This window comes from Choloepus didactylus, chromosome 7 (assembly GCF_015220235.1).
Source record: "Choloepus didactylus isolate mChoDid1 chromosome 7, mChoDid1.pri, whole genome shotgun sequence".
Lineage (NCBI taxonomy): Eukaryota > Metazoa > Chordata > Mammalia > Pilosa > Megalonychidae > Choloepus > Choloepus didactylus.
Window position 1 is genome coordinate 66,902,853 of NC_051313.1, and position 144,179 is coordinate 67,047,031.

At 39.1% G+C, this 144,179-nt stretch overlaps 2 protein-coding genes and 1 pseudogene across 6 annotated transcripts in view; 2 read left to right on the plus strand and 1 right to left on the minus strand.

Moving 5' to 3' along the window:
- Positions 1–43,409, plus strand: part of SNX14 (sorting nexin 14) — a 110,145-nt gene extending 66,736 nt beyond the window's left edge. For 3 of the 5 annotated variants that reach the window (XM_037842077.1, XM_037842078.1, XM_037842081.1), the window contains 14 exons: positions 742–768; positions 2,513–2,645; positions 17,256–17,457; positions 19,493–19,576; positions 21,721–21,821; positions 23,607–23,718; positions 29,692–29,732; positions 29,914–30,033; positions 37,921–38,044; positions 38,320–38,484; positions 38,654–38,749; positions 41,025–41,107; positions 41,782–41,838; positions 43,190–43,409. In XM_037842077.1, the coding sequence (XP_037698005.1) occupies positions 742–768; positions 2,513–2,645; positions 17,256–17,457; positions 19,493–19,576; positions 21,721–21,821; positions 23,607–23,718; positions 29,692–29,732; positions 29,914–30,033; positions 37,921–38,044; positions 38,320–38,484; positions 38,654–38,749; positions 41,025–41,107; positions 41,782–41,838; positions 43,190–43,228 (1,384 nt within the window). In that variant the 3' untranslated portion in view covers positions 43,229–43,409. The remainder of the gene's footprint in view (positions 1–741; positions 769–2,512; positions 2,646–17,255; positions 17,458–19,492; positions 19,577–21,720; positions 21,822–23,606; positions 23,719–29,691; positions 29,733–29,913; positions 30,034–37,920; positions 38,045–38,319; positions 38,485–38,653; positions 38,750–41,024; positions 41,108–41,781; positions 41,839–43,189) is intronic. The other 2 variants (XM_037842079.1, XM_037842080.1) reach the window with 1 other exon arrangement.
- A 10,700-nt stretch (positions 43,410–54,109) lies between these two features.
- Positions 54,110–113,550, minus strand: NT5E (5'-nucleotidase ecto). The gene is made up of 9 exons (XM_037843730.1): positions 113,147–113,550; positions 93,952–94,174; positions 90,042–90,230; positions 64,760–64,957; positions 63,601–63,755; positions 61,834–61,939; positions 60,823–60,972; positions 59,651–59,851; positions 54,110–56,045 (listed from the first exon to the last, which is right to left on the minus strand). Exons 1-9 carry the CDS (start codon positions 113,483–113,485, stop codon positions 55,882–55,884), a joined length of 1,725 nt encoding a protein of 574 aa, XP_037699658.1. The 5' UTR covers positions 113,486–113,550; the 3' UTR covers positions 54,110–55,881.
- A 26,930-nt stretch (positions 113,551–140,480) lies between these two features.
- Positions 140,481–140,742, plus strand: LOC119540354 (annotated as a pseudogene).
- Positions 140,743–144,179: the final 3,437 nt, after the last annotated feature.

The following is a 144,179-nucleotide window of genomic DNA, read 5'->3' on the forward strand; positions in this document are numbered from 1 at the left end:
AGAAAGTAGTGTACATGTAATAACTTTTTTGCAAGGTGGAAAATATTTTCATAATTATTTGTAAAGATATCACTCCTTTACTTTTGCCTAGGAGTTTATAAAAATGTTTGAACATACATGATTATATCTAGTATGAACATACTGGAAAATACAGGTTTATTTTCTATGTTGTTTTTGGGGCTTAGTCTCTGCATACTTTGCTCTGTATAAAATAAATGGTATGCTTATTGAGGGCAAAAATACAAAGCTAGTTCCTGATATATTGAGGTGTTTTTTTTTTAATAATCCCATTAACAAACAATCATTATCCCTATCCATTCCCATACCTTTGAATTCACCATCATCAACATATCTGAACATATTAGATTATCATTCTCCCTCACTAACTTTTGTCTATCACTAGGTCCCAAATATTCTACATTGTAAGACATTGATCAGGGAGTTCATAGAGGTGGTAACATACACTATCTCTCCTTTTGTGTCTGACTTTTTAAGAACTTTTTTAATGATAGAGAATTCATACCCCCAAATCCCCAAAACTAGTCAGCTATTATGCTTTGTTTCTCTTGCTTTTATATGTTATTCTTAAGGATTTCTTCCCTTTGCAAAAATGAATGCTATTCACCTGGGTAACTGTTAGAACTTTTAAATTTTGTTTTGGGTTTTAAAAGGGAAACTTGTTAATATTTGGGCTTTCTCTCTGTCCTTTCCGTATATAATTTCACATATCTGTTATTGCAGAGGTAGCCTAAGTTTGGATGATTTTCGGTAAGTTTCAAAACAGCATGTGATTCTTTTTAGTATAAATTATCTGTTTAAGTCAGGAAGTACACCCAGCACAACCTAAGTGCAACTGAAAAAAAAAACAAAACAAAAAAAACATTGTGCTATTACTGCCTTTACATCAGTTATTTGGAATATCCTTTTAAAATTAGCCTCTACTTTGATTCTAGATAGCTCCTTTTTGAAATCATATAATAAAAATATCCTGATAAATTTAAGAGATTTTGATTATTTTTTTTGCCAGTATCTAGCTTATTGAGGCTCCTGACTCATTTTGTTTTTGCTCTTGTCGCTTTTGCTAAATTATTTTAGAATTATTTGAGTTTAAAGAGCCTTTTTTTTTAAAGCAAGTATAGTAATGTTTCTGTGCTTCCTGGCATAATCATGGTGAGATATTTTAAAAATGCATATTTCCAAAAAGCCCGGTTGCTTTATAGTCTATCTAGACTTTAGAGACTAGAATAATCTAGAGACTAGAATAATAGAGATTTTAATAATATTGTCAGTGTTTTCATATTTGTTTTTGGAAATATATTTCTTCTATCAGATAGAACTGTCTACATTTCTGAATTTTCTTTTAAACACCAATTGTACCCTTCTTTAAAATAATATTCTAGTTTAAGTACCCTTTTTACTACTTACTACTTATTAGAGTTTTTCCAATTTAAAAATGATAGCGTAAGTTTGATTTGCTCCTCTGACATGTGTAAGATGTACATGTCACTATATATCTAGTTGTTTAAAACGATCAACATTTTATTTCTGTAATTGTTGCACTATTTCAGTAAATAATTTGATTTTGCTTGTAGGAATAATGGTTATCCATTAACTTAGGCATTCAAGACATACCTTTCTCAGATTTTAAAATAAGTCATTTTTATTTAGGTGTCTGTTGTAAGGGCAGTATTACATAGTGAGCCTGAGTTGTAAATTGGATAAATTTTATATTTAAATTTTATATTTGCTTAACTGTGGCAGTAGGCTCTAATGGAGGACACTTGCTGCTTTTGGCTTATGTTTTTTGTTCGTTTCTAGCTATTTCTGCTTTTAGAAATTCACTTTTGATAAAAACATGCAAAACCTGCCTTTAATATTTACAGCAGAAGCAGGCTGTGCCCTTGAGCTGTATTTGCTTTTACCCTTGTTTTCATTGCTAACCCTTCCCTTGGCATTTGGTCTTTTTCTTTTTATTACTTTAAGATACATTTTATCTTTTGAGTATTTATATAGTTATAAAGTTTAATTTTGCTTAATTTTCCTAAGTTCCATCTAAAAATGAAATGCTAAGAAGGTCATAGTTTTATATTTCTTTCTATTGCATTATGTTATTTTAGTCACATGTTCAAAATGAATATTCTGTTTTGAACATTGGTCTTACCATATTTTTGTATGTCTGTCATTTCAAAATATGTATGGCTGTAAAAACTGTATATCACTAGGGGGCTTCTCATTGTTGAAAATTTTCATTTGTTTTGAACTTAGCAGGTAAATTTCCAATATTTATTAATAAATATTGTCCCTTTTATTCATCCCGCAAATGCCCTGTAACTTTTAGTTTCCGAGATGTTGGAACTTAATCTGTGATTTGAGAGTTATGTTAGGTGTACCTTCGTTTTACCATTTTCAAAACTGTTTCTTCTTTGGTTTTTTTTTAATCATTGTTTAGAGTAAACTAGGTGGTTGTGATGATTTTCCATGTATTTGATACATTTTTTTGTTTAATATTTAGGAGCACGCAGAAAAGAGGAGAATCATTTGGAATCAGCAGAATAGGTAGCAAAATTAAAGGAGTATTCAAGAACACCACAATGGAGGGAGCTATGTTGCCTAATTATGGTGTAGCCGAAGGAGAAGATGACTTTGTAAGTAAAAATTCTCCTTATTTGATGTATGGCATAAATTTTATATGGCATAAAAAATTGGATATGCTCATTTGTTATTTCCCCTCTCCTTATATGACCTCTTACTTTGGACTTGCTTTCATTTCCCCATTCTTTCATTTGTTATTATAGTTTCATTATGCTAATGTAATTTGTAAAATTATTGAACATTAAGTTATTGCTTACTAAAGCAGAATAGTTTCAAGCTGAGATATTTCTAGTAGTCAAACAATTTACCATCTTTTGAGTAGACTTTTACTTCAGGCCCTGGTGTTCTCTCTTTCCAACTTAGTGCTCCAGGTATGTGGAGTTGTGAATAGTGCCCTAATCCTTTGCTACTCAAACTGTAATCTCTGAACCAGCAGCATCAGCATTACCTGGGAGCTTGTTTTAAATTTCAGGACTGTACTAGACTTACTTAATTAGAATTTGCATTTTAACAAGATTTCCAGTTGATTCATATGCTTATTATACCCACCATGCTATTTTATTTCTCTGTATCTTTGCACATGCTACCCTACCTGAAATGCCTTTCCTTCCTTTACTTTACCTAGAAAATTCATACTTATCTTTCAAAACCCAGCTGTTCTCCTATAAACCCTTAATTGAGTCTCCAAGTAGAATTAAATATCTTCTCCTTTGTGCCTTTACTGTATCATATGTTAAAGCATGTGCCCTATTATATATTTGAAATTATGTATTTATGATTTTTTTCCTCTACTGGACAGTTCCATGAAGGCAAAGTTTGTCTTATTTGTACTTTTCATTTGTTTAATGACAGAAGCCCTGGATCCTCATTTTGCCTTTTAAATGACCTTGGCACTCGGGATAACACGATGACTAATCATTGACCTTGCCCTTAAGAAATTTCACTAACATGGCTATAAAAGGGATAAAAGTAGCAATAATATTGACAATGACAAGGGAAAAGGAGACAGAGGAGAGAAGAATAAACAAACCCCTTTCTTTTCTTTACCCCTTTCATTCTACCTATGTCCTGTTGCATGGATGAATTGAGATTCGCTGATTCTTAATAACTTAAATGGAAGCAAATCTCATTTAAGCCTTTTTTGTTTTCTTTTTTTAGGTAATCTAAATACAGCATTTTATTTTCTCTTTATACCCTTGCTTTTCCTTACAAATGTGGGTAAAAGACAAGACAGTAGAACAGAGCAGGGTCTTTTTCAGAATATTTGTTTATGCTTTTTAGTTTTCAGCATATTATTGTCCCAATTTTTTAATAAAATAGAAAAGTAGAAAGAATTTAAAAACAACTACCCATAGTCCTACCACCCATTAACTACTTTTATTAATATTTTAGTGGTTTTCTTTTTTTAAAAAATACCTTTCCCTTCCCACCCACATAGATTATATTATATACACAGTTTGCTATCTTGCTTTCTCCTTATTTTATGTTATGATGAAGGCATTTATCACAAAAATTAACTCAGAATGGACGAAAGATCTCAATATAAAAGAAAGTACCATAAAACTCCTAGAAGATAATGTAGGAAAACATCTTCAAGACCTTGTATTAGGCGGCCACTTCCTAGACTTTACACCCAAAGCACAAGCAACAAAAGAAAAAATAGATAAATGGGAACTCCTCAAGCTTAGAAGTTTCTGCACCTCAAAGGAATTTCTCAAAAAGGTAAAGAGGCAGCCAACTCAATGGGAAAAAATTTTTGGAAACCATGTATCTGACAAAAGACTGATATCTTGCATATATAAAGAAATCCTACAACTCAATGACAATAGTACAGACAGCCCAATTATAAAATGGGCAAAAGATATGAAAAGACAGTTCTCTGAAGAGGAAATACAAATGGCCAAGAAACACATGAAAACATGTTCAGCTTCACTAGCTATTAGAGAGATGCAAACTAAGACCACAATGAGATACCATCTCACACCAATTAGAATGGCTGCCATTAAACAAACAGGAAACTACAAATGCTGGAGGGGCTGTGGAGAAATTGGAACTCTTATTCATTGTTGGTGGGACTGTATAATGGTTCAGCCACTCTGGAAGTCAGTCTGGCAGTTCCTTAGAAAACTAGATATAGAGTTACCATTCGATCCAGCGATTGCACTTCTCGGTATATACCCGGAAGGTCGGAAAGCAGTGACACGACCAGATATCTGCACGCCAATGTTCATAGCAGCATTATTCACAATTGCCAAGAGATGGAAACAACCCAAATGTCCTTCAACAGATGAGTGGATAAAGAAAATGTGGTATATACACACGATGGAATACTACGCGGCAGTAAGAAGGAACGATCTGGTGAAACATATGACAACATGGATGAACCTTGAAGACATAATGCTGAGCAAAATAAGCCAGGCACAAAAAGAGAAATATTATATGCTACCACTAATGTGAACTTTGAAAAATGTAAAACAAATGGTTTATAATGTAGATTGTAGGGGAACTAGCAATAGAGAGCAGTTAAGGAAGGGGGAACAATAATCCAAGAAGAACAGATAAGCTATTTAACGTTCTGGGGATGCCCAGGAATAACTATGGTCTGTTAATTTCTGATGGATGTAGTAGGAACAAGTTCACAGACATGTTGCTATACTAGGTAACTTTCTTGGGGTAAAGTAGGAACAGGTTGAAAGTTAAGCAGTTATCTTAGGTTAGTTGTCTTTTTCTTATTCCCTTGTTATGGTCTCTTTGAAATGTTCTTTTATTGTATGCTTTTTTTTTTTTTTCAATTTTTTTTTCATACAGTTGATTTAAAAAAGAAGAGAAAGTTAAAAAAAAAGAAAAACAAGGAAAAAAAGATGTAGTGCCCCCTTGAGGAGCCTGTGGAGAATGCAGGGGTATTGGCCTACCCCACCTCGATGGTTGCTAACATGACCACAGACATAGGGGACTGGTGGTTTGATGGGTTGAGCCCTCTACCATAGGTTTTACCCTTGGGAAGACGGTTGCTGCAAAGGAGAGGCTAGGCCTCCCTATAATTGTGCCTAAGAGCCTCCTCCCGAATGCCTGTTTGTTGCTCAGATGTGGCCCTCTCTCTCTGGCTAAGCCAACTTGAAAGGTGAAATCACTGCCCTCCCCCCGTACGTGGGATCAGACACCCAGGGGAGTGAATCTCCCTGGCAACGTGGAATATGACTCCCGGGGAGGAATGTAGACCTGGCATCGTGGGATGGAGAACATCTTCTTGACCAAAAGGGGGATGTGAAAGGAAATGAAATAAGCTTGAGTGACAGAGAGATTCCAAAAGGAGCCGAGAGGTCACTCTGGTGGGCACTCTTTTTTTTTTTTTTTTTTTTTTAAATCTTCATTTTATTGAGATATATTCACATACCACGCAGTCATACAAAACAAATCGTATTTTCAATTGTTCACAGTACCATTACATAGTTGTACATTCATCACCTAAATCAATCCCTGACACCGTCATTAGCACACACACAAAAATAACAAGAATAATAATTAGAGTGAAAAAGAGCAATTGAAGTAAAAAAGAACACTGGGTACCTTTGTCTGTTTGTTTCCTTCCCCTATTTTTCTACTCATCCATCCATAAACTAGACAAAGTGGAGTGTGGTCCTTATGGCTTTCCCAATCCCATTGTCACCCCTCATAAGCTACATTTTTATACAACTGTCTTTGAGATTCATGGGTTCTGGGTTGTAGTTTGATAGTTTCAGGTATCTACCACCAGCTACCCCAATTCATTAGAACGTAAAAAGGGTTGTCTAAAGTGTGCGTAAGAGTGCCCACCAGAGTGACCTCTCGGCTCCTTTTGGAATCTCTCTGCTACTGAAGCTTATTTCATTTCCTTTCACATCCCCTTTTTGGTCAAGAAGATGTTCTCTGTCCCACGATGCCAGGTCCACATTCCTCCCCAGGAGTCATATTCCATGTTACCAGGGAGATTCACTTCCCTGGGTGTCTGATCCCACGTAGGGGGGAGGGCAGTGATTTCACCTTTCAAGTTGGCTTAGCTAGAGAGAGAGGGCCACATCTGAGCAACAAAGAGGCACTTGGGAGGAGGCTCTTAGGCACAATTATAGGGAGGCCTAGCCTCTCCTTTGCAGCAACCGTCCTCCCAAGGGTAAAACCTAAGGTAGAGGGCTCAACCCATCAAACCACCAGTCCCCTATGTCTGTAGTCATGTTAGCAACCATCGAGGTGGGGTAGGCCAATACCCCTGCATTCTCCACAGGCTCCTCAAGGGGGCACTACATCTTTTTTTCCTTGTTTTTGTTTTTTTTTTTAACTTTCTCTTCTTTTTTAAATCAACTGTATGAAAAAAAAGTTAAAAAGAAAACAAACATACAATAAAAGAACATTTCAAAGAGACCATAACAAGGGAATAAGAAAAAGACAACTAACCTAAGATAACTGCTTAACTTCCAACATGTTCCTACTTTACCCCAAGAAAGTTACCTAATATAGCAACATTTCTGTGAACTTGTTCCTACTATATCCATCAGAAATTAACAGACCATAGTCATTCCTGGGCATCCCCAGAACGTTAAATAGCTTATCTGTTCTTCTTGGATTATTGTTCCCCCTTCCTTAATTGCTCTCTATTGCTAGTTCCCCTACATTCTACATTATAAACCATTTGTTTTACATTTTTCAAAGTTCACATTAGTGGTAGCATATAATATTTCTCTTTTTGTGCCTGGCTTATTTCGCTCAGCATTATGTCTTCAAGGTTCATCCATGTTGTCATATGTTTCACAAGATCGTTGCTTCTTACTGCCGCGTAGTATTCCATCATGTGTATATACCACATTTTCTTTATCCAATCATCTGTTGAAGGACATTTGGGTTGTTTCCATCTCTTGGCAATTGTGAATAATGCTGCTATGAACATTGGCGTGCAGGTATCTGTTCGTGTCACTGCTTTCCGATCTTCCGGGTATATACCGAGAAGTGCAATCGCTGGATCGAATGGTAACTCTATTTCTAGTTTTCTAAGGAACTGCCAGACTGACTTCCAGAGTGGCTGAACCATTATACAGTCCCACCAACAATGAATAAGAGTTCCAATTTCTCCACAGCCCCTCCAGCATTTGTAGTTTCCTGTTTGTTAAATGGCAGCCATTCTAATCGGTGTTAGATGGTATCTCATTGTGGTCTTAATTTGCATCTCTCTAATAGCTAGTGAAGCTGAACATTTTTTCATGTGTTTCTTGGCCATTTGTATTTCCTCTTCAGAGAACTGTCTTTTCATATCTTTTGCCCATTTTATAATTGGGCTGTCTGTACTATTGTCATTGAGTTGTAGGATTTCTTTATATATGCAAGATATCAGTCTTTTGTCAGATACATGGTTTCCAAAAATTTTTTCCCATTGAGTTGGCTGCCTCTTTACCTTTTTGAGAAATTCCTTTGAGGTGCAGAAACTTCTAAGCTTGAGGAGTTCCCATTTATCTATTTTTTCTTTTGTTGTTTGTGCTTTGGGTGTAAAGTCTAGGAAGTGGCCGCCTAATACAAGGTCTTGAAGATGTTTTCCTACATTATCTTCTAGGAGTTTTATGGTACTTTCTTTTATATTGAGTTCTTTGGTCCATTTTGAGTTAATTTTTGTGTAGGGGGTGAGGTAGGGGTCCTCTTTCATTCTTTTGGATATGGATATCCAACTCTCCCAGCCCCATTTGTTGAAAAGACCATTATGACTCAGTTCAGTGACTTTGAGGGCCTTATCAAAGATCAGTCGGCCATAGATCTGAGGGTCTATCTCCGAATTCTCAATTCGATTCCATTGATCTATATGTCTGTCTTTCTGCCAGTACCATGCTGTTTTGGCAACTGTGGCTTTATAATAAGCTTCAAAGTCAGGGAGTGTAAGTCCTCCCACTTCGTTTTTCTTTTTTAGAGTGTCTTTAGCAATTCGAGGCATCTTCCCTTTCCAAATAAATTTGATAACTAGCTTTTCCAAGTCTGCAAAGTAGATTGTTGGAATTTTGATTGGGATTGCATTGAATCTGTAGATGAGTTTGGGTAGAATTGACATCTTAATGACATTTAGCCTTCCTATCCATGAACATGGAATATTTTTCCATCTTTTAAGGTCCCCTTCTATTTCTTTTAGCAGAGTTATGTAGTTTTCTTTGTATAGGTCTTTTACATCTTTGGTTAAGTTTATTCCTAGGTACTTGATTTTTTTAGTTGCTATTGAAAATGGTATCTTTTTCTTGAGTGTCTCTTCAGTTTGTTCATTTCTAGCATATAGAAACATTACTGACTTATGTGCATTAATCTTGTATCCTGCTACTTTGCTAAATTTGTTTATTAGCTCTAGTAGCTGTATCGTCGATTTCTCAGGGTTTTCTAGATATAAGATCATATCATTTGCAAACAATGAGAGTTTTACTTCTTCTTTTCCAATTTGGATGCCTTTTATTTCTTTGTCTTGCCGGATTGCCCTGGCTAGCACTTCCAGCACAATGTTGAATAACAGTGGTGACAGCGGGCATCCTTGTCTTGTTCCTGATCTTAGAGGGAAGGCTTTCAGTCTCTCACCATTGAGTACTATGCTGGCTGTGGGTTTTTCATATATGCTCTTTATCATGTTGAGGAAGTTTCCTTCAATTCCTACCTTTTGAAGTGTTTTTATCAAAAATGGATGTTGGATTTTGTCAAATGCTTTTTCAGCATCTATTGAGATGATCAATTGATTTTTCCCTTTTGACTTGTTAATGTGTTGTAATACATTGATTGATTTTCTTATGTTGCACCATCCTTGCAAGCCTGAAATGAACCCCACTTGGTCATGGTGTATGATTTTTTTAATGTGTCTTTGGATTCGATTTGCAAGTATTTTGTTGAGGATTTTTGCATCTATATTCATTAGGGAGATTGGCCGGTAGTTTTCCTTTTTTGTAGCATCTTTGCCTGGTTTTGGTATTAGATTGATGTTAGCTTCATAAAATGAGTTAGGTAGTGTTCCAGTTTCTTCAATGTTTTGAAAGAGTTTGAGTAAGATTGGTGTCAGTTCTTTCTGGAAAGTTTGGTAGAATTCCCCTGTGAAGCCATCTGGCCCTGGGCATTTATTTGTGGGAAGATTTTTGATGACTGATTGGATCTCTTTGCTTGTGATGGGTTGGTTGAGGTCTTCTATTTCTTCTCTGGTCAGTCTAGGTTGTTCATATGTTTCCAGGAAATTGTCCATTTCTTCTACATTATCCAGTTTGTTGCCATACATTTGTTCATAATATCCTGTTATAATTTTTTTAATTTCTTCAGGATCTGCAGTTATGTCACCTTTTTCATTCATTATTTTGTTTATATGGGTCTTCTCTCTTTTTGATTTTGTCAGTCTAGCTAGGGGCTTGTCAATCTTGTTGATCTTCTCAAAGAACCAACTTTTGGTGATATTTATCCTCTCTATTGTTTCTTTGTTCTCTATGTCATTTATTTCTGCTTTAATCCTTGTTATTTCTTTTCTTCTACTTGGTTTAGGATTGGTTTGCTGTTCATTTTCTAGCTTCTTCAGTTGATCCATTAGTTCTTTCATTTTGGCTCTTTCTTCCTTTTTAATATATGCGTTTAGTGCTATAAATTTCCCCCTCAGCACTGCTTTTGCTGCATCCCATAGGTTTTGGTATGTTGTGTTCTCATTTTCATTTGTCTGTATATATTTAGCAATTTCTCTTGCTATTTCTTCTTTAACCCACTGATTGTTTAGGAGTGTGTTGTTTAACCTCCAGGTATTTGTGAATTTTCTAAGTCTCTGATGGTTATTGACTTCTAATTGTATTCCATTGTGGTCAGAGAATGTGCTTTGAATAATTTCAGTCTTTTTAAATTTATTGAGGCTTTTTTTATGTCCCAGCATATGATCTATTCTGGAGAAAGTTCCGTGAGCACTAGAAAAGTATGTGTATCCTGGTGATTTGGGATGTAATGTCCTGTATATGTCTGTTAAATGTAATTCATTTATCAGATTGTTTAGGTTTTCAGTTTCCTTATTGGTCTTCTGTCTGGTTGATCTATCTATAGGAGAGAGTGATGTGTTGAAGTCTCCCACAATTATTGTGGAAACATCAATTGCTTCCTTTAGTTTTTCCAGTGTTTCTCTCATGTATTTTGTGGCACCTTGATTGGGTGCATAGACATTTATGATTGTTATTTCTTCTTGTTGAATTGCCCCTTTTATTAGTATGTAGTGGCCTTCTTTGTCTCTCAGAACGTCCCTGCATTTGAAGTCTATTTTATCTGAGATTAATATTGCTACACCTGCTTTCTTTTGGCTGTAGCTTGCATGAAATATTGTTTTCCATCCTTTCACTTTCAGTTTCTTTGTGTCCCTGTGTCTAAGATGAGTGTCTTGAATGCAACATATTGATGGTTCATTTTTTTTGATCCATTCTGTGAATCTATATCTTTTAATTGGGGAGTTTAATCCATTTACATTCAGCGTTATAACTGTGAAGGCATTTCTTGAATCAGCTATCTTATCCTTTGGTTTATGTTTGTCATATTTTTCCCCTCTCTGTGTTAATATCCTTTATTTTACCCATACCGAATCTCTTTAGTACTGAACCTTTCTCCAAGTCTCTCTGTCCTTTCTTTGTTTCTCTGTCTGTAGGGCTCCCTTTAGTATCTCCAGTAGGGCAGGTCTCTTGTTAGCACATTCTCTCAGCATTTGTTTGTCTGTGAAAAATTTAAGCTCTCCCTCAAATTTGAAGGAGAGCTTTGCTGGATAAAGTATCCTTGGCTGGAAATTTTTCTCACTCAGAATTTTAAATATATCTTGCCACTGCCTTCTTGCCTCCATGGTGGCTGCTGAGTAGTCACTACTTAGTCTTATGCTGTTTCCTTTGTATGTGGTGAATTGCTTTTCTCTTGCTGCTTTCAGAACTTGCTCTTTCTCTTCTGTGTTTGACAGTGTGATCAGAATATGTCTCGGAGTGGGTTTATTTGGATTTATTCTATTTGGAGTTCGCTGAGCATTTATGATTTGTGTATTTATGTTGTTTAGAAGATTTGGGAAGTTTTCCCCAACAATTTCTTCGAATACTCTTCCTAGACCTTTACCCTTTTCTTCTCCTTCTGGAACACCAATGAGTCTTATATTCGGACGTTTCATATTATCTATTATATCCCTGAGGTCCGTTTCGATTTTTTCAATTTTTTTCCCCATTCTTTCTTTTATGCTTTCATTTTCCATTCTGTCATCTTCCAGGTCACTGATTCATTGTTCAACTTCCTCTAGTCTTGTACTATGAGTGTCCAGAATCTTTTTAATTTGGTCAACAGTTTCTTTAATTTCCATAAGATCATCCATTTTTTTATTTAGTCTTGCAATGTCTTCTTTATGCTCTTCTAGGGTCTTGTTGATTTCCTTTATCTCCCGTACTATGGTCTCATTGTTCATCTTTAGTTCTTTGAGTAGCTGCTCTAGGTGCTGTGTCTCTTCTGATCTTTTGATTTGGGTGCTTGGGCTTGGGTTATCCATATCGTCTGGTTTTTTCATATGCTTTATAATTTTCTGTTGTTTTTGGCCTCTTGGCATTTGCTGAACTTGATAGGGTTCTTTTAGGATTTGTAGACCAATTGAAGTCCTTATCTCTAATTTATCAGATCTACAACTTCGTGGAGTACACTTTCTCTAACTAACCAGCAGGTGGCGTCCACGAGCCACCTGTTCTCCACAAGCCAGTTCTCCCCTGCTTAGCCTTTTTGGTGAGTGGGGGAGTGAGTCTTGTGGGGTCCAATTGGTGTACCAAGCTTGCGTGTGTAGTTGGTGTTGCCCGCCCTGTATATGGGGTGTGTTTCTGGGCAGTTAGGGAGGGGGGGTGGCTCTAACAATCAAATCTCCCTGGTGATCCTAGAGTTTTAAAGCTGCTGCAATAGTCTAATCCTTCAGTTCAGTCCTGCCACAGTTTGTCTCTGCCACTGACCCACAAGTCCTTGGTATTGGCGTATGGCTCCTGAGACTTGCAAGTGGGCCCCTCTTCCAGGCTGTGCACCCCGGGTCCTCTGTTGAGGGATGACTGTGCTATGTCACAGGTGAGTGCCGTACCCCCAGGGCAGTTCTGGGCTGCTGGACTGTGTAGGGAGGCTCCCAGTCTGCTGAAATGATGGCTGAATGGGGCTTTATTAATTCACACTGCTCCACCTTCCCAACTCTGGGACATTCAGCTGAGGTTGCAGGGAAGGCTAATGTCCACGCCCAGTTTTGTTGTGTGTGCCTGTTATTTGAAGCACTTCCGTCACACTGGGTTGTCTGGGGCAGCTCTGGGCTATGGGGCTTGCGATGGGCAGGAGTGTTTCCTGTCCACCAGGATGATGGCTGTGAGCGGACACCCCCCTTTTCTTGGGAAGTTGTGGTGTTTAGTGAATTTTCTCAGCCACTGGATTATTGCCTTTTGTCTCAGAGCTCTCTTAGTTCTGCTCTTGACTTGACTTGCCCAAATTGCAAGTCTTTGAAGCTTTCTGTATTGGGCTTCTTAGAGTAATTGTTTTAGAAAAAGAAAAAAGGATTAAAAAAAAGGGCCCTCCTCAGAGATCTAATGGGTTATTGAAATGCTAAGAGACAAAGCAATTAGGGCCATTAAGGAAAGGTCCACAGGGCAGAGAGATCAGCTTTTCTTCGGGATTTGCATATGAGCCTCAGGGCCTGAGCTCTGCCCTTCCCCTTTCTATGTTCACCAGAGCTCCAAAAATCCTCCACTTTTATTTTGGAGTTTTTCGTGTTGTTTTTTTTTCTATGCCTGTCTCCTCTCTGCTGGGCTGGCTGCTCTCAGATTCTCTGGTGTCTGGTCTCAGTCTGTCTATGGTTGGAGTCTGGATCAGTAGAATGAGTTTCTGATAAGGGCTGCCACTGCAGTTCTCCCTTCTCCTTCCCGGAGCTGACAGCCCCTCCTCCCACGGGACTGAGCCTGTCAGGGAGGGGTGCGGGTCCCCTGGCCACAAAAACTTACAGATTTTGCTGATCTCAGCAGTTCCACGTTTTCATGAGTGTTGTATGAAGTATGCCCAAAGTCAGATTGCTCTGTGGTGTCCAGTCCACGCAGTTCCTGGCTTTCTACCTACTTTCCTGGAGGAGTAACTAAAACATACAGCTCACCAGTCCGCCATCTTGCCCCTCCTCCTGGTGGGCACTCTTATGCACACTTTAGACAACCCTTTTTAGGTTCTAAAGAATTGGGGTAGCTGGTGGTGGATACCTGAAACTATGAAACTCCAACCTAGAACCCATGAATCTCGAAGACAATTGTATAAAAATGTAGCTTATGAAGGGTGACAATGGGATTGGGAAAGCCATAAGGACCACACTCCACTTTGTCTAGTTTATGGATGGATGAGTAGAAAAATAGGGGAAGGAAACAAGCAAACAGACAAAGGTACCCAGTGTTCTTTTTTACTTCAATTGCTCTTTTTCACTCTAATTATTATTCTTGTTATTTTTGTGTGTGTGCTAATGAAGGTGTCAGGGATTGATTTAGGTGATGAATGTACAACTATGTAATGGTACTGTGAACAATCGAATGTATGATTTGTTTTGTATGACTGTGTGGTATGTGAATATATCTCAATAAAATGAAGATAAAAGAAATACCTTTCCCTTCCCACCCACATAGATTATATTATTTATACAGTTTGCTATCTTGCTTTCTCTTTACTTTTTGTTATGATGAAGGCATTTATCCATGTTATTGTAAACTTTTCAAAACATACTTTGTATGAGGAAAATGTGATTTTTATTCTTTGTTCTTTTCATTACTGGAACTACAAGCTGTACTTTAGCTTTAGGAATAGGAGGCCATCTAAAAAATGGAAAGAGTTTGTTTTGATTTGTCCTGGCCCAAGGAAGAAGGAAATTATTTTTTGGAAGGAAAGATAATAATAATAGAGAGTAGGAAAAGCAGGCAAACTAATCTGTAATATTCTCAAAAGAAGAGGCAAATGGTGCCACTTATGATTTAGAGGGCACTGTGCTAATTCTAAGCTGTTGGACTTTGGGGAATTCTCTTTACCTTGTTTAGGATATTTAGAGAAAAGGGAAGTTGCCAGTGTCATTGCCAGGGCTAAAGTGGTTTGTGATCCAAAATTGGGACCTGGAACACACATTCTTTAGAAACCTTTATATAATCATTTGGTAGCAGAGCCTAGTGGCCAAGAGCACAGATTCTAGAGCACAGCTTCCTGGGTTCCAGATTTACAATTTACTTGCTGTGTGACTTTGGGCAAGCTGCTTACATTTACTGTGAATTAGTTTCCTCACCTGTGAAATGGGAATAATAGTATAACTTTATATAGGGATGTTGTGAGGATTAAGTAAGTTTTATATGTTAAGCACTCAGAGCAGTGCCTATCACATAATAAGCACAATTGGCACCATACAGTATTATAATACCATCAATGCATAACTATACTGAATGTAAATTATGGATTAAATCAGGATTTGTGTCCTGGCCTGGAAACCTAAGCTCAGTATATAACATTGGGTCTATCTGAAAATGCATTTCTATCCAAGTTCAGAACTGATTTACAAGTAAAATTCTGGAACATAATATGCCCATTGGTAAGTCAGCAGTTGTCTCCGTATAGGAAAAGATGATAACGTTAGTATTTCACAAAGAAATAAAGGGACATTTCCCCTTTTATCTCCTATTTCCCTTATTCCCCGTCCCCTTTGTGGAGGAAGCGTCTATTTGAAAACACAAAAGCACATTTTTCCTTTTCCTTTGTCACAATTATTTTCAAATGGCATTAAAGGAAGCCCAGAAAATTCTTAGAGAAATATTGCCCTGGAGAATTTTCATTAGACTTTGCAGATATTGCAAATACCATTTACATAGTAACAGTAGTAAATTATAAAACTTTGACTTTGTATTTCATTGGTATTTTTGTATTGTTAAGAATTTTGTTTTCCCATTTCATTTTGTAGGACTTCTTTTATTTAAGAATGTCCTATTTTTTGTTTTTTGACTCTTAGGCAGTTTGTTAAATAAATGATAATTTGATGATCCATTTTACTTTCTTTCCTCAGAAGCCAGGTCCATTAACTAAAATACAGTTGTAATAACCATGGAAAATGCTATCTTGTACCTCAGGCTCCAAGAGGTGGAGTGGTTCTTGCCCACACATGTGCTTCTTCCAGCTTTATAAGGAGGTAACCTTACTCCACAAAAGGCAAAGCCCACCACCTGTCATCTATTTTCAGAGCTCATTTTTTGGCCTTGAAGACTTTTTTTCTTTTCAACAGTGCTTTAGGAAGTCCTCCTGAAATCACTAACAGTTTTATTAGGGATTATTGTAAGTCAATTGAGTACAAGAAAAGAAAAAAGGATAATTACCAAGAACTTTTTCTGGGTGGGAGGATGGGGGAACAGAGATTCACTTAGGAGAGAGATGGGAACCAGGTATAGGAGGAAAGTACAACTGAGAGTGAATGTAGAATGTCAGAATGCTGGAAATAAGCTACTTTCCTCTACTGGTTTGCTCTGACTAGGCTAGTCAGAATTCCCGTTAAGTGGTCAACCTTTGACTTACATGCCTTAAAAAAAAGTATGTTCAAGATGATTGTGTTTAATCTGTAATGTTTTGTCCCTTTGAACTTGAATCAGAGATGTCTAGACCAGGTATCATAATGTGCCAGATTCAAAGATTCTTTTACAATTTAATGAATTAGAGATAGTTTTTTCTTTCTTTAAAGTGTCTATTTCTACAACATGTAGTTTTCCTTTTTTATGTAGCTGCTCTTCCAGTAATGTATTTTTAAAAATATTTATTATTTTAAACATTTATGTTATTAAAATTTTAGAAGAGATTAGAAAAACTTTTAATTTCTTAAGACTTTTTTTGCTCCAATTCTGTATCATTTAAGTAAGTGTAGTCATTATGCAAATTTATTTTATTCTGCTTAAAAATATATTTATTATGTATTTTTTGTGTGTGTATCTCCATAATAAAAATCATCTGACAGTAGCCATCAAATTTTGTTTTAGAATTTCTTTTCTAAAACAACCATTAGACAGGTTGTTTAATTTATATCATACTGCAGTTAGCATATTTTTATTTGTGCATTTTTCAGTTTTTTATTTATTTGGAATAAATAATAAAATTATTAATTATTTAGTAATTCATTAGAATTAATTTTCAGAAATGGAATTACTTGTTCAAAACTGTTTATCACTCTTTATATATACCTAAGGCCAAAATGCTTTCCAGAAGTATTGTACCATTATTCCTTGTAACCAGCAGAATGTCACAGATCTAAATTATCTGTGCTGTTTCCATCAGTGACTATTGTCATTTATAGAATTTTATATTCCTAAGTGAATAATATCAGCTATATTAATTTGTATTGCTTAAATTATTACAAACATTTTGAACATTTTTCTGTATTTTTATTTTTTAATATTTTTCTGGTAATCTCTATTGTACTTTAATATATAGGTGATATAACAAAATCAGGAGTTGATGCTAGTAACTTGTTAGTTTTAATTTTCTATCTTTTTTAAGTAGAAATGAGATACCACCTGCTAATTTCAAATTCTAAAGTTCTAAAATAGATATGGATATATTATTTTATAGTTGTGTCTCATATGCTGTAGTTCTAAAGGTGCTAGAAATATTAAATTCATACTGAACATTTTTTTCAGATTGAAGAAGGTATTGTTGTAATGGAAGATGATTCTCCATTGGAGGCTGTTAGCACACCCAATACTCCCCGAAACCTTGCTGCATGGAAAATTAGCATTCCATATGTAGACTTTTTTGAGGATCCCTCCTTGGAAAGAAAAGAGAAAAAGGAAAGAATTCCTGTGTTTTGTATTGATGTTGAAAGAAATGATAGAAGAGCAGGTAGGAAGCTTTTTGACCACCTTTTTAAAAAGATGCCCATGAGTCTGTCTTGGTTATCAGGTATGATAAATATTTTGCCATTTCTAACTATTGAGTATGACTGCATATAAAGTGTCCAGAAGAAGAAATTGAATGAAAGTTTGAAAGTTCCTAGATTATCTCTATTATCAGTTAATTAATTCATTAATCCAGGCAACACTTATTAAGCAGATGCCTGCAAGTGTCTTACTTGACAATCCAGCCAGGCATTTTTAGCATATCCTTTTTTTGTTTTGTTTTGTTTTGTTTGTTTGTTTTAAATTTTATTTTGAAATAAATTCAAAGTTACAGGAACAGTTGCAAAAACAATACAAACCCCGTACACAGAACTCCAGCATACCCTGACCCCCTCCCCTGATACCCTGATCCAACAACTTTAACATGCTGTCACACCGCCATTTCTTTCTTTCCCTCTCTCCCTCCCTATCTATGATCCATCATCTGTTGCTCTGTCTTCTGAACATACGAGGGCAAGCTTCACACATCCTTGAACAAACACTATAATTCACATATACATTTCCCATGAATGAGAACATTCTTTTATAGCATATCCTTTTAATGATTTTGTTGCCAGCATCATTAGCCTTTATACTTATTGGCCATCATTAATGTATATAGCACTGTATTACATATTGTACCAATTTTATTAAGACAGCATTTATCTTCCTTCATTGTCGTGGGCTAGTTAGAATTGATAAAAATGTGATCAAGCACAACTTTACAACAAACTTTCTTCATGTTTTGCTATTTTTTTTTTTTTTTTTTTTGGTTATTTCAGGAGTGAGTTGTAATAGAAACAGAGGGTAAAGAGCATCCATAGTAGGATAAACAGTCACCACCCTGAGCTTTTGCCAAGAGGTGGGCAGTTGATGTAAGCAAAAACAAGTCAAAGCCTTGAATATTTTGGAAGTGATGAGCAGAAAAGGTTGAGCTCAGGAGAAGGGAAATGTCTATAAGGAAAGAAGGAGAAAAAGTGGCAATGTTAGAAAATGGTGTTAGGAGATAAGTGACTAAGTAATGGTGTGAAGGTCAGTGCTAATAATTCCCCTTATATATTTTTCTAAAAGTATCCGGTTTTCTGATTTGTCTTAGAAGTTGAAGCTATTTCAAGAACATAAGGCATAGGAACAGGAAAGGAAGAATACCTAGAGAAGCTAGCTATGATTTTTTCTGTCATAACTAAGTACCAAGCAGAGTCTTGTTCTAAACAGTTCTGAGGCACAGTATTCCTTGATTTTGCTATAGGGGCTGTTCAGTCTTGCTCTGATTGCTGTTAATGTGATAGATACACATATTCCTATTCTACATCTAAGAAAACTAAGGCACGGTGAGGTTAAGTTATTTGTCCAAGTCCACATAGTTAGTAGATCCTGGAACTGGGATTGGCATAGGCAGTCCACTACTTTACATTTGTGTCACTCAGTTTGGAAGCCACTAGCCTCATATGGCTGTTAAAATTAAATTAAATTAAAATTTTAGTTCCTTGGTTGCATAGCCACATTTCAAGTACTCAGTAACAACATGTGGCTGGTGGGTATTATACAGGATATTGCAGATACGTAGAACATTTACATAATCATAGGAAGTTCTATTGAACTGTACTGCTCTATTCTGTATTAGATCAGGAAAATTTGGTTAATATTTGAGAGAGCCAAAATTCTTTTACAAATTTTTGATATATCATTTTTGTAATAGATTTTAAAAATAATCATACTTGCATAATTTCTTAAAGTTTCTTATAGCTCTGTGTTCCTTTTGTGGAAACGTGTATGTATTTCTGAGACAAATTCATAAACAAGTAATAATTGTCAACTTTTTGAAGTAATTTAAAATTAAAATATGGGATAAAATGTTAATAATGTGATGCCAGAAAATAATAAATTAAGTCTATGGAATAATTTCCAGATTTGTATGCTTAGTGTTTTAAATACTGCATCCTTTTAGTAGCAGGTTATGAAATTCTTTATTGCTCAGTATATATTCATTCAATTTACAGTTGGGCATGAGCCTGAACGTTGGTCTGTCTATAGAAGATACCTTGAATTCTATGTACTTGAATCAAAGCTAACAGAATTTCATGGTATGTTGTCTTTTTTATATAAAACTTTACATTTCAATATTAGCCTTCTTGAAAACTAGTGTGCCAGATTATTTTTTGATTTTAAGTAATTGTACCAAAGTAATGTAACAATGATACTTCTGTACACTCTATGCTCTTCTAAGGTCTTCTTTATGTCGCTTATATCCTGGGCCATGGTCTTCTTGATGTCGTTTAAATCCTTTGCCATGTTTTTGTTCCTCGATTGTAGTTATTTGATTAATTGTATGAGGTACTCTGTCTCTTCCGAAATCTTGATTTGTGTGTTTGGAGTTGGATTCTCCATATCGTCTGGTTTTATCATATGCATTAAGATTTTCTGTTGTTTTTGTCCTCTTGGCATTTGCTTTACTTGATAGGGTTCTTTCAAGTTGTAAAAAAGAAAACCTATCTAATTTTTCAGAAACACAGTTTGGTGGCGTACACTTTTTCTAACTACCCAGCAGATGGCATCTGTGAGTCACCTATACCCCTCAAGTCAGTTCTTCACCTTGTCCCCGTGGTGTGTGGGGAAATGATTCTTGTGGGTTTCAGTTGGAGAACTCAGTTTGGGTGTGTTGCTGGAGCCGTCCGCCCTGAATGTGGGGCGTGTGTACGGGTGGCCAAGGAGGAAGGGCAGTTTTAATATTCAAATCCCCCAGGTTCCCGGGGATTCAAGGCTGCTGCAAGAGTCTAAGCCTTCATTTCATTTCAGCCCCAGACCCTCTCTCTTGCTGTCCCATAAACCACCGGACTTGGCGTAGCGTCCCTGGGTTCTCCGAGCGGGTCCCCCTGCCCAGCCGCTATCCTCCAGGACCTCTGCCGAGGGAATCGCTTCTGTACACTCTAACTGATAAATACTATGATGTGAACAGTGAATAGTAGGAATGTCCTGTTTTTATCTTCTTATTTTTGCTTATCTATGTTTTAAAAGTTTTTATAATGTACACTTATTACTTTTTTAATAATAAAATTAAAAGGTAGCAGATGACTATTCTTTAACAGTATTGTAGAAAACTCTCTTTTCAATTTAATTTTTGTTTATTTTGATGTGGCAGAGAATTAAATCAGACATTTCAGGGTTGCTTTGTCCTTTCATCATCTTCTTTTGTAAATATGTTTGCTATGCACCATGCAAATGTTCTGATTTGGCTCTTAGATATGGGAATGAAACTTGTAGTTGAATGTTTCTTTTGAGTGCAGATCTATTGGAAGAGGAAAGCACTTTCTTTTTCTTCCTCTCATTCTCTCTTACTCATCTATTTGTTTATTTAATTACAGAGATATAAAGTATTTCCAGCCATTTTGTATGTAGGTTGATGAGTTTGATTTGAGTGTTCTGAATGTTTTTATTTAAGAAAAGCTTTGTGGAGGTTCCTTTGATCCAAATTCAGGTTGGTTCTGAATTGAGAAGAGTAGGAAACCATGTAATTACCTAATTCTTTGTCTGCTGGAAGAGTTGACCTGTGATAAAAAGATTATTACAGGAAGAGAAAGAATGTAAAACTATATTCCATAGTTTTTGCCTAGATTTTGAGTTTGTACTTGTTTTCAAGTGGTTTTGTCCTTGTCTCTGCCAGTCCGGTGCAATGTCATCCTTGTCTTATTCTTCCTCTAAGAACTTTTCCCTTTGGTTTCTGACTAAGAGGGGATAATTTGTTTCCATACTTTAAAATCATGGGCTGGCCAAAGTTGGTTGGATTCCCAACAATATTGTTCCTTTTGGTTCCTAAAATTTCTAGAGTCAGCCCTATTTGAGGCTTATATAGTGCTGGCAAATACCACCTATTTTCCCATGATGATGGTCTTTCTTTAAAAAAATTCTCCTCTAATAGAATCCTACCTATTTGAAAATAACCTCATGATAATGATAATTTTCTAAAGCTGTTTTACTAGACCAGCAGGCTAAATAAATCTGACTCAACAAAGTGGTCGTTGAGAGAAAGATATTCTGGACATCAGTAGACTCAAGTTCTTTGGTCTGGACTTTTGGCTTAAAGCTCTCTGATTTTGTGATGATTTTAAAAGTACAATATCATATCATACAAGGCAGCATTGTGAATCTGAATTTCGCATAGTAAATTATAAATTAGGTTTTTAAAATAGTAGTAGGACATAGTAATAACTTTAATATATACTAATTTCAGGCACATTTCCTGATGCCCAGCTTCCTTCCAAGAGAATCATTGGCCCCAAAAATTATGAATTCTTAAAGTCAAAGAGAGAAGAGTTTCAGGAATATCTACAGGTACAGCACAAACTGCATTACTTAATTTAAAACATTGCTAATCATAATATTCTCTAATTTTTCTTTTCCTCTTTCTTAGATAGACTTTCCTTTCCAAATACCTGTCTATGAATTTTTAATTCTTTTATTAAAATTTTTTTTCATGTGGATCTTTAATTTTTGTCAAGGGAATCCTTTTTTTGTTGTTGCTTTTAAATTGATAACCAATGAAATGTCTGATATTTTCTTAGGTGAAATTCTTACATCGAGCTTAGTTTAAAACTTTTGGTGTGGGAAGTTCAGAAAAAAGAAAGGAAAACTCTCAGTGTAAAAGAGTAAATGCATTCTAAGAAAACTGGGTCATTTTTGTTATTGTTTGTCTTGTTTTTGTTTGATTTTATTTTGATTTTAGCATGTTTTTGTTTGATTTTGTTTTGATTTTAGCACTTTCTGAACTTTGGGATCTTCTCTTCTATTTTATTCCTCAATCCTTTTCCTTTTGCAGTCCATGTGTTTTTCTAGTTTCTTGGGATTTCCTGACTGTCTACCATTCACCTCTTGGAACTGAATTCCATTTTTCTTGATTTGTGCACAGTGTACAATGTAAACAATGTAATTGGTATATTATTTCAATAAACGATACAATCAGCCTAAAATGACTTATTTGAGACTTCTGGCTTTCCAAAATTAATGATCATCTTTCTTGTCAAATGCCTAAGTCCAAAAAGAGGATACTTTTATTGGTTTAAAATTTTATTTCCTTTTATTTGGAAACTATTTGTAGTTTTTATTAAGTGTTAATTTAGTAAAATTTGGGTTCCTCCTAGCCCAAAATATGCACTTTTTAAATTAAAAATATTCAACAGGGTAAAGGGGTGTTTGAATTTTATTTCCTGTATTTGAACAGTTGAATGCTTTTAACCCAGAAAGTATTTTCCATGTAATTTTTTGGTGGTGTGAAAATTGAAGTATCAAATAACTATTAATTACTGCAAGAATATTTAAACACAGCATATATTAGTGTTAATCTCTGTTTTTGTTGATACCATGAACACGTTATTTGAACAGACTGATGCAACTGAAGTACTTTTTTCTAGAAGAGATATTTTTTGGTAGTATGGTGTTAAATTAGATGTTGTTTTACTGGTATTTTGTTTGTGTAAATTTCTGTCCATAAAGTTTTGTATGTTATTAGGTAAGAGTGCTAATTTTGGCTTAAAAAGTCAGTTTATCATGTAAGAAAATAATGTTGTAGAACAACAGATAGATTTTCCATGTTATTTCACATTTCCACATTTAGATTTCTGTAAAAGCCTTTATGCAGATTTCTTTGATTATCAAGAAAGTTGTATAATATTGTAAAACTCATTTTATAGTTGAGAAACTGAGACATAGTATTAGCTAATAATTATTCTTATTTCTTGTGTGTCAGGTACTATGTTAAATGCTTTCCATAAAACACTATATAAAGTAGGTAGTGTTATTATTCCCTTTTTCAGATGAGGAAATTGAATTTGGGGTGACTTAGGATTTTTTGTAAGCTCACCTACCTAGCAAATTGAAGAGTCAAGGTTCAGACCCACACAAATCTGAATGTAGAGGCTATGGTCTTACCTATTACTCTATACTGTTCCCTGTATCATTCAACCTTTCTGTTATTATTCTGAAAATAAAATAACTCTTTTGGTTTAAAATTGTTTCCTTAATTTTTAAAAAAATCATTTTAATATAGTTTTAATCACGCTTTTTGATTTTTAAACCCCTTTTCCCCTTTTCCTTTTTTTTTTTTTTTTTAATTCATTCCAGAAACTTCTACAACACCCGGAACTGAGTAATAGTCAACTTCTGGCAGATTTTCTGTCTCCCAATGGTGGGGAAACACAATTTCTTGATAAGATACTACCAGATGTAAATCTTGGTAAGTCAATTTAAATGATCACACGTAAGAGGATAAATGGAAAAGATAAGCAGCAGCAGTTTTAGATTATCTGGTTTAATTTAGGAAAATTTAGATTAATTTAGGAAAATAATGTAGGAAATACTTAGGAATATAATGTATATAATATATCTATGAGTCAGATTTCAAAGGCAGAGGACAACTTTAATTCGTTCAGCTTATGAGTTCTGATTATTTAATTTGTCACTATCAGTCATATGTCCATATGACATCATAGAAAATTATGTTATCTGATGTCTTTTTTACTTTGTTTTATAAATTAAAAAATAAGAAAAGCGGATGTGGTGTTTTCAGCATATATGAATGTTCAGCACACAGTATATGAATGCATGTAGTCTTTGATGTTTCTCATAAGACCAAATCTGTTAGTATTTGACTCAATTTAAGACTCAGCATTTTTCTCCTACATCTTAATCTGTATCATCTCCTTCCTTATTTTGTATTTTAAAGGATTGAACATTGTAAATATTCCTTAAAGTCCACTTTTCCCTGAGTAGTTTATAGTAGTAATTTAGATAAGTAAACTGTGTATAAACTGTTTTTTTAGTTAGCTTCAGTTAATCTTAATGATATTCTTCGCAGATTTCATTCTGTGATACTTCTGTACATAAATTTTTTTTTAAAAATGTTTATTAGACAATTTGTGGGTTTACAGAACAATCATTCAAAAAATATAGGATTCCCATACACCACTCCAACACCTACACTTGGATTGGTGTGGAAATTTTGTTACAGTTGATGTTAACACTTTTTGTAATTCTATTTTTTTAACAGTAGTTACATTTGTTACAATTGAAAGATTATTAAAGTAGTACTATTACTATTGTCCATAGTTTATGTAGGGATATATTTTCCCCATATTCCTGACATTATTATTATTATTATTATTGTTATGTACATGAATTTTATTTAATGTTTAATTGTTGACTATAAATTTGAGGCATGGAATATACATATGTGGTAGTCTGTGTAGAAACATTTCTCCATTGACTCTCAGTATTTTTTATTTGTTTTGAGTTTTTCATTAACAATTTAGAAAAATAATTTAGGTAAATGAAATCTTGATCCTTGGCTGCAAAGTAACTTTGTAATTAGTAAAACCATTTTGTAATCTGTTAGATTGCCCTATTTCCACTAGTATATTTTAAAGGAAATTGAAGATGTCAGAAAGCTTACATTTGCTCTATTTTTAAAAATATTGGTTGTTTTATTATGGGAGATATAAAATTCATAGTCAAAGCATAGGTTAGCGGGGTGACTGAAGACACCTTACTGTAATTAGTACTATTAGAGATTGAAGTTAGTGTTTTTTGAAGATAATGTTTCAGAAAATGTTTTTTATGTTATAATACTTGAACATCTAATTCTAGCTTATCACTTTTGGATGAATTATTTGTAGTTTGTCTAAATAGCAGCAGTTCAACAAAAACCCGGATAGATTGTTTTCTCTAGCCATTAATGTATTTTATCTATTATAAGCATACAACAAAAATCAAAATTCTAAAAGGATTCAATTAAATAAAAAGTAGTTCTAAAATTTTTCAGTGAATTGTTTCTTATGCCCCCTGGCGTATATGTATCCTGCTTTGGACTAGTTTAAGAAACTGCTCCTTTAATACTTATCCCAAGCTGCTGATCATCAGTGATCTCACTGTTATCAATGGCAGGGACATTTTCTCACTCCTCACCCTTCTTGACCCCCTCTACAGCCTTCTTTCCTTTAGAAATTCTTCTCTTCTGACATTCATTAATGTATGCTACTCTCTTAACTGACTCGCTTCTCTTTCTATTCCTTCAGTTCCATCAAGCCTCCCCCCACCCTCACCCTCACTCATCTAAATACAGGTATTTCCCAAGGCTCTGTCTTCAATTTTCTTTTTTTCCACTCTAAACAGATCTATTATGTTCATTCTTACCTATATGCAGATGTTTTCTAAATGTTTTAGGTATACATTTCCAAAAGCCAGTTGGGATCACAACTTGCTCTTTCAACATCTTTTTGAAACCCACATCTAATTGTTTTAATGATACTACAGTCATCTTAATGCTTGAAACCTTAGCATTACCTTGGATTTTCTCTATTAGGCTCTTACTGAGCATCTATTTAGTTCCCAAATCCTATCAGTTGACCTCTTTGGTGTCTAGCACACTTCCTACTCATCATTCTCCTTACCATTACCTTAATTCAGGCTTTCATTGCTTCGTTTGGACTGTAGTAAGTTTCCTAACTAGTCTCCTGGAGTCCCGTCTCTTTCCACCCTGAACCAGGTCATCCTACATAGCATGGCCAGCTTAATCTTCCTACAGTGTGGCTTTGATCATGTCTAAAAACTTTTGGTTGCTTTCTTTTTGTAACCAAATTAAATCTTTATTCCTTTATCTGGAGGCCTCTGAAAGCCATGTGGTTTGATACCAATATACTTTTCCAGATTTGTCTCTTAATCCTTCCTTTCTTTTGTCCTGTTGCTTTTATTTATACTGTTTTCTTACACCTTAAATGTTCCTTCACTCTAGCAATGTGTACATATTACCCATCTTTGAAGATCCAGCTAAAAGAAAGGAACAGGTGGTTCTGCTTATGGGATCAGTAAGCCTTTCTTGGGAAGGTATCATTTGTCTAGATCTGGAAAGGTTAGTAGAAATCACCAGGAGATGGATGAAGAGATCATCCCAGTTGGAGGGAATGGCATGTACCTATGGATGACGGAGATGTTTGAAGTATCTGGAGATAAGGAACATGTAGAGGAGTGAGGCTCGAAAGGTAAATTATGGCCAGGTGTGTCATGGTGAGAAATTTGAAATTGCTCCTCAGAACAGGAAGGAGGAGCCAGTAAGATTTGAGTTTCAGAAATATAATCCAGGCAGCAGTTTGGAGGAGATAGTAGCGGCAGTTAGAAACAGTATGAACCTAGCAGACTATGTATGTGCAAGACTATTACAAGGAAAATTATAGAATTTTGTTGAGGGATATTTAAGAAGACTCAAGTAAGTATAGAGAAATCATATTCATTATTTAGAAGTCACAATATTGTAAAGATGTAAATTTTTTCCATGTTGATTTTTAGATATAATGCAGCCCCAATAAAAATACAACAGGTATTATGAGGGGTGGGTGGTGGGTGGGTATATAGGTATGTGCATGCGTAACTTGACAAGCTGAATTTGTAACTTATATGAACCTGCATAGGAATCAATAGCTAAGACACTTTAGACGAAGAACATAGTTGGGGAACTCTTTATCATATGTATTGTTTTATGAAACTAATTAATTAATAGACTCATGGAACAGAACAGACTCCCCAAACAGCACTATACGTCTGTGAACACTTGATTTGTGAGAGGTGTTACTGTAGAAGAATGGAGAAGGAACTGACTTTTCTAGAAATGCTGCAGGGCTAATTGATTTTACATTTCAGCTCATACAAAAAAAAAAAATTTAGGTGGATTATCATCCCAAATGGAAACTTTTAAAGATTTTAGAAGATTATGTAGAGAATAGCTTCATGACCTTAGGGTAAGGAAAGATTTATTTTTAATGTTTTCTATTCTTTACTTGCTAGGCAAAATGTATTTGTTATTTTTCAGTCAATTTGAAGTATTTCTTTTTATAAAAATGCTTTGAAGAAAAGAAGGCAATTATCATTATTAGGTGTAATAGAGTATCATTTTTGCATTGAGGTGACCTAATGGACACATGGTTTACAAAACAAAACGAAGCAAAAAAAAACAATACAAACTGTTCTCATATTTGCCACAAAAAAGATTTCTTAAGGCCTTAATAGGAAAAGAAAACTCTACTGTTAACTGTATTACAATTAAGAACTCTTGTTCATAAAACGAGACCATAAAGAGCATGAAAAGACAACTACAGAATAGGAAAACCAATACAAAAGGACGTGGATCTAGAATATGTAAAGAATTTATACAATTCAATAAGAAGACTATAGTAGAAAACCAATTTCACAAAAGTGAAAATCCAGGTAGCCAATGAATAATATGGAAAGATGTCTAATTTCAGTTATCAGGAAAATTCAAATTAAAACTGTATTAAAATAACACCAGATTGGTCAGAGTTTTAAAAATTTGGTAATACCAAGTGCCAAGTGTTGGTACAAATGTGGAGCAACAGGAACTCTATACAGTGTTAGTAGGAACATAAATTAGAAAAACACTTGGAAAAATAGTTTGCCGTTATGTAGAAAAACGGAATGACTCAGCAGTTCGTCTCTGAGATACATACTCTGGAAAATCTTGCGTTCGTGTTTAAAATGTTCATAGAATTTTTTTCATAGCCGAAACTGAAAACAATACCGATGTTCATCACCAATAGAATGGACTTATAAATTGTGGTCGATTCATAACATTGAACATCTATAGCAATGAAAATGATTAAACTGTAGCTACTTGCAACAGTGTGGATGAATCTTAAAAACATTATGTTGAATGAAAAAAGCAAGACACAAAAGAATAGATACAGCAAGATTTCTTTTATATAAAGTTAAAACACAGACCAAACTAGTATAAGCTGAAAACATTTGAATAAATTGTTAAAAATAATAATAGAAAAAAGCAGTATTTCTAAATATATTTTATATAGCATAATTTTAAGTATGTATTTGTAACCAAATTAATGAATTAAATATTACAAGTAGACATTTGACTTTCATCTATATCCCCCAACATTAATGCATTCAGTTGAGCAAAAATATTTGGTTGGGGGGAGTCTTCTTATTAGGGGAAAATTTGAGGATACTTTATATTTGATTATGTATGGTATTTGGGAAATAAAATTGAGTAGACTTGGTTACTGATGAGGTTTGACTAAATGAGAAAAAATGATCAGAGATGACCCAGGTTTCTATTTAAACAACTAGGTGGATGCTGTTGTTACTTTCTAGGATAGGGGATAAATTAAGAGCAGTTTTGAACTTGAGTTTATAGAATCTAGTTGCAGAAGTTTTATAAAGCAGAAGAGGGCAGGAGAGAGGCAAGGCTTAGAGATTTGAGTGTTATTTGAAATTAGAGGGAGTAAAAAAGTTGGTTCAGAAAGAGCCTGTAGAAGAGAGAAAAGTGCAGGATGAAATCCAGTAATAAGGGACTTGTGAACATTTTAAGGAGGGAGGAGTGTATTATACAGATATGAGAACCAAAAGAGAAATAGCTGGGGGGTGGGGGGTGGGGTGGGTGGAAGGGAGGGGTTTCTTTGCATGTTATAAAACAATCCCTATTTCTGTTTTTTATTATTAATGTCACCTGCTTTTACCATATGTCTGTTTTTTTCTTCTATGTTGGACTTAAAAAAATTTAAGTTGTACTATTAATTTTGATTACTTTTAATAGTCATTTCTAAATACTTGAGGAAATCTCAAGATCTTGGATATTTATAATAAGGAAGCCTGAAGATAAGATCAAGAAGGAATTTGGCAAACATAGAATTAGCATAGAAATTTTAAATCTAAAATGTAGAATGTAAGCTAGTCCAATAGCTAGTTTAAATGCTTAAATATTGTAGCAACTCGTAAGTTTTTTTTCTTTTGCCTCCCTTCTGCTTATCTTTAGACATCATTAGATATTCACCAATATCTTCTGAAAATATTGTCTTATAGAAATTTTCAGATATACACAAAAGTAGAGAAAATCATAAAATGAACTCTACTTCAGCACTTACCAACATTTGAATTGTTTCATCTCTTCCCCCACCTCTCACCCCACCGGATTATTTAAAGAAAATCCCAAACTCAGTATCAATAGTTCAGAATATCATATTTATTTTAAATTTTGGTTAAGTGTGAAATAGTCATTTATAAATATTTTTTGCAGTTTCATATTTTGCTTGGCAATTTAGAAAATAGATTACTCGGTGAAGTATTCCTTTTAGCAATTATGAAGTATATTTATGTCTTCATTAAATTAACATTTTACTTTTAATTGCAGGAAAAATTATAAAGTCTGTTCCTGGAAAGCTAATGAAAGAGGTGAATAACTGATTTATGTGTATTCTACAGCATGATAGTCATGAGTATATTTTAATATACTTGTATTTTAATAAGTATATTTTATTATATTTTAATAAGAATTTTAATAAGAGTTATATGGTTACTAAGAATCATAATTTTGATTTTGGCTTCTCTCACAGTGATCTCTGTATCTCCACAGAAAGGTCAGCATTTGGAGCCTTTCATAATAAATTTCATTAATTCTTGTGAATCTCCAAAGCCTAAACCAAGTAGACCAGAACTGACCATTCTCAGCCCTACTTCAGAAAACAACAAGAAGGTACTGCACAAAATAAAGAGACATTAAGTTTCAAATTGCCATACTTTTCCATTATAGGGAGAATCCTTTGTTAATGCAGTGGATGGGATTTTATGTTTTCTTTATATGGAAATCAGTTGCACAGTGTACAGAGAAGATATTGTATAATTACTTGTTTTTTTGCTTTAATGTGGTAATTTGTTTTTTTAGATATTGTATTTGTAAACCTTTACCATTTCTGTATTTGGGGGGTTTTTAAAAATGGTTTCCTTAGGTGTAAATCATCAACTTCCAATAATTAAGGGATTGATTGCTGTAATGTATTTACATTTACTTTATGGTATTACCTAATTTTAATCTATAAAATATTTCATGCATTCATTAAACAAGCATTTTATTGTATGCCTACTGTTGAGTGCGGCAGTGGGGATATGAAGATATAGTCCTAGTCCCCAAGAAGCTCAGTTGAGTGTCACAGTAGTGCCAAGCATGGGGAGCTGTGGGAGCTAAAAGGACAGTATTCCACTCCTCCCCCCCCCAAAAAAAAAACCTTTCTTTTTTGTTATTACTATAAATGCTAAACAGTTGTTGGAGATCTTCCTCAGGCAGACTGGGAGGCAGAGGCTGACATATTCATGAAGCATAGAGATTCCTGATGGTCCTGTCTTGGCCTAGTCCTGCAAATACCATTTCCATTTAACCAGGGATGCTTCAGTGGCAGTGCCATTTTGCTCAGATGGGGCTCTGGGACCCAAGGCAGGATAGGTTCAAATCCCATAAGTTCCTCCATTTCGGGGGGGGGGGGGGGCTAGGTATGTGGCAGCCTGCTGTCTTTTGAGAGAAATGTAGTTATTGGTGGCCTCTGGGAGACAGTGCGTCAAAACCCATTGGGAGTTGGTACACTGAGTAGGTAGTCCACAGACTCCATTAGGCAGGCAATGGAGTCGCTGAGACCTCAAGTTGCAAGTCCTTTGCCTGTGTGACCAGTGGAAGAGACTCTTGGATTGCCCACTGGGCAGCCTTTAAGGCATCCTCCTGAGGAGGGCCCCAAGTAAAGGTGAATGTCTTCTGGGTGACTTGATAGATGGGTCTCAGATGTGCTGTAGATGCAGGATATTCTATCTCCAGAAGCTGAACATGCCGACAATGTGTTGGGCCTCTTTGGCCAAGATGGGAGCTTGGGGAGCGAGGAGCTCAAGGTTGACTGGCTATGGGATCTGGTGGCCTTCTCTGCTCCAAATGTAGCCCATAAACTTGATGGAGGTGGCAGACTCCCATATCTTGTGAGGGGTGACTGCCCGTCTCTGCTGGGTCAGGAGGTCAGTGGTCAGTGTAGGGGCCCATCTTCCTGGTTACCAGCCAAGAGGATGTCATCCACAAAATGCCACAGAAGGATGTCAGATGGCAGCTGGAGGACTGCCAGATTCTGTCGGCAGAGACCATGGGCCACTGGGGGGCCATTTGGGTAGCCCATTGGGAGCCTAGTAAGCGTGTATTGCTGGCCCCCAAAAGTGAAAGCAGTTTGACTCTGATCTTCCTCGCATATTGACACTGAATAGGACATGTTGGCAAGGTCAGTAACAGTAAGTTAACTGGCATCAGTCTTTTGACTTCTTCCAAGATATTGACAGCGTCCATAGACGGGCTTTGATGGGAGGCATGGCCTGGTTGAGGTTGTGGTAATCAGTGGTCAGCCTCCATTCACCCCCTGCTTTCCACCTTGAGTACAGACCAGACTGCGAGTTAAAAGGTCAAAAGGTGAGTTTCGGGACATCTGCCTTCACCATGTCATGGATGACTGGATTCCCTGTCTGAGCTAGTATTGTGGAGTATTAATCATGTAGAGGGTTTGGGGAGCTTTATTAGCTCCCAGCAGGCATGCCCAGTTGTCAGCATGAAAGACTTGGGCTTAGTCCATGTGGGCATGGGAGTGCCAGGATGTCTGTGCCATTGACAGGGAACAGTAGCTGGGGAAGTGGGCAACAGCAGCATTGAGGCTCATGGGAGAAGGATAGGTCCTACCGTAATGGGAGCATGGCAGGTGTCTTAGATGCCTGACCCCCTCCCCATCCCCAGTCCCTCGGTAGATATAGTAGAGCCAGTATGTTGCAGTGGTGAAGTGAGGATCAAGATTGACCTGCAATCCAATATCTAATAAAGCCATGAAGTCTGTGGCTTTTTTGGTCCCCCAAAATGCCATGAGGTTGATGAACAGGTGATTTGTTGTCCATGGAGGCTCCTGGGGGACAGCCACCAGGCCCCTAGCATAAGCGGAGACCTGCCAGTGGCAGAGATCTGGATGGGTGGACTGATGGGCCATGTCAGCATCAAGTAGTATGTCTGCAGGACCTCATGTGACTTCTCGGAGATGAGCCAATTAGGAAGCCCCCATCAGTGTAGCTACCAGTAGAGGTCACCCTGCTCCTGTTGTGAGTAGTTTGTTGGGTCCCTAGAGAAGGGCTCTGGGGAAAGGGGTGGGGCACGGCTGCTTTTCTCTGGGCAGGAGGGGCAGATTGTTGCCACAAACACCTTTTTAATGGGTGCACTTCTGCAATTTCCAGGGTGGTGAGGGCCTGCAAAGTTTGACTTACTTCAGGGGCTTTTGCCACCAGAGCCAAGAGGGTTGTCTTGGTGTATGGCAGGGCTCCTCTTAAAAGCAATTGTAAGGTGTTGAGGCCCAGCATGGCTTGTCCGTTGGTGTCCTTTCCCTGTAGGAGTAGCACCTGTATAGACCCATTGGAGCATGCCTAGATGCCCAAGCAGCTCCCTTCCTTCCTCTGTGCAGCCACACTCAGCTCTTGAGGACAGTAAACTCATGCTGGGGTATGCCAAATGCCAGGCCATAAACAGCCATTGCAACAAGGTATAGACATGATTCATAGCTGCCCCCTGTACCTCTCGTGTCCCACTCAGCTGTGTTCCTTGGATAACCTTGACTCGGTCTTAGGTAATGAAACAGTCTTACTGTCCTTGGAGATGGCTGCCAGCTGTTGGCTCTCTCAACCCGTGAGTAGCAGAGTAGCAGACCACTTCCTGTCATGTACATGCAGTATAGCTAAGTGGCACCCTTCTGATGGTCCCTGCATCAGGTCTTTGAGCAGGCCTTGAATCTCCCTCCATATTAAGGGGTGGGCTTCCTTTGTGCTTCCCTCTAGTATCTGGGCACCCTTCTTCATCTTAGCTGGCTATGGAGGTGGCAGCTGACTTCCCTGCCATATGCCAGATGGTGATGGTAGTGGTTAGGGTGCAGCCAGTGGCAGTCTAGCACACTCAGGATCATCATTCCACAGCTCACAGGACTCCGCGCACCCAGGCAAAGTGCTGCAACCTTGAAATGAACCTGTGTGACTCAGGCATGTTGTTCATGGGCCGCAGCTAGACGCACCCAACAAACATCATAGGGTGTCATGCATCCCTTAGATAGCTGCACAGTCTCATCAAGAGTGCATGGAGGGCAGCTGGAAGGTGCCCTTTGGTGATTTTATGGACTTTTCTGGTGGCATTAGCTCAGGGGTCCATTAGGGGATGATCCTCTAACTCCCCCATTGGCAGACAGCAGCAGGCAAGTTTCTTAATATTTTTTACCTGGGCTCTTTTGGTAGATGGTGTCATGGTGCCTGGAATTTTCAGGGTGAGGAGCTCCTCTTGCACCACAGGGGCTAGAGACACTCCAGTTGGTGGTCACCTCTTCAAGCCAGTGACGTACCGTTGGTGTCCATACCATCCTCCTCCTGGGAGCTTCTCCCTCCTTATTAGTTACGTGGGTACCATCTTCATCGCCAGTCCAGGATTTATGGATGGCAAAGTCTCCAGGGTTGACTTTTCTCCTTGGGTTCAGTCTGTGTCAAAGATGATGTTTACGCAGATTTAGTCAAGCAACACTCTTACAAGAGTAACAGCAGGAGCATGCCAATGTTAGGGGCATCTTAGAGTCAGGAGGTCATGCAACTGACTGACGGGGAGGACTTCTATCCAGAGATGGCTGTCACAATTTTGGGGGGAATCTTATCTCTTTTATACTTGTATTCAGTCCAGGTCAGTTACCAGGTATTTCTTTCATAAAGAGTGTTCAAGCTAGTATTTTAAGGTTTATTTTAAAGTTTCTAAAAGTTACACCTGTGCTGAGGTGGCCTTGACTGTGGAAATCCCCTAGCTAGGATTGCATCATGCTCTTGAATGGTGCATAGTGTCAGCCTTGCAAGATGCTTTAGTAAATTTACTGCCTATCATTAATTTTATAGCTATAATGTGTCTCTAGAGTATGCCACAGCTTTTTTTTTTTCCCTGTTATAGTTTTAAATTCATGAGGTGGAGCTAATGCTTAACTAAATGGCTAGTCTTTCTTTTTTTAATATAAGCATTAAAAAGTATGAATTTCCCTCTAAATCTGATTTAACATGGCTCATAAATTTTAATATCTAGTAGTTTTATTATCATTCAGTTCAGAAATTTCCATCATGATTTTTTCTTTGACCTATGGGTTATTTAAAAATATGTCTTTATTTCCAAACATTTTGAGATTTTCAGGTTATTCTTTTATTGTTGTTATTGAATGCTAGTTTAATTTTACTGGGGTCAAAGAAAATAACCCATATGGTTTCAGTTTCCCACCTCCAATAACAGTCATCTAGTTGATTTTCCAACCTTACTAATAGTTTGCCATTTTCTCAGACTTCACCAACAGATTCCTACCTCCACCTACCTCTGTTCCAAAGCCAATTCCATGTGTTATGGTATCACCCCACTTTTAGGTACACATTTCTGTATCAGTAATACATTATTGTGTTACAACCCACCCCAAATGCTAGTGGCTTGAAACAATGACCATTTTATTTGCTCGTGATCTATTGGATCAGCAGTTTGGACTGGGCTTAGTTTCGTTGTACTTCACTGTTCTCAGCTGGGCTTCCAGTTATCTGGTGGCTCTTCTTGGGCTGGGCTGCAGTCATCTAGTGACTCTTCTTGGGATGAATGGCCTAAGATGGCCTCACTCACATGTCTGAGTGTTTGTGCTGGCTGTTGACTGGGCCACATGCCTCCAGCATGCAATCCAGGGCTCACATGGCAACAGCATCTACTAGGACAAGCCCCCAAACACAGCTATTTTCCAGGCCTGTATTTACTCAGCATTTGCTGTGTCCCATTAGCCAAAGCAAGTCATGTAGCCAAGCCCAGGTTTGTGGCAGGGAATTACACAAGGGTGTGGCTATGAATAGGCATAATCCTTGTCATTACTTTAATAGTCTACTTCAGTGTCTGTTATCAGTTTTGGAAAATTCTCAGCCATTATCTCTTTAGATATTGCCTTTTCTCTATTCCCTCTCTCCTTTCCTTTTGGAACACTGATTTAAGTCTCATTCTGTCTCTGTATCTCTTAACCTCTCCCATGTATTTTCTGTCTCCTTTTGTTTCTGCTACTTTCTGGTTTATCTCTGTTCATTTCTTATCTGTTTTCTGGCTGTGCTTCTTTAGCTATATCTGATCAGCTATTTAAACCTATCCATTAGTTTAAAAATTTTGTGTTATTGTGTTTCTGATTTCTTTTCCAAATCTACTATCTTTTAAAATAATGGTTTATTTTTGGGTGAAACAATAATTGGGTCTGATCTATTGTGATCTGAAACCCTGCTTGGTACTTAAATTGCTTGAGTAGTGAGTGCACACACACACACACACACACACACACACACACACACACACGGCATAGGACTGTGGGGTTGGGAGGAGCAGGAAATGCTAACCTATCTTGTGCTGCAACGAATTTAGTAGTAAAAGACTTACCTGGCTTTAGTTACTTCGTTTGTGGTTTGTGCTGTCTGTATTAATGTATTTTTTTGTTTCTTTAATGGATCCTTGACATTAATATTTATTGAACACAAAAATTCTATTTCCCCTCATAGGAACACATTAAACATTATTTTAAAGTAAAAAAAAAAAAAATGTTAAAATGTGCAAGGGGAGAAATTGAGATATAGGCATTAACTTTTTCCTCCCTGCTGCATAAGCATCATTTTAAGTGGCTCTGAGGTAAGTCTTAGCCGACCTCAGTCATATCTCCGTTTTCCAAGAGAAACATACTAGTACAGTTTATCAGTCTAAATAATATTTGTCCTCTCTCTCAGGAGTGTTGTGAATATATCTTGAGATAAAGCATGTAAAACTGCTTGAAAAGATGTAAGAGCTTTTTATAAAATTATTTTTAGATGGCCTTCACTATATATACATGCTTATGTGAATTATAGAATATGGAAGCCCTAATGGGTAGGATTACAGAGGGACCCAGGGAAAACTAAGGAGAGAGGAATTATACTGGAGTGTGATTTTTAGTAAATAGGGGATATATCTACAGAATAGTTATGAAGTTTTGGTGAAACTGAAAATTTCCTTTGCTGGTAGCTTGAAAATGGACCCAACCCTTTGGGAAAGGAATTGGTAGTACGTAGCAATATCCACCAGATGTTTATACTCTTTGACCTCATGACCCCACTGCTTTGGAATTTGTCCAAAGAAAATAATCCAATAGAAGAAGAGCTTATAATTTGTGAAGATGTTTATTTATTAAAGTATTATTTATAGAAATGAAAAATTAGAAAATTAAAACTCTAACATTAGAGGAATGGCTAGAGGAACATTAGAGGGACAGATATATTTAGGCGTATCTGATCAAGGAATATTTTGCAGCAGTTATGAAAACTATAAAGCAGCATAAAGATATTTGATATGGTGCTAAATGATCTTGTTTGAACCCCACTGATTAAAAGTATGTACTTAGAGACTTAAAGGTTAGTATACAAAAATATAATCTTGTGGCATTAGGTGGTTGGGTTGTGGGCATTTTTCCCCCTTTGTTTTCCAAACATACAATGGTATTACTAATTTCTGATGAAAATATTAAACTGAAACATATAAGAGGTTTCAAATGGGGAGAATATGTCAGGGGGGAGATCCCTTTTCATATTTCTTGGATTGGGGAAAAGAAAAGGTTTTAAAGTTATGCCTCAAGGTTAAGAATATCGGGCACAAGAACCCAAGAATTTTGTCTCTGTTTTTACATTTCTCTAGGAAACTTTTTGTTAATCCTCCTTCAGACAAAATTGAATACTCTTTCTTCCATAGTCCCCGGTACTTAACTTCTCTCAATGTACCTGTTTCACTTCGTTTCATTTATTTCTTGACTTTTTTCTGTTACATATTAAAGTTCTTGAAGAACAGCTGTCCATCTTTGTATTCCCTGCCCTTGACATATTCTCTGGTACATAGAAAATGCTTAATAAATGTTTATTGAATAGATGTGCGAATGAGTAAAATAATGCTTTTGTTAAAATTAGTTAATATACTTTTGATTATTGGCTAATATAAGATAGTTTTGCATGTTTTGGGGATACTTAGGATTGAGATTTGGTTGATTTCATAATTTTTACTGTGAGTAATTTTTCATGTCTTGTTTTTGTTTCACAATAATTAGCCCTTTCTGGACTTTGATTGTTATTATCCAAATAAACATTGCTTAAAGCTTAATTTTTACTTCTAAATACTGGTTAATTAAACAATGATTTATAGTCTTTAAATAATGTCAGTTTCAAAATTAGCTATCATATATTTATACAGTTTTATATGTTCATTTGCTTCCTTTGGTATATAAAAAGAAGGAGTTCTTTATGGATAATGGATTATTTGTTGTGTCTAAAATGATTGCAGGCTTTTATGTAATATTTATGGTGAAACATGTTTATGCCATTTTAGGTATAAATAAATATGGAATTTGGGAAGTAGATCTTAACCTATCTGATATGCTGTTTTGATCGGAAAAAATGTAAATGCCTTTGCTGTGTCACTTTAGCCTTAGTGGTTATTACCAGTAGGTATAATAAACTGTATATTTCTTTATTATTTCAACTTTTACTTTAGCTTTTCAATGATCTGTTTAAGAATAATGCCAACCGTGCTGAGAATATAGAAAGAAAGCAAAATCAGAATTATTTTATGGAGGTGATGACTGTAGAAGGAGTCTATGATTACCTGATGTATGTAGGTAAGATCTAAGTGTTTATGTTAAGACCTGTTTTTCAGTCATCTATTGTGTTTCTTTAATGCAAATTAATGTACTTGAGTATTGCCCTATCATAATTACTTTTTTTATTGAAGTTACTTCTTTTATGAGAATTCAATACACTTGGTTTTGAACATATTAAAGTTACTAGTTTACAAATGAAATATTGGCTATTGTCATTTACTGGTGTTTTCTGTATTAGAAAATGTTCAAATACCCATTTATCTTAACAAGGTATTCCATGTCATCCTTCTCAGGAAGGGTGGTTTTCCAGGTTCCTGACTGGCTTCATCATCTCTTAATGGGAACTCGAATCCTCTTCAAAAATACCCTGGAAATGTATACTGACTACTATCTTCAGTGTAAATTAGAACAGCTATTTCAGGAGCACCGTTTGGTCTCACTCATAACACTTCTCAGAGGTTCGTATTTTCTCGTGTATTTGTTTCACAGAGTTTTTGTACTCTTGATTTTAACTGAATCTAAAAGATTTTTTTTTCTTCGTTTTATTAGTATTTCTGTTATGAAGAAATACTTTGTGTATAAGTAATTGAATATTCTAACAAATATTTCTTTTTGTCTCTTTTTCAGATGCTGTATTCTGTGAAAACACGGAACCTCGCTCTCTCCAAGACAAGCGAAAGCGAGCAAAACAGACTTTTGAAGAAATGATGAATTTCATTCCAGGTGTAATATTTAAAGAAGTAACTTAAACTCAGATAAATTTGCTTTCCTTTGAGACCACAATATATAGTGATCATTGAGGCAAATTTTTACTCTTGAGTTTTCATTTTAGAAATAGTTAGAAGGACCAATTAAAATGAACTCTTCAGTTAAATAATAGTTGATTTTTATGATTTTTGCACGAAAAGCTTTAAGACAGGGCTAGTTCTACACAGATGATAGCCATATTCTTTCAATAATAAATTATAATCAAACCGATCCAAGGGACATGTTTTTGGGATAATTGGAGTCCTGATGCCCACCATATCATGAGAAGAGCTGCCCTAGTATATACAACTGAAAGATTGGAATTCACTCCTTTATTACAAATTTATTGAGCACATGCCATGTGCCAGGCACTATACAGAATGCAAGGGATATAAGAAATGTACTGAGGAGCTCAGTGTGGCGGGAAAGATAGACATAAAGATCAAACATACATGTGATAATAGAGCCTTTTTCAAGTTACAGAGGTATCATAGATAGAGGAGAAAAATGGTCACCTCTCCTGTAAAGTAAATGAGTAGTAATAACCCCTTACTGAGATAAGAAATACAAGGAAAAAATGTCAAGGGGTCAAAGCGGAAGATACCTACTTTAGGACATTTTGAGTATGAAATGCCTATAAATGATTCAGGAGGGAATGTTTAGGAAACAATTGGATATCCAGGTTTGGAACTTGGAAAAAAGTGGTATAGGCTAGAGATATGGGGGTCATGTGTGAGTGGATAATGCTCAGAGAGAAAATATAGAGTAAGAAGAGAAGAGAGGTTAGGACAGAACCCTAGAGAATTCTTAACATTGAAGAATTCATTTCATTTAGTCCTGCTGCTCTGTTTGAAGACAATTAAGTTAACTCCCTGGGCTGAATGTGAAAATGAATGTAAGTTATTTTGGAGTTGTCTTCTCTGTAGGTAAAAGATGAAAAAGTTTCTTACCTGTTTTGTAATACAGTCAGATCTTAGCATTCATAGTTTTGACAGTCTCATTTTTGATATTCTAAAACAACATGGAAAGCCAACGAATATAGTATTTGTTATTTTGCTGAGGCATGAGTTTGAGTCACATCTGCAAGACTTCTGTTTGGGAAGGAGTCATTTAGCTTGTGAGTAAGCCTAGCATTCCTTCCTGTTGTCGTCTTCTCATCTCTTAAATAAAATAGTGACTCTGTAAGGATCTGAAAGGATCACTTAGATTTGTCCATTATGCTTCATGCATTTTAATGTGTAGTGTTGTTGAATTAAAGAATGCACAAAGATTCATATTGAGTTACATATTTTGAAAATATCAAGGGTCTTTTATTCTAATTGTAAATTGAATTTGACCTTTGTATCTTAGGTTATATTTGCCTTATAGAAGCAAACTTAAAGTGAGAATTTTCCATGAACATTAAGAGTTTTAGTTAAGATTGAGGGGGGGCAAATATTTGAGCTCCTTGTTTACTTAAGAATAATTTCCTTCCTTGGGGAAAAACATTCAGCAGAAATTTTAATAAGGATTGGCCTTGATACAAGATAACTGTGAAGTCAAGAAGGAATCTGAACTTTTTGGACCCTAAATTAGTGTTTAAATATTTATAGCATTTCCCAAAATGATTGTTCAGTAAGATGGTTAATAGTAATTATGCAAAAAGTAGAGAAGTAAATTTAAAAGTGGTCATAGTCATTAAAGAAACTCTAGGTTAAAGAAATTAAACTTTCCTTTTTCGTCTTATATTAAGATATTCAAATGTTATGAAAATACATAGAATTAAAAGCAGTGGTCATCCTCTCCCCACTGTGCAGAAGTAGCCACATGCTCCAGTTTGAATGTGAATCCTTGCAGACATTTTTCTATGCATTTATATATACGGATGTACAAAGATATATACATCATTTTAGTGTTTTTTTTCTCCTTACCCTAATGGGATGATATACTAGGTATTATTTCCCAACTGTCTTTTATCATTTAATAGCACAAACAGGTTTCTTTACTGCAGTATTTCTTGGAACTTGTGGTATGCATTGGACAACATGAATCTTAAAAGGAAGATGCATGAATACTGTATTTTTCAACTTGACTATAAAACCCTTTTTTTCAGGAGCATCTTGCTGAAGCACTGGCTTAGGAAATGCTGGTTAAAGTTTTTGTCTAATATCTGGGATACAGGGTGGTGATTTTGCTGTATGATCCAGTTAATAACAACTTACTTCATAATATAAAGTGATTTCACATGTGGTTTCTTATTTTGATCAAATAGTCAAATGTATTGGTGAAGAAGCCAAGTATGAAAGCATCAGACTTCTATTTGATGGTTTACAGCAGCCAGTACTCAACAAGCAGGTAAAATTCATTAAAACAGCCTAGTTTTGTCTAGGTCTGGTGCATCACACAGTAGGATATCTAACATCTTATCCCTGTAAATGACATTATACTTAATCAAGGCAATGTAATTTTCAGACATTCAAATAGGAAAAAGCATTTCTTATTTGTGTTATTCTTTTTTGATCATTGTATTTTTTCTTTATAAAATGAATTGTTTTATTTGATTTGAAATTAGCATATATTCATTGTAGAAAATTTGGAATATAGAAAACTCATGAAAAAAAAAGTAAAAATCAGTAATTCCACCATTCAGGTCACATAGAATAACCAAAGATTAACATTTTTATGTTTATAGTCTATACATATTCTATTGAGATCTTAATACAAAGTTATAATTTTGTGTCCTGTTTCTTTAAAATATTTGCTATTTATAAAACTATTTAACATGTGAGTTATGAGGCATGATAAAAGAATGTCCACATGTATACCTACCACCCATCTTAAGAAACAGAACATCATTGATACTATTGGAGCTACTTTTGTGCTTGATTAGAATATAATGTTAACCCTGTTCCCTACCTTCCTAGTTAAGGTAACAATAATCTTGAATTTTGTGTTTTGTCATTTTTGTGTTTTTTTGCCTAATGCCTTAAAAAAATACATATTTATATATTTCTTTTTTGGTATTTTAGTTGACTTATGTTTTATTGGACATTGTGATACAGGAACTCTTTCCAGAACTCAATAAGGTAACTGAAAAGCAGTAATTTTATTCCTTATTCTTTAAATGGTATGTTAATTACTTATTTTCAAATTAGAGAACCCCTGTGACTTGATCCTTTTATAAATGAACAATCTTAGCATACAGCTTGTGGTATTTTCTTTATTCAGCATTTCCACACATAGAGTGGATTTAGGGGACAGCAGCTGAATTCCCATTTTTAAAAGAAGTAATTCATAATTTGCTCAGAGCGAGCAAACATTAAAAAAATTAAACTTTCCTTTTTCGTCTTATATTAAGATATTCAAATGTTATGAAAATACATAGAATTAAAAGCAGTGGTCATCCTCTCCCCACTGTGCAGAAGTAGCCACATGCTCCAGTTTGAATGTGAATCCTTGCAGACATTTTTCTATGCATTTATATATACGGATGTACAAAGATATATACATCATTTTAGTGTTTTTTTTCTCCTTACCCTAATGGGATGATATACTAGGTATTATTTCCCAACTGTCTTTTATCATTTAATAGCACAAACAGGTTTCTTTACTGCAGTATTTCTTGGAACTTGTGGTATGCATTGGACAACATGAATCTTAAAAGGAAGATGCATGAATACTGTATTTTTCAACTTGACTATAAAACCCTTTTTTAATGGGAACTTCATCCCTTCCTGATCGCAAGCAGATAGGAACACTATACCCTTTACTCTTTCCAGAGAAAAATGTGAATTTAAGTCCTAGCATCAGAATAGACCAAGTTCTTTAGGCTGTCATCTGCATCATTGTGTGCTGTTGGAGTCAGACTTGAGTATTTTTGAAAACATTTGAGCTTAGATGTACCAAAGAGCACTGAATGAATCTTGATGACTTTGAGTTTTGCACAAGGAGTTAAGCATTATTATTTTTTACTGTGTTTATAGATTTTACTAATCCTTTTGGTCTATTGAAAAAGCCACTCTTCAAGTCTGTGGTATAGCAATGAAATGTCAGTCTTGTAGAGTAGAGAGAACCAGATTTGGACTATTTGCCTATTAATTATAGCTTTCAAGTTGCATTTATTTATTTGTTCATTTATTAAATATGTGTCAAAACAGGGTTGTAGTTTCAGACGTCTTATGGTCAGTTTTCATGGGAATCAGTACCAGAACATCTCCAACTCTATTTGAGATTTTATATGGTCTGTCACTATACCTTGCCATTTTCTTATTTCTAAAATATAGATATTATCTGCCGCACATGCCAGGTGTACTTTCTTCTGCTTTACAATTTGCATATTTCTTAGGTTCAAATTTTAATATTCTAGAGCTGTTAGGCAATTCACAAATTAACCCTATCTTACTGTCTTCTATTAAAATGGGTTTATTTTTGTTCTAGGTACAAAAGGAAGTTACCTCTGTAACATCCTGGATGTAACATTTGGATTTGGGATAGAATAACCAATTGAAATGTCTGCTGTGCTAATGTAGTAGATATGTCCTTTTTTTCTTTTCTTTTACTTCTGTATATTCTTGTATATATCATGTAATTCATTGTGTGAAAATTTGATTTTTCTTTTGTTTTAATAAAAACTAACAAATTTAATGATTAAAAGTGATTGGGTTTCATAGCCTGTCATTTTGTACCTGTTATCCATACTTTGAGTATATACCACACACTGCCATTTTTAAAAGAAGTAATTCATAATTTGCTCAGAGCGAGCAAACAAGACTGATAACCTTAATATTGTATCACTTTGAAAAGAATTATTTTTAGTGAGGGGAAACAGAAATAAGTTCTGATTTGCTTTTCTTATTTAGAAAACATTTTAGTAAATTTGTCCTCCCCCCCCCCTTTTTTTTTCATTTTCTACATAGTTAACATATCCTTTATGAGTTTTTCGTGATAAAAGAAGGAACTTCTCCTTAATGTTGATGGGTGACTGACAGGATATAGCCCTGTTGGATGTGAAAACTGGGTATCTATAGATATCTGTGATTGTATGGTTGCAAGTAAATTTCACTGAATGTGTGTAGCTATATTCCAAAAGCTCAAATAAATAATTTAGGTAAGTAGATTTTTGGATTTTGTTGTCCATTATCTCTCCAAAAGAAAAATATGGAGTTTACTGTATTCCTTGAGGAAAGTTAATTTAAAAGATTATATTATTGTTATTTATGAATAATACAAGCCAGTTTATTATATTTATCTGTGGTGTCGATGAGAATTTTAACATTACTGAAGAACTTTTGGACCTGGTACCCATGACGGATCCAACATCTGAAAATGACTTATTTTTGTATGTTGAGAAAAGTCTTGAAAAGTTTAATGTCGACTGGTCAAAATTAGTAAGTGTGACCACAGATGGTGCTCCCACGATGGTCTGTGATAACATTGGAGTTGTTGCAAAGCTTAACTCCAAGCTCAAACCATTTCGCAAGGATGCAGAACTTAAATCCATTCACTGCATTATTCACCAGGAACTGTTTTGTACTAAAAAGTTAAAACTAGAATATGTTATGGATGTTGTGATTAACATGGTGAACTGGATATGTTCCTGTGGCTTGAACCAGACAATTCAGTGCTTTGCTTAGTGAATTGGATGCACAATATGGTATTCTCCTTTACTGTACAAAGGTAAAGTGGCTTAGTCATGGTGTGGTACTGAAGAGATTCTTTGAAATGATAAAAGAGATAGATTTGTTCATGTCATCCAAGGGAAAATCCTTTCCCCAGCTCATCAACGATGATTGGATCAGAGACCTGCCCTTTTTGGTTGATATTACAAACCATATAAACACTTTGAATATTTCTCTACAAAGGCGTTCCCAAGTAGTTACCCAAATGTATGATTTAGTTTGCTCTTTCCTAGCGAAACTGAGTCTTTGGGAAACTCATTTGGTAGTAAATAATCTGGCTCACTTTCCTGCACTGAAATAAGCTTCCAGAAATGAAAGTGATGGCTTGATCTACATCCCCAGAATTGTAGAGTTGAAGACTGAATTCCAAAAAAGGCTTTTTGATTTCAAACATTATGAAAATGAACTCATATTGTTTAGCTCGCCTTTCTCAATTAACATCAGTGGTGTTAAGGAAGAATTACAAATGGAAGTTATTGAACTGCAGTGTAATACAGTTCTGAAAACTAAATATCATGACAGGATACCAGAATTCTACAAGTATCTTGGCGAGAGTTACCCTAAACATAAAAACCATTGTGCAAATATTCTGTCCATGTTTGGAAGTACCTATGTCTGTGAACAGCTCTTTTCTGTTATGAAATTGAGTAAAACTAAATTTCGCTCCCAGTTAAAGGATACAAGATTGAATTCAGTTCTACACATTGCAACTTGGAATATGAGACCTGATGTTGACATCTTGGTGCAGAAAAAAGGTGTCAGGTTTCTGGTTCAAAGTCAAAGGAGTAACAGATTATGAAAAAAATTTTATAATTAAAGATTTCTGTTTTTCAATGAGTATTTTTAAATTTTAACTTTGAAATATCCAGTATTGTAAATTTTGTATATTACGTGCTTGAACCATGGTTCAATAAAAAGATTAAGTTTGAGTACCTTTTTGCTGATATTTGTTTTTCCCTATTTTGCCCTGCTGTACTTGTTTTTGTAACCTATTTTGCTACCCATCTTGAGTCTGAGGCTCCTGCCCAATGGACTCAGTTGCTATAATTAGTTTTTATGTCTTTCCGTTTGTCTCCAGACAGGGACCTACCGTCTTTAGTAAAATGTGCCTGACCTCTAGAATTTCTCTGGTCCTTGGGCCATGTTGTGCCATTTATCAATTTATTGCCTCTTAGTGCCAAATTCATAATTTATTGCCTGCTCTCCAAAAATGGATCTGGGCCCTTTAAATATCTTTCCTTAGCCATCAGGTATGATGTTACACTTTGTCAGTAGAGGAAACTGGAAATATATTGCAAAGTAAAGGGTTTTCCTTCTCCAGCACCAGGTTCCAGCAGCACATAAGAGCCAGCACCTTGCTCCAGGATCCCCCTTCAGGGAGTTTTGTAATCGAGTCCCTCTGGTGAGACAGCTTTCTCCAGTACCCTGGAGAACGGATTTGCAGCAAGTTCTGCCAGTGTCACACTGCAGCAGTTTTTCTGCTATTCTGTAAATCTAGGCACGTGACCACAGCCCTAGGTGTGGTGGCTGCTCTTTGTGTGCTATTTCTGTATTCTTTAGAATTCTATTTACTTCTTACTAGCCAATGCCTCTACTCCAGTCCACAATTCAACAAATATTTGTTGAGAACACACCACATGCAAGGTATTCTGAGAGCAGGCCAGTTCCTTCACTTATTCATTCTGTGATCTTGAGCTGGCCTCCTTGCTCCTCTTGAGCTTCACCTCCTTCATCCATAAAATGGAGCTGTTACCACATGAATTAGTTATGTATTGCTGCATGAAAGTTATCTCAAAATGTAGTGGCTAAAAACAAACATAATGACCCCTGAGGGTCAGAAATCTGGGTGTAGCTTAGCTGGGTGATTCCAACTCAGGGTCTCTCAAATAGTTAGAGTCAAATTGTCCACTGGGTCTGCAGTCATCTGAAGGCTTTACTGGGGCTAGAAGATCTGTGTCGAGGATGGCTCATCCACATGGCTGTGGGCAAAAGGCCTCAGTTCGTTGCTACATGGGCCTTGCCATAGAACTTCTCAAGACATAGTAGCAGATTTTCCCCAGAGCCAGTGACCTTGGAGAGCCGGAGGGGATTATCTGTTCCTTTTTCGGCTCAGTGGAGAAAGCCTCAGCCATTTTCAGTTCCTAGTGCTTTGACCACAAAAGATTATTTTTAAACATTCAGTGATTTAGGATTCTACTTGCAATTTCTTACTGCGCTCTTTCTCTCTCTTGAGACCAGTATTCCTTTCAAGAATGAGTATTTTATTTTTGGGTATTAGTTTTAGCATTCATTCAAAATATGTTCACTGAGCATTTATCAGGCACTAGGCTGAGTATTGTGAAAACTAACCTATTTAATGGTATTGTTCATTTATTTTTCCCAAGGTTTTAAAAATGGCCATTTTGGTGTTATGCATTTTTGAAAAGTTTATGTCAGTCATTTTATTGTATATTTAAATGCCTGAAAGTTCTAGAATGTGTGTGAGTTTCTGTGAATCTGTGGTTTAACACCATGCCTTAAACATTAACTAATTCCTCAGGGACAGGTAGAAAATTAAGCTAGCTAACTATTCACATTTAAACCCAGAGAATTTTGAACTTTGTTATTTAAAATGTCATGGTGAACTGGAAAATAAGATACTTTACAGTCTTCCTGTTTGTTTGTTTTTAAGCAATTTTATTGAGATATATTCACATACCATACAATCATCCAAAGTGTACAGTAGTTCACAGTATCATCATACAGTTGTGCATTCATCACCACAATTTTTGAACATATTTATTACTCCAAAGAATAAAAATAAAAATAAAAAAGAACTCTCAAAACATCTCATACTCCCTTTTCCTTCATTGACTTTTTGTCCCCCTTTTTTCTGCTCATCTGTCCATATACTGGATGAAGGGAGTGTGAGCCACAAGATTTTCACAATCACATAGTCACACCATATAAGCTATATAGTTAAATGATTGTCTTCAGGAATCAAGGATACTGGATTGCAGTTCAACGGTTTCAGGTATTTCCTTCTAGCTATTCTAATATACTAAAAACTAAAAAGGGATATGTATATAATGCATAAGAATAACCTCCAGAATGACCTCTCAACTCCATTTGAGATCTCTCAGCCACTGAAACTTTATTTTGTTTAATTTCTCTTCCCCCTTGTGGTCAGGAAGGCTTTCTCAATCCCACAATGCTGGATCCAGGCTTATCCGTGGGAGTCATGTCCTACGTAGGAGGGAGAGCAGTGAGTTTACCTGTTGAGTGGGCTTAGAGAGAGACAGGCCACATCTGAGCAACAAAAGAGGTTCTCTGGGGGTGACTCTTAGGCACAACCACAAGGAGGCTTAGCCTCTCCTTTGCAGTAATAAACTTCATAAAGGCAAGTCCCAAGATCGAGGACTTGTCCTACTACAGTGGTAGTCCCCAGTGTTTGCGAGAACACCAGGAAGTCCCCAGGTGGGGAAGTTTAATGTTTCCACATTTTTCTCCAGGCCCTCAACAGGGCTTTGCAAACACTCTTCACTCTGCCCAAACCACTCTGGGATGCATCAGGGCCTCATGCCAACCTTTTACAGTCCCTTTTATGCCATCTTCTCTTTATCTACTTTAAATTGTGATACTTCTGTTTAATTTAGATGAGAAAAAAGTTATGTCTTAGCTCTATCTAAAGAAAATTTGACGTAAAATTTCTCAATTGATACATAAAAGTTTACACAAAAATTAATAAATTAGTCACATTATAAAAGGGGAAAGGGACTAAAATTCAATGCCTCTTTGCCAGACATTTTACATATATTATCATGTTTCATCATCATAGGAACTATGAGATAGTGTTGTTCTGCCTTTATAGATGATGATATTGAGGTCAGAGAGAATGGTAGTTAGAATTCAGACTTAGATCTTTTTCTAGTCTTCATGTTCCTGTCACTTTTGCACCATGAAAGGGGTCTTTGTTTTCAAAAGTAGTCACTCTCTGGATCCCTTTAACAAGTATGCTCCCTGCTACAACTCACATATTTTACTTAGCCTGTTCTTTTCTGTACATTTTTATGTGTGTCTTTAGTGCATGAGTTTCATGAAGAATGTATTTTGAAATGTGTTTATACAAATGGATTTACCATTATTTTTGTTGGAAGGATAAAATGAAATTAAATAGATGGGTAGACACTTAGAAATTTATAAAGGATGTTGTAAGATTGTATTATAATTATATAATAGCTAGACTATTATATATACTAAATATACTATGTATATACACTAAAAAGCATTGGTTTTACAATTTCTTTATAAACAGAAAACTGATTAATTTGCCCACTGTTCTTAGAAGACTGTACGATGATATTCACAAGTTGTAGTTTCAGTTAGAATAACGAATAAAATGACTCCCTGACTAAACGAATGAGTGAACATACACATCTTGCTAGTCTGCTGTACTTCAATTTCAAAGACTATCCTCTCTGTGTTCTGTATCCAGTAATCTTTTCAACAGTGCCATACACCCAGAGGAGAAATCTTTGACCTGAGGTCCATGGACTCCTGGAAGATGGTTAAATCAGGTGAAAAGTAGCTTTTTATTTCACTCAAACCTTTTTGTTACTTCCATATTAGTTATGATTTTATTTCTCTCAAGTTATGTGATTAGGGTATTATTTCATTCCAGGCAATGGGCATGGGTGTGTTCTAATAGAACCTTTCGTTACATAAACTGGTGGCAGGCAGAATTTGACCTGAAGGCTGTAGTTTGCTGACCCCTGATATAGAAGGAGGGAAAAAGGGTACTGAAAACTTGTAAGCACATCTTGTTTGAGAGTGGGAGGAGAGGACTGCAAAATGTAATCTTTGGAGGAGGGCAGCTGTCCTTGTTAGGGAAACTTTGAAGTCATCTTTTGGTTACAGAGATTAGAATAAGGAAGAGTCAAACTTCTCTGCATGATGAAATAAAGGTATTTTTTAGGTCGAAGGGTTATTTTGTTAATCTTTTATTTTCTCTGAAGGGGGTAATGGCTTGAGAAAAGGAGCTTTGGGAATTAAAAAGGATGGTGACAGAGGGATATGAGAGAAGACATTATGCATGATTTACTTACTTTCTTTAACAAGTATTTATTGAGCACTTACTATGTGCCACGTATAGTAAGGCATTGTGCCTACATTCAAATGGAGGGAGACAGGCAATAAAAAAATAACAAAATAAATAAATAAAATTGTATAGTGGGTTAGAAGGTAATAAATAAGTGCTCAGAAAAAAATAAACCCAGATGGGAAATGGGAATGTAATGGGTGGCTGGGGGGGAAAGGGGGGTGAAGCAGGGGGAATCCTGCAATTTTAAATAGTGGACATTAAATTTTAAATTTTAAATCCTGCAATTTTAAATAGGGACATTAAAGAAACACATGAAGGTGTTGAGAAAACAGCCCATGCATATAGATATTTGGAGGCCATTTTCCAGGCAGAGAAGTATCAAATGGAAAGGTCCTGAGGTGAGAGTGTACCTGTAGTATATAAAGAACTGCAAGGTCAATGTGGTGAGTGAGGGGTGATAAAGTCCGAGAGGTAATGGGAAGCCAGATCACAAAGGGTGATCTTCCTTCGAGTGAGATGGAAAGGTTTTGAACGGGTAATTAACATGATCTTACATTTTTAACAGAAGCACATTGGTTGGTTGCGGGGTGGGGGTGGGGTGGAAGGGTGGTAGAATGAGGGGTACTAGAAACAGGGATATGGCCTATGATTGAGCTCCTTCAACTTTTATGTGTCTGTTGACAGACTGAAGGCAGGGTTGAGAAGACCAGGGCACGCGTCTTTATCCATGATCCTGAATCACTGCTGCAGGTAAGATGATCACGTCTTCTAACCTTCAAATACTGGTGACTCATGCTCAAGCACCCAGGTTTTTGAACCAGATGAATAAGGAATATTCCAAGAGAAGAGGGAAGCAGAGAGAGAGGGTGGAAGAGAGAATGGGAAAGGGGCTGTTGCAGAGGTGTGGAGACACGGAAGGCCCCCTGGCTTAACAAACTATAGAGCAGGGCCTCCCCAAAGCTACAGATGTCTGAAGGCGGACACTGGAGCTAGGGAAAGGCCAAAAGCCTTGCACGTCTGAAAGTGGACTGCAATTTAGATGAGGGAATAATCTCTGAGCTCCTGCTGGGCTCCTTCCGTGCTCCTGTCTCCTGCCTCCTGCCCCCTGCCCCTGCTGTTTCCTGTCTAGCCCCCAAAGAAATTGTCCCTTAAGACTAAAGGTATGTAAATACACCTCATGGCTTTAGAAAAAATGTACCTGAGAGCAGTCACGTAGGAGACTACCTTGTATGCTATAAAGACCTGTAGAAATGAGTAGAACAAAACTTTCTTTTTGCATGGACACTGAGGACGGAGTGTGTTCCCCTTCTTTCACACAGAGGTAAATCCACTGATACATCACAAAGCTTAATGCTGATTTTTTTTTTCCAAATAACCACAGAAAACAGGAAAAATTATACTGAACCATGGCCAAAATATTGAATAGAAGATGGTAAGTGTATAAGAGATGCAGCTGCATGGACCATGACAGATAAAAGTAAGTTTAGAGGTAGTCAGGTTAGCTAGATATCGGGGACAGGGGGCGGGTAGATAATGGCTTTATTAAAGCACTGTCTGTTGAACTGCACCACATGTATGTTCTCATGGTTATTCTGTGTTTTAGTTTTCCATGTCAATGAAAAGTTTAAGTTACAGTCTTTAATAAATATAATAATGATCTTTTACAAATTTATGTGGATTCATTTTAATTTTTACAATTTATTAGTTTTTCTAATAGTTATACATTTTTCTCCCTCTGTTGGGCACCTCTGGCATTAAGCTTTTACCTGGTACCTAATGGAGATTAGCTTTTGTCTCAGCTCAGGTATTGAGACCCCAGGTGTTTCTTGATTAGTTTTGAAGGAGGCAACAAGTAATTTATTATAGTTAATAAAACATAAATACTGAAGTTTCTGTGTGATTTTTAAAAAATTTTTATTGTTAGTGTGAATTATATTGGTTTCCATCTTAGTCCTATAATCCTCTTCTCACTAAACTGCATTCTTGTGGGCTTTCCTGAATGGGAAAGAGAGGAATAAAGGTAAACAGTGACCTGATATTCAAGGAACTAGCAGCCTCCAGTATCTGTGCTGTTGCTCTAGAGAGTAACAGTTGCTGTAGTTACAGTAATAGTTTGGTCATTATGAATTGTTTGGCAATAGTTTCTGGGTTCTCTTGATTTTATACCCCCATCTTTGTTTTTTCAATGTTACCCAAAGATACATTGTCATTTAGGAATAAGGCAAAGGGCAGCTGAAGTAAACATGAGCAAAATAATACATCTTTATTGTAGTTGAGCAGGGGTGATGCTATATGCATTGCTTAGTTATGACACAAAAGTTATCACAAAAATCAAAGGTTCACAATGTGATGAGGTACTGAATATCTGTATTAATGTTAATATATAAAGTATGCATTGTGATTTTGTCACAATGCAGATTTTGTATTCTTTAATTATTATAGACTTATTCATTTTATCTGTGGAGTTTGGATTTGAAAAATATCGAATTAAAAACAAGTGCAATTTAAAATTTGATTAGCTGTATTTATTTGTCTTTGTAAAATATCTTAGTGACTTATTTCATTACTCACATGATTACAAATTATTTAATGATTGTCTTGTCTTAAAAGGTTGTAATGTCATTTACTTGACTAAGATTTTTGGCTTTCATTAAAGATCTGGATATCACATTGCTGGGAGAAAGTTAAAAATTCTATATCGTTTTCCACATAAACTTAGAAGGTAGAGTTTTTGTTTTCAACTTATCATTTCATATATATTTGTCATAATTGAAAATTGTCAGAGTTTTTACAGGAATCATTTGTCATTTTTGACTGTCCAGAATTAGAATTTCCTTATTGGGTGGAATTCCAAGTTTATTGGGAAACAGGGTGCCAATTTCTGCTGTGGAAGCCAAAGAGCTGGAACTTAATTCCTCACTCAGCCTTCTGTCTTTATGAAAGACAACTTGGGCATGTGAACTATGCTCAGCTATTTAGATGCTCTCATCTAGATGAAGGCAAGATACCACGGCACAAGGATAGCCCAGGGCCCTTGTGAGTGGTAGCTGTGGTAGAGGCAAACCCCCCAGCACTACAGTGTTGGTCCAAGACTCACAGCACCAGGGCAGTGTACTAAGACTGTTTCCATGGCAGGATTTTGCTGTGCCTCCCTTTCTTGCTTGCTGTCTATTTTCTAAACCTGGCTTTCCATGCTTCTTGATGATTGTGAGAGCTAGCTAATATCCTTCTGATAATGTCTCTGCTTAAAAAATTTTTGTTTTTGCAATCGAGAATCCTGATGAGTAATGAACTTAGTGTAATTTCCACTGCTGTTTTTCATATGCCAGGCATCCTTATCATAGATTAGAGTTTATTGTTTGATAACCTGACTAGCTTATTTGTTAACCAAATGTTTTTCATGAAAGTTTTTAATTCAGAAGTAGAGGGCTGCTAGAAGCATCAGAAGTATTAGCCACTAGAGATTTGAGATTTCCCCAAATTATGTTACAAAAGTTTAAGGCTCTGGACTGAGAAATAAAAAAGCTCATATTTATAAAGTGACCCACATGTATCATCATAATGAATTCTAACTGGGCATGTTGACTGCTTTCATTGTTGCCACTGGACTAAATCCCTGGAGGCACAATGGCAGAGACATTAGTACCCAGAGAAGCTCGGGGTGACGGAATGGACGGCTCCATCCCAGTGGTCCTGTAAGTGCGAAGTGTGTAAGTTTCCAATTCTCACTTATCACTGGATAAATTTTAAAAGCTTAGTCATAAAAATCAGTTTTCAATAAATTTAGAAGACATACTAAAAAAAACAAAGTTTAAGGCTTCTCTTTTTGACTGCATTGGAGTCAGAACTGTTTCCTTTTGTTTGGACAGAGAAGCTGCTAATTGCTTGAGGGCTGCCACAGGTGACTGTATAGGTCAAGCCTGCACAAGGCTCCAGCCAAGGTGGGATTGGAGCCCAAAATTCAGCCTGCACACCATTCATCAAGCTTTGATGTAGGGCCACATGCACCAGAATGAAAGGGATCTTCTCCGAATTTTGGCAAGCTGTTGTGGCTGCTTACCAAGGCATACATCCATGGGACTACATACTCTGAGGGAGCAACTTTTTCTATTGGACAACTAGTAGCTGCCTAAACTTTCTTCTAAGAAATCTGGCCTATTCTGTGAACAGACTGCTGAAGGCGGTATTGCTACCAAATGGAATGAAAGTGCCCAACTGATCAACTTGTAACAAAACTGATCTACTGTGTTATCTTTATGCTTAAGGAAAATTCGTAGGCACACATCCAGTTCAGGTAAGTTTATTAAAACCTCAACACTGTCTTTTAGGACATCACCACAGGCCTCAAAATGGTTTCTACATTAGATTCTGTACATCAAAGCCAGAAAATTTAGTGGTCTTACTTAAAATATCCTTGTTTGCTTTTCTACTGAAAAGTAGCATGCATTTTTCTTCTCATTTTTTTTGTGAGAAGGTGTGTGGGCTATGAGATGACAAGGGGCTATGATTAAGAAAAGTGACACCAGTGATAAACTGTCAAAAAGCTTTCCTTCAATCATATTTTAGGTGTTTGCTTGAGAAGAAAAAATAACTACTGAAGACTAGGGAGGTATCTTCAACTTTATTGTTTGAAATCTACAATTGCAAAGTGGTTCAAGGTCATTTCTCAAATACCGCTGCACAATTCATAGACACAAATTTAGAAAACTTACAAAAATTTTGTTTAAAAAAATTATGATCCAATAGGATTTACCCTATTTTACTGGCCAAGCTTAAAAATATATCCCAAATGCACCTTTCTCTAATTTTCACTTATAATCTTATAGGCATTTGTTTTTTATTGTTAATCTGTATATACAAAGAATCAAGGGCATTATTTTACAGCAGCAATCTTTGTAAAAAGTCTATGAAGTTTAAAAGTATATTTTATATTGCGTACTTAGTATTTGTAAACAGTAAGGAACAAACATACCCCTCCTCTGAACCTCAAGCTGTTGTTTGCTTCCAGTTTTTTAAGGTGAAGGATCCCACCTTATTGAATCACTTGTGTGGTGTTGCACAGGCTCACATGTCCCGCTACCTCCAAAACAGGTATTTGTTTTTTGGGGCATAAAACATTTCATCAGTCTGGGTATTTCCTAAGCACCCACCAAGAGGGACCCACTTCTGGGCAGGGGTTCTCATATCTGGACTCGAGAATGACTTGGAATGATTGTTGGGATAAGAGCTGACTTATAAATGACATCTTATGAATATCAATGTGAATATCACCAAAAATCTCCTCTGGATTTCCCTAAGTGTGTATGTGTGTATTTGGTGTGACTGGGATAAGTGTAGTACTGGCATTTTGCTAGGGAGAGGCAATTGCAGATTTGGAATTATGGCTCATCTTAGAAGATTCTCTTCTCATGGTACCTTCACTTTAGGGAAAAGGAAAGAGAAGAGACAGAGCTGATTAGATCAGCTGATTAGAATCATGTTGCTAATCCATATCCAATATTCTACAAATCCAGATGTCCTCAAGCTCTTTCTCTTCCATAATGTGAATCTATCCTGGGTGTCCGGTTCTTCTCTCTCCTTTCTTCCGTTCTCCCTGACAGCAGTTTGCAGCCTGACCTTTCCCATTATCTGTTGCACACAGTTTGTTCCCTGATACATCAAAGGCACATGGGTGATTTAAGAGAGAATGCTTCAGTCCATTAAACAAAAGATAACAACAGGAGTTTATAAAGGAAAACAAAAATAGAGACCAGAAATAAAGCAGAGATTAGTCATCCATGAGTTTGGGACCACTGCTAGTTATGAAGGGAGGACACTATTAAATATCACTCTGTACAGGAACTTGATATAGCTGAAAAATGCTGGATTTGAGGTGAAAGGACCTAGGTCCAAGCCCTAGTTGTATGACCTTAAACAAGTGAACCTCTTTCTGAGCTTCAGTTTTCTCATCTGTAAAATGAGAAAAGTAACACCTGCCTTACCCACCAAAGAAAGCTGTGGATATCAATGTATTTAAAAATACCTTGTAAATTATAAAGGTCTATGTAAATATAAGTTGCTTGATGGATTAGAATGTATATAGGAAATGATTCCTATAGTTTAAATTTTTAATAAAATTTTATAAAAATTTGGATGTGTAAACTAAAGATGGCTGGCCTTCCCCTCATAGGGCCCTGTTTTAATTTACTTTTCTGGCTGTTCCCTAAGTTGCTGACCCTAAGTGATGATGTCAGTCTCTTCCTTTTAATGCTGTAAGTTTCAACTTCCAGGTGTCGGTGAGCTATCACAAAGCCAGGTCCTAAGATGCAGATTTGAACCTCCCTTGGAAAAAAAATGCAGTTTCAGGCATTAATGGGAAGGAGATTTTTTGGCTATTGATACAAAACAAGGCTTACTGCCAAAAATAAAAGAGCTATTAAAGGAAAGTTTCCTTGGCAGTGACTTCCTGCAGAAAACTTGATCCGACCTTCAACTGCTGGATAAATTACCTTCATTTTTAAGATGTATCCAGAGACCACATTGATATCTTGGTCACCTAGAAAAATACATACATTATTTTAACCACAAACAAGTAACTATCAATTAACAATAAGGGGGGGGAGCAATGTATTTCTCTAAAGTCCCTTGTACTTATGAAAGAGAAGATATTCTTTTTATAAGCAGGGATAAAGTGCCACAGAAGTCAAGAACAGTAGTGATGATAAGGGCAAAGAATTGATTGGTTTTTCATGTTCCAGATGTGAAATATGCCCATTGTTCAAAATTGGATAACTGGGGGGAGGAGAGTCATCTCAACTCTGAAATGATTCAAGGAAGAGGCTGTTGACAGCATAGCCTTTCAAACATTCCATCAAAGAACTGGTCAAGGGTAATTAGTTGAGACATATAAGTGGCTTTTGCTCATCTGTTCAATAATCATTTTTATATAATTAATGCTGGGACAATGGAGGTTTCATTTGATAAATACTAATTGCCTGTAACCCCAACAAATCCAACAGAACCCAGTGGGGACTCAACAGAATTTTATTTTAAAAATACTCTTAATACTTGAAAAAGAACTCTTCTCTCTGCAGTGATTCACATCTTTGGCTTGCCTTAGAATCACTGAAAAAGATTTTTAAGAATATTGATGCCTAGGTCCTGTCCCAACCAAGTTAAATTAGAATCTCTTAAGAGTTGGGCCATGCATTGGTAGTGTCTTTAAATGCTCCCCAGGTGATTCTAATATATAGCCGGGATTGAGAACCCACAGGTCCAGAACTCCCTCAGTCTTCTGCCTGGGCTCCTTCTCTACAACATCTATCAGTGTGGGGTTGGGTCAACAGAATGGTGCCAGGTGATGCTCAGCCATCAGTCTCTTGGTCTTATATGGGGCTCAAGAGGACACCCTTTCAAACCTGCTGTGATAGTCTGAAGTTGTATGTACCTCAGAAAAGGTCATGTTCTTTTAATCCATTCCTGTGAGTATAAACCTATTGTAGGTGAGACCTTGTGATTAGGTTATTTCAACTGAGATGTGATCCACCTCATGCAAGGTGGGCCTTAATCCTCTTACTGGAGTCTTTTATAAGAGGATAAAGAATGCACAGAAACTCAGAGATGCTCACAGAAAAATGCTCTAGAGAAGCTAAGAGATGAAATTCAGAGAAGCATTCAGAGAAGGTGAGAGATGGATCAACCAGAAGCTGAAAGCAACAAAACCTGGGAGAGAAGGACCAGCAGACACTGCCATGTGCCTCCCCACATGACAGAGGAGTCCAAGCTTGTTGGTAACCAGCCTTCACAGTCCAGATATTGTCCTGTTGATACCTTGATGTGGACATTTTTCACAGCCTCAGAACTGTAAACTTGTAAACTAATAAATCCCCATTGTGAAAGTCAACCCATTTCTGATATATTGCTTTCTGGCAGCTTTAGCAAACCACAACACCTGCCCTTCCATCTCTTATCATGGAATGAACAGAGAAGCCAGCCCCTTTCCTCCCAGGGAGACTGACTCCTTTGGCCTGGCTCTGCCCTCCACCCTCTTTGGAATAAGGAGCTAAACTGGCAGGCCCACCATGATAGACTGAGGATGAATCCAGCTGAGTTCCTTCCCTGAAATGTGAGAATATGTACGGTCTTGTAAGCAATGCTGGCTTCTGCCCTGAAGAAAGGAAGGGCAAGTGTGCCCCAAGTTAATTGAGTATGTACATGAGGTAATGGGTTTCTTAAAAGTGAGGCTGGGGAATAATGACCCTCAGTGCTGCTGAAAATATCATTTGGGGTCAAGTACGGTTATTCCTATAATTTGCTACACCAAGTGTGCTGAAAGGGATACGGCAAACCCACACCACTCCTACCAACCTATTCACACTAAAAGCTTCTCCAAGAAAGAAAATTTAGATCATTTAACATGCTGGTTTTCCACCTCTAACCTGAAGTTCTAGTAGGTGTAATTTTTATGTAAGCTCAAAACTGATTTATGTTTTGCAGTTTAAATAGCTGTTTGTATGTACTTAAAAGAGTTTTAAAACATTTTTCACTTAAAAATGTTTTTTTTTTCCCCTGGGGTTGGATGTTCAGATTTTGTACTTAGAATCACTGAAAGAGATATTTAAGAATGTTGATGCCTAGGTCCTGTCCCAACCAAGTTGAATTAGAATCTCTTAAGAGTTGGGTCAAGTTCATGTGTCAACTTGGCTAGGTTATGGTATCCAATTTTTTGGTCAAGCAAGCACTGGCCTGATTGTTACCATGACAATATTTCATGGATTTAAATCATTAGTAAATTGCTTGCATCTATGGCTGATTACCTTCAACAATGAGAGGTCTCATCCAGTCAGTTGAAGGCTTTAAAGGGAGACCTGATGATTTCAGCAATCAGAAGGAAGAATTTCTACCTCTCCTTAGAGGTAGACTAAGAGGTCAGCTAGCCTCTCTTGGGTAATTCATTGAAAACCTTCACAGGCATTCCCAGCTTGCAGCCTACCCTACAGAATTCGGATTTGCCCATCCCCACAGTTGCATGAGCCAATTTCTATAATTTCATAATATTTACATCATTTATATATTTAATCTTCTGTCTGTTCTGTTTCCCTGGAGATCCCTAATACAGATTTGGTGCTAGGATGGTGTTGCCACTTCACCAGGCCCGGAGGAAAAAAAACATTGGTCCATAGATAACTTTCAGACCTTGAAATCTAATGGAGCTTGTCCTGCCAGATTTTTAACTTGTTTGGGACCCATAACCCCTGTTTTCCTTCCAATTTCTCCCCTCTGGAATGGGAATGTTTATCCTATGTTTGTCGTTCCATTGTATATTGGAAGCAGATAATTTGTTTTCCAGGTTTCAAAGGTTTATAGACAGGGGAACGTGCCCCAGGACAGACCACACCCATGACCCATTTTGATGACTTTGTACATAGCATTGTTACTGAAATGACTTAAGGCTTTGGGGATGGTGTGATGGAATGAATGTATTTAGCACGTGGGAAAAACGTCTTTTAGGGGTTCAGAGGGCCGACTGTGGTGGCTTGGAGCTATGTACCCCAGAAAAACATGTTCTCAAACTTACACCATTCCTGTGGTTGTGAACCCATTTTTAATAAGACATTTCAGTGGGTGATTTCAACTGGGGTGTGGGTCAACTGACTCAGGATGGGTCTTATTCCTGTAACTGAAGGTTTATAGGAAAGGCCACAGAGAGAGACAGAAGAGAGAGCAGCCAGAAGCTGAAAGTCAACAGAACCCAGAAGAGAAAGAACTCAAGAGAGGCCACCATGCTCATTGCGATGTGACAGAGAAACCAAGGACCAATGATCACCAGCAGCCAGCCCCGGGACATGACAGTCTTCGGGGAGAAAGCACTGCCTTGATGATGCCTTGATTTGGACTTCTCCTAGCCTCAAAACTTTGAGAAAATAAATTCCCATTGTTTAAATCAACCCATTGCATGGTATTTGCTTTGGCAGCCAGGACTAAAACACTCCCCAATGCTGTGCTGCTGTCTTCCAACAAGCAACACAGGAGGGAAGTCAGCAACATAAGGGCAGGATCTGTTTCTGGCTTTGCCCTCCTGGCCAAATTATCCCAATTCTGTTGTTCTTGAGTACCTTTGGAATAGGGAGGATAGGGAGTGAAAGAAACACTTGTGCTTACCAGAGTCATGTTTCAGTAATTCATCTTTTATCATATGGTATCCATCTCCACCTTTAGCAAGGAAGTTTGGGAGAATCACCTTATAATTCTCATCCATTTTGAGAGGCTCATAACTGGGCACTCGACACTGGGTGCAAAGAACATCTATGCTGACCACTCTGTCTCCAGGTTCTCGGGAAAGGTCATAAACCACATGGATTCCTAGAAAAGAAACGAGTCCACATGTTTTCACTGCATCCAAAGGGAAACTTCCGTTTTCTCAGAAAGGGATTTTGGCCAAGATTTCAAATGGGGGCACTGGACTTGATTTTCATTTAGTGTTTGCTTGAGTGAAATTTCATGGAGAGAGTTGATGTGACATTTGCAGCTCCCTTTCTCTGTCAGGTTTATCTGTGAGTCCTTCCAGGAAGTCTGAGAACCATTTAAAGGAAAACAGAACAGGCAAAGGGTGTCACCAAGGGGAGAACCACATCTTTTTTTCTTCTTTAAAATCCTGAATTAATTGGTGCAGTAATTTGGCTCAATGGCTTTGGAAATGAGAAACAGGTAAGAGAGTCACAGAGCATTTGTTAGAAGTTTGAATACTACTAAATGGTAATAATTAGGATTGGGTGACTTTCTCAAAGCAGTACTTTGCTGAAGCATCAAAACACTGCTATTCCCTTGACTCTTCTGGAAAAATGCAAAATGTCTGGGTTACCCCAGCAGCAGACCAGGCCCCCACTGCCTTCTGTAGCTGGTCAGTCCCAACAGTGAGAGGTCCTTTTTTGGAAATAGGGTCAATAGAAATGGAATTAGGAAAGTTAAAATGAGGTCATCCTGGAGTGGGGTGGGCCCTTAATACAATAACTGGTATCCTTATAAGAAGAAAAGAGGAGACACACAAAGACACACAGAAGGCAGCCAGGTGTCAGTACAGGCAGAGATTGACTTATGCCTCAATCCAAGGAACATCAAAGATTGCTGGCCATCACCAGAAGCCAGGAGGGAGATTGTTCCCTACAGATTTGAGAGGGAGAGTGGCCCTCAGACATCTTGATTTCAGACTTCTAGCCTCCAGGACCATGAGACATAGTTTCTGGTGTTTAAAGTCATCCCGTCTGTGGTACTTTGTTAACAGCAGTTCTAGGAAACTAAGTTAGGTGGGCTGGTCCTGGGGGATAGTGACTTACCGCCCACCTGCAGGAACTCTCCCGTGGACTGACCGTGGCGGTGCACGCTGTGTTCAAAGGCCTTCTTCAGGGTGGAGCCTTTTAACTGGACCAGGTCAAAGGTGCCTCCAAAGGGCAGCACAGCAGCCAGGTTCTCCCAGGTAATTGTGCCTGAGGGTAGTCACAGAGGAGGCAAGAAGGAAGACAGCTTGAGAAAATGCTCACTGTAAGCCCAGTTTCCCTTAGGGCTGTGGGAGGAGATGAGGGGGAAATGGAGAGAGTTTTAGAGCAGCATCAGCTGTGTCTAAGTTGTTCCTGACACTCAGGGAGGGAGTGAATTCCAGAGGCCTCTGGTCCTGCCTTCTGCCACTGGGCAAGATGGTGGGAGCTTATAAAATGGCTGTAACTCAAAAGTTGACCATGCTCTGCCTTGGCGCTCCTGACTTGTTGCTGGCTCTCCAGTGGGTTGTTAAACATTGCCAGTTCCCCCCAGGCAGGTACTGTGTCCATATTATCCATCCCTGTTGTCTGACAATGAAACAAGCTTGGGGCTTCCCCTGTACTGACTGATTTTGACAGTATATGAGGGAGGGCTGCAAGATTGTCTTGGGTATCTTCAAACAAACACTAAAATAACAATTTAATCCAGTGGTAGGTCTTCTAGTACAGAAGATTGGAGATCTTATTTTTCTCTTCCCAGATGCTAAGGCAGAAGCTGTCAATATTTTGCATAAATCAACAATTAGTATTTAGTTTTGTAAGCAGAAATTTAGATCAAGCTTGGGTTCCACTAACCCTAGATGCTGCCTCTGTGTGCAAATACATACATACAAATGTGTGCACACTTTGGGTTAGTCACTGGACTTGGGTAGCAGCTAACTCAAACCTCAAGGACTGACATTCTGGTATACGCTGGTAGCAGAGATGAGCTGAGGCTGTCCACGGACATGGCAGGTCAGGGCAGGGGACCCAGTGAGAAAGCAGTAGAGAGAGACCACTGTGAGCTGAGGATCCTGAGCCTGGGGAGCATACCATTGTTTCGCTCATCAATGGGTGACCTAATTCCACCTCCGTTGATAATACACATGGACACGTGGTTCCAGGACATTTCATCTGGATGTCTAAGGTTGTTGTTAATCTGCAACAGTAGCACAAATTCACATTAGTTATTCTGCTTTTCTAATTTAGGATCAGCTCCAGAAGTTTAAGTTAGTTCTGAGGAAATGAAGCTGCTTTGACCTGCTTCTGTGATCCCAGAGATTTCTCAAAAATAATTAGTCAAACTAGTTTTATTGCTCCAAGAAGCACAAACAGGATATTGTGACCAGTCTGTGTCAGACTTGTTGAAGTGTTTTTATTATGTTTCAGCTCTTAGCCCCCTTTGCAATGACCCCTGTGTTCTTAGCCAGCGGGCCCCAGTAAAATGACCTCTGGTGTCCAGACTTGGCCTCCTGTGCAGAGAGGCTGCAGGGCTGCTCCTCCCAGCCTCCTCCAGGGCAGCCATGCCCCACGATTGCTCCTGAGGGCAGGACCCTCAAGCTTGTTCTATTCCAGCCCTCATGCCAGAGAACCCCAGCCAACCCCAAAGTTGGCAATTTTGGAGGCACAGAGGCAGCCTCTTGAAACTGGGGAGAATGAGGTTCATTCTTACTTTTCTTTGACAACATATTTGTTCAGTTTCAAGAAATACATGAATACATTCTCATTTGAAAGCAAAAAAGAAATAGAGCAAAAAGCAAAAGTTCTCTTACAACTGCCCCAGCCTTGTACAGAGAGGTGAGTGGGTAAGTACTATAACGGCCTGCGTGTTTCCTTCCAGACCTGTCTCTATATATTTACATTCTAGTTTCTCTTCAGCTACTTCTCTCACACTGAGGGAAGCACTGGTCTCATTTTGGAAAGTATGAACGTTGTCATTTAATTGGCAAACATGTAGTGAGTGTAGCTGTGTACAAGGCACAGTCCTGAGCACTGACCAAGAAACGGTCCTCCTGGGTGTGGGCTTTGAGCACATGGTGAGTCTAACCTGGGAGACCTCGGCTCACTAGGCCCCCAGGGGGATGGGCTACTAACTGGCCAGTCTGCCCCAGACAGATGGACAGAGGGGTGCTTTTCAGGGGGTGATTTTGCTCAGCCACAGGACTTAATAATATCTTTATAATTGCGTGTTGTCATTATACACTTATGAAGGAGGTCCCAGTCACACATAGGTTCTCTGCAGCCAAGTAGACAGTCCAGAAAAAAACAATCTGGCCAAGTTTTAGGCCCAAGCTGGTGTGTTTTCTGTATTGTGTCTACATTTTCAGGGTAGCAGAGTTTGTGTGTTCTAATCACTTTTACAAAAGGAAAACAGCATCCAAAATGTGAATACCCAAGATGAAGACCTTAAAATAAAGGCTTCAGATCTTCCTGTTTGAAAAAAATTTTATTTTGGTAACATTTGACAAAATTTTCCATTTTTACCACTTTCATTCAGTGATATTAATTACATTCACAATATTGTGCTACCACTATCACTCTTTTATTACTGAAACTTTTTCATCACCCCAAACATAAACTCTCTAAGGGCTTCAGTTCTTGTAAAGCAATAAAGTGATGGTTACCTAATGTATTTCAGGCACCTTCCCAAGGCATACACTATGAAGCCACATCATGCCTTTATCTAGGCACTAATTAAAAAAAAAAATCCCCAAGCTACATCAGTTTGTCCTTCCTCCCTTCCTCCCACCTCCCTTCCTCTTTCCTCCCCCTCCCCCTTCCCCACCAGGCACAGGCCTTCTGATCCTGTGGACAACTCACCACAGCATCACAAATCAAGTTGCCCATGTTGCATTCTTTAAAACGGCATGATTCAGTGGTACCATCCAAATATACAATTGTTTTCCCCAATTCCTGGGTGGAAAAATTATCTAATTTTACCCTCCATTTGTTAATGTCTGCTTTTATGCTTGGATCTAGAGGGAAAAAACAAAAAACAAACAACAAAACCTGCAGTTAAAGCAGAGCTAAATTCTCAAGAAGGACTCAAATATCTAGTTTACCTTTTGTGAGTACACATTTCTTTACCATACATGCGAATGTTTTCATTTTGACCATAACATTTCCTTAGGAGCCTCTATTTTGTTTCCTGGGAATATGACCTGGAATGGATCTTAATTTAATGATATGCTGAATGTCTTAACATCAACTCATCACATCTGTATAAGCACTTGTTGGCCCACGTGGGATACTACCATGAATAGTAGGGGCAGTGGGGCTACAAACTTCCTGTGGTGGGTACGACAGGTCTGCTGAGGTTCTGCTGGGCCATCCCTCCCTGTGTGGTCCAGGCCCTACCCCACCAACTTATTGAGAGGTGTATGTTCTGACACCTCACTGTGCCTTCTTCCTCAGTTGGATCATGGTGAACTTTAGAAAGCAGGAGATCAGAGGGAAGGATAGGAAGATGTTCACGTACACTATATGAATATGGAGGACATAAAATGTATTTTCTTACTTTGAGTCCCAGACAAAACAGGGTGAAAGACACTGATAGTCTAACTCCCTCATCTGATAAAGAAACTGAGATGCATAAAGACTGGGCAACATGCTTCTAATTTGGGGAATAAGAATTTGAGCCCTGCCTGGCCCAGTTTGAACACCTTTACTTCAGTAATCAGCTCTCCTCTGGACATGACTTGAGAGTGGTTTTCCAATGCCAGGGTGAAGCTTTTAAGAGGTAGAAGCAGGAGTGATGCACAGAGTCAGCTGCTGAGAGTACTCGGAGAAGCAAATGGGAATTTTTGGCATGGGACTGTGTTTTAAGTCTACTTGTTCATCAAGAGGGTAATCTTAAGGGAGAGGTTAAGTACTTCCAAAATGTTACAGTCTTCTCCCAAAACATTAAAGAAAAACAACAAAACAAAAAGCCAGCCACCTAATATTTGGATTGTGAAACATCCCCCTAAATTTTACTTACCTTCAGGAATGCTGCTGTTTAGAAGAAGGGGATTTCCATGTGAACTGACAACATCTCCTTTTTCATCAAACTTTACCTTCAAGTAGCCCAGGTATTTGCCAAAAGCATAAGCCTGGACCACAGGAACCTTCCGCCCATCCTCAGAGGTGACTATGAATGGGTACTTCCCAGCAGGTACCTCTTTGGAAGGTGGATGGCCTGAAACAAAAGAGCCAAAGCTGGTCAAGTCAGCCTTTGTCTGTGGCTGGCTGCAGGCCATCAGGCCACTGGCTGGATGACAGCCAATTTTATATTGATGGTTTGCCACCTGCTGCTCTACATAGCTGACCTTTCAAAGCACAACTTGGGTCCCTGTTTCTGATTTCCCTTTTGACACATAATCCTTCCATTCTCAACCCAGCAGGCATTTTGTAAGCTCTTCTCAGGGAAGGGGCACTGGGCCTGGTGCTGTGGGGAATACATAGAAGCAATGCTGGGGGAGGATTGTGAGAAGATGGCAGAGTAGATAGCTCCAGGACTCATTCTTTCCACCAGAAAAACTATTAAACAGGCAGGTACTGTCTGAAACAACTATTTTGAAATTCCAGAGGTTGGTAGAACACTGTACAGCATTCAGGGAAGAGTGGGAAGAAGAGACTGGTAAATTATGGTAAAGACTAATAAATTGCTCACTCTGTGCTACAGCTATGGTGCCCATTCCCCACTCTCACGGCAGTCTGCCATGGGGTCCAGTCCCTGGCTAGCTCACTGGTGACAGAGAGGGATATAAAAATCCTCTTCCCCAAGACCAGGGGTGGGCACAGCGAAATTGCTGATAATGGCTTTGGAATAGTGACTTCAGATTGCTGAGGGCCCAGCTCTGAAAGCAGCCATTGTTTTGTCCGGGAAAGACTGACTTGAGAAAGGCCTCTCCATTGTACCCTCCTCCCAGAATTTGCCTTCCAGGCAAAAGCAGCTTAAGACCATGAAAAAAACTAAAGAGGCAGACAGTCTGGAGAAAAGGCATCCCTGCTTAAATATCCGAAAGAGGGAGATCTGTCTCCTGGGAAATAGAGGGAAACTCCAAAATAACTAACAAGCACAAGCCCAGGACAAGAAAGGCCCAGAAAGACAGGGAGAAACCTGCACACTGCATCTGTCTTGGGCAGACTTTACTGACGGGAAGACTGAAGCTCAAGAAAAATCTTTGTCTTATCAATAGCAGGTTGCAAAATCAAGAAATGGACATCTCAAGAATAAATCCCAGAGTTAACATTCAAAAATATTAAAATGCACAGTGTGCAACAAGAGTACAAGACAAACAAAGAAATAGGAAATGATGGCCTAACCAAAGGAATAGGAGAAAAATCCAAAAAACACCAATGAAGATGACCAAAATGTGGACATATGAAACAAAGACTTAAAAAAAAATCTTTAAAATGCCCAAGGAGATGAAGGAAAATACAGAGAAAGAACTAAAGGATATCAGGAAAACAATGAATGAACAATATGAGAATTTTAGTAAAGAGAAAGTTTTAAAGTGAACCAAACAGAACTACTGGAGTTGAAAACCACAATAACTGAAATAAAAAATTCCAGGAGGAACTGGAGCTGTCAAAAGAAAAAATCAGCAAACTCAAAAATGAGACAACTGAAATGAGTCAGGCTGAAAAGAAAAAAGAAAAAAGAATTATAAAAAGCAAAAATAGCCTAAGACACCTCTGGAGCGCAATCAAGTATAGCAATATATATATTATGAAAGTCCCAGAAGGAGAAGAAAGATAGAACAGGGCAGAAGGAATATTCAAAGAAATAATAACAGACAACTTCCCAAATTTAGCAAAAGACATGAATATGCACATCCAAGAAGCCCAGAGAACACCAAACAGGATAAACATGAAGAAAAATACACCCCATCATACACTGATCATACTATCAAATACAAAGGACAGGGTGAGAGTTCTGAAAGCTGCAAGAGAAAAGTAGCCTGTTATATACAAGAGAGTACCAGCTGGATTGAATGCCAATTTCTCATCAGAAACCAGGGAGGAAAGAAAGCAGTGGGATGAATTACTTAAAGTGCTGAAAGAAAACATCTGCCAACCAAGGAAGTCTGGAGAGACCTTCTTTCAAAAAGTGGGAGAGATTAGGACATTACCAAATAAGCAAAAGCTGAGAGAGTTCATCACAACTAGACCTGTCTGACAAGCAATGCTAAAGGGAGTTCTGCAGACTGAGAGAACACTAGACAGTCATTCAAAGCAGCATAAAGAAATAAAGACCTGTGGTAAAGGTAACCATCTGAATAATTATAAATACCATCTGAATAGTTATAAATGCCAGTATTTTTGTAGTGTATTGTTTGGTATGTGACTCCACTACTTACTTCCTACAGGTGCTTAAAGGCAGATGCATATAAAGTAATGATGTATTTATGGTTTGGGACATACAGTGTACAAAGATACATGGTAACAAAAACAAAAAAAGTGGAGTACTGAGGGGTATAGGAATAGTGTATGTATATGCATTTGAGGTCAAGACGGTATCAAACCAAATATGATTGCTATATACAACATGGATGAAAGTTAAATTTTAACCCCTGGTAACCACAAAGAAAACATGAAAATATATCCAGATTGAACAGAGAAGGCACTCAATATGGTACAACACAAAAAAGCAAATAAATATAAAAGTAGGCATTAATGGAAGAATTGAGGGACAAAAAAGATAAAAGACTTACAAAGGCTAAATAGCAAAATGCTAGAAGAAATTCCTATATTATCAGTAGTGACTTTAAATGTAAATGGATTAAACTCTCCAGTCAAAAGGTAGAGATTGGGAGAATGGGTAAAAATGCATGCCCCGACTATAGGCTATCTATAAGAGACTTGCCTTAAATTCAAGAATTCAAGTAGGTTGAAAGTGAAAAGATGGGGAAAAAATACCATACAAGTAGAAACCAAAAGAAAGCTGGAGTAGCTATACTAGCATCAGATAAAATAGACTTGAAGTCAAAAACAGTTAAGAGAAACAAAGATGGTCATTATATAATGATAAAGGGGTCATTATCAAGAAGATGTAAAACTTATAAATAAATATACACCTAACAGCAGAGCCCCAAAATATATGAAGTAAATACTGACAGATTTAAAGGGAGAAATTGACAGTTCTACATTAACAGTAGGAGACTTTAATGCACCACTCTCAATAAAGGATAGACCATCTAGTCAGAAGATCAATAAGGAAGTACAGGACTTGAATGATATACTAAACCAACTAGACTTAATGGACATACATAGAACACTTCTCTCAACAACAGTAAAATACACATTCTTCTTGAGTGCTTGTGGATCATTCTCCACAATAGACCATATCTTAGGTCACAAAACAAGTCTCAATAAATTAAAAAATACTGAAATCATATAATCTATCTTCTCCAACCACAACGGTCAGAGAATTTCCATATTTTCAGATGACATAATGCTATATACAAAAAATCCTGAAAAACCCACAGCAAAGCTCCTAGAGCTAATAAATGAATTCAGAAAAGTCAGAGGGGAGGGGTGGCAATATCAATATCCAAAAATCAGTAGTATTTCTGTACGCAAGCAATGAGCAGAGGAGGAAGAAATCAAGAAAAAAATTACATTCACAATAGCAAATAACAAATTAAATATCTAGGAATAAATCTAACCAAGGATATAAAGGACTTGTACAGAGAAAACTATAAAACATTGCTGAAGAAATCAAAGATCTAAATCAATGGGAGGACATTTCATGTTCATGGATTGGAATACTTACATATTGTTAAGATGTCAATCCTACCCATGTGATTTATAGGTTTTAACACAATCCCAATAAAATTCCAACAACATTCTTTGCAGAACTGAAAAAGACAACCATCAAATTTATATGGAAGGGTAAGGGGCCCAAAGAGTCAAGCGAGCTTGAAAAAGAATGAAGCTGGAGGACTCACACTTTCTGATCTTAAAAATTATCACAAAGTCACAGTAATCAAACAGCATGGTACTGACACAAGGACATGCAAACAAAGAAAAAATACATATATGGGACCTCATCAAAATTAAAAACTTTTGTATATCAAAAACTTTATCATGAAAATAAAATGACAAGGTACACAATGGGACAAAATATTTGGAAACTACATATCCAATAAATGTTTAAATATCTAGAAAATATAAAGAATCCTTCAACTTAACAACAAAAAGACAAAACAACCAATTTAAAAATGAGGCAAAAGACCTGAATAGCCATCTATCACAGAAGATACAGAAAAGGCCAGAAAGCACACAAAAAGATGCTCAATACCATTAGCCATCAGCAGAATGCAAATCAAAACCACGACGATACCATTTCACACCTATTAGAAAGGCTGCTACTTTTCTAAGTAGAGTGGATGTGGAGAAATAGGGAATACTCATTCCACTGCTGGTTAGAATGTAAAATGGTGCCGCCACTGTGGAAGACAGTTTGGTGGCTCGTCGGAAAGTTAATTACAGAATTATCATAGGACTCAGCAATCATACTACTAGGTATATTCCAAAAGAACTGAAAGCAGGGATTCAAACAGATAGTTGCAAACCAATGTTCATAGGTATTATTCACAATTGCCAAAAGATGGAAGTAACCCAAGTGTCCATTAACTGATGAATGGATAAATAAAATGTGTTATTTACATACAATGGAATACAATTCAGCCATACAAGTAATGAAGTCATGATACATGTGACAACATGGATGAACCTTGGAGACATCATGCTGAGTGAAATAAGCCATACACAGAGGACAAATATTATATGATATCATTAATTTGAAACAATTAGAATAAGCAAACTCATAGAGTCAGAATCTAGAATACAGGTTACCTGGGGATGGGGTGGGATAGGGAATGGGGAGTTAGCCTTAAAATATAAAGGGTTCCTATTTGGAATGATGGAAATGTTTTAGTAATGGATGGTGATGATGGTAGCACAATATTGTGAATGTAATTAAACAGCACTGAAATATATATCTGGATGTGTTAAAGGGGGAAGTGTTAGGTTGTATACATAGTAAAGAATAAAATATTTTTAAAAATCCATGGGAATGCACCACACAGTGAACCCTAAATTAAACCATCACTAACAGTACAATTATAAAATATTTGTCATCAATTGTAACAAAGGTTCTATGCCAATGCAAGGTGTTAATAATAGGGTAGTTTATGAGAATCCTGTATTTTATGCATGATTGTTCTGTAAACCCACTTCTCAAGACTGGGTGCTTTTCCTACACTGGCCAGCAGGTGGCGCTTTGAGCCCGCATCTCCCCACCAGCATAAAGAGGTGTGGTGCCTCTAATTCTCAGCAGACCCTGTCCCTGCTCCCCTACAACTTCTCTAATTGAAAAAAAGAAGAAGCAATGCTGCAAGATTACCTACTTCCTTCATATCCCTGGCTCCATTCTTACTGGCCAGGTAGATCAGCCAAGCCACTTTACTTGTCTGTATTTTAGTTTCCCTATATGTAACATGGATGAAATAATAATTTCCATTTCATAGGGTTGTTGAGAGGGTTCAATGTCTAAACTACCTAGCTTAGTGCCTGGCAAAGAGTAGGTACTCAATAAACGTACACATCTTTTTCTTATGAGGCCACAGTAACCTCTAGAAACCTTAGATAATCACTTTGAAACAGAATTTTAAACAAATGAGTAGAGATGACAAAGAGCTGTCCTTGGGATTTGCTGCTAAATTCTGAGTGTTCTCAGGTGTCTTTCAGGAGCCACATTCACCCTGAGGACCAGCCGGCACACACACTACCCAGGCAGGCTTGGCTGGTCGACCTCTGTCTCAAAGGGGTCCTCTAGGGAGAGCTTGGGAGCCACTCATCATTCAGGCTGGGAGTCCCATCACACAAGAGCATGGTGCCCCAGCCTCTAGTCACTTGGCGTGTTGCAGTTCTTTAATAAAATAAACCCATGCCCTCCTTGGGGCACACTGTGGTTCATATCTTACCTCTACAGACAGTAGCATTAGAACAGGCATTTTTAGAATTAAAGACTGAAACAGATGCCCTTGACCCACAGCTGTTTCTATCACTTCCCTCAGCCGATCCATGGCAGGTCCTTCCTCTAAGATGTTTACAGAGGGCCTCTGGAACTTCAGCACATGTTGGTTCACATTTATGCGAGTCTGCCATGAGCCAGGCCCTGGGCTGTGTTTCATTTAATCTTCCACCCATCCCACCAGGCAGGTCCTATTATTATCCCCACCATTTTACAAATGAGAAGACTGATGGTCGTTGAGTGTCCGAGGTCACACAGCTGGGACGCGATGGCGACTGGATTACAAAGCAGGGCTGTGTGGTACTGGAGCTCAAGTGCTCTCCACTACTCCACACAGCCTGCGAGAGCTGGCTGCCAAAGGCCACTTACCAACTCAAATACAAACCCAGGCTCTGCCCTTTTGTGTGTGCCCCAAGCTATTTCTGGGATTCTCTCTTTAACTGAGGCAAGCCAGGGACAGGACCCAAGGGTCCTGTTATGAAGAGCCCACTCCTCCCATGCTCCCACGCCTAGAGCAGCCCCCTTCTGGCTTAATAACCACACAGCAGCAAATATGAGCTCTTCACAAGCAGGAATAGCTGTTGACAGCCTCAATTTCCCATTCTTTTGCTCCCTCTGGGGAAAAAAGAAAAAAGTCTTGGAACTTTACTTTTACCAAGAGCACTGGACTTGAGATAGCCTCGTCCCAACCTGCATTTACAGTGTCAGCTGCTGCGCTCCATGATGACTATGGAAAGATGTTGGCTCTGATAACTGCAGGTGATCTGATGCATTGCAGAGCAGCAGTGAAGGCTAACAGTCCAATCATCTTCATTCCCATTTGGTTGTCTGTCCTCCTTTGGGCAAACAAGCCTGGTCTGTGCCTCGGGGGTCCAGGTAGATCTGGCAGTCCCTTCCCTCCTCAGCTGGGGAGGGTCAGGGCAGGTGGTTCATCTTCTGAGCCCGAATGCTAGGGAAAGTGCAGTTCCCAAAACATCCACAAGGTGACGGAGAGTACCCACCTCCCCTCCAGGAGGGAAAAAGCTTTAATCGGATGCAGAAGCCACAGTCTGGGAGATCCCTGGAAACCCAAGAGAATGGTCAGCCTGACATTTTCAGCCCCTCATTTTCCCTCCCTCCATAGAAACATCCAAGCTTAAACAGAATGTAAAAGTTAGCGATCCGACCATCCAGTCAAATGCCTGATCAGATCAGCATGCACTCTGCAAAACAGGAGTTAGCCAATCCCCAGCTTCCTGACAGGGGACTTTCTCCCTTTCTGAAACACCTCAATGTTCCTTTTGTTAGAACAAAAGATACGTTATCTGCCTCTTAAATGGACTGAATTGAAACACGGAGGACACTTCCCATGTGATTGAGGCAATGGCTGGTCTGGTGCCTCCTCCCTGGCTGGGACCTCTTGCTTCTGGCCCCGCCCCCAACCCCCGCAGCTCAGCAACCCCAGAAAACTGGATTGCAGAGGCAGCAATCCAGGGCTTCACATTTTCCACACCCATTCCATGCTATTCAGCCAAGGATACTATCCCTGAAAGATTCTCTCCACATAGAACCACATATCTTGCTTTAGAAACTCGCCTTATTCTTGGCAGGAAATTGTTCTCTAGAACTCTGTTCCAGCCAGCCAGCAAATAAATATCCAGGAAACAAAGCAGAGAAGCCAAGAGTTGTGGACTGACATCTGGAGGTGGAGACAGGGCATTTCCCAGCACAAAGTGGGCGTCCAAGGGGAATCTCCTGGGTGCTTGCCTGCAGCCCCCCCAGGGGTGCAGTGACCACAAATGCAGGCCTGGCCCACTTCCTCCCAGAGCCAGCAGGGGTCCAGAGGCCGGATCACGTGGTGACAGAGGTTCTAGAATATTTTAAGACAATCCATGCTATGATTTTAATGTATATAGGAACTGATTTAAGAGCTTCCAAATTGGGGCAAAGAAGAATGGCATTTAAAAATAATTGGTAATTGACGTATTTCAAGCATTACCACTAAGGGACATGAGTCTCTTTTAAGTTACCTGAAAGTGCTTGATCCCACCAGACTTTTCTGTATCTCACTCGCCATGGCCACAGCCTCCTAACTGTTCAGTCCATCTCTATTCTTGCCTTTTTTCTAATCTAGTCTCCACACAGCAGCCTGAGTGATCTTTCCAAAACATAAACATGATTATGTTACTCCCCAGTTTAAAATATTTCCTACTGGCCTTAGGAAAGACACTAACATTTTTAAACACGGCTCTCATGACTTCTAACACCCCCATGATCTGGCCTTTTCTCACTTTGTCAGCTTCCTCCAGGACACCACCCTGCACTTCAGCAATTTTAGCCTCTTTCCATTCCTAAACCACGCCCCCATGCCTCAGGACGTTTGCAAATGGATGAAGAACCCCTGGAAGAGAGGCTTACATATGAATTATTACATCTTTTTGCTACAGTTATTCGTCTGTAAGATGGAGAAAGTCACAATACCTGTCTAACATGGTTGTTGGGAGGATAAAGAAGTTATGCAGCAAAGCCTTAATGGAGCACTTAAGTAAGTGCTCAATAAAGAGCAATTACTATCTACCAAGTTGACTCCTGGACATCCTTTTGAGTTTAGCCCCAAATACCAATTCCTTGAATGGCTGGTAACTTCTTAGATAGGTCTGGTCCCTCCTATCATATGTTCTCATAGCATCTTTTACTTCTCCTTTTGTTGCATGCTGTGTGATTACATATTTATATAATTATTTAGTTATTTGTACAATTATACATTTTTTAATCTGATCAGGGTCAGCAGCTCTTTCGAGACAGTGTATTCCTATGATACAGCTTCCTGTCACCCTCCCCTCGCAAAGAATCTAGTCATCCTCATGGCTCAGTATCATTCCATATACCAGATTTCCCACTCACTTTTGACATTAAGAACACGTTTCTATACAATAAATGCACCCACATTGATATTTCCTATTATAAATAATTTTCCCCAATTTTCTAGGTCAACCATGATAGTTTTGTTTTCTTTTCTTTTTCTTAATTAAAGAAGTTGTGGGGTTTACAGAACAAACCATGCATAGCATACAGGATTCCCATACATCACCTACCACCAACACCTTGCTGTGGTGTGGAACGTGTTACAAACTGATGAAAGCACATTTTATAATCATTATTAACTATAGCCCATGGTTTAACTTAGGGTTCACTGTTCATGTAGTGCAGTTCCATGGATTTTCTCTAAAATTTTATTCTGGTAACAAATATACAACTTAAAATTCCCCATTTTAGCCAGTTTAAAATACGTAACTTAGCGCTGTTAATTACATTCACAATGTTGTGCTACTGTCATGACCATCCATACCAACACATTCCCATCATTCCAAACTGGAGCTCTGTGTGTATTTTAAGCCTTAACTGCCAACAGTGTTCTCTTGGGGGATAATAAGCTTATTTCTTTAGATTTTAAAGGAAGGTAAACGTGACTATAAATTGATATAAAACTGATATATAGCCAAATGTATCTTCTCACCCTTAAAAGACAAGAAGTCAGGATTCAGTGGTTTGCCCCAAGCAGTTGGGCTATGTTCCACTTAGTGCTCTTGCCCTCACTTATAAATTGCCCCAAGGCTTAAAAATACTTAAGGTGTTGTAACTGCTAATCTGTAAGAGACTTTCCAAAAACTCTGTCATAATTTGGAATCAGAACTTGGTCTTCCACTCCAGACATTTCCACATAGTGTGTGCTCCATGCTCCATTGCTTAACAAAGTGACTGGAATGATGACTTCTTAACAAAGTGATTGGAATGGTGACTTCTTGTGGGAATCAGTCGCTAAGACTACTCACTGTTGAATACAAACACACAGCCCTGTAGATGACCACTCTGGGAAAACCTTCTCCAGCTAAATTCTTATTTTTTTCTTAAAAAGCCCAAACAAACAACTTATACTATTTAACAACAAGATTTATAATAGCTCAAGTTTAGGATTAATGGTTAAGTTTACAAGGGTTTAGTGAGTTTTTAAAACAATTTATTGTAAAGTAAAACTAATATTACAGAATATTTGGCCAATGGAGAAAAAGTCATCCATAATTCCCACCACCCTGATAATGGTAATTGACCAATATAATTTCTGTGGATTTTTGAAAATAGACGTATAAGTAGCAATGAGGGAGAAACTGGGCAGCATAATTTTAGAGAGAAAACTATTTTCTGTTTAGCAAAACAAGAATCCAACAGGGAAATAAGGAGAGCAATCTCATCCTAATGTTGGTGACGGTGACCCCTGTTCCTCCTCTTTCCTCAAAAGTGAGGTAAGGCAGTGCCATCAGGGAAGACAGGCTCCCCAACATAGACCAGGTGGGTGGGGGCAGAGAGAGAAAGAGTGAGCCTAATTTTTTGCTTAAAAATAGCAGGAGACTTATAGTTCCATTAATAATCATCACCCCTATCCATTTCCATACCTTAAATTCACCCTTACTAATATATCTGAACATTGTAGGTTATCATTTCCACTTCACTAGGTTCTGTCTATCACTAGGCCCCCAATTCTACGTTATAAGACATTGATTTTACATTGTTCAGGGAGTTCATAGAAGTGATAACACACAACATCTCTCCTTTGGTGTCTGACTTATTCACTCAGCATTATATCTTCAAGGTGCATGCATGTTACCATAGTTTCAGGACCTCATTCCTTCTTTCTGCTGATAGTATTCCATTGTATGTATATACCACAATTTGTTTATCACTCATCTGTTGAAGGACACTTGGATTGTTTTGCTCTCTTGCCAATTGTGAACAATGCCATATGAACGTCAGTGTACAAATGTCCGTTCGTGTCACTGCTTTTCAGATCTTCTGGATATATACTGAGAAGTAGAATTGCCGGATCATAGGGTAATTTGATATCTAGTTTTCTGAGAAACTGCCAAACTGTCTTCCACAGCAGCTGTTGCAATTATACATTCCCACCAGAAATGACTGCGTTCCAATTCTCCACATCTTCTCCAGCATTTGTTGTTTCCTGTTGTTTAATGGCAGCCGTTCTTATTAGCGTGAGATGGTATCTCATTGTGGTTTGATCTGCATTTCTCTAATAGCTAGTGAAGATTAACATTTTTCATGTGTTTTTTTAGCCATTTGTATTTTCCTTTTCAGAAAAAAATGCCTATTCATATCTTTTGCCCATTTTATAATTGGTTTTGGTTAGTACTATATTGTTGAGTTGTAGGATTTCTTGTATGTGCAAGATATCAGTCTCTTATCAGATATATGGTGTTCTAGTTTGCTAATACTGCCAGAATGCAAAATACCAGAACTGGACTGGCTTTTATAAAAGGGGTTTATTTGGTTACACGGTTGCTGTCTTAAGGCCATAAAGTGTCCATCAACAATCGGGAATCTTCACTGGAGAAAGGCCAATGGCATGCGGAAAACCTCTGTTAGCTGGGAAGGCATGTGACTGGCATCTGCTTGCTCCCAGGTTGCATTTCATATGTTTCCAGGAAATTGTCCATTTCCACTACATTATCCAGTTTGTTGCCATACAGTTGTTCACAGTATCCTCTTATAATTTTTTTAATTTCCTTGGGATCTGCAGTAATGTCACCTTTCTCATTCATTATTTTGTTTATATGGGTCTTTCTCTCTTTTTTGATTTTGTCAGTCTAGCTAGGGGCTTGTCAATCTTGTCGATCTTCTCAAAGAACCAACTTTTGGTGATATTTATCCTCTCTATTGTTTTTTTGTTCTCTATGTCATTTATTTCTGCTTTAATCCTTGTTATATTTTTTTCTTCTACTTGATTTAGGATTGGTTTGCTGTTCATTTTCTAGCTTCTTCAGTTGATCCATTAGTTCTTTGATTTTGGCTCTTTCTTGCTTTTTAATATATGTGTTTAGTGCTATAAATTTCCCCCTCAGTACTGCTTTTGCTGCATCCCATAGGTTTTGGTATGTTGTGTTCTCATTTTCATTCGTCTCTATATATTTAGCAATTTCTCTTGCTATTTCTTCGTTAACCCACTGATTGTTTAGGAGTGTGTTGTTTAACCTCCAAGTATTTGTGAATTTTCTAAGTTTCTGATGGTCATTGACTTCTAATTGTATTCCATTGTGGTCAGAGAATAATTTCAATCTTTTTAAATTTATTGAGGCTTGTTTTATGTCCCAGTGTATGATCTATTCTGGAGAAAGTTCCGTGAGCACTAGAGAAGTATGTGTATCCTGGTGATTTGGGATGTAATGTTCTGTATATGTCTGTTAAATCTAATTCATTTATCAGATTGTTTAGGTTTTCAGTTTCCTTACTGGTCTTCTGTCTGGTTGATCTCTCTATAGGAGAGAGTGATGAGTTGATGTCTCCACAATTATTGTGGAAACATCAATTGCTTCCTTTAGTTTTTCCAGTTTTTGTCTCATGTATTTTGTGGCACCTTGATTGGTGCATAAACATTTATGATTATTATTTCTTCTTGTTGAATTACTCCTTTTATTAATATGTAGTGGCCTTCTTTGTCTCTCATAACATCCTTACATTTAAAGTCTATTTTATCTGAGATTAATATTGCTACACCTGCTTTCTTTTGGCTGTAGCTTACATGAAATATTTTTTTCCATCCTTTCACTTTCAATTTCTTTGTGTCCCTGTGTCTAAGATGAGTCTCTTGTATGCAACATATTGATGGTTCATTTTTTTAATCCATTCTGTGAATCTATATCTTTTAATTGGGGAGTTTAATCCATTTACATTCAACGTTATAACCGTGAAGACATTTCTTGAATCAGCCATCTTATCCTTTGGTTTATGTTTGTCATATATATTTTTCCCCTCTCTCTATTAATATCCTTTAATGTAGCCATACCGAATCTCTTTAGTACTGAACCTTTCTCCAAGTCTCTCTCTCCTTTCTTTGTTTCTCTGTCTGTAGGGCTCACTTTAGTATCTCCAGTAGGGCAGGTCTCTTGTTAGCAAATTCTCTCAGCATTTGTCTGTGAAAAAATTAAGCTCTCCCTCAAATTCAAAGGAGAGCTTTGCTGGATAAAGTATTCTTGGTTGGAAATTTTTCTCACTCAGAATTTTAAATATGTCATGCCACTGCCTTCTTTCCTCCATGGTGGCTGCTGAGTAGTCACTACTTAGTCTTATGCTGTTTCCTTTGTATGTGGTGAATTGCTTTTCTCTTGCTGCTTTCAGAACTTGCTCCTTCTCTTCTGTGTTTGAAAGTGTGATCAGAATATGTCTTGGAGTGTGTTTATTTGGATTTATTCCATTTGGAGTTCGCTGGGCATTTATGATTTGTGTATTTCTGGTGTTTAGAAGATTTGGGAAGTTTTCCCCAACAATTTCTTTGAATACTCTTCCTAGACCTTTACCCTTTTCTTCCCCTTCTGGAACACCAATGAGTCTTATATTCGGACGTTTTGTATCATCTATCATATCCCTGAGGTCCATTTTGATTTTTTTGATTTTTTTCCCCATTCTTTCTTTTGTGCTTTCATTTTCCATTTTGTCATCTTCCAGGTCACTGATTTGTTGTTCGACTTCCTCTAGTCTTGTACTATGAGTGTCCAGAATCTTTTTAATTTGGTCAACAGTTTCTTTAATTTCCATAAGATATCTATTTTTTATTTAGTCTTGCAATGTCTTCTTTATGCTCTTCTAGGGTCTTCTTGATATCCTTTCTATCCCGTACTATGGTCTCATTGTTCATCTTTAGTTCTTTGATTAGTTGCTCTAGGGACTGTGTCTCTTCTGATCTTTTGATTTGGGTGTTTGGGCTTGGGTTATCCAAGTTGTCTGGTTTTCTCATATGCTTTAGAATTTTCTGTTGTTTTTGGCCTCTTGGCATTGGCTTAACTTGATAGGGTTCTTTTAGGATTTGTAGACCAATTGAAGTCCTTATCTCTAATTTATCAGATCTACAGCTTCGTGGAGTACACTTTCTCTAACTAACCAGCAGGTGGCGTCCACGAGCCACCTGTTCTCCACAAGCCAGTTCTCCCCTGCTTAGCCTTTTTGGTGAGGGGGGAGTGAGTCTTGTGGGGTCCAATTGGTTTGTACCAAGCTTGCGTGTGTAGTTGGTGTTGCCTGCCCTGTATGTGGGGCGTGTTTCTGGGCAGTCGGGGAGGGGGGGTGGCCCTAACAATCAAATCTCCCTGATGATCCTAGAGTTTTAAAGCTGCTGCAATAGTCTAATCCTTCAGTTCAGTCCTGCCACAGTTTGTCCTCTGCCACTGACCCACAAGTCCTTGGTATTGGCGTATGGCTCCTGAGACTTGCAAGTGGGCCCCTCTTCCAGGCTGTGCACCCCGGATCCTCTGTTGAGGGATGACTGTGCTATGTCACAGGTGAGTGCCGTACCCCCAGGGCAGTTCGGGCTGCTGGGCTGTTGTAGGGAGGCTCCCAGTCTGCTGAAATGATGGCTGAATGAGGGCTTTGTTAATTCCCACTGCTCCACCCTTCCCAGCTCTGGGACATTCAGCTGAGGTTGCAGGGAAGGCTAATGTCCACGCCCAGTTTTGTGGTGTGTGCCTGTTATTTGAAGCACTTCCGTCACACTGGGTTGTCTGGGGCAGCTCGGGCTATGGGGCTGGCGATGGGCAGGAGTGTTTCCTGTCCACCAGGATGATGGCTGTGAGCGGACACCCCCCTTTTCTTGGGAAGTTGTGGTGTTTAGTGAATTTTCTCAGCCACTGGATTATTTTGTCTCAGAGCTCTCTTAGTTCTGCTCTTGTCTTGACCTGCCCAAATTGCAAGTCTTTGAGGCTTTCTGTATTGGGCTTCTTAAAGTAATTGTTTTAGAAACAGAAAAAAAAAAGATAAAAAAAATAAAAAGCCCTCCTGGCAGATCTAATGGTTTATTGAAATGCTAAGAGACAAAGCATTTAGGGCCATTAAGGAAAGATCCAGGGGGCAGAGAGATCAGTTTTTCTTCAGGATTTGCATATGAGCCTCAGGGCTGAGCTCTGCCCTTCCCCTTTCTGTGTTCACCAGAACTCCAAAAAGCCTCCGCTTTTATTTTTGAACTTTTCTTGCTGTTTTTTGCTATGCCTATCTCCTCTCTGCTGGGCTGGCTGCTCTCAGATTCTCTGGTGTCTGGTCTCAGTCTATCTATGGTTGGAGTTTGCATCAGTAGAATGAGTTTCCGATAAGAGCTGCCACTGCAGTTCTCCCTTCTCCTTCCCAGTGCTGACAGCCCCTCCTCCCACGGGACTGAGCCTGGCAGGGAGGGGCGCGGGTCCCCTGGCCACAAAAACTTACAGATTTCGCTGATCTCAGCAGTTCGACATGTTCATGAGTGTTGTATGAAGTATGCCCAAAGTCAAATTGCTCTGCAGTGTCCAGTCCACGCAGTTCCTGTCTTTCTATATACTTTCCTGGAGGAGTAACTAAAACATACAGCTCACCAATCTGCCATCTTGTCCCACCCCTTCACCTTTTTAACAACGTCTTTTGAGGCACAGAAGCTTTTGATTTTGAGGAGTTTTCATGTATATATATTTTTTTCTTTTGTTGCTTGTGCTTTGGGTGTAAGGTCTAAGAACATACCTCTATTAGTAGGTCTTGAAGATATTTCCCTATATTATTTTCTACGGGTTTTATTGTGCTGTCTCTTATATTGAGGTCTGATCCAATATGAGTTAATTTTTGTATAGGGTGTGAGGCAGGGGTCCTCCTTCATTCTTTTGGATATGGATATCCAGTTCTCCCAGCCCCAATTTTGAAGAAGACTGTCCTTGTCCCAGTTTAGTGGATTTGGGAGCTTTATCAAAAATCAGTCAACCATAGATCTTGGGTTCTATTTCCAAACTCTCAATTTGATTCCATTGATCAATATGTCTATCTTTGTGCCATTGGTTGTTTAAAGGCATGTATCCCAAAGATCAGCACAACAAATACAGATAGGTGCTTGCATGATATAATTCTAAGGTATGACACTGGTAAAAAGTTGACAAACAGAGTGGTATATGGGAAAAATCTACCTATTGCATACTAGAGACTATAATTAATAGGAATACCTTACTAGTACCACACAAATACTAGGGACAAATAATTAAGGGCTGAAAAGAGCTATGGGGTGTTTTGGGTCATTAGAATTGTTGAAAATGGAGAGTAATGAGAATTGTACAACTAAATGATGATAATGTGAGATATGGATGGATTATCGTGGACATAACATATGCTGTGTGAACTTAGGAACCCCCTACTTTAAAGTCAAGTCCTTGATCTTGAGGCTTGCTCGGGTGAAACTCATGGTTTCATAACTATAGGGGAGGCTAAGCCCACCTATAATTATGCCTAGGAGTCACCTCCAGAGAATCTCTTTTGTTGCTCAAATGTGGACTTTTTGTCCCTAAGCCCAACTCTGCAAATAAATTCATCACTTTCCTCCCAACATGGGACAACCTCCAGGTATGTGAGTTTCCCTGGCAACATGGGACACAGATTCTGGGAGGGAGCCTGACTCTGGCATCGAGGGGTTGAGAATGCCATTTTGACCAAAAGGGGAGTAAAGAAAGGCAACAAATTAGGTTTTCAATGGCTAAGATAACTTAAATAGAGTCAAGAGGCTGTCCTGGAGGTTACTCCTAAACAAGCTTCAGCTAGATATGCCAAATGGCTACAGTATCATAAGCTCAAGTCAACAGTAGTCCCCAAAACCCTAAAGAATACCCAGGTCCCTATTTGAGACTCTATAAAAGTTTCACTTACTAAGTTTATTCTTCGGAAACTTAAATCCTCCAGAAAGCTCCTATGCCAGCTAAGTCCCCAAACCCAGAGGCAACAGCCTCTTCAAGAACATCAACCAGATGTGTCCCCTTTCCCCATAATGTTGACACCCCTTTTCAACATGAACAAGTTAGGGTGGTCACTGCCCTAGATATCCTCAAAGATTGGGAAAAGTGATTAAACTAGAGGAAGGGGGTAACAAACAGACAAGATAGAATTTAACAAAGGATTATGAATACTGAATCTCTATGTAATTTTCTTTTTCTTAGTTGCTACATATTAGAAAAGCTAGAGGGAAAGAACTGAAATGATGGAACTGTAACCCAAAACATTTTTCAAAATTTTCTCTACAGCTACTTATTAAATTGTAATTTGAAAGTTATCATCTTTTTGTATATATGTTATATTTCATAATAAGGAAACAACTGAAGCTGTGGAACTGTAACCCATAGCATTCTTTGAAATTTGCTCTCAACTTGTAAACTGCACTTGGGAAATTATCACTTTATGTATATATGTTATATTCCCACAACAAAAAAATGATTAAAAAAATAATGGGAGATGTGTTTGTATGGATCCACTCCTGGATATTCTGTTCTGTTCCACTGTTCTATATATCTATCTCTGACAATACAACACTGTCTTAGTTAACCTACCTCTATTTTATGTCTTAAAATTTGGTAGACTGCAATACTAAAGGTCAATAATGTATGAGAGGGGGTTAGGGGTATGGATGTTTGGGGTTTTCTTTTTCTTTTCTTTTTTTTTTTTCTGGAGTATGCAGATGTTCTGAGGATGATCATGGTGATGGATGCACAACTGTGTGATTATACTGTGAACCACTGATTGTATACTTTGGATGGATTGTATGGTATGTGAATATAGCTCAATAAAATTATATTAAAAACAGTGTGAGAAATTTCAAGTTTCAGGGATAGACTTGGAAAAAAGGGGGTGGAGACACGAGTAGGAAAAATAAAGAGAACAGCAAGTGGAAGAAGGATGGAAACTGGGGGGATGGGTGGGCCGAGGAAGTTAACCAGTGAGAAAAGATTTGTGATGTTCAGCTGATTACAGTATGGATTATACATTCTTAAGAAAGTTATAAATTTTTTATAATCCACCCTTTATCATTTAATATAAATCATATGCATTTCCCCTGATGCAGTTATTTGGAAATAAAGAATTGAATTTATCTTGGACCTACTACATTCTAGGGCCCAGTTCTATTCATATATTATCTCCCATAATCCAACAACTCTGAGACAGATGTATCATTATAAACTATTTTTTTAAAAATAAAGCTGAAGCTCATAGTAGATACATGTGCCAGTTTATGGATAATATTATGTCTCCCAGGAAAAAGCCATGTTCTTTGATGCAATTTTGTTGGCAGATTGATAAATCTTTTGATTAGGGTGTAACCTCTGATTGGATGTCTCCCATGGAGATATCTACCCACCCACTGCCGGTTAGTACCTTTGATTAGATTATTTCCATGGAGGTGTGGCCCCCACCCATTCAGGGTGGCTCTTGACTGATTTACTGAAGCATTTCAAAAGAGCCATGCAGGCCCAAACAGTGCTGCATCTTACAGAGACATTTTGAAGACGGCTGTTGAAAGCAGTGTTTTGCTGATGCTTTGGAGGTACTAGCCCAGAGTTGGCCCCGAGAAGCTGACACAGAGACATTTTGGAGAATGCCATTTTGAAACACAACCTGAGAGCAGCTAAGACTGACATTTTGGAGAACTGCTGCAGCCTAGAGAGGAACGTCCTGGGAGAAAGCCATTTTGAAACCAGAACTCCAGAGCAGATGCCAGCCACATGTCTTCCCAGCTAACCTAAGTTTTCTGGATGCCATTAGCCATCCTCCAGAGAAGGTACCCAATTTTTGATCCCTTACCTTGGACACTTTATGGCCTTAAGACAGTAACTGTGTAACCAAATAAACCCCCTTTTATAAAAGACAATCCATTTCCGGTATTTTGCATTCTGGTAGCATTAGCAAACTGACACAGTCCAAGGTCAGAGAGCCAGTAGGGACTACACCAGGAAGGAACTATGGGTCTGTTGGAGTCCAAAGCCCTTTCCACTGCCCATTGGAAGTTGCAGAAATGAGATCTTTCAGGGAAGACCATCATGCAGCAAAATAAAGGACACAAAAACGTCAGTCCTAAGAAGAGATTGTACCCTTATTGGTATGAGTGAGCTTGTGGTTTCACAGTAGTTGGCATCAGTTTACTTTTATAATTCAACCCTGCCAAATGAGCTGGACAGTTTCACAGTCATTCTTGTTAGATTTAGGTTTTAGAAAGTCCCATGTTGCCTTGGAAAGAAGTTTCTTGAGATGTCGCTAAAACAAATCAATGTTATGTGGCTGCAAAAATCACCAACAAGAAGGTTCTAACTTTGCACCATAAAGGAAGCCGGTGCTAGGACCAAGGCATGGCTAGAAGCTGACTCTAAGTTCCAGAGAGATCACTGGAACAAATAAATCCCTGTGCTAACCAAACTAAAAAAAATGAAAGGTCATCATCTTTGAAGCTACCAGACACAACTCCTTGGCTGATCCTCCCAGCTCACTTAATTAACCACAGACATCAAGCTGTCTTTATCTAAAGCCCAGACGAAATATCTTGGAGTGTGTTTCCTGCCAGTGGATGTGCTGTACAATCAGATAGTTCTCTTCTTCTAAAAGGCAAGGTTTTCTAATCTGCAAGGGTGAAAATTAATGGAGAGATTAACAATACTGATAACTACAATAAAGTCTTCCACCACCTCCCTTAGTCTAATGAAGCAGGGTTGTGTCACCCCTTCAGACTGCACACGTGGCTCCTGGCAGCAGCACAAAGAACAAGGTTCATCTGCTAATCATATTTATAATTACATTGTGAATGCCATTTATTTTGAACAATAAATTCTGTGGTCAATGATATCATGCATGTTCTCTAAATAAATGAGAAAGTTTGAATTTCATATTCAACAACATGTGCCTAAATCCAGAAGCAGTGAACATTAGGTACATAAATTGATCAATCAAATAAAGAAATCTTACTTTTAAAGGAGCTGCATCTGTCTGCATTCATTCAACAGTACTGGGCAACTGCCTTCCATACGTCAGCCACAGACAAGAGTCTGTGAACAGACACTTCCAGGCTGGTAAGGAAAGAAAAGTGAAGCCTGCTGAACTGGGAAGGAAAGAGGAGTTCAAGAGAGTTGAGGTTTCCGTAAAGCTGAAGACCAGCTCTAATAGGTGAGAAAGCTTTAAGGAGGTTTTGACAGGAGAGTCAGATAGTGGCATTTTAGAGATGGAGCAATTCTAGATGATAACCAAGTCTCAGCCTGTGGCCCCAGAACTGATGTCACTAAAATGGAGGTGACAGTCATTGGATTGAAGGGATCAAGGAACTCTGAGCTTCAGGTATTGGATCAGTCATCAGTATGGACATCCCATCAGGATGAAGGCAGAAGCTGGAACGGAGAGGAAGACAGTGATAGAATACCAAATTATCAGTAATATGAGGAATTGACTTGGGAGTCATTACATGGTTCAGGGTGGAAGCCAGAAGTTATGGGCCTCAAAGGATTAGAGGTATAATTAAATTCACTGTGGTAGCATAAGGAACTTATAAGGTGATCTACCACAAACGATCTTTTTAATTCCCCAAAGTCTGAAAAGTAAGCAATCAGCCTCTTTGCATAGATTATTTTCTAGGGAAGAGGATGTTAAAATGGAATGACTCATAGAATTAACACTCCTAACCCCTGTACTTTGCAGATTTTGCACTTCCTGGACTCAACCAAGACCACAGCTCCAGTCCAAAATTAAGCTAAAATATCAGGAGGTAAAACAGAGAGACAGCATCTTAGGAGTCTGCCTTCAAGATTTGCAAAAAAGAATAAACTGATGGCATATCTGCTTCAGGTTTCAACCTGCACTCATTTTACCACTTTTTTTTTTTCCAAAGCCAACAACAAGGACCAGTCCATGACTCTAGGATTTAACCCCTTTGGAGAAGGCATTTGCGTTCTAGCCGTCATCCTTGCAGCTTTGGTATTCTGTAAGCTTGGTCTGGGGCAGTTATCTCCTCTCTTCATTTGACATGAGAATGGGGTTATGTGTATATGCACAGTAACTGGAATAAAAAAAAAACAACCCAGAAAACCTTTCAACATTCCATGTTTGAAGGGGACAGTGGATGTGTGCTGAAATGGGTCTTTCAGCAAGATTTAAAATATCAAGAGATGCATTATGTTAGCTATATCATTTTAACTACATTTTTATTAACTAATCATATTTAGCAGACTAATTATTTTTACTTCATGCTAATTCCAACAATAATTCTGGAGTTTTTTTTTTTTCTTTTCACAAGGCTAAGAAAAGTTTTTTTAAACAAGCAAAATGTCTCATTCTTTATTGTTCTAGAATTACCTTTAAAATTTCTTCCTCAAAATGATGAGTATCAGAATCAAATATTTTCATGAGAACAACTTTTATCTGGTAAGTAATAATGAAATGTGAAATTGTATAGTAAAGAATTTGGCCTCAGTTCAAAGAGAGGTCTGGCCTTTGTCCCTGGTTGCTGGGAGGTAACCTTGAAACCGCTGACATTTTCTAAGTGGCTAGAGTATTTTTGTTATTCATGGTGGCCCCTTTGACCTGATAGTTAATGATAAGGAGGTGATTCCAGAAGAGGACTGGCCATCCAGAAAGCCCAGCCATGGGATAAGAGGGGTGGGGCTTGGAGCCACTTGATATCAGCTGGACCTCCAGGGAAGGGAGGGGAGCTGAAGATTTGAGTTCAACCTTCTAACTATGTGGCTAATGATTCAATCATTCATGCCTCCATAATGAAACTCCAACAAAAACCCTGCACGCCGAAGTTCAGGTGAGTGTCTCTGGTTGGCAGGACGCTGAACATTGTCATACTTCGATGTCGGGAGGGTAATGCATCCCTGAGGACGATGGAAGCTTTGTGTTTGGGACCCTCTCAGATTCCACCCTAAAAACCCCCTTGGACCTCACCCTATGGGTTTCTTCCTTTCACTGGTTCTAATCTGTAACCTTTCACTACAAAACTGTAATCATCAGTATAGTACTTACACGAGTTCTTTGAATTGTTCTAGTGAATTACTGAACTTGAGAGTGGCCATGGGAACCCCTAAAATTTGTAGCCATCTGGTCAGAAGTGAGGGTGACCCTGGGGACCCCCAAATTTGTGGCCGGTGTCTGAGGCAAGTTCAGGCTTATGGGGAACATTCCCTCAGACTTGGCAGCTTGGCCTAACTCTTTGTAGAAATAAATGACTAAGACCCTAAAGTCAGTTTTCTCATAGACTGTAAATATCTGCCTCAAGATTTATGGGTAAGTAAATTATAATTTTTATCCCCAAATCTTTCGTTCATCTATTCATTCATCATTAACTAAATTTCTCTACTAAGCAAAAAGCACATACTGTTCTGCAGGACTTCACTGGCCTGGTGACAGAAACAAAAGGATAGGCTGCAGAATTAATGGCAAGCACAGCCTTGACATTGGATCTTTTCACACCCAGCAGGGCCCAAATTGATGGCCACATGCCACAGTCTGTGGATGACCACTGGTGCAGTAAGATGCATCAACTAAGGTGGTGTAAAGATGAGTCCAGGGCACACTGGGAATGAGTTCAACATCTGAAAGAAGCGGTGAGTCTCCTCTGGTTGTTCATGTACTGTTTTGGTTGTACCTGGTTTAAACCTGAGTTTTTCAAAATGTGGCTTAGCTACAACACAATGACATCCATTTTAATGATTGGTAACTAGCATTAAAAAATGAAGCAATAGAAGAGAAAATACCAGGGTGCATTCCATGTGCTTTGGGAAGGTCTTTTTTTCAGTTGTGTGTGTGTTTTTTGTGTGTGTGTGCATGTGCACACATGCATGTACAGGGCCCTGGTGTAAAATGTCTTTCTTACTATGGATCCCAGTACAAAAATGTTGAAACTACTATTCTGAAGGATGAAGGTGGGAAGACAGATATCTAGCTCCCACCAGGTATGCTAGGATTAGCTTGCCTCAGAGAATAGCTAGTAGAAACCTCTGGGAAAAGGTTTTTCACAGGCTTTATCCACAGATCTGGGAAATAACTGAAATAAGAACAGCTAAAGTGCTAGGCTCTGTTCTAAGGTGCTTTACTTATATCCATTGATTACATTTATTAAGTCACAGGACCCTTTCTATCACCCTCATTCTACTGCTGAGAGAAAGCAGGCATAGACAGGTTAAGTAACTTTCCTGGGATCCCACTTGTGATGGTTAAGTTCAGGTGTCAACGTGGTTAGGTTATGGTGTCTAGTTGTTTGGTCAAGCAAGCACTGCCTGCTTGTTACTGTGAAGGTATTTCATAGATGGATTTGCATCATTAGTCAGTTGATTGCATCTATGGCTGATTGCATCTGCAATCAACAAAGGAGATTGCCCTCATCCAATCAGTTGGAGGTCTTAAAAGCCAGAACTGAGGATTTCAGGAGTCAGACAGAAGAGTTTCTGTCTCAACTTCAGCCAGTCAGCTTCTCTTGGGAAATTCAACTACACTTTCATCAGAGTTTCCAGCTTTTGGCCAACCCTAGGGAATTCGGACTTGCCAATTCCCATGGTGCCATGAGCCAATTCCTATAATAAATCTGTTTATGTATATAAAGGATATATATCTCCTGTTGATTCTATTTCTCTGGAGAACCATAACTAATACACCACCACTAGTCAGTCATACTCCAGAGTCTAAACTTCTACCCAGTGCTGCCCAATGACCTTTTCCAATGGAATTTTTCCTGGTCTTGAGTAAGGGGCCCCTCAGTACATCTAACCCTCCTGGAGTTACTTAAAGTGGCTCTCAGATGTTTGACATAACATTCATTACCCACACTAAGAAAAATTCCCATTACTGTCCACCACATACCAGTGTCCACATCACACACTTGCTGTGTACCTGGAGCTATTCTCACTACTTTAGATACATCTTTTTCCATCACATAATATTTATCCTTCCTACGAGCAATGTAAGCTCCTACTCTCTTTTAGTCTAGTCTGTTAAAAACAAAAACCTGCTAGTCATAACCCACTAAATTGATTTCAGAACCACTAATGGGTTAACTCAGTTTGAATTATTCTTCAGCCTATGTCTACAAAGAGGCAAATTACTTGTGAAAGAATTGAATTAGCATACATAAATATTAGCATTATTTTCTTAAGTGAAAGCCAGCTCCACTCTGAAACACTTCACCAGAGTCACAATTTTGACCGGCATATTACGTTATTTCTGATAAGCAGCCTCCACCACCACTGTATACCAAGCTACAGCACTTACAGTTTATAAATAGCCTTTACATACATCATCTCATAATTTTCACAACAATGCTAAGTGTGGAGCATTATCTGCCATTCTGAAGGGTTCAGGGGGTTAAGATCCCTGTTCATGGTCATTCAAGTGAATTAGGAATGAGGATGTCTGACTCAATATTGTGTTTCTTTCTTTTTTTACTTTTTATAATATGTATCTCTTTCTGATTGCAAAGTTATATGCATTCATTATTTTTTAAAAACTTAGAAAATATGCAAATGTGCTAAGAAGAAAATAAAAATTACCTTTTTGCCCTCCTTAGTGATAATTCTTTTTAACATATTTGGGTACTTGCTACTGTTTTGGGTATTTTTTATTTTTGTTTTTATAGAAATGGGAATCCCTTGGACAGCCCACAAAGGAAAGGAAGAAGCAGCAGCCTCTTCTGGGAAGGGCTGTTTTCTCCCCAACCAAAACCTCCCTTCCCACTTCTGGTAAAACCCTTCCACCAGGCAGGCCCCCTCCTCCTCCTCTTCTTGAATATACTTGAAAGTTACGTGCAGTCCACGGGGAAAGATTCATGGAGCCAGTTCAGATTTATAAAAAAAGAGATTCATGGAGCCAGTTCAGATTTATACAAAGATTTTTCTAACTAAAACTACCCAACAGCAAGCTGAGAAGGAACAAGAGCGAGCACGCGCTGTTCCCAAGGGCCATGTGGTTTCCAGAGCACTTACTACAGTCCCGGTTCGCAGTACAGTCAGGACTTCATCCCAGAGTTCCAGCTTCCTCTGCTACCTGTGCAACCTACAGACCAAACCCTGTCACCATGTGCTGTACAGACCTGTTTACTTTATTTTGTTCATGCTTAAAATTTTTTTTATGACGTGTTGCTTTTTGATATAAGCCTAACACAAAATGGCTTTTGGGTGGGGATCAGTAATCTTTTTGTTTTTTATATATAATATCTATATTTATGATATACATAATATATATATTTGTGATATATATAAATTAGTTGAATTTATTTATAGTCATGAAGCCAATAAATGATTGTTAGTAATATCTCCTGGAGTAAGATTTGCACATATTCCTATTCAATGTATTATATGTATATGTTAAATAGCAATCAAAACAATAAAAGTTACAAATGCAAAAAAAGTCAAAGTAAGAGAGCTAGACATCCTGGCCAGCATAATCCTTATGAAACAATTACCTGTATAAAGAAACGTGTTGGAGTGTCCTCCTACCACAACGTCCACACCCCTCACTTTCTGAGCAATGAGTTTATCCATTTCAAAACCGGAGTGTCCCAGCGCAATAATTTTGTTCACATTTAGTGTTCTTAGCTTATTTACTTCAGGCTGCAATGCAGTGATTTCATCTTCAAACACTAAATTATTTCCTAAGGAACAAAATAAAGAAAATGGACATTTATCAGCGTTTTTAAAATTATACTTCTTAAATGCATGCCAACATGCCAAGTATAAACACCTTCATTTATTAAAGCTCTTAAATTACTAAGTCCAAGAAGTATTTACGAATTAAATAACCCCCCAGAAAGCACCCCCAAATTCAAATCAGTATCACTAGTTACATTCTCTTAATGTTGCGTTAATTTAATATTCTCGATGCTATAATTTTGCCAGAACTAAATCTCAAACTATGATGCAGTTTCAGAACTGCATTTGTTTTTACCCATTTTTATATTTAAACTCCCATAATACCAATTCAGAAAATGCCTGAACACATAAGAACGACGTACAAATCAGTATTGGTAACTCGGAGCCTCTGTTTGCAAGTTCAGGATAATCAGTCTTCAAACTTAACAAAACTCTGTCACAAGTAGTCCTTGAATGCCAATTTTAAAGTCAGCTGATCACTCTGTCTTTGTCACTTGAGGATAATGTTCGCATTAGAGCAGTATGGAACTCTGCATTAAAGAGGGGTCTGACCCACATATCGCTGGAACTGGACATGTGGACGTTCTTCACTGGCCGCGTACAGCCCCAACGATTGCCTGTTGGCATAAGCTGATAAGGATATGCCTCACTGCAGAGCCAGGAGCTCTGTGTGCTGCAAGCACATGCTGCCTGGTGCAGTCAGCAGATCGGTTGCTCCCGCTATCTTGGTAGCTAACCCTTGGCAAGCCTTGAGGTCTTGCAGCATGTACTGGCACAGAAGTGACCACAAACACAGACAACATGCTGCCTTAAGGCCATGTCCAGTAACTCTGCTGCTAAGGAGTTCTCCAAATGATCCAGACACTCATGCGAAGTTCGAAAGACTCTCAGCAAAATGAAAATGCCAAAAAATTAATAACATCTCATAAAGTTAAAAACATCTCGTAATAACATTTCAAATCTCCAGGAGTCTGCAAACCCCAAGCTAAAAAGTATTAATCTCTCCCAAAAGCAATCAGATTGTTAAAAATACATTCTCTGTGATGTTTAGGAGTCTCTGTGTGCTTTGGTGGGAGAGCTCTTGCATCTTTAACATTAGTCATCCCGACACGTGTTAATGATTCTGGAAGATAAACAATAGGACTGAGTCATAGCCAGGGATGCCCCAGGCTGATGGCCTGAAAACCAGCAGCTTACAGATGTGTTGTGCTGGGCCTGCTGGGTTTACAGTGACTTACAGGCCATATTTAAAAATCAAGAGTTGCAATAGCTTTGCCATCACTGTCCACCATGAAAACATCAAGAATAACCTGGCTCACCCCAAAAAGCCCAGGGCTCCCCAGTCACTCCTCAGAGCCCTGTCATTTTTTCTGCAAGCTTTTCCCTGAGCATCCCTTTACAAGGACAAAGTGTGCCCTCCCCCATGCCACACTTGTCATTTCCTCCTGCTTAATTTTTCTCCACAGCGTTGACCACCTTCTGACAAGCCAAACATTTTATTTATGTATTCTCCCACTAAACATGTAAGCCTCAGTGGGCAGGGATCTTTTGGTTGGTATGTCTGGTGTTGAGAACCATGTCTGGTATGTAGACAGACATTTGGGTGAGAGAAAGAAAGAAGGAAATGAAGGAAGGAAAGAAAGATGGAAGGGAGGAAGGGAAGAAGGGAGGGAAGGAGGGAAGGAGAGATGGACAAAGAAAGTTAGTTGAGAACTTTAGATAACGTTCACATCCCCTTCTTTGGACTGGCTGGCAAGAAGGAATGTCAAAGTTTAGACACATCAGAAACCTACAGGACCAGGCATCACATATATAGGAAGCTCTGGGATGTATTTCAGTATGTTATAGGGAAGTTATGACACAGGACTTGCATTACCTAGCTAAAATAAATTAAATGTGCTAGAAATACAAGTTACCGCTATGGAAGTCCAGTCCTGTGGGCTGGATTAGGGGGCAGAGATCTGTAGAAAGAATCGCACAGGCTGCCGGGCCTGTGGTCTTGGAAGAAACAAGCATCTGAGAAACATTCTGTTCAACCCCTTTGCCACCTGCACTTATCCCTGCACAATCCAGTCCCTCTCTCCTGGGGGCTGTTGGAAAGAGCATCATCCCTTTGCATGCCCCCTCTGTTATAACCTGTTAAGGATATAAGGAGTGCTATCAAAAATCCTAGCTGAGGCAGTCTGACTTCCTCAGACCCCCTGTGTCTCTCCACCAACCACGCCCTTCCCACCTCCTCCTACCTTATTGTCGGTGGCTATTAAACAAGGGATAAGACTTTTCTCCAAATCAGACCTGAGCTCCTCAGCCAGGCCTTCAGCAGGCCCTATGGCCAAGTTCCAGCCCAGCGTTCCCTACGCATAATCCACACTCCAGGAAACAGAACCCCTTCCCATCTCTTGATGTTGTCCCCACACTTTGCTGCTGTTATGTATTCATTCCACCCAAACTGACTGAGAACTTACAGTGTACCAGGCACTCTGCAGGTTGTCAAAGCAGTAAACCAAGTAGATGAAGTCTCTATCCTCATTGAGCTTGCACCCTAGTAAGTGACTCTCATCTCACTTCTGGGATGCCCTTTGCCCCAAAATGCTTTATGAAGAGCCAAGAAGGCTCTTCACCAAGTCTACCTGACCCCCCCCCTCCACCCAGTTCCCCCCACCCCCCCCCACTTTGTTTATGGCTCTCTTTTTGCACTTCATCACAATCTATCTTAAATGAACTCAATCAAAAATCAGCGGATGGAATATAAATTATGGATGCACAGTTGGTTTTAGTGTTTGCTGCCTAATAAACATTTATTCAGTTTTCCAACAAATTTTCATCTTTATCCATAGATGAGAAGCTGGCCTGTACGTTAGATTCCACAGGCTCAGAGAGAGGAGACCCAGGCGCTGTCCTCAGGCTGCTCGGGCCAGTGTGGGAAGCGCAGATTAAGGACAAATGTGATGAGCCAAGTGGGCAGCATTCAGGAAGAGGTAGGCACTGGGGGTGCTGGGGGCCCCAGGGTAGGTGTGTCCAGGCTGGCAGTAACTGGGCAGCCGTCTTACCCCAGCCTTACCCAAGTTAACAAGTCAGGCAGGTAAGCCCCAGGAAGGTGCAGTCCCTTAGTCCCTGGGTCTAATCTGCCAGCTGCACTGTCTGCAGTCAGAGGGAGATGGAACATGGCCAGGCTGGGCACAGTGGAAGTTGCTCAAAAATGTTTCTTGAATAGTCTTAAGATTATATATGTATCATACAAATATATTTCCCAAAAAGATTTTAAATCAGATGAAACAAAGTCATTAAAAGTACCAGAGGTAATGAAAAGGGAGAAAGGAGATTTAACCAGAGCATTGAATAATTATACCAGAAAGTGAAAGATAAGGAAACTGGCTGTAACTGAGATGCAACCCCAGCTCCACAGGAAAAGGACATCGAGCTACATGGCTCTCATCCAACAGTAACTGAATCTGTGCTGTTTAGCACTGGATGTAAAACTCCTTCTCTTCCAATTTAGGATGCCCTGAATTAAACACAGATCCTGTTTATGTCAGCAAAGAAGTTCACTGAGCAGGAAAACATCCGTCTGTAAGGATATCTAAACCAACTTGAAACCCACTAGATTGATTTCATTAATGTAGTTCTAACCACACCATTTGCCAAGTACCACACATTATTCCTTCTTTTACCTACAGTCCATAAAAATAATGTCAAGCATGGGCTTAGAAAAGGAGAAAATACCTGGATTTGAGAGAATAGGGGTCTCTTTTGAAGTGTATCCAACAATTCCCACCTTTTCATCACCAACAGTAAGAATTTTATGTGGCAAATAAAATCCTGATATTTGAGATGCCAGAGGCTCCTTTGCTTTAATGTTAGCACTCAGAATTGGAAATTTGACCCCTTTGAGAAGTGGATCTATCAGTCCTTCTACACCATTATCAAATTCATGATTTCCCAGTGCCTAGGAGAAAGGGAAAGGGGAAAAAGAATTAGGAATTTCCAATAAAAGCATACTTTAGAGAATATTACAAACCTGGCCATCCTCTGGAGCAGGGGTCCCATGGCCTCACGTCCATCTCATCCTCACACCCAGAGACTGCATTCAGTGCACCTGGGGTGAGGCCCAGACAGGTTATTTCTAAGAGCCCCCAGGACTTTCAGATCATCAGGCCACTCTGAGAACTGCTACCCCTGGTCACACACCCCCTCCTGAAGGCGGCATCAAGCCTGAGCAGCCCCTGGAGAGCCCGTGAGTGCATCCCCCGGAGAGCCTGCTACTCCCAGCTGTCCTCATGCAGTAGGTCTGAGGCAGGTTCCAGCTTCTCTATCTACCAGGCTCTGCCTAGGCCCAGCCTTATAGTGTTCTGTTTTCTCTCACCAACCCACATTTCAGTCCCAGTTCTTCAAACTGCTATCTGATGTTAAATCAACAAGACTTTAGCAAAAGGTGACATGAAATATAATGTAGAGAGAAACCAGAGGTTTCCCTTTGTCATCTCAGCTCCTGAGTCTTCCCAAGGACTCCAGGGGTCCTCTAATTCTGGGAAAGTCAAGATCCCAAAAGGCAAGCAGAAAACAGTGTTCTCTGTATTTACAGTGCCCTACTGCTTTCTTCCTTCAGTCAGCTCTGGGCTACCCTTTCTTTCACTTCCAGCAGTCCCACATCTGAGGAAGTATATGATGGTGAAATGAACATGTCACCCTCAGGGGGCTCTATGGAGACCTGGACCCGTTCAGGTCTCAAGGCTTCGTGAAGAGCTGGGATGGCTTAAAGCAAACCCCCCTTCCCCCCCACTTTCTTCAGCTCTCCATTCCTCACTGCTCTGGGAGTGGCTGCGGAGTGCCAAACAACCCACAGTCTGTCATCCTGCAGCTTCCCCTGGTGAGCCGAGTATTCCATACGGGGGTCCTCCTAACAAAACGTGGCATGCCAACCACCTCCCCCGAAAACCTTCCACACCTTGCACTGCTGGCCTCCTGGAATAAGCCCATCTCCTCCAGGTGCCTACGCACCTGTGCTCTGGCTGCCCAGGCTGTTCTGCTAACTTAGTACTTGGGCCAGCGAATCTCAACTTTCTAAATGCCACGCCTATTGTGCTTAACTTTGTGGATCGTTGGGAACAGGCCTGGCAGTGCTGGCTGGTGGATCCTCAGTCTAAACTAGGGTTCCTGTATATTCTCTTACAAACTCGCCCTCTTCCTTCCTGGCCCTTTCAATTCTCCGCACTGGCATGTTTGAGGGATCATTTGTTTACATCCATCTCCCTGCTAGACCATGTGCTCGCTGAGCAACCATGCCCCACCACCAACGTCCTGCTCAGCGCCACACCCCCTCGCCTGGTATCCTTGTGCAAATATGTTTATACAGGGAGAGCAACACAATTTTTTCAATCTGTCTCCCCTATTAAATTAAGAATTTCTGAATCTGCCTTTCCCTCATCTCCATCTACCCATTTTTACTTCTTTCTCTAATCTAATTAATTCCCTCTTAAAAGGCTGATCTAGTCTTAAAGCTTCTCCCAGTCTTGGATAATTGCCTTTTTGTCTTCTACGCTCAGCATGTCATGGTCTCTTCCTATGGTAAAATAAGTATTCCTTACCATATTATAAAAACTATGTTGCTTAACTCTACAGGTTTTTTAAAATGAGTTTTTCTGTAGTTATTCGTAAAAGATTATTCCACTTGCCAGTCACCTTGCAATTTATCAGCAACATTATATCCTAGCAGGTGGCAATAGCTAAATTATGTTTTTCATTTATTTATCATTTGTTTAATGTCTTCTCCCCTCCCCACTTGAAAGTAGTGACTTTAACGGTCTTATCATCTCTCTACCCCTCATCCAGGGTGCTCAGTAATTACTTGTGGATGGACTGATTGAACAAGCTCATTCATACCCACAGCTTCAACACCAAACTTAAAATCTCCAGCTCAGATTTTCCTCCTGATCTCTAGATCTGTATGTCCAAATGCCATGTGGACATTTCCCCCGACATCTCACAGGCACCCCCATTTACCATGCTCAAAGCCCGTTCCTCTGGGATTCCCCACCTTGGTCCATGGGGCCACCATCTACCCAGTCAATAAAGCCAGAGACTTTGGAGCAGTTGACTCCCTCCCACCCTCCCTCTTTCCCTCGCCTCTGACCAGCACCCCTTCCTGTTACCTGCAGGCTCTGTTTTCCTTCCACCCCACTGATACTGCCTTGATGCCATCCTCATCACCCTTTCCCACACCACTGCAATAGCTTCCTAACTGGGCTTTCAGCTATCATCATTTTCACTCTTAAACCATTCTTTATATTGCTGCCAGAACAGTCTTTCTAAAATGCGAATCTGGTCTTGTCACTATGAGCCTGAAGGTCCTGACTTTATGATAAAATTCAATGTCCTGAGCAGGGCCCACAAAGTCTCTTTGGGGTCTGGACTCACCTTTCCCTCCAGCCTCATCTTTGACCCCCTGACATGCAAGACAACAAGGTAGAGAGGCTAAGAGGCAGGACTCTGGTTCAAGGGCAGGCTCCAAAACCCAAGAGCAATGACCTGGGCTTGTTTCTAAACTGCTGTTTCCTCTGGAAGGGCAGTGAATGAATAACGCAAAAGGTATAATGAAAATGAGCCAGCAGGCCAGGACCATATAAAGTGATTTTGTATAGAAAACCTGTTCATGCTATGAGGTTGCTACTATTTATTATCCTCGTTTTACAGATGAGAAAAACTGAAACCTGGAGAAGTTAAATGAATTGTTCAGGGCCACACAACTAGTAAGTGGTGGAGCTGGAACTAGAACCACTTCTGCTCATGACAAAGTTCTCAGCCTCAATGCGTGGATATAAAGCGCTTTGCATAGGGCCTACTGTGTAGTGAGGACCAGGGGAAAGAATTCTAATGCCTTGCAGTTTCTCACACTTCCACTTATCTTTGGACTTTTGTTTATGATAGATAGGTAGACAGATTGATTATATGGATAGATGATTGATTGATAGATAGATAGATAGATAGATAGATAGATAGATAGATAGACAGACAGGTAGGCAGCACAACAGCTAGCTAGCTAGAATATTCCCTCTTCATGTCAAGCCTTTATCACCTTATTCAACTAATGGCTCTGGCTCATGAAGTCAGAGGGTCCTTCCGGAAAAGACTGCCCAAGGCCCTTTGTTGCTCTCCCTCCTTGAGTCAGATACTCCCAGGGCCGCCTCTGTGAAGCCCAGGCAGAGCTCTCATCTACCCCCTGAGCTGCCAGACCCTTTAGAGCAAGACTTTTCTCTCAGAATCTTCTGAAAGACTGTGTGCCCAGAACAGTCCCTAGAGCATAGAAGGTGCTCAATAAACCCTGTGGAATGAACAAATGAATGAGCAGAAGAGCCTCTAGAAAATATATTTTCCACAGCTAACTTTTCCACAAAAATTAATTCAGAAAAATTCCTTTAACATTTATATTCTTTAGTAACTCATATTTCCATTTCCTTGCCTTGATTTTTTCCTACATGTTTTTCCTCTACTGCACTCAAAAGGTAATAGAACTACTTTTATTAATAACATGAAAATACCTTAGGAAAATTCTGCCCAAGAGAATTCGGAGAACAAAAGACAGAACAGAGCAGTTAATGTTTCCATGTTGTTTTACATGTTATGGAGCTTTTAGAGCACAAACATAGAAGATTTAAAAATTCATATTGCAGTACCATCCCTCCTTTTTGGTCCTCTCTCTGAAAATTCCCACCCAACTTTCTTTACGGGTGCCCGTTAATTTTTTGTCTCTCAGCCCACAGCCTCCCTCATGTCCTTTAAAATGAATCCCAATTTGAGCTAAACTGTTACTTGCCACTTATTGCTTTAACCCTTGCCTTAGGCAAACAATTTCGTTGACCCTGAATCATATTCTTACGCTCTCTCTTTTTTTTTTTCTTTCCAAACATTTCATTTCTAATATTGGGCTCATTCACTAACTCCATTCATTCACTAATCTTATGACAACCTTGTGTATTTTTACTATAAACACTATAAATTTCACCAAATTCACCTTTTTGTAATTTAAGAGAACCAAGCCTGGCAAAATGACCTTATTCAGTACCTCCAACAACAAAATCTCAGAAATAAAATGTGAACTTCTGGCCCAGTTCCAGCTTCTCACACCCACTGCTTTCTTTGTGTAGGAACAGGCCTAACACACTATTAAAAAAAAAAACCTGATGATATCATATGAAAGAAACTTTCCACACTTGCCACTTAGCCCAGCCCAGTATTTTCTACCACTCACACACCTGAAATGTTGCCTGCCATTTAAAGTCCAAGCCAAATGAAAATAAAGGATAAAAGATCAGTATTTGGTTAAATAAAAATATGAACTCCATTCAAAGAAACATTCTTTGATTCTTCTGTGATTAAAACCCTATTGTTACTGTTGAACGAATTCTCGGGAATACAGTCTGATGTTTTTCACACTGTTGCATATTTGTTAATATTTACAGTGATATGGAAGTTTATAAAAGTCCAATGGCTTTGGAGATACCCTCTGTGCATTAAGGAAAAAGCCCAGAAAAAATTTTCAGGTCCTATGAATCATAAATAGAAGAATGAAGATATTCTATCACTTCTGGGTCCAAGTTTCTTGTTTTGATTAATAACAACTAGAAGTGAAGGGAAGCTTGTGTCTGAAGTTTGGTTTGTAATTCACACAAACTGTGTGTTTAGGTCAAAGTCTACTTTCCCCAATGAGGACAAGCAATTTCCTTCCTTAGAAAAACTTACAGGTGATTATGAGGTTATCAAATCCCTATTTATTAATTGCCAATGAATTGTGCGCTAAAAAGAATTCAAAATAACACTCAGTTATCATCTCTTGGATACCAAATTAGATGGAAAGTACCTAGTGTCCACCCAAGTCGAAGTGCAAGCAAACGCATGATATCGTTATGCCACTCCCGCCTGCCACTTCCCCGGCCAGGGAAGATGCTACTTAATTGATTGAATCCATTTTTCCCACTGCATTTGGACTGGGCCCCAGCATCCTTCTTATCATGGCATTCCAGGTAGTTATTTTCAATCAACTACAGACGGTGCTTGAGGTAAAATTATCTTTCATTTTTTGTGCCGAGAAAATAATTATAAGCATGGGATCTATTTATCAGCTTTTCTGCAACAGTAAAATACATCATTAGCAAATAACAAATGCTGGAGGCCATGCTGCCAAACAAAGGGGAAAGAACCTTTTCTGAGTTATCTCTCTTGATGAGGAATATTCTACAAAGAGTGTGGGTGGAACACTGAAGCTGATTTCAGCAGTGAGTCTGGTGCTCTGCCTCCTGCCACACTGTCCTCTGAGGCAACCTGCCAACGTTCACGACTTCTTCCCAAAGCACTTCCAGGAGGTGCCACTGATTCACTGACTCCTCTCAGCCATAAACAAATGCTCCCATGGGTAGTGAGTAAATGGATGAATGAAAGGAATCATCAGAATCCTGCTCCGGGTGAGAGTAAGGGAAGTGAAAGCACTCGGTGTGAGAGTGGCTGAGAGGGAGGGTTAGCCCCGGAACGAGATCTAGGCCCACACTGTGAGGTTGGTGTTCATTCACAGTTTGCAGGAGGCAATGGAGAAGTCGTGGCCATCTGATGGCCTTCCATGACGGCCTCACATTGTTCTGGAATATTTTGTTTTTACTGGAGAAATCTCCCACTTTCTGCTATTTCCAGTTACAGTCGATTGAAAATGGCAGCTTCTCTTCCTTGTTATTAAACGATTAAATAATATGGGTTAACTGACCCCCATGACCTCTTTAAAATGGGCCTATCACATTACCTGGCACAGGGAAAATCCTCGATAAATATTTATTGAAGGAATAAATAAACATAATAATCAGTGGGACAAAAAAGGGGAGACAGAAAATTAATTCCCAAGGGCCCCTTGGCCAGAGGTGTCAGCCTCAAACACGTAGCCCAGAATTCTACACAAGTATCACCATTTTCTACATGGGCTGTGATGGAAAAAAGGTGACAAAACACAGTCTCTCTGACCACAGGTAACAAACTGGTAAAGAGGCCTGTTTTGAGAGTCTCTGATGAATGAACTCAGCAGCCACAGAATGATAATTATAGCAGAAACGGAGCCACAAAAGGAAAGCAAGCCACAAAGCCCTGAAAGCTGAAAAAGCCCACAGACCAAGAACCAGTTAGGCTTACGCCTTGGACAGAGTCTGCCTTCTCACCTGGGGAAATGTGTGTCCCACCTAAAGCTGGGATGAGTCACGCTGGCCCAACTCTAATGAGATCCTGTTGCAGCATCATGAGTTAGCTAGCCTCGACCCACCACAGAATTTTTATTCCAAGTACTACTAGAAAACTTAGATTTTTCCAAATGTTGAGATGGAACCCCTCCAGTCTGGCTCTGCCTGGCTTGACACAGGCAAAGCAGGTACAGACTCTGTAAAAACGCACCAATGGGAAGGGGTGAGGGGGGCAGGGCCTGAACCCCTTTCCTTTTGCTTGTTTCAGGAGACACTACATCGTGTTGCCTGGGAGTGACTGGGTGGTCACTGCTCTTTCTCTCCCCACCTCCCCTGGCTCCCCTCTCCTCCCTATCCCTGGGCCTGAGAGTCCCCTGTCAAGTTAACTACCAGACGGGAAGGATGCTTGCTCCCAGTCACCCTGTGAATGAAACAGAGGGGTTAAGAAAGAGCCTCACCATAGCCAACAGGAAACACACTGAGCAGCAGCAAACCAACACATCCTCCTCCCCTCCTCATTCCCTCAAGCCTCACCAGCCACAAGTCCTGTTGCTTCTGGCTCTGCTCCCACCCGTCCCGTGATCTCCTCCACGGCACCCTCTCTGCCCCACTCTGCCTCCTCACCCCTCACCTGGACCATTTCCTGTCTCCTAAGGGACTTCCTGCCACTCAGCTCAGCAGCCTCAAACCTGTTCACCACAGGCCACCAGGTCGAGGCTTCTGAAAACACACACTTGCCTGTTTCTAGCCTCTGTGTGAGTCTCCCCAAGGCTTCCCACTTCCTACCAAAATGGAAGTTCTGACTCAGAATGCCGCAGAAGACCCTCCCTGATCTCGCAGCTGATGCTCTGTGCTGCATTTTGTTTTGTTTTTTTTTTTTTTTTTTTTTTGGTATGCCAACCTTTCAGATGCCCTAAACTTCAGGAACACTAAACCACCCAGATGTGATGAGCTGCTTAAGATGCAGCTCAAGTGTCGCTTCCTTGTGAAGCCTTCTGTGACACCTCCACTGTGGACAGCCCTCTCTGTTCTGTCTTCCATACCTGGTGTGCAGTTCTCTGTAACAGCACTTGTACTCGCTGTGGTTGTCTGTTCACACGTCTTTCTCCCACAAGCAGGAGTGGGGTTGGCTGCCCTTGCCAGACAAGCACCTGGCACCAATGCCCAGCAGATGTTTACTGAATACATAATCAAACCCCTCACACCACCTGCTCCCTTTAATTGGGCTCCATTTTACTCTATAACGAGCCACGTAAAACTTTTCAGAAGAAGGCAGGATATGAAACAGACTTGGTAAACTGTAGTTGAGCAATATCTTAGATGTAAAAAGGGAGGAGGGAGGTTGCATGGAAGCAACCGTGGGGAAAAACTTAGTCAACTGCATCACTATTCAGGGCCCAACCCTCTGGCAGCTTCTCTCAGGGTGTCCTTGTCGGCATTTTCTGTATTTTTATTTACAAATTATTTTTACATTTCTATTAAAAACATTAGCACTTGTTTATGAATGGAGATCTTTTTAAAAAGGTTTGCTGAACTGTTACGTATGTAGGAGCATCACTCAGATTTCACAATGGAAGTCAGTGAGAAAATGGAGCTTTGTAAAAAGTCTCTTTCTACTGGAAATCTGCTAAGGTGCTCAACCATTTGGTCTGTCGAAGGGCATCTATATCTGAATTGGAAAGGGGGCACTTCATAGCCTCAGGTTTGTTCATAAAAGACTGTAAAAATTACCAATGATTTAACATAAGGAAATTTCAAGAAAGAAAAGGTTTTTCTAAAGGACAAAAAACATGACAAAAGTAAACATTAATGGTTAACAGCTGCTACACAGCCAGGCACTGTTCACATATTAATTCACTTAATCCTTACAACCTTATGAGGTAGGGGCTATTATTTCCCCAATTCAGAGGTGGGGAAACTGAGGAACAGAGCTCACAGCTAGCAAGCAGCAGAGCTGGAATTTGAACTAAGGTCATCAGCCTTTAGCATCCATACCCCTAACCACTCTGCCAGAGTACCACTAAATGAAACATATGGAAGAGAGGGTATCATTCAACAACTCACTAGTTTCTTATAGGTTTCTGGAGTGCCAAGTAACAAAGCCATAGTCCTTGCCTCAGGAAGCTGACAAGACAAATAGGGAGAGAGCACACACAAGCACATGCAGCCGTCCATCATATATACATACGTGACAATACATGTGAACCACAGAGAGGGACATGTGTGAGGCAAACAGGTAAAGACATGAACACACATTACCCATTAAGACCCAGAAGGGCACAGAGGTGCATTTCATCTACATGGGTTGGTCTGGGAAAGTTCACAGGCAGATGACATCAACTGTATAGACAAGTGAGGGAATAAAAACAAGTGGGGTGAGGTAGTAAAAAATTTCCAAGTGAAGACAGAGGCTTAAACATGATGTTAAAAGCAAACACAAAAGAAAGAAGAGTTTATTTAAGAGCAGTATAATATGCATGATACAGAAGAAAAGAATTTCTTTTTAATCTATAGAGATCAGTCGTAATTATGTCAAATAGCCATTTGTCAGAAGCACATTTATTTAGCTAGTCATTAACACATTAATGATTGGAGGTTGCAGTAAACCCTATAAACTGAGGGATAAGGGAAAAGAATGGTCTATTTTATAATGGGGCTCATTGCCAATCACTCAGAAACTCAACAATGTCCTTAAAATGAGAGTATTACAAATTATGTTTGGTTTGCTTGAAACAGTGAAACATTACTATATATATAATGAGATTTTTTTTTTATAGGAATTGGTTCATGCAACTGTGGGGATGGACAAGTCCAAATTCCGTAGGGCAGGGCACAAGCTGGGAACTCTGATAAAGGTTTTCGATAAATTCCCCAGGAGAAGCTGGCTGGCTGAAGTAGAGAGGGAAATTCTCCCTTCTGACTGCTAAAATCATCCCTTCTGCTTTTAAGGCCTTCCACTGATTGGATGAGACATCTGATTGTTGAAGGCAATCTCCTCAGCTGATTGCAGATGTAATTGGCCATACATGCTATCAACTTACTGATGATTTAAATCCATGAACTCTCCTCACAGTCACAGCCAGGCCAGTGCTTGTTTAGCCAGAAAACTGAGCACCATAACCCTGCCAAGTTGACACATGAACTTAACTATCACAGTGGCTAAAGAAAATAAACACTGCAGAGTTCACCCAGCATTCAGATGTATATCTGAGTGAAATCCAGAAAGCTGCCAATACAACACATGATTTGTTTGGTTCTTTCCAATTTTCAGTTAGGAAAACACAGATGCCAGGACAAGGACAAGGTAAACAATGTCACCTTCTCTTCCTCTCCCTCCTCCCCGAGGCTGGTCTCAGACTGGAACAGAGGAAGCAGGAGGCCCACAGCCACTTGGGTTGGGGACTGTTCAGTTGTCTGGGCTTGGGAATCCAGAACCTCCAAGCAACATGCAACTTCTGAGGTCTTAACTCTAAGAATAATTACTAACTTTCTTTGCCTTTTTATTTTTTTATCTTTAATAGACTTCATTTTTAAAAGCAGGTTTAGTGTTACAGAAAAATTGTGCATCAAGTACAGTGTTTCCATGTATAGCAACTGTTTCCTCTTTTGTTAACATCTTGCATTAGTGTTATACTTTTGTTTCAATTGGTGGACCAGTATTGATACATTATTATCAACCCAAATCCATAGTTGACCTTTAGGATTCACTCTCTGAGTTGTACATTTGTATAGGTTTTGACAAATGCATCATGTCATGTATCCACCGCTACAGTATCAAACAGAATAGTTTCACTGCCCTAAAATGCCCTGCACTCCATCTGTTTATCCCTCCTCTCCTCCTTCTGAACCCCTGGCAGCCATTGAACTTTTTATAGTCTCTACAGTTCTGCCTTTTCCAGAATGTCATATAGTTGGAATCATACAGAATGTAGCCTTTTTCAGACCAGCTTCTTTCATTTAGCAATATGCACTTAAGGTTCCTCTATGTCTGTCTGTTGCTTGATAGCTCATTTCTCTTGATTGCTAAGTAATATTCCATTGTATGGTGGCTGTACAGTTTGTTTATTCACCTATGGAAGGACATCTTGGTTGCTTCCAATCTTTGCCATTTATGACTAAAGCGGCTATAAACATTCTTGTGCAGGCTTTTGTGTGGAACTCAGTTTTCAGCTTTCTTAGCCTCTTTAAAAAATATCATTGCCATCAAGATCTCTCTTTCAAGTTTCCCAAACCAGCACTGCTAATTTGTCTTCTCCAGAAATGGCTTTGTTATTCAAGATAAAGTAATTTGGAGAATTTCCTTAATACCAGAGACTTTTGAATATAAGGTGGGCCCTCCTTTCTTTTTTAAAAAAATTTTATTGTGATAACATATATATATAAAACACAAAAATTCCCATTTTAACTACTTTCATATGTACTATCCAGTGATATTAATTACATTCAAAATTTTGTGCTACCATCACCACCATCTATTACAAAACTTTTCATCACCCCAAACAGAAACTCTGTACACATTAAGCAATAACTCCCCATTCCTCCCTCCACCAGCCCCTGGTAACTTGTAATCTACTTTCTGTCTCCTTGTGTTTGCTTATTCTCCATGTGTTTGCTTATTATTTATTTCATATAAGTGAAATCATACAATATTTATCCTTTTGTGTTTGGCTTATTTCACTCAATATTATGCATTTGTTAAAAAGGTTCATCATGTTGTAGCCCATATCAGAACTTCATTCCTCTTACGGCTGAATCATAGTCCATTGTGTGTATGTACCACATTTTGTTTGTCCATTCATCTGCTGATGGACACTTTATGTTTTAGTTTCTTGGTTGCTAAAACAAATACCATACAATGGGTTGGCTTAATAACAACAATTTGCTGATTCATGGTTTCAGAGGCTAGAAGGCTTGCTTCCTTCTGGGGTTGGCATCTTCTAGCTGGGTGGCAATCTTTGGGGTCCCTTAGCATTTTTTTTTCTTTTTTTTTTTTAAGTTGTTGCAAAATTAAATAAACATAGGACATTCACCCAGTCAAACATTAAGGAATTGTTGCCTCAATATTGAATGTGAAACTTGCATTGAAAAAAAATGCCCTATGGTAATACTTTATTTCCTAAGATAGACGCAGGTTACATCAATGTCTACTGTATTATTTTATATTTTTAAAAATATTACACATCAAAATTATTTTTAACATTTATATTCATGTTTTAATTCTCACCTGTTGTGATCATGGATGTCTCAGGAAGGTTATATAGCTATACTTAAGTAGCTGTTTTTATATATATCACCTGTTGTACTACCGTCCCAGTTCGGAGGTGATTCAAATTGCATCTGTTTAGTCCCCTGTCCTCACTACAGGTCCAAACTTCTTGTTGGGTAGGAAGGTTACAGCAACTGTTGAGAGCAAACAGTTTAATTTCTCAAAAAATATTATCTACCATAATGGAAAGAAGCAAAATCTTATTTTAATTCCATTTACATCATGGAAAGAAATAAAAGGGATGAGTTCATATTGTCTTGGAACTTATCCAAAAGGTACTATTCTCTCTAATCCATTCTTCACATGGCAATTGGCAAATTTGATCGCATCACTTTATGATTTCACTCTTCAATGTCTTGTGTTTTGGTTTTTCAGGCTGCTGTGACAAATAGCATCCACTGTTTGGCTTAACTACAGAGGTTTATTGACTCATGGTTTGGGAGGCTGGAAGTCCAAAGTCAAGGCCTCAATAAGGTCATGTTTTTCCGCAAAGTCTGTAGCACTCTGGTGCTAGTCTGTTGCAATCCTTGGGGTTCCTTAGTTTGCATCTCTGCTTCCTGTCATGTGGTGATCTCTTTCTCCCTGTCGGCTCTTCTTGTTTCTGCCATCTTCTGGCTTCTGACTCCTCCTTGTGAATTTTTCTGATTTCTCTCTATAAGGCTTCCAGTAATACAAATTAAGAACCATCCTGACTCATTTGGTCACACCTAGGATTTTAAAAGATCCTATGCACAAATGAGACCACACCTTAACTGATAATTCAAAAGGTCCTATTTACAAGGGGTTTGTTCTGGTTTGCTAATCCTGCCAGAATGCAAAACACCAGAAATGGATTGGCTTTTATAAAAGGGGGTTTGATTACACAGTTACAGTCTTAAGGCCATAAAGTGTCCAAGGCAACGCATCAACAATCGGGTACCTTCACTGGAGGATGGCCATGGGCGTCTGGAAAACCTCTGTTAGTTGGGAAGGCATGTGGCTGACATCTGCTCCAAGTTCTGGTTTCAAAATGGCTTTCTCCCAGGATGTTCCTCTCTAGGCTGCAGCTCCTCTTCAAAATGTCACTCTCGGTTGCTCTTGGGGCATCCTCTCTTAGCTTCTCTGGAGCAAGAGTCTGCTTTCAACAGCCGTCTGCAAACTGTCTCTCATCTGCAGCTACTCTCTCAGCTTCTGTGCATTCTTCAAAGTGTCCCTCTTGGCTGTAGCCAGGGTTCCTTAGCTTTTCTGGCACATGGTAGCATCTTTTCCTTTCTCTTCCATGTTCTGCTGACTTCCAGCTTCTGGCTGCTCCCCGGGGCTCCTTTCTGTGCCCAATTTCCTTTGCTTGTAAAGACTTCAGCCATATTGAATTAAGGCCCACCCTCATTCAGTTTGGGCACACTTTAATAGTATCTCCAAAGGTCCTATTACAAATGGGCTCACACTCACAAGACCAGGGGTTGGGACCTAAACATGCCTTTTGTGGGGGACATGATTCAATCCTCAACACTTGAGTTGCTTCCACCTTTTGGCTACTGTGGATAATGCTGCTGTGAACATTGGTGTACAAATATCTGTTCAAGTCCTGGCTTCCAATTTTTTGGTTTATATACCCAGACATGTTCTCTTTTCTTCATAATTATTTTTTTGGGGGGCGGGAAGAGCAGAAATGTGCTTTCTATTTATGCATATATGGTGCATAAAATAAGGGCCCAATGCTGTATCTTCTACAGACCAGATCTTTTAGCTATAGAATCCCCATGCCTGTCTGGTGGAATTTCAGTAGCATCTACTTTGCTGTTTATCTCCTCTCATTCATAGATTTCACCCAGCCTCTCTATGTGGTTAAGAAAGGCTCACATGGGCATTGCCTCCCACTACCTACTAAACAGCAATTTTCACCCTGGTAGGATCTATTTCCTTATTGCAGCTTCAGCACTTAGCACAGAGTCTGGTACATGGTAGTGCTTAATGAATATTTGTGGATTGAATAAACAAAGGAACCTCAAAGACAACAGGCTTAAATCCAAACGCATCATCCTCCCATTCCTTAGACTGTCATTTCTGTAACTACTGATAATAGAGTAACACTCTACAGAAAATCCTGGAAACCTCTTTATCTGGGAATAGTGTTCAACTGGAGGTCCCTGGGACCAGACCTAAACTATCTCTCCACAATTGTACTGCTGTGCAATTAACTATGGGGGAGAAATAATGGAGTTGTCAAGCTAACTTAGACTTGTGTGTAAAATTATATCCGGGATCATCTGAGTTATGTTGACAGGTTAGAAGCAAGAGGGCTGGATAGGGGTTGCTAACAGCTGAGGCTCTGAGAAGTGATGTGCCACAGACCACAGCTCCAATTCCCCCAAATGGAGATGAGGAAACTGTTGCCCAAACTCAGATAGCTAATGAGTGGTAGAGCCAAGAAGTAAAACCTGGGCAACCTGACATCCCACCCAAATCTCTTACACTGCCCCTGCCTGCCACGGCCCCATAGAGTCATTGTGTTGGAGCTCAAAGTTCAAATCATGTGCAGTAAGCCCAGGCAAAGCCTTTAGATTGCATTTCAGTGCTTGCAGCAGTACACAGTAGAAGAATCTGTGCCTCTCTGTAGTAGTATCAACTCCAGCTGACTTTCCGGTGCCCCGGCTTCAACCGGCTGAATCACCCTTTGATTATAGGCTCTCCCGAGCCACCCTTACCAGCAGCAGGTGAACACAGACAGCACTCACTGACCCTTACCAGGGGCCAGGCACTGTGCTAAGCACTTTATGCACTTTATCATCTCCCTTCAGCCCCACAGCAGCCTCTGAGGTGGAGTCTACCATCACTCCCATCTGACCCATGTGGAAACACAGGTCTAATGAAATTAAATAAACTGTGTGCAGTCCATAGCTTCTAAGTGGCAGAGAGGGGACTTGATCACAGACAGACTCACCCCTAAGTTCACCCTCAGCCCTATGCCACACTGCATCCTTAGAGAAAACTGGTTCCTGTGCTTTCTGTCTTTCTTTGCCCCTTACCACAGTTTCGTGTTTATCACCTCACACCTAGACTCCTGCCCAGCCTCTCCTTTTCTTTGGTGTCTTCCCTCTTCCTTCCATTAACGTTCATCTTCCAAAATGGTGATTTCCCTTTGTCACTCTCTATTCAGAGAGGTGAGGCATAGCCAAAGATAATGGATGCATTAAGACTCAAAAGGCAGAGAGAACAGTGGCAGTCTCTGAATTTCAGATGAGGAGTACTAGGTTGGTATGCTTCAAATTAACAAGCTCAGAAATCTTTAAATGCAACAATGCTTGGGCAAATAAAAGATTAATTTGATTACATTAAATAAAAGATTTCTGTTCAAAGAAAGACATTATGGACAAAGTTAAGAGATATAATCAGAGACATCTGCAGTGTCTAAAACTGAGAACTTAGTAATTCCTAGAACTCCTGCAAACCAAGAATAATAGGGCAAACCCAATTAAAAAAAAAAAAAAAAGAGCAAAGGACAATGGCAAAGAACATGCAATCACAGAACAGGAAACCCAAAAGGTAACAAACCTATCAAAAGGTGCCCAAACTCACTAGTTATTAGAAAAATACAAAATAAAGCAATAATGAGAGGCTATTTTACACATATTAGAATGCTGGATAATGCTACTATGTATGATTAAAGATATGGGGATTTACAAGCCCTACTTGGGGGAGAGGAGAGAGGTCTCCAGTCATACAGGAAAACAATCCAGCAGCCCTTAGTCAAATGAAGTTCATATACGTCCTATGAACAGCAATTCTGCTCCTGGGTATGCAACCCAAGGAAATCCTCACCCAGAGCGGACCTGTAGGAGGACATTTGGAGCAGCCAGGGGTTGGCAGCAGTCTCAAACCCATCCCCAGGGAAGTGGATGGGTAAAATACGTGGAGGACACCATGAAGCTGGATGCAGCAGCGATGAATGCACACACTGTAGATGAGCATATAGCAGCATGGACAATTCATCAAAACAGGGTGTTCAGGACAAAAGTAAGAAACAGAATGAGCTGAGAAACGGGACTAGTTACATTATTTAAAATTGTAAGCATACAAAGCAATAATAAATGTTTTGCAAATTCACCTAGAAACAAAACACTACACTTCAAACACATGGTTGTCTCAGCCATGTGGGAGATCAAGAAAGGTAACAAAAGGGAATTGAAAAAGAACCTAACATGTTCCCTGGGGTGGGTTAAAGGCGGGGGCCACGGTCCCCACCCTTACTGCTGGCTCCGGTATTTGGGAGCAATTTGCTAAAGCTAAAGCCGCAGTCTTTTGGACAGTAAGTTACAGGGCCTCAGAATCAGGGGGCTGTTAGAGGCGGCAGCCCCTCTGGGGGAGCACAAGAGACCTGCTCAGAGCTGTGCCTGGATGCTGAGAATCCCACCTCTGGAAAGAAATCCCTCTGAGTTTTCTGTTTGGGGGTGGGGGGGTGGGGGTAGATTTCATAACGTTAAGAATAGTTCAGATAATAGGACACAGAAAAGACAGTGGCAGGGGCTACATGGTATGCCAGGCTGCCAGAATCAGATAAACTGACAGATGCAAAAGCCAAACCTTCCCTTCCTCATGATTTGGAGAGAGGAGGCGGGGACACACTGAAGTAACCTTTATTGATCACTTACTATGAGCCAGCAGGGGCTAGAAACTTTTGTATCTATTATCTCATATGTTACTTGCAAAAATCCCACATGGTGGCAGTTAGCCTTTCCGTTTTATAGTTAAGGAACTTGAAGCTCAGGGAAAGTGACCAGGACAAAGGCACGCTGTTAGTGTAGCCCATGCTATCTTCCTCTTGCCTCAGGGGAGGGGGGGTCGGGGGAGTGGGGGGCACCAGTCTTTCCGCAGAGACAGCTTACACCAACTAGAGGCTTGCCGCCTTCCCCCCAACCCCCAGAGTTTTCTGCAGGTCACAGGTAAGAGGGGAGGGGAAAGGGTGGAGTCTCCAGCTGGCCTTGGGGCTTCTAGATCTGCCGCAGCAGCTCTTACTGGGACCTGGCGGGTCTACTTAAGTCTACATCTCCCTGGAGGCTCCTGCTTGAGGGGTTTCCTGGGAATGAAGCTAGATTCGAGGGACTTCTTTGATTTTCCCTACCCTTGAGGCCTCAAATATGGCTCCTCTAAACTGGGTCCAGGTTCCAGAGAACTGGAGATTCCCTTCCATGACTCTTTTCAATCTGGATCTGAACCTCCAGCTTCCCAGAATGCAGAATGTGTGTGACTGTGTGGGGTGGGGGAGCCTGAGCAGAACAGCAATACATTCCCTGGGTGTAGTAATATAAGCAAAATGACAGCGAAAAATCTCTGTAAAAAAAGAATTGAGCAGAGCTTTATCACATGTTTTTGCATTACAAGGACTAGGATTTTATGCAGGTCAGATCATGTTTGTCAAACCCCCAAACTGCGCAGAGTAAGCCCTGATGAGATGCCATCAGGTGCAGTGCCATTTAGTCTCCTCCCCTCTTTACCCCCAGCCAACATTATATAAGTAGTCTATTTTTCCTCAGGCCCCAGGTCAATTATTTGGAGCAAAATTTAAACGTAAATAACTCCTCCAACAAAAAGTATTCTAAATATCCCTGGTCACGATGGGCTGTGACTTGTAGCAGATTGCCCCAGCCTCACCCAGCAGCCCTGTTATAAACACTCGATACAAGAGCAATGAGCTAAATCTGACTTAGAAAAAATATTATTGTTAGGGGAAACTAGAGAATTCTCAATTTTCCACCCAAAGTTGTTTATGCAACTGTGGAGAAAAGGGTGTCAGAAAGAAAAGTTTACAAAGTTGTGGTTTATATGTGAAATCCAAACAATCTTACATAATGTTTATTCTACCCTTCTGGGAGGAAATGGAGAGTAGGCTATTTAACAATTCAAATTCAACAATATTTATTTCGTCATTAATGTGAGCAAAGCAACAGGGAGGTCTGACTGTGGAGATACTGATGCTAAGAGACCACAGTTTTCTTGAGACCCACAGTTCTTCCCTGGAGTCCAAACACTGGGAGGCCCCAGAGGAACTCTGGGGTTAAGGATCCAGTTGAATTGTTGCTGTTTTGACTGTTCCTGGTAACCTCAAAACCGATGATCAGAATGGAGAGGAGCTCTCTGCCTTTCTCTCATCTCTCTAAAATGAGCTGCTTTCTTGTTGAAAATAAATAAATAAACCGACTGCACCCTCTTATCTTTTCTTGTCCTCCTGTCTCCGAGTTTCCAGGGGAAAAATATGGCATTGTGTTCTACTGACCTTGCACCATGCTCTTTTCCTAATAAGTGTCCTGTTAGCCTGGACCACACCTCTCCTTTCCTTCCACATGTATGGACTTCACAGATTTCTCAGGACCCTGCTTTCTTCTTCCTCTTTTAAGGCTCCTAAGCTTTACTGTCTCCAATTTCTCCAGTTTTGCTGAATCCCTTTCACTCTAGGCTTTTACATGGGGTTGAATTTGGGTAGGGGTTTCATTTTAAGAACACCAAATACATGTTTCTGCTCTACTTCATTTATTACTGTGGAGCCCTCTCTGCCCCTTTACTAGAATTTAGTCCAGAAAAACAAGGAATAGATTTAACAGAACATCTGGGAGCTTGGACTAAACTCTTGCAAGCTGTACTGTCTTCCTAAAGGTCTGCTGCCAAACTGATTTTATTGGAATTTTATTCCAATATTTTAATAAAATCCTTTGAAACCACAGTGTTTCAGTCTTTTGGTCCTTACCAAAGTTTGTTTAAATTTGAAGCCTATACTGTAGTGTCCGGTAAAAATAAGAACTAACATTTATAGAGGCCATACAATATGCCAGGCAACCTTTGAGGCAGATACAATCATTATCCTCATTTTATAAAGGATGGAACTGAGGCACAGAGAGAGGAAATAACTTGCCCAAGGCCACACAGCCAGAAGGTAGATTAGAAGGAATATAGCCCCAAGGATGTGAGCTTAATCATGTTCTAGCTCGGGGACCAGTCTCACAGTGTCCTAATTTTTTCCGAGCCAGTGACCTGTTTAATTTACTCAACCTCTTTGATCTTCAGTTTCCCCTTCAATAAAATCGAGATAAGGCATTCTGGGAAATACTGAACAGTAAACCTGAGAGATGCCTGATGGGTGCGGTTCAGTCTCTGGCACTCAATGAGTACCAGTTCTACACAGCCAGATGAACGCCCTCCTAGGAAGGACTGGGCCCCGCTCCTCTAAACCCTCCATCACGAAGTGGGGGCCCAGTTACATTTGTCAAATAAAAATGAATCATCCAAAGGACTTATATGTCTATGTTCATCTGGTACACTCCAAAGTCTCGCTGTATCCCCACATCTATCTGCGTTCCGGTCCTGGGTTTGCCTCCCTGTGCCACCGGCTGCTCCTCTGTCTCGGCCCGGGGACACTCACCCAAGGGCCTCTGAGCCTTCCCATGCAGCGCGCCGGGGCTAGCCGCCCTCTTACCATCGCGTCGTAACTCAGGGCGTTCATGAAGTGCACCACCTCTGCGCCCTTGTACACGGTGAACCAGATGGTGCCCTGGTACTGGTCGCCGGCGTCCAGCAGCAGCACGTTGGGTTCGGCCGCGCGGATCTGCTTCACTTTGGTGAAGAGCCGTGCCACGCCGCCCACGCAGAGGCTGGCGTTGACGCACTTGCCCGAGTCCTCGCTGGTCTGCTCCAGCCGGCTGTGCATGTCGTTGGTGTGCAGAATAGTGAGCTCCCAGGCGCTGGTCGGCGGCCACAGCAGCGCGCTCAGCGCGAGGAGTCGCAGCGCGGGCGCTCTCGGGACTCCGGAACGCATGGCTGCAGCGCGTGGAGCGGGCGCGAGAGCTGGAGAGCAAAGGCGGGCGAGTGTAGCCCGGGAGCGAGCTGGGCGCCCGAACCCGTGGGGGCGGGACCGGAGCTGGGGCTGGGGCGGGCCGTTCTTCGGCCCGGGGGCCGACCCGGCGGCCACACGCCCGCGCAATCACCCGGTGTGACCTTGGCACGCGGGCTGCCCGGGCACGGCTGACTGCTGGCACCGCTTCCTACGGGAACAGTGCGGATGTTGTTCCCGACCAAGAGCAGGGCACCGGCCGCGATCTGGGCCGGACAGGGGAGCCTGGGCGCCGGCAATCCCACTGCTGGGGTGCTGCTGTTTCGGAGCTGCGAGGAAGCGGGTGGAGGGGTTCGCCTCTCGCGTAGGTCCTCAGTGATTTTTGCCTCTTCTGAGAAACGGATTTTTCTAAAAGAGGAATGAATGGTTTGTGTTGGGCTGGTGGTTGCGGGGACTCATCACTTGAAAGTGTGAAAGAGGGAAATGAGAGGAGGCTGAAAGAAAGGTAAACGAGATGAGGGAGGAGGGGGAGGCAGGAGAGGGGAGCGCTTTGCTCTTTGGGCTGTGGGAGTCAAAAGCGGATTGTGAGATGTGGCGACATGACGACTCTCCGTAGGTTTGAGAAGGCACAAAGTCTGGGTTTCCCAGATACAGAATCCCAGAAGCTAAGAATCATTCGAATTCAGTTCCTCGTTTATTCACGATTAAAACCGTCGTGATAAAACAGCGGCTTGTGGACAGCTCCTGAAGCAAAAACAAAGACAAAACCATGAGGAGAAAACCGGGCAGAATGAAGACGTGGTGCCGCCCTCCATTGCTTTTCTAGTCACTTTTTCTATTTCATTTTTGAGGATTTAATATCTTAAGGATGTTCCGTCTTCTTCCCTCCCCTCTTCCCCCATCGTGTGCTAATGTTAAACTTTTTGGCAAGAATGCAGATAATACAAATCTGTACAATAAACAAACCATTATCTGTGCTGAAATTGCTGCAACGTTTCCCTCTGCTTAATGGATTGTCTCATGAGCTTCCCTTTGGGAAGGGAAGGGGAAAGAGAATTGTTTTGGACCCCCTGCTAGGCGTTCCATGATTTATACTTTACATAGAACAGCATGTGTAACCCACATACTCCTCCAAAATGCATCAAACCAGCCTGCTTTTAAGACATGGCATTTGAGGCTGTCAACTGAGAAATAAACTAAACTGCAAGGCAACAAAGATGTTCATTTGGGGTCTTAGAATTGCAATTTGGGGAGCACAGATTCAAGTAGCAACTCAAATTGTGTCCCAGTCTTGGCACTTTCAGGCAGGAGTTTTTTGTTTTGTTTTGTATTCAATTTTATTTAGATATATTCACATACCATACAATCATCCAAAGTGTACAATCAATTGTTCACAGTACCATCATATAGTTGTGCATTCATTACACCAATCTATTTTTTGAACATTTTCCTTGCCTCAGAAAAAGTAAAAATAAGAATAAAAAATAAAAGTAAAAAAGAACATCCAAATCATTCCCCTCATCCCACCCTATTTTTCATTTAGTTTTTTGTCCCATTTTTCTACTCATCCATCCATACACTGGATAAAGGGAATGTGATCCACAAGGCTTTCACAATCACAGTCACCCCTTGTAAACTGCATTGTTATACACTTGTCTTCAAGAGTCAAGGCTACTGGATTGCAGCTTGATAGTTTCAGGTATTTACTTCTAGCTATTCCAATGCATTAAAACCTAAAAAAGGTTATCTATATAGTGCAAAACAATGCCCTCCAGAGTGCCTCCTTGACTCCATTTGAAATCTCTCAGCTACTGAAACTTCATTTTATTTCATTTTACATCCCCTCTTTGGTCAAGAAGATGTTCTCAATCCCACAATGCCAGGTCCAGATTCATCCCTGGGAGTCATATCCTGTGTTGCCAGGGAGATTTACACCCCTGGGAGTCAGGTCCCATGTAGGGGGGAGGGTAGTGAGTTTACAGGTGGAGTTGGCTTAGCTAGAGAGAGAGGCCACATCTGAGCAACAAAGAGGTACTCAGGGGGAGACTCTTAGGCACAATTATAAGCAGGTGTAGCCTCTCCTTTGCAGTGATGAGCTTTATAAGGGCAAGTCCTGTGACAGAGGACTCAGCACATCAAACCGCCAGTCCTCAATGTTTGTGAGAACACTAGCAGCAATCCAGGTGAAGAAGCCCAACACCTCTGCATTTTCTTCCAGCTCCTCGGGGGGCCCTGCATATGTATTTTTGTTCTCTGCCCAAATTACTTTGGGATATGTCGCTATTTTACACTAACCTGCAAAGCTACCAGGTCTCACTTCCTATTAAAACATGTAATTATGGTTTTTGATCAAACTGTATGAGTTAAATGTTTAGGAAATACAGATCTTGCACCAACTAAACATTTCTTCCCTTGGTCTCATGTGGAATTTGAAGTTTTAAAATGCAGTCAGTATTGTCCTTTACCCTTTGGTCTGATTTGCCCTAGTCCTAACCACATCTGCTTCATTCATATCTCTAGTTGAAGTCTGGACTCTTTCAGCTTTTTAAACAGTTGCCATATGTGCTAATACTGACATTCATATCTGCCGAGATCTAGCTCTGAGTTTCAGGTGTCACACAGATACCCAAAGTTCCAGGGATCGATCAGGTTATGCACAAAGGGATCAGCATCTTGGAATCTGGAGATAGCCATTACAATTCAGGAGTAGATGTGACTGTAGTAAGAGCTTACAATCTAGGGACAGTTACAATAAGCGTTCCTGATAAACCGTGCTCTAAGTAGGACTAACATTGTAGTTAGTCCATATTAGTGAGGCATTATAGTGTTTGCCTTTGTTTCTAGCATAGTTCACTCAAAATGCCATCTATAGGATCATTCACCTCGTTGAGTGTCTCACAGCTCACTCCTCGCGGTTGTTCAATATTCCATTGGATGCACACACAACTGTTCACCATTCTGTTTCTCAGTCGATGTACCCTTAGGCCACCTCCATCCATTGCAAATCATGCATACTGCCTCCGTAAATACCAGTGTGCAAATGTCCATTCATTGTTCCTGCTTTCAGATCCTCTAAGTGTATGCCTCCTAATGAGGTTGCAGGACCTTATGTCACCCACATACTTAGATTCATGTGGAACCACTCCACTGTCCACCAGAAAGGCTATACCATTCTGCCTCCTAACCAACAGTAAATATGTACACCCCTCTCTCCATGTTTTCTCTTGCACTTTTATCCCTGTTTATATCTTTCCATACAATTTTATAGAGCTATATTCACATGCCATATAATTATCCACAGTGTACAATCAGTTGTTCATGGTATCATCATACAGTTGTGCATTTATCACCACAGTCAGCACTTGAACATATTGATTACTACAAAAAAATTTTTTTTTAACAAATAAAAACAATAATAAAAATAAAAATAAAATATTATACAATACAATATAATAGTAGGGTCAGACAACAGCACTACTACCAAGAATCCTATATCCCTCCCTTATATCCCCCTCTCATACATGTTTAGCTTTGGTATATTATCAGGCAGGAGTTTATAAAGAAAAAGAAGATTACATAAATTGTCTGTGGTTGGTGGGTATTTGAGTGCTGCAAATATCCTTCAGGTTAGATAATTTACTGAGTTCTTTGTCATGTGGCTTGTTTCTGGTGTCCAGATGTCCTTGGGGTTTTGAGGAACATTGCTGCTTGACGTTTTGAATACTTCGGCAATTTGTGATATCTGGATGATAATTGCAGAAGAACAGTCTCCAGAATGACCTCATGACTCCATTTTACATCTCTTAGCTATAGTAATTCTGTTTTGTTTTATTTCTCTTTACAAGGCCCAGAGACTGTAAATCATTTGACTAGGAAATGTCAGAGAGATTGTCAGAGAAGAGCGTGGGGCCAGACTAGACCCATTCCCTAAGAGTACTTTTAATTCATGCTTTGCAAAGTTTTGCCCCCTTTTTGAGTCTACTAGTAACAGGTAGGGGAACTGGTAGAGTTTTTGTTGTTGTTGTTTACTTTTTATTTTAAACACTTTTAGATTTACAGAAGTTTGCAAAGACCTTACAGAGAGTTGCCACATACCCTTCATCTACCTTCCACTAAGGTTAACATCTAATATAATCACCAAAACTAAGAATTAACACTGGTACAAAATAATTAACTACACTATGGCTTTTATTTAGATTTCACCAATTACCCTCCTAATACACTTTTTCTGCTGCAGGATCTACTCCAGGGTACCACATTGTATTTAGTCATCATACGCCTTTACTTTCTTCTAAACTGTGACAGTTTCTCAGTCTTTCCTTGTCTTTCATGACCCTGACACTTCGAAGAGTACTGGTCAGGCATTTGTATACTGTCCCTCAATTTGGGTTGCCCTGGTGTGTTCTCATGATTAGACTGAAGTTGTGGATTTGGGGGACAAATACCACAGAGGTGAGGTACCCTTCTCACTGCCTTATATTAGGAGTACATGATATCAACATGATTGATCGCTAGGAAATTTGTCATTTGTCGCTTTTTATTTTTCAAATCTGGGTCACTACGATAGTCTGCAAAATTCCTCTCTTGGCAGTTGCTGCCAAATACTTGCTTGAACATCATTCCTATGTCACTCATTTACTTACAAATCTTTTTTTTTGGACTGTGGCACTGCTTCAAGCTTCTTTTTTTTTTTATTTTGAAATAAATTCAAAGTTATAGGAACAGTTGTGTTCTAGTTTGCTAATGCTGCAGAATGCAAAACACCAGAGATGGATAGGCTTTTATAAAACGGGGGTTTATTTCGCTACACAGTTACAGTCTTAAGGCCACAAAGCGTCCAAGGTAACACCTCAGCAATCGGGTACCTTCACCGGAGGATGGCCAATGGCGTCCGGAAAATCTCTGCTAGCTAGGAAGGCAGCTGGTGTCTGCTCCAAAGCTCTGGCCTCAAAATGGCTTTCTCCCAGGACATTCCTCTCTAGCAAGCTTGCTCCTCTTCAAAACATCACTCACAGCTGCACTCAGTTCCCTCTCTTTGAGTCAGCTCATTTATATAGCTCCACTGATCAACGCCCACCCTGAATGGGCGGGGCCATGCCTCCATGGGAACATCTCATCAGAATCATCACCCACAGCTAGGTGGGGCAGATTCCAAGCAAATCCAACCAGCACCAAAACGTCTGCCCCACAAGACTACAAAGACAATGGCATTTGGGGGACACAATACATTCAAACCGGCACAAGTTGCAAAAACAATACTAACCCCATACGCAGAATTCCATCATACCCTGACCCCCCTCCCCCGATAGCTCAATCCACCAACTTTAACATGCTGTCACATTGCTATTTCTTTCCCTCCCTCCCTCCCTATCATCCGTCATCTATTGCTCTGTCTTCTGAACATATGAGGGCAAGCTGCACACATCCTTGAACATACACTATAATTGACATATACACTTCCCACGAACAAGAACATTCTTTTATGCAATCCCATTAAGCGCAGCTAAGAAGTACAAGAGATTCAACAATGATACAAAGCTTACATTCTATATTTCCTTTTCCTTATGTCTCAGCTGTGTCCCTTTGAGCCACCTGTCCTCTATCCTCCAATCCCATCCAAGTTCATCCTTGGCATTCAATCGTCATCTATTTAGACTGTCTTTTTTTTTTTTTTTCAATTGTGGAAACATATATACAGCATAAATCTTCCCATTCCACCCCCTCCCTAGCCTTCCATTAGTGGGATTAATCACATTTGGAATGTTGTAATGCTCTTTCCCACCATCCATTACTAGAAATTTCCCTTCACCTCAAATAGCAACCCTACACTCATTTCTTAACTCCCCATTGCCCCTTCCCCCATTTCTCTTAACCCATACTCTACTTTTCATCTCTATGGTTATATTCTCTGATAATTTCTTTGTGTTTACTGTGGGGCTTAAAATTAACCTCTTAAATCCATATCAACCTTGTTTTTCTTTGATACCGCCTTCACTTCAATAGGACACATAAACTATGTTCCTATACTCCTTCATTCCCCCACCTTTATATAGTTGTCTAAAATTACATATTTTACATTGAGTTTAAAACCACTGAGTTGTCATTAGAGTTTGTGTATTTTATATCATGTAGGAAGTAAATAGTGGAGTTACAGTTCAAAAATTATTGACTTCTATTTGTATTCCATTGTGGTTGGAGAATGTGCTTTGAGTATATTCAAATTTTTTTTTTTTAATTTCTTGAGGCTTGTTTTATGTCCCAGCTTATGGTCCCTTCTGGAGAAAGATCTATGATCACTAGAGAAAAATGAGTGTCCTGGTGATTTGGGATGTAAGGTATTATATATGTCTGTTAAAATTCTCTATAACTCTTTCTCCTTTCTTTGTTTCTCTGTCTGCAGGGCTCCCTTCAGAATCTGAAGTAGGGCAGGTCTTTTATTGGCAAAGTCTCTCAGCATTTGTTTGTCTGTGAAAAATTTAAGCTCTCCCTCAAATCTGAAGGACAGTTTTGCTGGATAAAGTATTCTTGGTTGGAAATTTTTCTCTCTCAAAATTTTGAATATGTCATGCCACTGCCTTCTTGCCTCCATGGTGGCCGCTGAATAGTCACAACTTAGTCTTATGTTGTTTCCTTTGTATGTGGTGAATTGCTTTTCTCTTGCTGCTCTCAGAACTTGCTCCTTCTCTTCAGTATTTGAGAGTCTGATCAGAATATGTCTTGGAGTGGGTTTATTTGGATTTATTCTATTTGGAGTTTGCTGGGCATTTATGCTTTGTGTATTTATATTGTGTAGAAGGTTGGGGAAGTTTTCCCCAACAATTTCTTTGAATACTCTTTCTAGACCTTGACCCTTCTCTTCCCTTTCTGGGACACCAATGAGTCTTAAGTTTGGACGTTTTATTTTATCTGTCATATCCCTGAGATCCATTTTTATTTTTTAAATTTTTTTCTCCATTCTTTCTTCTGTTGTTTCATTTTCTGTTCTGTGGACTTCTAGGACACTGAGACATTGTTCAGCTTCCTCTAGTCTTGTATTGTGAATATCCAGAGTCTTTTTAATTTGGCCAACAGTTTCTTTTATTTCCATAAGATCTTCTGTTTTTATATTTACTCTTGCAATGTCTTCTTTATGCTCTTCTAGGGTCTTCTTTATGTCACTTATATCCTGGGCCATGGTCTTCTTGATGGCCTTTAAATCCTTTGCCATGTTTTCATTCCTCGATTGTAGTTCTTTGACTAATTGTGTGAGGTACTGTGTTTCTTCCGATATCTTGATTTGTGTGTTTGGAGTTGGATTCTCCATATCATCTGGTTTTATCATATGCATCAAGATTTTCTGTTGTTTTTGGCCTCTTGGCATTTGTTTTGCTTGATAGGGTTCTTTCAAGTTGTAAAAAAAAAGGATATCGATCTAATTTTTCAGAAACACATTTTGATGATGTACACTTTCTCTAACTAACCAGCAGATGGCATCTGTGAGTCACATATACCCCTCAAGTCAGTTCTCAACCTTGTTCCTGCCGTGTGTGGGGAAATGATTCTTGTGACGTTCAGTTGGAGAACTCAGTTTGGGTATGTTGCTGGAGCAGTCCGCCCTGAATGTGGGGCATGTGTATGGGTAGCCAGGGAGGAAGGGCAGTTTTAATATTCAAATCCCCCAGGTTCCTGGAGATTCAAGGCCACCACAAGAGTCTAAGCCTTCATTTCATTTCAGTCCTGGCCCCTCTCTCTCGCTGTCTCACAAACCACCGGACTTGGTGTAGCGTCCCTGGGTTCTCCAAGTGGGTCCCCCCTCCCAGTTGTGATCCTCCAGGAGCTCAGCCGAGGGAATGCCTTGCTACGTCACCAGTGCGTGCCGTCCCTCAAGGGAAGCTCCGGGCTGCCGGGCCGTGCAGTGGCGCACCCTCAGCCTGAAGCAAAAATGGCAAAACGGGGCATCTCGACCCCCTCCTCCTCGCACAGTTCCTCCTTCCCAGCTCCGGGACAACTGGTGGGGCTCTGGACTGTGGGCATGGCCCCAGGCAAGAGTTTATCCAGCCCTCCTGGGAACCAGCTGCTAGCCGCGGGGTTTCTTTCTGCTTCCAGCTCTCCCCTCCATTCCCCCAGCCCCAAGGGTATCTGCAGGGGGCTGTCTTCCTGGCCAGACACTGGAGAGGCCGGCTCAGCCCCCTCTTGCTGTGTTTTACTGTGTGGTTCCCACTATTGCAGGTGCAGCTGCTCCTGGGTTTTTCCCTTTTATTTTTTTTTTTTAAAGAGCCAGTTGGTCTCCAAATGCTGAACGCTGGCTTCCCCAGACTGCCGCACGGCTTCGGGTCTTCCAGCCAGCTTACTCACTCATTTCAGAATGCAGACTCCTGGTTTCACCAAGTGTACGGCCCCTCTGGAACTAGGAGAGCTCGTCCAGCTGGCGCATCACTGTAACTGGTATTCTGGGTCACTTTCTGGTTTTTATCTAGTGTTTTTCACGGCGGTGTTTTTCCGCCCTGTCTCACCTAGCTGCCATCTTAGTTTCTCCACTTACAAATCTTAAATGGCCTTGGCTTGTTTATTGGATCAAGTTCAAACCTCCCCAACTTGGCTTTTTGAAGAGTCACTTTATCTGGCCAACTTTTCCTTTGACTATCCCTCCCATGGTTGGTGTTTTCTCTTCCTCTTTCCTCCAAGTTATTATTCCCAGCTTGCTCCCAGGCCAAGGGACAGACTTCCCTTAAGCTCTAGTGCAAGTCCCCATGAGGTTCCTTTGACAATTTCACACAGCACTGAGCTTTCTTCTCTCTAAATTCCTGGTCTATACCTACACTCACTTTAATGTGGTTTTACTGTTTCCCAAATGTTTAACATGAGTGTCTTGTCTCCCCTCCAAGTACTGGAAACAGGGTAGCTGCTTAGGTAGTGCAATTCGAGTAGCATTAACCTAAAATCTACTTTAGAAACAGTGGGCAGTGACATGAAAGAAGAACCAGGAAGGTTCACAGCTTTCCCAGAGCTGATAGTGCTGGGCTACATGTAGCCATAGGGGTCATAGAAGGTTTTGGTCCTAGTGAGATACCCCAAATCAATGTGGGAGGAAAGATACACTTGAAGTGCTTCTCCTACCCTGCAGATAGCTCTTCATAAAAATCAGGGCTTGACGGTTGTTTAGACTTAAGAAAGTAATGGGGGAAATGATAATGCAGAGTAAACTTAAAAGTGTAAAACTTTAAGGTCAATAGTCATTACCTTGGGACTATCATAAAAAATTGAGGAAATATGCTTCCAATATTTGAAAACTATCTGATTCAGCAAAGAACTCAGTAACATCATTGATGAACAACATATGTAGTGCTGAGGCTGAATGAGGTTTTAGTTTAATGAATACAATATTTATGAAGGTAGAGAAATGGGTTAACAATAGATCACATAGCGGTTTAAATAACAATACATTTATTGGAAAATAAATTGGGACATGTATTAGTCTCTAGGGAAACAGAGCCAACATGAGATATCTGTAAATATGAGATTTCGTAAAAGTATCTCATGCCACTGTGGGGATACACAAGTCCAAATTCCATAGGGCAGGCTTCAAGCTGGCAACTCTGATGATGGTTTTTGATGAATTCCCCAGGAGAAGCTGGCTGGCTGAAGTGGAGATGAAAGTTCTCTCTTCTGACTGCTGAAGTTATCACTTCTTCTTTAAAGCCTTCAACTGATTGGATTAAATGTCTCTTATTGCTGAAGACACTCTCCTTAGTTGATTGTAGATGTAATCAGCCATAGATGCAATCAACTTACTGAATATTTAAGTCCAGGAAATGTCCTTGCAGTAACAGTTAGGCTAGTGCTTCCTTGACTAGACAACCGGGCACCATCACAGGACATTACTCCATTTGTCAAATCATGGCTGAATTGGAACAATGGGTTGGCCATGGATACAAGACTTCTGCAAAAATCAATGAAAGCATGCTGTGAGAATCAGCTACATGGAATTTACAGTAGCGTTATATACTTTATTATTATTTATAGGTTGTATGTTACAATGCTTTAATCAGTAAAATTTATAAGAAATATGTATGTGTATAACTGCATACATTTTTTTCCTCTGAGAGTCAGTTGTTAAACATCTACCAGCATCACTGGAACTTTGTAATAGATACTTTGCTTAAGTTTCTTTTGTGATGTGAACCTATTTTGTATCTTATCACAAAATCTTCAATGAAATATTGATTTCTCTTTAAATGTGCCAAGTCATTAGATTTATTTAGGTGGACTGAATTAAAAATCTGAGATTTGCTTTGAGGTGAATTCAGGTTGAAAACAAAGGGATCTGTTTGTCCACCTGTGAATATGTCTCAATAAAACTAAATTTAAAAGTAATATCTGGTAAGCTTAACCCAAAGTGGTTACACTGTTAAAGGGTCAATATTTTCACTTTATCAGTGAGAAAACATAACCTGATACTTAACCTGGTTAAATAATTTGTCCAAGATCATTCAAATGGTAGATGGCAGATGGATTTTGGATACAGTTGAGTTCTAACACTCAGGTTACCTTGTTAAATCCTCACTACAATGTTAAAGGGTGGTATTATTATTCCCCTTTTACAGGTAATAAAATTGTGGTTTGATATGTTAAATTAGTTGCACAGGTTCCACAGTTTTTTTTTTAACATTGGGTTGAATTTAATTACTTTTGAATATTCACCAGTCCTGTTTTTCACAGTTTTTGTACCACTTTGGGTTAAGCTTACCAAATATTATTTATAAATTCAGTTTTATTGGGATATATTCAAATACAAAACAATCATCCACAGTGTACAGTGTTCACAGTGCCATCATATAGTTATGCATTCATCACTACAATTTTTGAACACTTTCATTACTCCAAAAAAATACAAATAAGAATAAAATAAAAATAAAAAAGAACACCTCCAAACCCCATGTCTCCACCCCCCTGATATTCATTTAATTTTTGTCCCCATTTTTCTACTCATCTGTCCATACACTGGATAAAGGGAATGTGAGCCACAAGGTTTTTCACAATCACAGTCACACCATGCAAGCTATATAGTTAAATAATCATCTTCAAGAATCAATGCTACTGGATTGCAGTTCAACAATTTCAGGTATTTCCTTCTAGCTATTCCAATACATTAAAAACTAAAAAGGGGTATCTATATAAGACACAGGAATAACCTCCAGAATGACGTCTAGACTCCATTTGAAATCCCTCAGCCCCTGAAACTATATTTTGTTTCATTTCTCTTCCCCCCTTTTGTCAAGAAGGACTTCTTGATCCCACAATGCTGGGTCCAGGCTCATTCCCACGAGTCATGTCCCACAAGGCCAGGGAGATTTACACCTCTGGGAGTCATGGCCCACATAGCGGGGAGGGCAGTGAGTTTACCTGCAGAGTTGGCTTAGAGAGAGACAGGCCACATCTGAGCAACAAAAGAGGTTCTCTGGGAGTGACTCTTAGGCACAATTAGAAGTAAGCTTAGCCTCTTCTTTGCAGTAACAAGCTTCACAAGGGCAAGCCCCAAGATTGAGGAATTGGCAGTCCCTTGTGCTTGTGAGAATATTAGTAATTCCCCAGGCAAGGAAGATTAACATTTCCACATTTCCCCCCATTCCCTCACAGAGGCTTTGCAAATACATTTTTATTCTCTGCCCAAATTACTTTGGGATGTCTCAGGGCTTCACACTAGCCAGTACAAACCAACTACATCTCACTCCCTATTCAAAGTTCCAAGTAATTATGGTGTTTGAATAAACTGACTATACAAGTTAAATTATATAGTGTGTTACAGAAAATATAGATTTTGCAATTAATAAACATTTCTTCCTTTGGTCTCACACAGAAATTGAAGTTTTAAAACACCATCAATATTGTCCTTTACCTTTTAGTCTAATTTGCCCTAGTCCTAACCAGCTCAGCTTCATTCATATCTAATTGAGGTCTGAACTCTTTTTAAGCTTTTTTTTTTTTTTTAACAGTTGCTATATGGGGTAATACTGACCTTCATAGCTGTCGAATTCTACCTCTGAGAGTAGACAGCTTTTTTTGGTGTTTTGTTTTGTTTTGTTTTTTTAATATTTGTAACTACATTTCACACAATGTCCTCCATCCACTCAAAATGTTTATATCCTACTCTCCCCTATCCTGGCATCTCAGTCACCCAGGGAGCAGTCTGGAGATTTCTGAAGAGGCTAAAGAAGCTTGGAATCCTCTCTTGCAGCTTTTGCCAGGGTATCTGTGGCTACAGAAGGACCGTCTGTGTCCTGTTTACAGATCAGCAGGTATATCAGCTGATACAACTTTGTGTTCCAGCCCTTTCCACAAACCACAAACAGTAGAGTGGGTTGAGTCCAAGTCAATCCAGGATACACAGGGTCAGAACAGTGTACAGAGTGTGAAGAGACAAACCTGTTTGCATGGTCACCGACCCTGATAACTCAGCTCATCTGGGAGCAGGCAGGGGTTCATTTGCAGCCTCTCTGTCTCATCCCATTTACCAACCACAGCAGAAGCAGCAGCAGTGTCTTGTTTCCTGGGCCCCATCAGACCTGGCTCCACTCACATGCTGGAGTCTCCCACTTCCAACCACCCAGCTTTTATCGGAGGAGACATGGAGTTTGCATCCCTTCCCTTCATGTGGGATCTGCAATGCCTCTCCTGCTGGCAGGAGAGCTTGTGGTCCTCTCTGTTCCACAAGTTTTGAAAAATCTCTATTGCCTTCCTGGCCTTCTTTTGCCACGACATTACATCTGTATTGCTGGATTCTGAGTCAAAGGATTAAAATACATCATTCTGTGAGATCCTACCAAATCACCAGCAAGAAGAATGATGCACAGAATAATGATGTAAGTCCTTAATCCATTTTATACCAAAGGATCAATTTGATAGCTACTTGTAATTCTTAAAAGGAAAACTCTGGAAGCCTTGTCCTCTGTTTAGCAGAGAACAACTTAAGAACTACTTTTGCCCTGCCGTTTCCATTTACCACAAACCCTAGAAATTTATTTCTTAGCTCTTCAGAGAAACTTCCAAAATGTTTACTTCTTTATGAAATCCTCAGTGTGCCATGGTGAAATTTTACTTTTTTCCCAAACTCTTGTAATGTGCACTGATGTCTATTTTTCAAGTTTGCAGGCACTTGTGCTTTAGAGTGAGTGAATAATAAATATATTGTAGTCAGTGCCTTGCCTGCAGTATGTACACAGCTCATATTTTTTGTTGATTTGAGGAAAATCCAAGAGAATTGGGATAGCCACCTATCTGTTCATTTCATCAGCAAGCATGTACTGAGCACTTATCACCTGTAAGGCTCTGGGGCTGATTGGAGAACAAGGCCCACCTGCCCCTAAAGCTCCTCCGGTTGGGAGGAGGCCCCACGTGATGTGGAGTATGGATGTGGGAGCATGTAGTTCCAGCCTCTCGGCCAGATTAGGGGATAGGGGTGAGGCTTCTCAGAGGAAGTGACCCCTAAACTGAGGACTATAGAGGCAGGTGGGGAGAGGAATGTGTAAAGCAGAGAAAACAACAACATATAAAGCCAGGGAGGGAAGAAACAGAGGAGTGAGGCCTCAAAGGGGGCGCGGGGAAAATAAGACTGTTGGGGTGAGTAGAAACCAAATCGTAGAGGAACTTGAGGGCTAATGTAAAAATTTAGATTTCCCCCTGAGTCAAAGGAGTGAAGACATTGGAGAGGCAAGCCCGGAGGCTTGTGCCTGCCAACAGAAGCATAGAGGGCTTGTTTTTTGTTTTTTTTTTTAAGTGCAAACGAGGAGATTACTCCCCTCCTCAAACCTTTTTCTGAAAGCATAGAGGGTTTTCTGAACTGAAAAAGGCTCAGAGATGGAGCAAAGTCCCAGGATCCTCGGCAGCAGAACAAAGGTAAGTAAGTAGCAGGACCTGAAAGCTACCCCTCCAGGGTACCCTTTTTAGGATGCAGTCTCACGGTGCGCACGCCCTGTCCAGCCACCCACCTCCCCTGTGCTCCAATCCCCGCTAAGCGCCAAACTGCTGTGGAAAGAAAACCGTGGACTGGAATATTCCGATTTTATGTAGTTGCTGATTTTTAGCCAGAATATCTATGAATGAGATTATACAAATTACAGGAATTAAACTGTATTTAAACCGATTTTTTTTTTCTTTCTCTCTCTCTAGCAGAGTTTTAAGTTCAAGAAGAGAATTTATGTTTGGGCTGATAAGAAGAAGCCACAGGTGCCAAAGAATTGGTAGGAAGCTTGGGCTGGAGGCCAGGGTCTTCCAAAGGCAAAAGTCTAGCTTCTGAGAAGGTATGAACCTCCCCCTTTCTTTAGAAAAATGTTCCTTTTTGAATGCTATGTTTTTCCCCAAAATATTTTTTTCCAAATTTGAAACTTTGTATTAAATGTCTTTTAAATTAAAAAAAAAAAAAATGTTTTTAAATACATGGTATAAGGCACAATGAATTTGGAAACTCCATGGGTTTACCTTAATTTTAAAGAATAAAAATTTGTATCTCATTCTGTACTGATGCATGCAGTTACTACAGAATGCAAAACTGGGAATTTTGGCATGACAAGGATTTGGATTTCTGCATTAAAATTAAAATAGTAAAGCCTATGCAAATGTGATGAAACATGGGATTTCAATTGCAATAAAATGTGTTATAATGGGAGAAAATTGGTATCTTTTAGGAAATGGTCCTAGCAGGACCTAGATAATTTGGAGTTATATCAATGTTTAAAAAAATTTCCTCCTGAACTTTTTGGGTAAATTTCCCTTTCTAGTAAGTGATTTTGTTTCCTTCATCTTCGTATGCTCTAGTTATATATTATAATATTTTAAATTGACTTCAGGGAGTTTGAATTCATATATTAAGGTAATAGATATGTGTATTTATCCAAAGACTTCTGAGAATTTGGAGTTCTAGACTATATTTTTGTAATTAAAATAGGATCCTAATAATCTGAATTTAAACCAGATTAAAATACAAAAGCTTATATTTCCTGTTTTGTTCTTTGATATTCAGTAGAATTCTAATTCTGTCTGTAGGGGTAGATGTAATACTAATTGGGAGAATAATTTAGATATATATGCTGTAAACCTTGGAATAACAATACATGATATATTAAATTTATAAGAAATATTGCATATTTAAAACAAAGAAGAGCTTGCAGCTATGAAAAGGATACAAGATAAATTAAAAATCTTGGGAGATGAGACCAGTATTTATCAGAGTTAAAAAGATATATACCTTGAATATAAAAAATCTGATATTACTAGAAATTAAATAATAGCCAAAATTGGCTTATTCAACTAGAAATCCCATATGTCTTGTATTTATATCTATTAAGTGATTATAGATGGACCAGAGAGTAATGAACTCATTTGGACTAAAACTCTTATTACAATTGGAGTTAACTCAAAAAGCTTTAGAGAATTGTGGTGTTCTTTGAAGGAAGTCTACCTATTCTGGCCTTTCAAAGCAAGCTATGGAAGCTTTAATTCCATTCACAACAATATATTTTGCAATCTGGGATTTTTAACGCTTGTAACCATCCAAACAAAAGATCAAAATCAACTGGATATTCAAAATGCCAGGCATGTTGCATTGTCAAAGGCCACCATATAGTTTAATACTCTGCTATTCAAGCTAAGCAATTCCTGCCTTCCCACTATTGTCTTTAAAAAATAAAATTTAATTTTACCTTGCCAAGATTTTAAATGTTTTCTTGTTTTCCAGTGTGTTAATGCAGAATACATGTATTTTAAATCAAAAAAAATTCTTTAACTGCTGCAGCTTTACTTTTAGCTAGGTTTTTTTGTTTGTTTGTTTGGTTTTTGGCTTTTATAAAGGAGATTTATTAGGTTACAAATTTACAGTTCTGAGGCCATAAAAGTGCCCAAACTAAGGCATCAACAAGAGGATACCTTCACTGAAGAATGGCTGATGGTGTCCGATTATAGTTTACACTGCCACAGTTTCAGTTATTTCCTTATTATGAAATATAACATATAGACAAAAAGGTAATATCTTTCAATGTATGATATAACAAGTAGATATATAGGAAATTTCCAAAGTTGTTATGAGTTATAGTACCATAGTTTCAGTTATTTCCTTATTGTGAAATATAACATATATACAAAATTTGTAGCTTTCAAATTACAATTTAACAAAGTAGCCATAGAACAGATTTCAAAGGATGCTATGTGTTACAGTTCCATCCTTTCAGTTCTTTCCTTCTAGCTATTCTAATACTCTAGCAACTGAGAAAAAGAAAATTATATAAAGATTCAGTATTCATAATCCTTGTTAAATTCCATCTTGTCTGTTGCTACACCTTCCTCTAGTTTAATCACTTTCTTGATCTTCAGGGATGTCTGGGCAGTGACCACCCTAACCTGTTCATGTTGAAAAGAGGTGTCAACTTTATAAGCAATGGGGACACATCTAGTTGATGTTCTTGAAGAGGCATTTGCCTCTGGGTTTTGGGACTTAGCTGGCACAGGAGCACTCTGAAGGATTTAAGTTTCTGAAGAATAAACTTAGTGAGTGAAAATTTGTAGAGTCTCAGATAGGGATGCGGTTTTTGGGACTACTGTTAACTTGGGCTTATCACATTGTGGTCATTTGGCATTTCTAGGTGATGTTTGCATAGGAGTAACCTCCAGGGCAGTGTACTGACTCTATTTGAATTCTTTTAGCCACTAAAACCTTATTTTGTTGCCTTTCTTGACTCCCCTTTTGGTCAAAATGGCATTCTCAACCCCTTGATGCCAGGGTTAGGCTCCTTCCCAGAATCCGTGTCCCACGTTGCCAGGGAAACTCACTCACCTGGAGGTTGTCCCACGTTGGGAGGAAAGTGATGAATTTATTTGCAGAGTTGGGCTGAGAGAGAGAAAGTCCACATTTGAGCAACAAAAGAGATTCTCTGAAGGTGACTCCTAGGCATAATTTAGGTGGGCTTAGCCTCCCCTATAATTATGAAACCATGAGTTTCACCTGAGCAAGCCTCAATATCGAGGACATGACTTATCAAGTAGGGGTTCCTGAGTTCACACAGCATATGTTATGTCCACGATAATCCATCCATATCTCACATTTTCATCACTTGGTTGTATAATCCTCATACTCTCCATTTTAAACAATTCTCATGACCCAAAACATCTCGTAGGTCTTGTCAGCCTTTAATTATTTTTCCCTAGTATTTGTGTAATACTAGTATGGTGTTCCTATTAATTATAGTCCCTAGTATGCAATATGTAGATTTTTCCCATATACTCTTCTGTTGTCAACTCTCTGTGCTAGTGCCATACCTTAGAAGTATATCATGCAAGCACCTATCTATATTTGTGGTGCTAATCTGTGGGAAACATGCCTTTAAACAACCCCTTTCAATCCTATTCACCTTCAATACAGCTCTGATACTTATAATCCCATTAACAAACAATCATCACCCCTATCCATTACCATACCTTTGAATTAACCATCATTAACATATGTGAATGTATTAGATTATCATCCCCCCTCACTAGCTATGTCTATCACTAGGTCCCCAATATTCTATAAGACATTTTATATCAAAAATTATTAAAATAATTCGATAACTATTTCTATATAATTAGTTTCCTTTGTATCCAAAGTGGATTTTTGTAGGGTTTTTTTTTTGGTTTGTTTTTAGTTTGCATTAATTGTATTTTTTTCATATACCACCCTGTGCTGGTTTGGATTTATTATGTCCCCAAAAAAGCGATATTCTTTAATGCAATCTTGTGGGGGCAATGTTATAATCTTTTTGATTAGGGTGTGACCCCTTGATTGAATGTTTCCATGGAGATTTGAACCTGCCCATTCAGGGTAGGTCTTGATTAGTTTACTGGAGTCCTTTAAAGGGAGCTCACACAGAGAGCAGAGGGACGAAAATGCCCCAGGTTCTTGCTGACACTTAGAGATGCTTAGAGATGCCTGCAGATGAGGACAGAAGGATGTTTGGAGACACTAAGCTAAGGAATGAAGCCCAGAAGCTAAGAGAGGACCCCAAGATGTTTAGAGAGAAAAGCCATTGAGATCAGAAGCTGAAAGCACCACAACGTGGGAGCAAAGGACAAGCAAATGTCAGCCACTTGCCTCCCCAGCTATAACAGGTATTCTGGACGCCATCAGTCATTCTTCAGTAAAGGTATCCTCTTGTTGATGCCTTAATTTGGATACTTTTATGGCTTTGCACTGTAAATTTGTAACCAAATCAACCCCCTTTATAAAAGCCAATCCATTTCTGGTATTTTGCATAATGGCAACTCTAGCAAACCAGAACACACCCCGATGTATTTTATTTTAAAATAACATTTTTAACATTATTCTGAGGAGTGTGCATAGGCTTTGCCAGACTGCCAAATGGTTCATAGCAAAAGAAAAATTTAAGAACCTGCTTTATATTGACCTGCCTTCCAAGCTAGAAGGGATGTGTTGGTGCGGAGAATGGCATGGCCTGGTAGCTCAAGGTTTTCCTGAAAAGGAAACTGGATAAGGAGTGAATCTTTGACAATGATCCCAACATACCCTCCAAGTGTCAGAACCACCAAGGACAGTTTCCTGAGATTGTGTTTAGTCTAGCCCTGAATCAGAGCAGTCAAAAACCACTCACTGCTTGTTTTACTGCAGTTGACTTCATCTACTAGCAGCAATTTAGGCCAAGAAACTGCCTAGATTCTTATTTGTGACCTTGATGGGATGCTCAGAACCCCATTTATAATTGTTGTATCAATGATTCCATACCTTCAAGAGGGGAATGATCACCTCTGTCACTTCCCTGAGTCTTATGTATACTTGTGCTTTCAACTCCAGACATGGAAGCAGCCATTTTTCCAGATTCCTGGTTCTTTTTAGCAGAAAACAGTATTAGAGACCATAGTACTGGACTTTAGGGTATGCATGGTGTAGGGTGGTGGGGTCACATTGCTCCCAGATTATTTCAGTGCACAGAGCTTAAAAAAAAAAAAAAAAAAAGGTTTTTCTGGATCCAGGGGTAGCAGGCTAGTGCTTCTGCTAAAATTCTTGATTTTTCTCTGAATCATATAATTCGTATATAATTCTCTTCTCCTGTCTATTAGCAGCTTAGCCATGAAAGCATGTTATTTTTCAACAGCATCCGTAGTGGTAATCCAGCTAAAGGGTACATTTCTTTCCAACTGAAACAAGGATGGGTTTTTGTTTTCTATTAGAAAAAGTGAAACTTCTCCTCATAGTTCCAGTAGGCACTTTTAAGGCTTTTCCACTTCTGACTAGTAGACTAACGCTCCCTGTTACATTCCAATTTCTTGACAGAGTCTTTTAAAAATGCAGTGATTCTGGTAAGCAGTTCTGATAAGCATGTTGCTCCTATTTCTGTGGAAACCCTTCTCCAGGGCTGTGGAGGGCTCTTTCCTATCAGCGCCTGTTAGTGACTGATGAAGACCTGAGGGGCTTCCTTCTTCATGAGCGTAGCAAAACAAGATGCATGGCAAGGATCACAGGAGCTCTGCCTGTAAAAAGATTGGAAAAAAGATGTTTCTTTTCAGGCAGTTTGGCAATTTTCTTTCCCCTCTCTCCTTCCCTCCTTTTCTCCCTCCCTCCCTCCCTTCCTTCCTCCCTCCCTCCCTTCCTTCCTCCCTTCCTTCCACCATGTCCAATACATCGGCAATCTTCAAAACTCCCAAAATGGGCTCAAAAAATAGGAGATTTTTTTTTGATGGCATCAATAAACACAAAGTGCACAAAGTAAGGATATGGTTATATTGAGAGAGACCTGTAGCATCAACCAGTTGCCTACTAAAAGGGAACTTCAATGATCCTCAAAATGTTAAAAAGAAACTTCTTTTCTTATGTCACATATTTGGCATAAGAAACATTTCTAGTTTTTTCCCCCAACAGTGTGGGATTTCTTTTGTTTGGTGATCTGGTAAGCAAATTTATAGAATGCTTCAGGAAAGGGTTTAATGAAATGTTTAATCCAAGGTTTAGAAGTGGCTCTTAGCAAGAGTTAGAAATTCTCCTTTGGATTGTCCAGTTTTACAAACCTTTAGCAAACAATGGAAACAACCCATATCCTTTAGTGTATTGATCTAAAAGGAAACAAGCAATTATGGACATGTGCTAATGAGAAGCTGTGGTCACAGATGATTTCATCATATGGTAGCTGAACAAACTAGACTGAGAGATGTCTAATAACTGGCCAGCTATGATGCTCGAGCATCTTCTGACAGGAAGGCCACAATCATGTACATAATTTTGAAGTAATGATGCATATAAACAGTATTTTAAGATATTTGCAACGGCTATAATGTGATAAGATAACGATAATTTTTTTTAGTGGCAAAGTTGATGGTACTGCGGTAGACTTTTGTAGTTACCTTTATCAGATTAAGGAAGTTCCCTTCTGTTTCCAGCTTGTGAAAGTTTTTGATCATGTTGATTTCTTTAAAAGAGAAAACTGAGAACTATTGTTTGTTGCATATATTCATAATGGATGGAAATGCTGAATTTCAGTTTGAAGTTAGTTAAAATAAAGGCAAATTTTTTTTCTCTGTGTAAGTTCATGGATCCTGAGGTTGAGCCAGTGATTCTTACAATCTGCTTCATACCCAGGAATTCTCTGTGAAGTTCTCTTGATGTTTAAGTTTGCCAGGCTGCTATGACAAATACCACATACTGGTTAGCTTAACAGTGGGAATTTATTGGCTGATGGATTGGAAGGCTCGAAGTCCAAAATCAAGGTGTCAGCAAGGCCATGCTTTCTTTCCAAAGTCTGCAGCATTCTAGTGCTGGCTCACTGCCATCTTTGGGCTTCCTTAGCTTGCATCCCTGCCTCCTGGCACATGCTGATCCCTCTCCCCTGGTCTGTTCTTCCCATTTCCGCCGACGGCATCTGAATTTCCTCTCTCAACAGGGTCTCCAGCCATATGGATTGAGGCCCCCCTCCCCCATTCAGCTTGGCAGCACCTAATAGGATCTTAGAAGATACTATTCACAAATGAGACCACACTTTAACTGGTAATACATCTTCAAAGGGTCCTATTTACAAATGGGTGATACCCACAGGAGTGAGGGTTAAGAGTAAGACCATGTCTTTTGTTAGGGTACATAATTCCATCGGCCACACTTGGCCACCATTATGGATGCACAGAACCCATTGTGAGTTGACCCTTTGCTAGGATCCAGAGACCTAGTCAAGATGACAAGTCAAAAACTCATAAGAACTGACACTCACACAAGGTGAATCCGACTTTTCTGCAAACCAGAGATATACACCAAGCCCCACAGGCAAGAAAAGAACACATAAATTTTCACCACCTTGGGTGGTACTTTTAATCTAGACAGTAGCTGGAGAAAACTAAATGGCATCTATGAGCAAGTGAAGATCACACCAAAGTTTCAAAGAAAGGTATGAAAGTAGAAGAGAAATAGTCTCAAGGCTACTGGTATGTCCTGAAAAAAACCACAGGGCTGATACTGTTATAGGATTCATTTTGCTGCTGCTTTTCAGGAAGTCCTCTTTCCTGGCTTCTCACCATGTCCACCCTCTCTGTGACTCATACATTGTAATTATTTCCTATTATATGGGTATAAATGTATGCATTTATGCATGCACTTTTACCCATTATAAATGGATGTGCTAAGAACTGAGATAAGGTGGTCACCCAGCTTCTGGCTGGTGGATGTGCTCATCATTTTTCTGCATGATTTTTTTTTTTTTAGTAAATGGCAAACATCATATTTTAAAAAAATACCAGTCTGGACTTATTTTCATAATGCCCTCAAGACATTTGCTTGAGCCAATATGGTCTTGTAGGTCCCCCAGTAAATAGACTTGTCTGTTTTCTGTCCATTCTTTGTCATGCTCTTCCTACTCACTGTTTGCCTTGTCTGGAACACCTGTTCCTCCTCCTCCCCCATTCTACCTGTTAATTTCTACTTCTCCATCCTCTAGAATAAGTCTAGATTTCCAGATTGGATTACTATCTGTCTTACTTTGCCAGGGCTGCTATGAGAAATACTACACATTAGGTGGCTTAAGCCAGCTATAGTTTTGGAGGCTAGAAGTCCAAAATCAAGGTTTCAACGTGCCATGCTTTCTCCTGGTGCTGGCTTGTGGTGGTCCTTGGGGTTCCTTGGTTTGCATCTCTGTCTCCATCATGTGGTGATCTCTCTCTCTGCCTCTCTGGCTTCTTTTGTTTCTGCTGACCTCTAGCTTCTACCTCTGTGTCCAATTTCCTTTGTTTATAAGGCTTACAGTCATATGGATTAAGGCCCACCCTGACTCAATTTGGCCTCATCTAAATAGGATCTTTGAAGATTCTATTCACAAATGAGTCCACACCTTAACTAATAATAATAATAACACCTTCAGACATCCTCTTTACAAATGGGTTCACACCCACAGAAGCCCAGTTTAAGACTTGGACATGTGTTTTGTGATGGAAAGAATTCAATCCCCACAATGTCTTTTTCCTGGAGGGTCTTCCCTGACTGTCCCTGCCTTTGTATACTCTCGTGTCATCCTCTACGTCTTCATTGGGTTTATCGCAACTGTAATTGTGGTAATTAATTCATTATTTGTATAATTAATTAATCAATTTCTCTCCTAATCACCATGATGTAAATTTTATAAGGGTTGGAACTTATCTTTCTTACTGACCACTGCATTCTCAGTACATCACCTGGCACATCCCACTTCATTCATCAATCTAGCCATTTATTCAGCAAATATTTATTGCGCTCCTATAATGTACCCCATACTTTTCTAGACATTGAGGATTTAGGAGTGAGCTAACCCAACAAAAAATCCCTGCTCCTTATAGCTTATATCTATGGACTAAATGGATGAATGCCAAGGAATGGTTACAATACTTCCATGCAGAGACTGTCCCTCTTAGTTTGGTTTCTATGCAATTTGTACCTGGCTTGCTCAAGCGCATCCCCGACATGCTTTAAGAAGTTGACCCTGTGGATGAGAAGGGTAAGAATCATTGGAATTGGGGAAATAACTGAAACTGTGGAACTGTGACCTATAATATTCTTTGAAATTTGTTCTCTAACTACTTGTTAAATTGCACTTGGAAAGTTGTCACTTCTATGTATGTACGTTATATTCTACAATAAAAAATAATTTTAAAAACCTTACGTATGGTTAATTTGTACTTGGATTAGCACAAATGTTCATTAAGCTCCATGAAGATAGTGCCAAGCCAAAGGGAATGTGTATGGCATCCCTGATAAAGAAACAGGGAGAATATCAGCAGCCTTATATCACTTTGCAAGGAATAATTTGCAGGAAATTTGTGTGAGAAGTTTAGGGGCTGGAGAATCCCAGTGCGATTTGCCAGCCCAGGAGCAGATGTGAGACACACTGACTGCCAAATTTGAAAATCTTTGTAATTGACTGAACAATGATTAAAAAAGAAATTTACTAAGTAGCCTGCCTCAAAGCTGCTATAGAAAATTGAAGATTCTACTTGTTCTGCAGATAGGTATCAGGAGTCAGAGTTTCAAAGATGGGTCAGGCTACCACACCAGTCCATTCTCTTACCTGAGAAACAGATCAACTCATAACCCAATCTGAAACTTGTTCTTTAAATACGGAGGCTGGGTCAAAACCAGAAACAGCAGTGGCCTAGAACATTCTTGTCACTGAGAGAAAATGGAATATATAGGGCTATTGTTTTGTTTCTCATTGACATTGCAGGTTTTTAAAGTTTCTGTGGCGGAAAATCTCCTGGACCTACAAGGGTTGGTTCAAAAGACTTCCCTGTCTTTCAAGAATATGAGATCTCATTTTGAAGTGCTGACAGTGTTCCACTCCCTCACCGGAACTTCTGAAAGTTTCCAAGCATCATTGCACATAGTTACAAAATGTATCAACCTCCTTGTGAGCTTAAAGGTCACCTCAGAACAGGTGGATGAGAGCAGTTGACTTTCATCAAAGGAGTCAAAATAGTGGGAAATTAGGAGTGGCACAGTTAGACCTAGGATTCAAGGAGTAGACAACAGACCATCTCTTTGGATCTGTAAGCAGCTTGAAAGTAAGTGTCAGTGGCTGATATGGCAGCTTCCTACACCAATGTTTACTAAATGGTTTTGCATTTTTACTTTTAGCATTAGGCTACACTTTTGCTTTCCACATTAGGCTATCCCTTCACTTTCCATGGGGATGAGTTTCCTGAGCATTTTGTTGGTCTACGGTTGTCAATGTCTTTGGAGTTCTTCTTCTCATGTTATTATATTAATAATTATAAACACTCTAATTCACATATCTAAGCAAAACTGCCCTTTACTCTTTAATGCACCCACCTTTTCTTCTATCAGAAAACCATTTGTAGGAAAAGCACAGCTATGTATTTGAAATACACATAATACTCTCATTTATTTTTAATACAGGAACAGTTGGGGTGGGGAAATAAACAGTCATGGAGGGCCTTCATTATTTTATTTAACCTTTTCAAAGTTGAAGTAAGGTGCAGAGAGATGAAACACTTTGCCTAGTTCAGCATAGCCAGGTCTATGTGGCTGTCCAGTGACTCAAAATTTAATACATTTTTATCTCCATTAAAGGAGAGAGAAAGCACCACGAGAAGGAGCAGCATCTGAGACCTTGGGCAAGACACTTTGTTCTCCTGTGGCAGTTTCTCACTGGATGTAACAATAGACAATGTAATATTCCACTCTCTGAAACTTGTCAATCAGGTTCCAGGGAGATTGCGGAATGGTGGTGGGTGATGCAGGCCTGGTAGTGGAGCTTCTTTGCGGGACAGTGGGAGAGCTGGGCAGGCAGAACCCAGGACCCCCAGAAAGAGTGGTAAGGAGGTGGTGGAAGTAGTGAACAGCAGTCAGTAACTGGAGCTCAAGGAACATTTCTGTGAGGAGCTGACCAGCCCAATCTTTCCCATTAAATGGCACCAGGCTGATAGGTAGGGAAAACTGATATTAGCCTGCGCGAGTTGCCTGCTCTCCTTTACAGAGTATTTTACATAGATCGTCAAAGGCAGCCAGCAGCAACCAACTCCCTCACATGCTTTCCTTGTGCCGGACACTGCATACTCATGAAATCTCATTTAATGCTCACTACCAACCTATGAAGTAGGTACTTTTATTATCTCCATTTTACAAAAGGGACAACTGAGGATTTTCAAGTGACTTGCTCAAGATCACATAGCTGGGAGGTGAAGAAATCACCCCACTTTTAATTACAAACCCATTTGTACCACTTCCAGAGGCTTCTGTGGGATTTTACTAAATGGTGGAGCCCTGGATTTCCCTTACCTGAGAGGCTTTCATGTTGAGAAGCTTTCAAATAGGTCAGGGACACTCTGAGGAACTTAATCCTATTTTCATGACAGTTATTAAGATAAGATTAACCCGATTTTTTCTCAGTCTTGTAACCCCCAACCTGTCCCAGAACCAATCCCACAGAGTTATAATTTCACAGTGCTTGTCAATTCAGGCCATCAGAAGAGATAGAAATGTTATCCAGCACTTAACAGTATAACTTTTAATAACTGCTTTATTAAGATTCACATACCACAAAATTCACACTTTTGAATGTACAATTCCATTGTTTTTAGTATATTCACAGAGTCGTGCATCTATCACCACAATCAATTTTAGAACATTTTCATTATCCCAGAAAGAACCCACCATTAGCAATTACTCCCCATTTCCCCCATCTTTCCCAGACCTAGAAAACCTTCATTTTACTTTCTGTCTTTATGGGTTAGCCTATTCTGGGCATTTCATAAATAAAAATAATACAGTATGTAGTCCTTTATGACTAGATTCTTTCATTTCACATAATGTTTTCAAGGTTCATCCATGTTGTAGCATAGATCAGTACTTCTTTTAATTGTTGAATATCTCATTAAAAAGTATATCACATTTTATTTATCCATTCATCAGTTGCTGGACATTTGGGTTATTTCCTTTTTTTGGCTATTATGAATAAAGCTGCTTTGGACGTTTGTTTCCACTTCTCCTGGGAGTGGAATCGCTCAGTCATATGATAACTCTATGTTAATATTTTGAGGAACTGCCAAGCTGTTTTCCAAAGTAGCTGCACTATTTACTTTTCATGCTAGTGTTCCATTTTATCCACATCCTCACCGATACTTGTTATTATCTGTCTTTTTGTATTTTACCCATTCTAGTGAATCTGAAGTGTTATCTCATTATGATTATGATTTGCATTTCCCTAATGGCTAAAGATGTTGAACATCCTTTCAAGTGCTTATTGGCCATGTGTATATCTTGTTTAGAGAAATGTCTGTTCAAGTCCTTTCCCTATTTTTAAATTCAGTTGTTTTTCTTTTTATTGTTGAGTTGTAATTGTTGTTTATATATTCTGGCTAACGAGTCTGTCTTAGTTTTCCTGAACTGCTATCACAAATACCACAAACTGGTTTTGACTTAAAAAACAGGAATTTATTGGCTCACTATTTTTAGGCCGGAAGTCCAAAATTAAGATATCACTAAGGCTTGCTTTCTCCTGAAAATCGGTAGCTTTCTGAAGCTGGCTGCTGGTAATCCTTGGAGTTCCTTGGCTTGTTTTTCTGCTCCCTGTTACATGATAATCTCTTCCCCTTTCTGGCTTCTGTGACTTCTGGGTTTCTTTATAAGGCTTCCATTAATCTGGAGTAAGGCCCACTCTGGCTTAGTTTGCCACAACTTAACTAAAAACAACATCTTCAAAACGTCCTGTTTGAATGGGTTTATACCCACAGGAATAAAGATTAAGATTAAGAACATGTCTAAATTGGGGTATGTAATTCAACCTACCAAAGTCTCTTATAAAACATAATTTGCAAATATTTTTCCTCATTCTGTGGATCGCCTTTCACTATCTTGATGGTGTCCTTTGAAGCACAAAAGTTATTAATTTTGGAGAAGGCGGAGTTGCCAGTATCTTCTGGTCCAAGTGCCCCAGCCTTAGGCGTCTTCTTCCAAATCCCCTCCCCTCTCCTGGCACCTCAAACAGCAGACCATTCATCAAGGGTTTTATATCTGAGGCCCAAAAGTTTTTTACCCAAGATGATGAATGCCGACGATGCTGAAAATCAGGTGGAACTGGAGGCAAAAACACGACTTATTAGTCAAGTGTTAGAACTCTAGCACACACTTGAAGATCTCTTGGCAAGACTAGATGTAGTTAAGGAAGAAAATCTGAAGCTAAAATCAGAAAACCAAGTCCTTGGACATGTCAGCTTCCTGTGTTTTTCTAACAACTGACACAAAAAGCAAAAGAAAGTAAGGGGTTGATATCTGTTCTGTTTTATGGAATTGCTGCTGATTTTTTTTTTCTTTAAAATTTGAATAGATTCCAAAAGTTACAGTACCTTTGTTTGTGGCTTCATTGAATATTTATGAAGATAATGGCAGATATAGGCAAAAATTAAGAGCTCTAAAAGTATAACTGGAGACTTCTATGAGTTTCTATATTAACCTAGTCTAGGATAGTAGACTTTTGTATTGATAGTAGAGACTTTATAATTAGAATTGCATATATTTATGAAAACTTGAAAATGAGTGTTTTGTCAAATTTGCTTTGATTTATAAGTTTAGCACTGTCTTTTATTATAGGCTTCGTAAAGATGATACAAGAAAATAACTACCATGTTGTAAAAAGGTGACCAAAATCCTGTACTGAGTGCACAGCTTTATGTATCCTGCCCACCGTCTTGTGCCTTTTTACCACGTGCCTCTTCTTTCCCATTTCCCTTCTCCTAAGGATAAACAGTTGGTTCCACATTTGTAAAAGTAATTTTAATAATTAATCATTTATGAAAATAACCTGAACTCATTGTTGAATTTAACCAAAATAAGACAGTTTCTCAGCTAGGACCTGTCATTTGTTCTATTTAATAACAAGATAGGACTGTTAGTTCCTCTTTGATAAATTGAAAACAGAGGCTGTAAAAATGATGATTGTTCTTTGAAACTGAATTTTCAAATGGGAAGATTTGTTGTTCAAAACTTCCTTCTGCACAAAATGACCACTTGATGTCTGAAAAGATGAGCTCCAGTTGTGTGTGTGTGTGTGTGTATGTGTGTTTAAAATAGAAAATCTCCAGAAACATAGAAATAGAATGGAATAAGTACTTGATAAACAGTAACCAACTCCAAATGTTTTCACTCCAGATTTGTGTCATCCCTGACATAGATTAGGTCTTTTGGGGAATAAATATGAAAGTGGATTAAGTCTGACTAACTTGATGTAAGCCACATTTGGAAGAGAACAGTTACAAAGTGTTTGGTTTCTTGAGGTTTATTTATTGTGCCCAGAAGATCAAGTTTGCAAAAACTCTTAAGAGTATGTTAGCATCAAAATAATGAATAAAATAGGAGGGTTTTCCATATGTACTAATTGATAATTTTTTCTCAGTATTTTATCTCACTAGTTCTTGAATTTTCTGTAAATCCAACTACTTGATTTGTAGAATTTTGGTCATCCTTTTACTAGAGTTTTTTTTGGTAAGGGAATTTTGCAGAAGTAATGTTAAAATGCTAGTTATAATAGGAAGATAGATCCATTAATATAGCTTGTGGTTTTCAATTTGGGTTACTTTTAATCATGGAATAATAATCTTATGTTTGTATTGGTGCAAGTAAAATTCAATAAATGACTTTAGCTATATGAATATATAATAGTCATACTGCAAATATCTTGCATCCCTTTTGTGACCTAATTTACAAACGTTTGAAAATTGTGTTGCCATTCTGCTTTGCTGTTTAATGAAAAGCCGTTTCAGACAGAAAAAAGTTATTAATTTTGATGAAGTTCAATTTATCTATGTTTTTTTTATTGCTTGTGCTTTTGGTGTCATATCTAAGAAATCTTTGCCTAATCTAAGGTCATGAAAATTTACTCTTATGTTTTCTTCTGAGAGTTTCATAATTTTAGCTCTTATGTTTAGGTTGTTGATCCATTTTTTTATATTCATTTTATTGAGATATATTCACATACCACACAGTCATACAAAACAAATCGTACATTCGATTGTTCACAGTACCATTACATGGTTGTACATTCATCACCAGAATCAATCCCGAACACCTTCATTACCACACACACAAAAATAACAAGACTAATAATTAAAGTGGAAAAGAGCAATTAAAGTAAAAAAGAACACTGGGTGCCTTTGTCTGTTTGTTTGTTTGTTTCCTTCCCCTATTTTTCTACTCATCCATCCATAAACTAGACAAAGCAGAGTGTGGTCCTTATGGCTTTCCCAAACCCATTGTCACCCCTCATAAGCTACATTTTTATACAATCATCTTCAAGATTCATGGGTTCTGGATTGTAGTTTGATAGTTTCAGGTATCTACCGCCAGCTACCGCAATTCATTAGAACCTGAAAAGGGTTGTCTAAAATGTGCGTAAGAGTGCCCACCAGAGTGACCTCTCGGCTCCTTTTGGAATCTCTCTACCACTGAAGCTTATTTCATTTCCTTTCATTTCATGCTTTTGGTCAAGAAGATGTTCTCCATCCCATGATGCCAGGTCTACATTCCTCCCCGGGAGTCATATTCCACGTTGCCAGGGAGATTCACTCCCCTGGGTGTCTGATCCCACGTAAGGGGGAGGGCAGTGATTTCACCTGCCAAGTTGGCTTAGCTAGAGAGAGAGGGCCACATCTGAGCAACAAAGAGGCATTCGGGAGGAGGCTCTTAGGCACAATTATAGGGAGGCCTAGCCTCTCCTTTGCAGCAACAGTCTTCCCAAGGGCAAGTCCTGTGGTAGAGGGCTCAACCCATCAAACCACCAGTCCCCTATGTCTGTGAGCACATCAGCAACCATCGAGGTGGGGCAGGCCAACACCCCTGCATCCTCCACCAGCTCCTCAAGGGGGCTCTGCATATTTTTTCCTTGTTTTTTTAAACTTTTTTTTTTTAATCAACTGTATAAAAAATTAAAAAAATAATAATAAAAAATTAAAAATTAAAAAAAATAAAAAAAACATACAATAAAAGAACATTTCAAAGAGACCATAACAAGGGAGTAAGAAAAAGACAACTAACCTAAGCTAACTACTTTACTTCTAATGTGTTCCTACTCTACCCCAAGAAAGTAACCTAATATAGCAACATGTCTGTGAATTTGTTCCTACTATACCCATCAGAAATTAACAGACCATAGTCATTCCTGGGCATTCCCAGAACATTAAATTTACCCATGATAGCTTATCTGTTCTTATTGGATTAACACTCCCCCTTCCTTAACTGCTTTCTATCACTAGTTCCCCTACATTCTACATTATAAACCATTTGTTTTACATTTTTCAAAGTTCACATTAGTGGTAGCGTATAATATTTTTTTGTGTGTGCCTGGCTTATTTTGCTCAGCATTATGTCTTCAAGGTTCATCCATGTTGTCATATGTTTCACAACATCATTCCTTCTTACAGCCATGTACTATTCCATGGTGTGTATATACCACATTTTATTTATCCACTCATCTGTTGAAGGACATTTGGGTTGTTTCCATCTCTTGGCAATTGTGAATAATGCTGCTGTGAACATTGATGTGCAGATATCTGCTCGTGTTACTGCTTTCCAATCTTCCGTGTATATACTGAGAAGTGCAATCGCTGGATCAAATGGTAACTCTATATCTAGTTTTCTAACGAACTTCCAGACTGACTTCCAGAGTGGCTGAACCATTATACAGTCCCACCAACAATGAATAAG

Bases quoted from the DNA above. Each gene is read 5' to 3' on its own strand.
- NT5E (XM_037843730.1), bottom strand. From the start codon at position 113,485: ATGCGTTCCGGAGTCCCGAGAGCGCCCGCGCTGCGACTCCTCGCGCTG. The intron at 90,231-93,951 runs GTATTTTCTCCT...TTTGTTCCTTAG, and splicing joins CCCTATTCTCTCAAATCCAG to GAAATAATTTAGTGTTTGAA. The intron at 56,046-59,650 runs GTAAGCACAAGT...GTATTTTTCTAG, and splicing joins ATTACTGAAACATGACTCTG to GTGACCAAGATATCAATGTG.